We start from the raw sequence: 144,179 nt of genomic DNA on the forward strand, positions 1-144,179 counted from the left end.
GGCGGCACAACCTCCGACGCCGAGAAGCCGAGTACCACCCTGGGGATCGTGTGTGGGTTTGGACTCCCATCCGTCGCCGCGGACTAAGTGAGAAGCTTCTGCGACGGTATTTCGGACACTTCCAGATTCTACGACCTGTCGGCCAACTTACCTACGAGGTGATCTCCGATGGTGATTCCGGAACATCACGACGACGCACGCAGCCCGAAGTCGTCCACGTAGTTCGCTTGAAGCATCGGGTAGATGCACTCTCAGAGGGGGGATAATGCCGCGAACCATGTATGGGTTTGATTATTCATTGTTTGTTTTTACTGCCGGGCCACGCCCGGCTGTGTTATCTGCGTTCCAAATGAAGCGCGTCTTACATTCTTTACTTTTAAGCCGCACGGGCTATCACATTCAGATAAGCAGACTGTTTCGCCCTAAGGCCACAAGCCCAGAATAATCTTCTGTGATCTACAATGTTCTGGATGTGAATCGACGCTTCCAGAAACACTTGCGCCTAAAGTTAAAAGCCTGCAGAGCAGACGCCGCGGCATTCATTCGATGACATTCGCCTGTGCTAGTAACTTTGTTGACCGCTGCTTAGCCGTCTCTGTATTCTTTTGAGTTGTTAGGGGAGCACAAGTTCGCTCCAATAAATTTGTTTCTCCTTCAAGACAACTCTGTCGTCCTTGGCTTCATGACAATATTTAAGCCGCCGAGCTGTCGAAAGTAGTTAACACATGTAAACCAAACCTCATTCGTGCAGATAATATGGCAGTCATCGAGGAAACGCTTCAAAAGGGGGGACGTTAAAGTAGCTTAGAGAACGCCAGCCATCGGCAAAGAGAAGATGTTGGCAATCAGGGACAAGCAGGGTAACACAACACACTATTTCAATAAGATAAGAAATGTAGCGGAACGCTTCCGGAGCGCCCTGTATGCCAGTGAGGTTGTACCAGGGGAAACGGCTGAGAATGCACGCTTAATTTGCGATATATCACTATTTGATAAAGCGGAAGTAGAAAATGTTCCCAAAGTCACGAAAATAGAAAAAGCTGGAAATGACGACGGCATACCCGTAGATCTTTTGAAGGGGTGGGGACACATTATTCCGGAAAACTCTCTGTAGTCTCTGTAGTCTTTTCCGAATGATTGAGTACTACATATTGAGGAGCTACAGTTATAAGTGAGTGGCAGAAACAGCCGCTTTAATAACGGAACCCTTTTTTGTCCGCGTGGCCTGCTTTCCTTTTCTGGAGGTTCTTTTGGTTGTTTTAGCTTCTCATGTCTTGGTTAGGCTTGTTAAAGCTCGTTGTTAGTCGGTCAGCGATGCATTTCTACATCGGGTTTGTCGCTTGGAGACTAATGTTCGCCTATTGTTTCGGGGACCATGTGTTTTACGTGGTAATTGAAGAAAAGGCTAACACCATCTTTATTGGGGCTACAAATGCCGCCACAGAATAGAAATATTGCATCCCCAACGCGGGTGGAAAACAAGGTTGTCATCTGGACTTAATTTAAACAGGGAGCGTGGTCTCATTACGACGATCAGCATTGCAGCAGGTACATGACGCGTTCCAGCAACATGTTGTTTCAAGCTGTGCGCATTTATATTCTGTCAGTTCCCGTCTCTCTGGCTTCGCAGAGATGTCAGCTATTTGAATAGCTATATGCTCAAACGTGCAATCTAAGCACATTACTATGCATTGTCCTTGTAGCACCGAACACAACCGACAGTCCTCTACAGACATAAATATCCCCATTCAAAATTATACTTAGTTACGGTAGAGGGCTGGGCTTCTAGCTTTAGGTAGCAATTCTTGAGTTAAACTTTGAAACGATGATTTATATGTAGATCGTGCTTCAAGGTATAGCAAAGGTACGCATAAAGCTTTAAATCAGCTTACATATTTCAGCTCCGCAATGAAGCTTTTCAGAGGTTTAATGAGGAGAAGGAGGCCCCTTTAGTCGCATTGAGTTCAGGCTGCATGGACATGTCGTATCACGTAAACGGTTTCCTTTATCATAAAATAAGCTGTTTTTAGGCCCCTAACAAGCATGTCTATTTTGTGCTTGCCTGCGTACGCCCAAGTTGCAGCACACCCTTCCTCTTTCTAATCAGCATCACATTCTCTTCAGCTAATTCTGCATCGAAACAGTTTGTTATATCTCAATTTCTGCACTCATAACCTACCGCAATGACTAACCGGTCGCCTAATAACGGCATGCAAATGAGTTCCCGAGAGGTGTGTTCGCAGTCGTTTAATCGGGTAGAGATAAAATGAAACCGCAGTGCGAACGAAAGTGAACGCACAGAGCTGATAACACAAGCGGCCGTTTTCTGCGTACTCCTCTTTGGTGTAATAGTTGCGCACTTAAATTTTGCAGCAATTGCTCCAACAATATGTCTTGCCGAAGCGCTCCAGATCACCTGTATCTCTAAATCACCTGCCAGATCACCTGGATCATCCAATGTCACGGAGGTTTCGCAAGGACGTCGGCTCTTGAATATACGGGTCGAGTGGAGGGGGCAAAATTGTATGTTCCACTGTCTATTTCGATACATTTTCTGGTTGCGTCGAAAAACCAATTTTATCCCACACATAAAAAGCGACACCTGTACGAGAGCTTTTGGTTTTCATGGCATCGTTTAAAGCGATGGGAAGCATTAGCGGCACGAAGACGCAAAAACGTTGTGCACATCTTTATCAGTTGCTCATAAGTAGACAATCTACGGTTTCAGGAGTAAGATACAGGAAGCGGTGAACTCCTAGTAATTACGTTTAAAACGGATGAGCGTGCTTAAGAACGCTTGTGAAAGAATTTAAGTAGGTGTCTTAAACGGCTACATAGAATGTTTCAATTGCAACACATACAGCAAATGCTCTACTATGTTAGAGGTTTCGAAAGAAAACCAACTTCTAATGGTCACCGGTGTCACCGCAAGATAGCGGGGGGAACCGCCAAGAACAGTCATGGGTAAACTATATTCAAGCCTCATAGGAAAATCTTGAAAAGATCTAAGAAGGGAAAATTTTGGGAAAATGCGAAACAACTTAACGGGGCGGGCGAAAACGGCCTATGTTGCCTTTCAAAAGCGTGACCAAGAAAAATGTAAATATGTATCTTTCCAGTAATTATTACCAACAAAAAATACAAATATTATTGGGTATATGCTGAAGACTGGTCATACAGAACTGAGGCAAGTATAGTCTACTCAGAAACAAAGTGTCTGGCTTGATACAATCGATGGTAGCTGAATACAACCAAACGAAATCAATATATCGAAAGCAGTAAAGACAAAGCTTGCGAAAACAGGAAGAAGAGAGATGGTTTACCGTCTCAAAAAGAGCTTCGCTCCAATCCACGCTGCGAAGATGATTGGACTGTGAAGCTGTATACTACACCTACCACGATTCTCTTGCGTCGTCACTTGACTTATCGCACGCGGCTCTGAAAACAATGAGACCACATACTCGGCCAGCCATTTCCTGGATTTTATGGGGGCTGTTTCCGGATTGAAGCAGCGATGGTGGAACGAAAACAGAAACAAGCATCAGGATAAGAATGTGGAGGATGGTGGCTCACACGGCTATGGCGCCATCTTTCTCACTGCACCCTCCCCCCTCACTCTTGTTTCATGCATCGCCGCCAAGAAGCTCCCTCCCCATCCACAGATGTCGTTCAGTTCAGCGCTAAATCAAAACAAGCGAACATCGTTATCATACGTAGCTGATGCGGTTTGCACGTAACACTAGGGCTTTGAATGAGCGCAGGTAGTAAAACCGCTGCTTTACCCGTTCAGCACACCGTCTGTCTCCCCGTCCCCTCGTGTGGGCTGGTAGAGGTACACTGCTTCGCAGTAAAACTGCCGACGGAACACACAGAGAGAAAAAGACCTTGAATGAGATAGGATCTAGGGTAGAAAAATTGGGACAACTGCTGACATAAAAAGGTGGAAGGTTCTGCGAAGCAGAAAAGGCAAGGAGGAACAAAAGGATGATCCAAATATGTTAAAACAGACAAGGTGCACAGAGAAAATTTTGAAATCATCAAAAAGTACTTCCAGAGCAGTGTTTTTACCATCAGCTTCTTTTTACCTGAACTTTCTGCGAGAATCAATTTCACCGTATGGCCGTTTGCAGCGACATCTTCTGGGTACCAGAAATAGCTCCTTCTGTCACATCGATGATTCGACCGGCCGTTGTCTGCAACTTCTCGAATGAGCGCAGGGTCAGCTTTCTAAAGTGGGGTTGCCCGTTGAATGCTTTGCTACAGGGAAAACGCTTTGTTCAAGGAGCGCCGTACTACACATTTTGGAACTCTGAAGCAGCACCCCGAAACAAAGCAATTTTCATAACTTTGGGGCAATTTCCTTTATGCCAGTTGTAATGTCAATCGAGACGCTCAGCCTTCCATAGAATATTTCAGATGCTTAGGCGTTACACTTTATCCGTGGTTATCACGAGCGAGTAGAAAGAAAGAGGGAATATTTCTTGCGAGTTCTTAGCAGAGGTATTGTTCGACAATTATCCTTCACATTAAAATTTGCGCAGGACAGCCGTAAACAACACCAAGCTTGAAAGCGAATATAACTGTTAGCCCTATTACACCTACCACGTGGCACAGTCTCATTCGGCGTAATGAAGGATCATGAGTGATGACGTCACATTAGGCCTTGAAAACCGTGCTCAAACAAAGAATTCTGACTACGAGCTAGATTTTTTTGTCGAAATATGCGAGGCACAATAACGCATCAGTCACTTTCGTGATTTCAAAATAGAGTAATGTGAGTTGTGCTGTTGTTCGATGCTTGGAATTTTTTTATGAAAGATAGTGAGGGGTTATAAATTTTTGGCCTCTTCGTTTTGGCACTCTGTGACGCCGTGGCAACTTCCAGTGACATGTCAGGCAGCATTTGACAAGTGGAATTGCTGCAATCGTGTTAATAAATAAGAAAATATACGAGCCTGTCACGCACGTGCGTTTCCTACCTCAGCTGGAGCAGTTTAACGGGCCTTGTTATGCAGCCACAGAAGAACTATATCCCATTTTCCCTCTTGCGAATACACGCGGAACATTCATGTTCCTTTGAGCCATTATATATTTCAAGAGACAAGCGCAGGCACAACGGAGCCAAGAGATATTATTCCTTCTAGGTAGCCCTTCATATCTGCGCAAAGACTGTCCCCTATACGTCCCAACGAAGCCATGGGTTTTGGCAACTAGCCGGTCGAATCCTAACTGCCTTTTGGCAATAAAAATAAACAAGCTTAAAAATACACGTACAGAACTGTGGCACAAGCTTGTGTCTGGTGTAGGTACTCACTGCTTCAAACAAACGTCCACGGAAAAAAAGAACTGTTGTCCTTCAAAGCTGAACAGACATAAGCGATTTGAAGAAGCAATGGTGACTTATTCTTAAGAGCTTTATCCAAAGTGGCTGGAAAGTGGTGGAGGTATAACGTCCAGCATAAAAAGCTTTGGATTGCAATCAACCGTATGATGACGTTGTGAGCTGAATGATCTGGTGGTACCATTAATTAGCCAATAGCAATACAAAGGCATTTAGAAATCTTCCATTAACCCTAGGCATCCACAGACGCCGTTTTTTTAGCCGTACTTCTTAGTAGAGGCCGCATGTTTAGGCACCAAAAAGTGTGTTTTGTGCGCCAAAAACTTTCAAGCGAAGCAACGTTCTAGGCGTGAACGTGTTAAATATAGGCATTATGAACGTTGATATAACTGCAGATAACTTCAAACGAAGGCGCGCGACATGTATCTACGATACGCAAACCAGGAAAAATGTTGTTGTTTATGATGTAGCAAAGGCGATCCAACAGTAGAACATGGACGTTCAATTCTGGTTTAACGCTTCTGGGCTAATGGCAATATATTGGCTTATTTCAACAAGCACATGGCTTACTGTCACATTCAATGTCCACGGTCGCTTGCTCGAACGTCCCATATTGTGAAAAAGGCGCGAAAAATCATATTTGAAAGCTTTGAATGCTGATCAAAAAAGCTCTACTTTAGGTTTGCCTGACACATTTACCTGACGACACAAAAAACAGAGTCAAAGAATGAACAGAAGAGAGACAGCGATTTATTAAGGAATTGGCATGTGCTTCCATAAAGAATTTTAACCACAACTCTCGCAATTGTCGTAAATACAATATTATCCACATGATAAAGAAAAGTAATTTCAGCTCTGCCCAATATGCTTCCACACATTTGAAGAGCGATTGTTATAAGTTTTGAAGCACTAGAAAAGTTTATTTATCTAAAAGCGTATTTTAGAGCACGTTGGTCGTGTGAATTTTCAATCGTTAAGAAATTGAGCTACGTATGAATTTTTCACTGTTGGCTCTTCAATTAGGGAGTGAACTGCCAAAAAAAGGTACGAAAGACTCTCAACCGTTGCGTTTAAAATCAACAAAAATTTCAGCACGGCTCCATATGGACGAAACTTCATCTGTTTCAAGAAATGACCTCAACCGCTGCGTTTAAAATCAACGAGAGTTTCAGCAGGGCTCCACATGGACGAAACTGTATCTGTTTCAAGAAATTCATTAGCCGAGGACGCACAACGTAAACTAGGAATCACGGCGACAATTGTGGAATCTATAGACAACTAGCACCATCTCTAGATCTCCGTCTTCAAAATTGTGCGCATTGTCACTGCGAGTGAGTGTCCCATTTTTGTGCTTCTAGCTTTTGTTTTGAGGAGGTTTGTTGACCCAGATGACTAGTTTGACCCTTATACTGTTCAGAACAACCACCAATGTTGCGTGGAACAAGAATTACAATGTCAGGCTACTCTTCCGCGCGAAACGTAAATCTAAATTGTGTTCATGAAAGTTTCATATTGAAAATAGGCAGGTAAGAGAATTTAAACCAATTCAGCCACAAACGCTAATATAAGCTTTTTAGGAGCGATAAAAACGGCATTTAGGAACTTGTGTACCTATATTTTATGTTGATATATCGACGTGAGGCGATAGGATTGCAAGCCACAAAATTGACATTTGCCTCAGGCTGAGTCTTTACTTAACACCAGTTATAATCAATTGTCCGCAGAAATACGTCCCCACCGCCAACACCAATCACAAACCGCGACAGCGGGCGTCTGCACGAGGCAGGATTCGGACACACTGGTAAGTGAAAGTGTATGGGTGTTTCCTAGCCAGCACGGCCAAGCGACGCCTGGCGCCATCTAGGGGCGTGTTTGAAGCTATGTCCACGTGCATGCGGCCCTCAATTTAATTCCTCAGAACCACTTGGTCTAGTAGTGTAGTAGTTCCGCTCCTGCGAAGCAAACATCCTAACCCAGGTTCAAGTGCTGCAACCGCATGTCTTGTTTCATTTTCAAGGGTTTGTCATATTTGAATATTAATATTTGTTATCTCACATATAATCCATTTATGACATATTTATGCCTTATAAATAAGATTTCCGGTAATTTCGTTGCTTTCTTCAGTTTCACCCGACCGTTCGCGTCCGGCAGGTCGCCTCCTTCTCTCTGTGCCACCACCGTCTGGCTTCCTTGTCTTCCTCGCTCCTCTTCTTTCCTTTGGTGCTAGCCACGTGATCTTCTTTCTCGCCACCGCACGCGCACTTCGTCGTTGTCGCTTCAATGCGCCGACCTCCATCAGCGTGCCAAGCGCCTCCTCACAGCCACCCAATTGCGAACATTTTTTTTCCGCACGCATCAGCTAGTGGCAGTCGTCAAGACTATAGGCTTCCATTTTATCATAACGTACTTCCTCACGCTTGATTTGCCGCCGTGCCATCTCTCTCATTTGTTTCTCCGTGCTAGAGGGAAAACGGTTTTACAGTGCAGGCACGGTGTTGACTAAAGTAAAATATCCAGTGTTTCTTGCGCGCATGCAGTACCATCATTGTCCGGCAAAGCTACCGGCACGCCTACAGTTCTTCGCACTCCAGTCAGGTGTAAATGTATTTCCCGGTCAGTACAGCCAACCGTCACCTGAGCTTGCCTACGGGGGTTATATCGCAGTATAAACGTACCTCAGGCATACAAAACCACCCGAATTGAAATAAATAACAGCCAAAACGGGCCTGTATTGGTTGAAAACCACGGTGTAGAAAAATATTCAACAAAAAAAGCTGAAACTGACCCAAAAGGGAAAAACACGCAAAGACGTACAAAAAGCAGTAGCTGCATTCCTTCATAAAAAATTGAGAGAGGCCAGGAAGCTGTATCACATCAAATGTGCATCAAAAGTGCGTCAAAGCGTTTGCTAAAGCAGCGTTCACTCTCCGCTGACAGTTCGTGAGATCAATCGTCAAAGATTCAAAGACCCCAATCGCATGCGAAGAATGAACCCATACGACCTTTTTCGCGCGGTGAGGAAACACTTTTACGGACAATCGAGATGTATAGCCATACGCGGTTTATGAGCTAAATATATACTATTGTCTATGAATCTGCATCTACAGCAGTGCTTTTTTCACGATTTTCAACTAACCGTTTTCACATAATACAAACCCGGTTTCACACACGAAACGTGTGTGCAGACATGTTATCAGAGTTTTCCGTTCGACCAACCGGCCTATGGACCAATGCATTAGTTCTTACAGCAAAGCTGTATGCGTATACCCGCAGATGGTTTCATCGCAGTGGGTAAAAACAATATCCGTGAGAAAAACGCCAAGGCACCAATGTTTTACCACGCCGAGCGCATGCGCCAGGCTAATAAGGTACCGTACTTACCCGATTCTAACGCGCCCCCGATTCTAACGCGCACCCGCTTTTCCAGGCAAAAAACCGAAAAAACTTGCACCTCCGATTGTAACGCGCACGGAACTTTGTGAGCAAGAAAAACGAATGCCAGAGAAACGGACGATTTATTTCCGGAAGTAATCTCACGCATCTCACTCCTCGTCTCTCTTCAAGAGCTCCTTGTCGCCTTCCGCTGACCACGACATCTCGTCCTCGGTGCCATCAAACGCCTTCGCGATGCCACACTTCTGAACGAACATTCAACCATGGTCGATGGGATCGTGGCCCACGCCTCGCGCGCCAATCCGGCGAGCTTATACAGAGGCGCACGCTTAAGCGAACCGCTCGTTGTGGACGTGTGGGAGCCGCTCGTAAGCCGTGGACGCGGCGAACCTTTGTTGCCGCTGCTCCCATTGCTGTTATCAAGCGCGCAAGTGGAATAATTTCATGATTTGTGCGAACGCCGATAGAAAAGCCTGGGCGCCTAGATCCGAAAAATTGTTGCTAAGCTTTGGCGCCATCTTGAGATGGCGATTGCGATGGGTGGGACGCAATTGCCGCTGTTTCGGCAGTTTCGGTTTCGTATCCGATTCTAGCGCGCATGCGATTTTTCGGCCTGTTTTTCCGGTAAAAAAGTGCGCGTTAGAATCGGGTAATTACGGTATATAGCATAGAGCTCAGAATTCATATAAGAAAACCAAAAAAGAAAGTATGGTAACCGTATTATGGATAAGGCGCCTGTGAATAATGGGACCTACCCCCACCACCCTTCACAGCATTTGTTTTTGCGAAACACTCTGTTTTCGGATTTCAGTCTGAGTCAGCTTTTCACTCAAGCAACATGCATTACACCGACGACATCAAGTGCACTAGACGGGGTACTAACCACCTTGCCAGAAAATGGGCCTCCTATATCTTATTTAGCCGGGTTAAGTGATCATTCACTGCTACATTTCACTCTAGAATTCCCCGTACATTCCCGTTCAACCCGCCCTAAAAAGAATTAGGCATTACAAAAAGGCTGATTTCAGTTCCATTATTACAGAACTTGCTGTTTTTTTAGAGTTACTCGGTTTATTTTTCGCAGCGTTCTGTTAACGATAACTGGGTTTTGTTTAGAGATAGTTGCCTCTCTAAGCTAAAAGTTTGTTCCGGTTAAGACGGTTATCTCTGGCAACCAGAAACCCTGGTATAATAAGTCTCTGAAAAGGCTGCGCAACAAGAAAAAGCGCTTGCAACGCTCAGCCAAAATTTCGAACTGTAAAGCACTTGGGGTTCTTATCGAGCTGCAGCTACCCAATATAAAGAGGCGCTGAAAGATGGAAAGCACACGTTCTTTATTAAACCACTACCCAATATGTTAATAAACAACCCCAAACAATTCTGGAACATCGATAATAAAAGCGCCAATGTAGCTGTTACGCTTAAATATCCAGATGATTGAGCAGTTCCTGTTAAGAGTGTGCCAATGTTTTTAATGCTGTGTTTTCTTCTGCATTTTTTACTTTTAATAATTTAACTGCTATCCTGATTACGAACGTCCTCATGCATGTTCCTTGGAACCGATTGTTTTTGATAATTATGGCGTTGAGTGTTTCATTGGTAAATGGAAAATTTCCTTATTATGTGGTGTTGATAATATAAACTCAACGTTTTTGGCTAATGCTAAAGTGTATAGTGCTATTACCTTGGCAAAACGTGTTGCGCAGTCACTTGAAGCATCCTGTATTCCTGATGAATGGAAGGTCGGGAAGGTGGTCCCGCTGCAGAAGTCTGGCGACAGACATTCTCCGAATAATTATCGACCGGTGTTAATAACCAGCCTTTGCTGTAAGGCAATGGAACAAATTATTTATTCTCATATCATAAATTTCTCGGAAAGTAATTCATTTTTCACTAAGTTTCAACATGGGTTCCGAAAATCGTTTTCGTGTGAAACAGTTAACGTGCTTTACGCATGATTCTTGGCTGTTTTTGATCGCGAGTCCATCACAGACCGCCTATTTCTCGATTTCGCTAAAGCGTTTGTTACGGTCCCTCATGAATTATTGCTTTGATTGATTGATTGATTGATTGTAGGGTTTAACTCGCCGACGCAACGCAGGTGATGAGGAGCGCCGTAGTGGAGGGTTCCGGGTTAAATTTGAACACCTGGGGACCTTTAACGTGCGCCGAAATCTTGTACACACGGGCGTTTTTGTTTCTCGCCTCCATCAAAAAAGCGGCCGCCGCGGCTGGGAATTGAACCCGCGACCTCGTGCTCAGCAGCGCAGCGCCTTAGCCACTGAGCCACCGCGGCGGGTAATTATTGCTTTTCAAACTTTCGAATCTGCACCTAGACCCTAATGTACTTGCATGGCTGCACTGTTTCCTGACTAACCGTTATCGATTTGTAAATGCCAACTTCACTAATTCGGCCTTTTCTCCAGTCAATTCAGCGGTTCCACAATGTTCTGTGTTAGGACCATTGGTATTTTTAATATACATAAATGATTTGCCAACTAATATCTCTTCATGTATCAGCCTTTTCGCCGACGATGGCGTACTGTACAGGGAAATTTCTAGTGATTCTGGCGCTATAGCACTACAGTCTGATGTTCACCGTGTTTTCAAGTGGTGCGAGGTCTGGCAAATGAAACTCAATATTATTAAGTGTAAAAGCATTAGCGTTTCTCGAAGTCAGACCCAAGCATTCTGTTACTCTATTAACAATGTTCCTCTTAAAGATGTCCCGTCCTATAAATACCTAGGCATGCAATTATCATCTACCCTGTCCTGAAAAACTCCCATCAATTATGTTAACAACGCCAATCGTACGTTAAGGTATCTCTGGAGAAACTTTAATCAGGCTACTCTTCTTTGAAACTGCTTCTCTATAAGACAATAGTTCATCCAAAATTGGAGTATGCGGCAACTGTTTGGGATCCGAACACGGCGTCCCTCTGTTCCGAGTTAGAAATCGTTCAGAATCAAGCACCGCGATTTATACTTTCCAATTATCACCGCACATCCAGTGTTACATCTATAAAAGCAAGCCTATCTTTGCTCTTCTTGAACATTGCCGAAAAGTGTTTCGTTTATGCTTGTTCTACAAGATTTATCATTGTAATCTCATCCACAGAAGCAGACTATTGTCCAGTCCATCTTACATGTCGTCGCGGATCGACCATCAGCACGAATTTCACGTTCCATCGTGTCGCACAATCCTGTTTCAGGATTCCTTTCTCCCCTGCACTTGTGCAAGTTGGAATCGCCTTCCTCGGTCCGTAGCTGAAATAGGCAATGAAATTGCTTTTGGTTCAGCCATAACCAACCTGTTTTCTTAACAAGGTGTTATTTGTAATGTTTATTGTTGTTTTGCTGCTTTTGTCTGTATTATTGAGTATTTCCCACTCCCCTCTGTAACGCCCTCGGCCCCTGAGGGTAACACATATAAAAAATAAATAAATAAATAAATAAATATCAAAACATAACACCACAAAACTTTATTACAGAAGGTGGACGCGTCGGTCAGCATGGGGAAGAAAGGAGGGTGGGGGGGGGGGAGAGTTTCAAGGTTACATTCAGCTGTCGACGTACGAGGAGCGGGCGAACTCCCACAGAGAAAGCAGCGTCTGCCGTGCAGTCGTGGGTTGCAGCGGGGTTGTCCACTCCACAAGCCGCCGGACGCCGGGCGGAAGACACTATAAACGGAGCGCTTGAAGGCCGGGACAGTCCCACAACATGTCGTGTACAGTGGGCGTGGCTCCTGCGGAGCAAGAGGTGCAGGCAACTACGACCACAGATTGCGCATCCTGGCCAGCATGCTGGTGACGTTTTGGCACATACGCACGCCACTTGGCCAACACATCATCGGTTAGCGCGCCACCAGACCGTGCCTTGTGCAGAAGCACTTGTGCGCCACAGGGCAATCCAACGGGCTTGAGAGCGCGCGGGGTCTGATGGAACCAAATTCCGCAACGACTGCTTGGACGCGTGCCTTGCTGCCGCCTTTGCTTCTGAGGGGTCGGGGTCGTATAGTGCGAATGGGATGGGCAACGCCGGGTTGGAGCGGAGTTCAAAGTTCTCGCTCGCGCACGCGTAAGCGGTCTCGCGGCCGATTCCGCCTGCGTGTCCCGAGACCCAGTCTACCCGAACGACTATAATGCGTGTGTCCCGCAGTCTGCGACACATGGTCTTGATGAGGTCGCAGGTGGTTCCGAAGTGTGGGGTTTGGCCAAGTCGATCGAGGTCTTGGTGGCTGTCCGTAAATATTGTAAACTGGTGGTTGTCACCGGTGCCGTAATTTGCCGCAATGTGCTCTGCAGCGAGAATAACTACCGCAAGGCGGGCCTGACATGGGCTTGGATGGCGAAGAAATTGAATTGTGCGGGAAATGCGCATTTGGCTGTCAATACACGAAAGTGAAGCGCGCAATGTTGTTTCATTTAGGACTGCTGTTGTAAAGATGGCGCCGGCTCAGAGGTCTGCGCGTGCCGCAACAGCGGCGCGCTCATGGTGGTTATGGTAACGGCCACGTAGGCGAGATAGAGGCTTTGGCACACAAACCAAGACATCTTCCCAAGGGGCTCGAACAGGCGGCAGTTGCGGGAACAGCGAATCGCTCTGACCGGATGCCAATTTTTAGCCAAGCTGCCCCGCGCGTGTTGCGGCGCGTCTCCTGTTGTGGCCTTCGACCCTCTTCGTTATGATAGCGCGGAGTGGGGGTAGCTGGGAATAGCGGTAGAGTTCTTCCGCGCGGGTGTGCCGAGTTAAACCAGTTTACTCTCACGCTTTCGCAGTGTAATGTCTCTAGTCGGTCATATCGTGTCTTCGTAAGGGCAAAGCATGGAGCACCGTTGCACGCCTTGGAAGTCAGGACGGCCTGTGTAAGTGTGCGCAGGACCTGCGTTGTTGCCCCGCCCGCCGAAGCGTCCTCCAAATCTGTTGATGATACCTTTCTTGATGAGTACTTTTTCTAATTTTTATTACTTTTTCTAATTTTAATCAATGACTTACGAAATCGCGTTTCTTCAAGGATCAGGCTGTTTGCTGATGACTGTGTTATTTACCGTACAATAACCTGCTTTACTGACCAACTGGCCCTCCAAACTGACCTTGACTCTATATCTACTTGGTGTTCCACTTGGTCAATGTCGTTGAATAATTCTAAAACTAAACTTATGTCCTCTACAAACCACGCATCGCGTATTCAAACTTCCTATTTCTTAAATAACACAACTGTTGAGCTAGCAGACACTAACAAGTACCTGGCACTTAACCTGCACAGTGACCTGACATGGAATGATCATATCAACATCATTGTTGCATCCGCCAATCGCTCATTGGGTTTTTGAAGCACATACTGAAACATGCTCCATATAACCTCCGCAAACTTGCATACTCAGCTGTCACCAGACCTAACATTGAGTACGCATCTGCCATTTGGGACCCTGACAAAACATACTTAGTTGACAAAATTGAATCCCTCCAAAATCGTAACGTTCGTTTCATCTTTTCAGATTATTCACGTCATACCAGCGTCACGGCTTTAAAACTTCGCGCATCTTTACCTATCCTATCAGATCGGCGTAAACTATCACGTTTATCATTGTTCCATAAACTGTACCATCACTCTTCACTTCATCCTCATTGAGGTTTTTGTGGGTTTATGCCTGTGCGCTTGGGCGTCATCAGCGCGCATAGAAATGTCAAATTCTGTCACCTGTGTCTAAGTTACAGGGATAAAATTAACGTCCAAGTTTTTCCGGAGCGAAATTCCAACCACCCAGCTACAAACTGCTGGGCTGCACAAATGGGGCACTCGTAACCGTCGAGGTCATTACACCGAAGCGGGCATGTATATCCCGCAATTCCTTCAGTCAAAAAATTGTGCATAATGCTCAGTGGGCGCCTCTAGTCCCGAGACAACTTCTAAATGTTTCATGTGGCCAAATGTTCTTTGGTTTGGTCCTACATAGGTACGGAAGCCCGAGTGGAATCTTAGTGCAGATCCGAAGCTCTCCGCCCCCCCCCCCCCCCCCCAATTTGCTAAGTTTCTTAGTATCTTTTTTTTATTTTTAGAAGTCTCTTTGTGACGTCTTTTGATGAAAACACTTTGTAGTTTGAACGAGAGAGGGTGCAGAAGAATTCTTAAACGTAGAGCAGCACAGTCCGGGTCACGCAGCTTCTTTGCGGGTACTTCAAGAATGGGCTGCCGTAACTGAACATGATCCATATGTATCACTCGAGGTTATCCAACCACATGTATATGTTTAACTGTAGTGAAATGTGACTGTCACACTAGTCAGCGTGCTCCCGAAGAAGTAGATTCCAGTAAACAGACTTTAGTGGTTCTAGTAACCTGTTTGTTTGGAAGAAACCGAAATTGAAGTGTGGTGGCCCTTCATGGTGCACTTAAAATAGGTAAATAGGTACATAGGTACCACACATTTAGAAACACTTCTGTTTCGAAGGCTTCTCCAAAGGTTTCTGCTAAGATTACTGGGACTGGAATCACATAACTAGCGATAACGTGGAGAATGGTCGGTGTTTGGCATTTTGAATCGTGCCACTTTAGGACAAAATAAATAAATAAATAAATAAATAAATAAATAAATAATGATTCTGGATGGTTTATTTTTCCTGGCTAAAATTTTGCTGGCTACGCCAGTTGTCACAAAATCTGTTTTTCGCGGAGCATGATTCGAAATTCTTCAGAGAAACTGTGGTGTTAAAATAACTGTCCAATCTCTGGTGCAATAATGCCACCAACCACCAATCGACTTCGCAGGAGAGCAACAAAGGGGGCACAAAAAATAGATATGGCTGTTTATCGAACCAGTTACCAAGCAGTTTTGCGAATACGCGTGCGACTAAATTATCCATCTTGCAGAGTGTGTTTCTTTTACGAAGCTCGAGAAGTGTGGTTACATTGGTTTCACTCACAATATTTTTTTGTGTAGGCTTCACTTATAAGCGCGTGAATTCCCAAAACTCCTCCCACCCCTAAGGAACACAGCACAAACTGTAGTACTATGTGCCAATGTATTGAGAGCCACCTGCTACAAAATAACAAGTCCGCCTGATTCGCGGCCAACAAAAAAGTTTTTATTACCCATAGCCCACACTAACTACGGTCAAATGACGTCCGCTTTTTCAGCTATTTCATTTTGGGACACTCTTTCGGTGAAACTACAGCCATCATCATCATCATCACTTTATTCCTTCGAACACACGCTACAAAAATGTTGAGTAGATGAACGGGTTGCTTTGATAATCAGTAATGCTCTTTTACTGTTTATTACAATCTCCAAGTTCCCTGTGTTTTGAGCTAGAAGGTATGTATACTGCAAGTGCCCGGTTTATTACTGCTTTCCCCCAACCTTTATTTATAATTATTAATTTACGAGTCTGCTAATAATGTGCAACACATATTTTTGCTCTGCATTTTGTTAAATTCAGTTTTTTTGCTTTTCCTTATTGTACTTGGGCGCTTCTTTAATGACTTGTTTTTAGCTACTCCTTGTTTGGTTTTTGCTGCTTTTTGTGAATTTTTTTAATTTGCAGTAATAATTCAGGGGTCCAGTTGCAGTCCCTTGAGTTGAACACTTTGTCTTGATACTCACATGATTGTAGTTTGCCGCAGTTTGGAGTAACTAAAAATGCAAAAAAAAGTTTCCACAAACGTCAACCTTGCGCGGGCAGCTATTTCGTAACAGTAAGTTTTGTTTCTACCTCGTTAAAAGGGGTTCTGTTCATGTTCAGAGCAAAAAGAATGACTGAGCGATCAATTCGTATCGGATTAAAATAAGGCTGCCTGCTCCTTTCTTTCTTTCTTTTGTTAACGCATAAGTAGTTTTTGTAAGCAATCGGTACAGTGCTCATCTCTAAGTACGCAACCCGAGTTGATAGCAAGCCTTAACTGATGAATAAGCAGCGCGAGCAGCACACCTTCGGCCACTTCGATCCCCTAGTCTGTGCAGAGCGACAAGCAGGAGGCTCGCAGCAGACGCGTCTTCTAAAGCTGGTCGCAATTACAATTGCGGCATATTATACCTATGGCTTTTTTACACATAGCGCAAGGTTAACATGACATAGACAAAATCAGCAGTGCAAGTTCGCCAAAAGATACGTCTTACGACACCTAGAATAAAGCGAAACAGCTACGTACCTGTACCCACGCAGTTTTCCTTGTTGACGTGCGCAGACGGAGCTTGGGGAGAAAGACATCACTTCATTTTACGCCGCTCGTTGGTTCTCTGGCTTCTGCAGTGAAAGCACGGATAAGGAACTTTGTCGCTTTTATGTGGCGGTTTCGTAATGTCGACAGAGATGGTGGAAGAACGGATAAAAAAACGAAAGTTTACTCTCAAAAGAACCCAAGGACGGTGACGATAAGCCCTCCCCCATTTTCGCCACGCCTGGGAATCACAATTTCGTCCTTGTGTCAGCTTCGGTAAAAGGGCGGGACGTCTTATCGCGGCCGGGAAGTACAGGACTGGTACGACGGAGTAAAAACGATATTTTTTTGCTTTTCTAACCGTTTTTCAAAAACCTGCAGAATGGTGAGCAAAACACAGCTGCTGCTCCGCCCACTGTATGTTGGCTCACACGACAACGATTTCTCGTATACCAATCATTGGCAGGCGAAATGAGGTATCACTGCCACTTTCGGCATCTTCACGTGAGAGAAACATTACGATTATTTTATTTCACGGGACTCTGGGTTTGCTAAAGCTGATAATAATGTGTCTGAACGGTGGCGGTGGTGACTATTTTCTGGGTCTTGGGTAAGCCACCGAGGACGTGCGGAATGATCGCTTGCTCGGAACATTTTGAGCAAAGCTTGAATTCGTGGGGTCCGGGTTTTTATGGCATGTGCTCTGGCGCGAAAAACGCAGTGTGGCAAAGACAGCTTACAAAGAACAATCTTCGCAGTAAAGGAAACGCGTATCACCGCTCCCGTCGGAGAAGAAATTGTCCCCTTAGAATTGGCAGTATAAAAGCCAAGTAACCCGATAAGACCGCACGAAAAAAGCAAACGCACGCGTTTCAAGTGAACGCATACCACCGCAAATGTCGGAGCTATGAGTCATAATGAATTCATGACGTAGTGCGCGACATAGTGCGTGATACAGTGTGCACCTCATACGGCGGCCAAACACGTGGCGTTGGAACACTAACTTCTCAGCGTGTGAGAACGCGGTCACGGAGAACGTCGCAGGCTATCCTTTAATTCTATTTGGTTGCATCAACGGCTGCAGTTCTTCCAGCCCGTCGGTACATTTATGGCTGTTACGGAGATTGCTTATTGGCGAGCAGGATTAGGTTCGACTGCTGCAGAGGAAGCGAGGCAGGTCCCCTTAGACAAACGCAATATATTCAGGGGAAAACAGATAGCAAAATCCATAATGAACTATAAACTAATCTAGTCATAAGACTAACTGTCCTACGAAAAAGTCCTTCCCTCAAAATAGTCCTTCCCTCATCGACTACCGAACCCTCACCTGCGGTGGTCGATGACTGACTTGATGTGATCGTCACTGGCGCTGACCTTTGTGATGGCGCAAACCGTTGAGAAGTGGTGAATGGGCGTTGAACATCGTGCGCTGGCCAATCGCGTTGCAGAAGCTCTGGGGACGTGGTTGATAATATTCAAGTCCAATGGGAGGATGTGGCATGGCCTTGAGGTCTTCTGGTCGTTCTTGCCCTGCGGAGAACTCGCCGATTCCCTCGTTAGTCCTAACTCCTACTTGACACCTCCGTTCCACTTCCTCCCTTTTTCTTTTTTTCCCATTTATTGCCGATAATTATTTATGTTGGCATAGCCGCGTACTTTGGAAACGGGGGTGACTTTGGTTATTTTTAATTCATCAGGGAAGTCCCCTGTCTCAGGCATCCTGTTTATTTTGTGTGTTAATATCGTGCTAATGATATGGGAGGTATACTTTAATAGTAGGGATTTTATTCCGTCATCTCCAGCGGCTGCATCATTATCACGGCTGTCAAATATACTATCAATTCAACAAATGTAACTGGTGAAAGAAAAACTGAGTCTTGAAGTTTATTGCATTTGATAGGGTATTCTGTGCTTTCAATTTGTCCGTTGTATTTTCAAAGGCTTTTAAAGTGACTATTCATTGTTTCAGCGAGTTCTTCCCCAGTGACATGCCGGGAATTTCTATTTATTTCTTGCACAGAGCCATGCGGTTGCTTCCTGTTCAATAAGTCATTAACGCTATCCCACAATTTCTTATGGTCCCCTCGTGCGTAAAAAAATGGCTCTGATAGTATTCGCTTTTCGCCTTGAGTAAATTACAATTTACTTTATTCCGTACTTTTCTCAACTCAGAGAATAGTTCAGAATAACGCTTCTGGAGGAAATTGTGAAACATCATATCTTTTTCTTTGATTTTTTTATACAGTTTCGATGTTATCCACGGCTTCCTAACCTTTTGGGGTTGTCTTGTGCATTCTTTAAGGAGAAAGCACAGTAATAAACTTCCTAAAACTTCGTAAAAATAGTTTTTATGCACGTTTGGGGCACTCCTCTGCATATACATAACTCCACTATACTTGTTCTATGGCGCAAAGGAAATTCCTAATGATTCCTTTTTTATAGTTTGTACCTAGAACTTAGCACGTTTTTTTGGGAAATGATTTTCATTGTCAAGTACCCGAGGCAGAAAATTGGTAGGTGGTCGCTAATATCATTTAGCAAAACACCTGCTGAAACATTCTAATTATCTATGTTAATTATGCATATATCAAGATATGTGAAAGTGTTAGTGGTGATTCTAGTTGGTGTGTTGATCACGTTATTACTGGCATCTGCGTTGACAATGTCTCTGAACTCCCTTCCAGAACGGCTTTCCGACATGACATCAATGCTTATATCTCCAATAATGATAACCAGTACATTCATAGGGTGAAGACAATAAAATTCGCTTTCAAGAAATGTAATAAATTCCCACACATTGCCCGAGGGTGTCCTATACTAGGCGCCAACAACAACATTAGTTGTTATAATAAATATACTTTCCGCGTTTTCATTGGTTCTTAGTGCTCCTTTTTCTCCGTCACCAGGACAAGCACTTCGTCGTATTCATTTGTTTTTCTCCGGCTTCTGGATCGTAAAAGCGCCTTTTCTCAATGTCACTGTCATGACATTTACACTAAATTAACTGTTGTATCCTATTGCAACAGTATTACCAAAGGCATAAAAAGCAGCGGCCTGATAACTCGTCTTTGAAGCATAGTGGTTTTAATAAAATTTAAAAGGTTGTCTATGCATATACAGCGTTTTTTTGTGCTTAAGTAGGATGCGATTACTGTTAATAGTTTACCTCGATTTCCATCAATTTGCTCTGATCGAAGCTATCCAATGTATTAGTAAAATATACAAATAGCCCCAAGGTGCAAATGATATTATTTATGCTTTGTAAAATGTCCTCCTTCCAAGTTACTAAATCGGTCTGTGTTGATTGCTTCTTTTTACATGCAAACTGGGTATCAAAAAAATGCTAGATTTGTTGAAGATGTGCATTACCTATCGAAAAATAATTTCTCTGATCTTTTGGGAAACAAACGTATAATAGGTAGGGCCTTACAATTTGACGGTAAATGGCGGTCGCGTCATTTCAAAATAAGAATAGCTTCAAAATATATCATGGCACTAGTAAATGCACCTATTTATACAACTAAAATTCCACCAGCTACAGGAATTATAATTTCTACCTTTTATTATGCCTAATTTGCAAGCTTCAGCCGCTAACGCCTTATTATTAGTTACTATCCTGGCTGCTGAAAAACTCTTCGGTTACATTGTTGGTCATAACAGATTCCATGAACAACCAAATCCGCATTTTTCCTAATACATTTGTTTTATATTTGTGCTTCTAACATGCTTGATAACGATGCCTTTGCGTCTTTGTTTGTCCCTTCCTTGTATTTTGCTCTTTGTTGAATGCTTACATTTTTCAGGGTATTTTTTTAATGAATGTATGATGATGTTCTTATACTCTTGTGTATCTTTCATTTTCCCGTGTGATGGCTATATGACCTCAAGTGCATTTTATTTGTGTAGCCCCCCTTACCCCATGCTCCACCTGGAGCCTGTAAGGTTTTTTCTAAATAAATAAATAAAAACATTGTTTTGCGTATCCTACCCGCAGGTTTATCTGCCACCAACATGTCATCTACCTGAGTGACATTGTTAAAAAGATACGCAGTGAAGAGCCCATCCAGCGCTATACCCATAATATTAGGAATGATACCCCGAGAACAGCATTTTCCTTCAACACAGGGACGAGTACAGTAATGTTTCAATCAGCGCCAGGATGCCTGTGAGTGACAGCAGCTAATATTTCTTGATAGCGCATCTTTTTGTGTATTGTTTGTCTTTTACTTTTTTAAGAACTACCTAGTCTTGCTGGTTGACGCATGCGGCGAATCTTGTGGTAGAGATATCTTTTCATTTGGTTCAGTGGACGAGCGTTGTGTTGATGCAGGGCAATTATTTTAATTTTACCGGGCTGCTGTTTTTCTCAAGAAAAAATGGTTGGTATATATATATATATATATATATATATATATATATATATATATATATATATATATATATATATATACAGAAAAAAATGCCGGCAGTGTACAACGCCAAAGAAAGCATATGGGAATGGTTAGACTATTCTTTCCCGTTAGTGACGGTACATTGTTATTATTTTTTTTATCAATTACGTGATTACGTAATTACATCAGCACCTGGTCTCCAATAAAGTTTATTCATCATCAATTACGTGAGAAAGAAAGACAGAAAAACACGCGCCCAGAGTGGGGACCGAACCCACGCCTCTCGAAAGGCGTGGGTTCGGGCCCCACTCTGGGCGCGTGTTTTTCTGTCTTTCTTTCTCACGTAATTAATAAAAAAATAATAATAATGTACCGTCACTAACGGTAAAAAATAGTCTAACCATTCCCCTATGCGTTCTTTGGCGTTGTAGACTGCCGGCATTTCTTTCTGTATTTCCTAACGAGCCCCTCATATTTCCAAACCCTATATATATATATATATATATATATATATATATATATATATATATATATATATATATATATATATATATATATATATATATATATATATATATATATATATATATATATATATATATATATAGAACTTTGAAGATGGTAGAGAACACAAGAGAAGAAAAACTTCGAACAAGGTAAAAGCACGATTGTGGCCTACGTTTCAGCAAAGAGAACTTGCTTTCCTGAGGAAAGCAAGTTCTCTTTGCTGAAACGTAGGCCACAATCGTGCTTTTACCTTGTTCGAAGTTTTTCTTCTCTTATATATATATATATATATATATATATATATATATATATATATATATATATATATATATATATATACACATATATATATATTGTTACGAGGCGAGGATGCGGTAGAGAAGAATGTATTTAAAGTATTTACACTATTTATAGGAAGAAAGGCTGGGCTGCCGCTAACATTCAGAACGATCCACAAGAGACCTCGTCGTCTTCCTCTACCAGCACCTGTCGCTGGACGCATTGTTCTTGCTTGTGGACCAATCCCTCAGAACTACATCGTTCGTCGTCTGCTAGTTTGCGCCGTGGCATTACCCCCCGGCGGAACAAGCGCCGTCGCGGCGCTACGGCGAATCTATGAGAGGCGGTTGGTACGGCATCAGCCGGACAACGTGGACAATGTCCGTAGAAGGTGCACGAGTCGACGAGGGTGGAGAAACGGTGGAGATCTCATACGTGACATCGGTCACTTGACGTAGTACGCGATACGGGTCACAGTAGCGGGGCAGCAGTTTTTAAGATAGCCCGACTTTGCGAGTAGGTATCCAGAGAAGAACAAGGGAGTCTGGTGTGAAGTGGGCCACGCGGTGTTTGCGGTCGTAAATCGTCTTCTGGACAGCTTGCGAGGAATAAAGTCGGTGGCGGGCTATCTGCCGCGCATTATCAGCGCGGGCAATGGCTTCACTGGAGTACTCCGACCGCCGTAGCGGTAGGTCGCCCGACGTTGGGAGGAGTGTTTCCAATGGTAGAGTAGGATCACGGCCATATAGAAGGTAGAATGGTGAATATCCTGCGGTATCATGCCGGGATAAATTATAAGCGAACGTCACATAAGGCAGCATGACGTCCCAGTCGCAATGGTCTGCAGAAATGTAGCAAGAGAGCATATCTGTCAGGGTTCGATTGAGGCGTTCCGTGAAGCCGTTAGTTTGGGGATGATATGCTGTAGATAGGTTGTGCTTAGCAGAGCATGAGCGAAGAATATCGTGAATTACTTGGGAGAGGAAGAAACGTCCGTGGTCACTGAGCAACTGTCGAGGTGCGCCATGCTGGAGAATTATATCCCCAAGCAGAAAATCGGCTACATCTGTAGCACAGCTGGTCGGCAATTCACGCGTGATGGCGTAGCGCCTGGCTTAATCGGTCGCGACAACAATCCACTTGCTTCCCGATGAAGACAAGTGATAGGGGCCAAGCAGGTCTAGACCGACACGGAAGAAAGGTTCGGCCGGGATGTCAGGAGGCTGGAGCTGGCCCGCTGGAAGCGACGTTGGTGCCTTTCTGCGTTGGCACTGGTCGCAAGCCCTTACGTAGCGGCGTACATAACGGTATAGGCCAGGCCAGAAGAAACGACGGCGGACTCCATCATAAGTGCGATGGATGCCGAGCTGCCCAGCAGTCGGCATGTCGTAAAGCTGCCGCAGCACAGTGGAGTGTAGGTGCTGGGGAACAACGAGCAACAGCTCAGGACCATCGGGACGAACATTGCGACGGTATAGGATGTTGTCACGGAGCAGAAACATTGCCGTTGAAGTGTCGGGTGAGGCCGAGTTAAGGTTGTCTATAATAGATCGTAGTGCCGGGTCATGACGCTGCTCTTCCTTAATGCGAAGAAGGCAAGATATAGTGCACAGAAAAGCTGCACCGTCATCTTCATTCTCGTCGGGTGGGTCGACAGGGTGGCGGGACAGGCAATCAGCGTCTTGATGCAAACGTCCAGATTTGATTTCACATCAAATTTATACTCCTGGAGACGCAATGCCCACCGACCTAGCCGCCCTACGGGGTCCTTTAACGAAGAGAGCCAGCACAGCGCGTGATGGTCTGTCACGACCGTAAACGGGCGGCCGCGCAGGTATGGACGGAACTTGGTCACTGACCACACAAGAGCGAGACATTCTCTTTCAATGATTGAGTAGTTGCGCTTTGGGGCGGAAAGAAGGCGGCTCGCATAGGCGATAACACGCTCCAGTCCACCTTGTCGTTGCGCCAAGACCGCCCCGATACCGTAACCACTGGCATCCATGCGGTCTTCTGTGGGCGCATGAGGATCAAAATGAGCCAGAAGTGGTGCATTGGTGAGCACGGAAACTAGGGTTGTAAAAGCGGCCATTTGATCGGAGCCCCACGAAAACGGAACGTTTTTCTTCAGCAGGCAGGTAAGGGGTCGGGCAATGTGCGCAAAGTCCTTGATAAACCGGCGGAAGTAGGAACAGAGCCCCCAGAAAGCTTCTGACGTCTTTTGTTGAGCGTGGTGCCGGGAAGTTCTGGACTGCGCGAACTTTATCCGGGTCGGGTTGAACTCCCCTGGCGTCAACGAGGTGCCCAGGATTGCTATTTGCCTACGGCCGAAATGACATTTTGAGGAATTTAGCTGGAGACACGCGCGTCGGAAAAGTGCCAGAATCTCAGAAAGCTGCTCGAGATGGGTGGTAAACGAAGGAGAAAAAACGATAACATCGTCCAAGACATAGAGGCATGTGGACCACTTAAAGCCCTGGAGAAGTGACTCCATCATGCGTTCAAATGTTGCTGGAGCGATGCAGAGGCCAAAGGGCATCACCTTGAACTGATAAAGACCATCAGGTGTTATGAAAGCGGTCTTCTCACGGTCCATTTCATCCAGGGCAATTTGCCAATATCCCGACCGAAGGTCGATGGATGAAAAATACTTGGCTCCGTCGAGGCAGTCAAGGGCGTCATCTATCCGCGGAAGGGGATAAACGTCCTTCTTCGTTACCGCATTAAGGTGTCGATAGTCCACGCAAAAGCGCCATGTGCCGTTTTTTTCTTGACTAGCACCACTGGTGAAGCCCATGGGCTGCAGGAAGGCTCAATGATATCCTTCGTCAGCATCTTATCCACTTCTTGTTGGATTACTCGCCTCTCAGCACGGGAAACTCTGTACGGGCGTTTGTGAATTGGGCTTGCGCTTCCTGTAATAATTCAATCCGGACCGACGAAGTTTTACCTAAAGGGTGGTCTTTGAGATCAAAAATGTCCCAATAGGGTGCTAGCAGTCGGCGGAGCTCAACGGACTGTGCAGGGAGGACATCGGGAGCCAACATCGTTGAGTATGGTTCGGTCGGGGAAGGGGCACAAGAAAAGTCATCGGCGGGATGTTTTGGGGGATCGGCCGTTAAAACAGAAAGGTTGTACTCTCCTAAAGGGGACAGAACACAAAGAGTGATTCCTTTGGGCAGTGATTGCACGGAAAAGCTGAAATTGAGAAACGGAAGAGATGCTCTGCTTTGCTTGATTCTGACAACTGTGTGTGGTAGCTTCACTCTGCGCTCCAGTGCAACGGCTGTGGTTGGCGATAGGACGTAATCCCCGTCCGGTACAGGGGAAGAGATGAACGGCGGGACATAAGTGAATGCTTGAGGTGGTAAACGAACATCTTCGAGACAGCACAGATGCGGCAAGGTTTCTTCGATGGTGACTGGTGGCAGTGGAAGGTCGAGGTGGACGAGGCCGAGAGAACAATCTATGAGTGCTGAATGATCTGACAAAAACTCTTGGCCTAGAATAAGGTCATGGGTGCAGTGGTCTAAAACGGCAAACAGGACTGTTGTGTCATGGCCAGCGATGGTGACGCGCGCGGTGCACATACCGGCGACCGCTGGGGTACCTCCGTCAGCGACCCGGAGACACGAAGTGGCTGGCGTCAAAACTTTTCGCAGACGACACCGAAGCTTCGCACCCATGACCGATACTTGCGCCCCGGTGTCAATGAGCGCACTCACATCGACATCATCAATTTTCACGTCCAACAAGTTCTTTTCGGCTCGCAGTGTTATCAGAGGATTTTCAGGTCGGTCGGAAAATGCAGCGTCACCTCCGGGGGCTGCATCCTCTAGTTTTCCTGGGAGGGTCTCGAGTAGCTGGTCGGCGGGGTCGGCGAGGAAAAGCGACGAGGAGAACGGGACTGGCGACGGTGCGGCGATGGGGAACGACCAGACCAGCGATCGCAGGCGGAATCAGCGGTGTTCGGCTGCGGCTGACGGCGGGAGTAGAAGCGTAGAGGAGGGTCGTCAGGGTACTGGTAGTCGTTGTTCTAGCGGGGCGGAAATGGACGGCTCCGGCAGTATCGAGCCTCGTGGCCTACCCGCCTGCAGTTGAAACCGATCGGCCAGTCATCAGGAGTCCGCCATTTATCAGCGAGGCGGCTCTGGAAACGTGGCGGCATATTGTCGCACCGAGAAGGGCTGATGGGTGAACCATAACGAGCGCGTGGGTGACTCACGGAGCAAATTGGCTGCACTGCTAGGTTCAGCAGCTCTTCGCGCACAACTGCCTGTATGAGAGGTACAGGGACCGCGGAGGAGTTCTGGGCGTCGTGCGGGAAGCAAGTTGGGGCAATGGCCTCAATCTCGCGACGTACAATTCTTGTAATATTATCTGGAGTTGGTATCATATCGGTGGAAGTGCGCTGTCCTGCTGGCGACTGGAGGTTATCTTCGCAGGAATAGGTCGCAGCCGTGTTAGGGAGCCGAGTGAATTTTTGAGCGATTCGGCGGCTTTTGAGCTCAAAACGACGACATTCGGCGATAAGGGTGTCAACTTTGTCGCAGTTCTTGAAAACTAGAAGGTTAAAAGCATCGTCGGCTACGCCTTTCAACACGTGGCCCACGTTTTCTTCCTCCGACATCTGACGGTCGACTTTGTAGGAAAGGGATAGCACGCTCTGAATGTAACTAACGTACGATTCAGTGGGGGTTTGCACGCGGGAGGCAATGTCATTTTTGGCTTCCAGCTGCCGACTCTCGGACCGTCCGAACAGAGCCTTCAGCTCTTCTTTACAAGCGTCCCAACTGGTGAGGCGGGCCTCGTTTGTGTCAAACCAATCCTTGGCCGTACCTTTAAGGTAGAGGTCCAGGTTGGCGAGCATGAATGTGGGGTCCCAGCGGTTGTGGCTACTGACACGCTCGTACATAAGGATCCAGTATTCTATGTCGACGTCATCCGTGCCGCTGAATTTACCGGGTTCACGCGGGTGGGTAAGGATGATGGTCTGGCCTGTAGCGGCCTGGCTAGGCGCAGTCATGGTGAGGGTTGTCCCCGAGTGCTCTTTGCGAAAGGAAGTGTGCCGGACGTGGCGTCCGCTACGCAGCTCCGTCTTCGCAGAAGGCCAGCACCCCCACCACAAGATGTTACGAGGCGAGGATGCGGTAGAGAAGAATGTATTTAAAGTATTTACACTATTTACAGGAAGAAAGGCTGGGCTGCCGCTAACATTCAGAACGAGCCACAAGAGACCTCGTCGTCTTTCTCTACGCTGGACGCATTGTTCTTGCTTGTGGACCAATCCCTCAGAACTACATCGTTCGTCATCTGCTAGTTTGCGCCGTGGCAATATATATATATATATATATATATATATATATATATATATATATATATATATATATATATATATATTTATATATATATATATATATGTATATGTATAAATGAGAGGCTCGTTAGGAAATACAGAAAGAAATGCCGGCAGTCTACAACGCCAAAGGAGGTATAAGGGAATGGTTAGGGGAACCATTCCCCTATGCCTCCTTTGGCGTTGTAGACTGCCGGCCTTTCTTTCTGTATATATATATATATATATATATATATATATATATATATATTAACGTTTTAGAAATACGAAATACGCGTCCTATTTATCAAACTTTGTCAATACCATCGACCATACCTGCCTGACAATAGTTTCTTCAACAACCCAACACCCAACACTTCATTCGTCACGTGTTATACGCGCATAATATGACGTCTATTCGGGCGCAATCCTTCCGAATCGAATGAAATAAAAACAGGGCCGTGGTCGCATATATCTGACAGTACACTCCGAGTGTCTTAAATGGCGGATTCAACATTAAAATAGACGATGCCGAAGGCATACATAATTAGCAATTTCTGTGGTACTTTTGAGCAAAACTTGCATTGGCTGACTTGCGCTGTCGGTGCTGGCGCACGCCGAAACGCCTTGCGGTGATGCAAACTCTTTCCACGTGCTCTAATGAAAATGCTGAGGATGATGGCACTGCCTTTGATGTGTTCGGCCCAATCCCAATAGGAGGTATTGGCGAGCGCTAAGGGGTTGACTGTGCCCCTATCGGAGGCTATAGATATAGTGCGTGAGCTCGACGTTCGCAAGGGAAGTGCATGCCATTTGCGACCACATGGGCGAGCACACATATCTGTGGCGCTATATTGTGCGGCAAAGATAGGGGTAGAGAGGTGTCTTTAGGATTGTCGTACCTGTGGACGGGTACGGAGAGTAAGGAACAAAATAAAAACCTGGTGGCTTGCCTAACTTTTGACATTGGTGATCTGAAAGGAACCGGGGAAGTACTATTGGTAGGGGACATGAACGCCCACATTGAAGATCTATACGCGTACACAGACAACCACGGACATCTAATGCTCGATATGTGTGAGAAACAAAACCTGATCATAGTTAATAGGGGACAAAAATACCAGGGTCAAATCACGTTGGAATGTGGTAGGGGATAGTCGAATATGGACTACTGCCATTCGCGGAGGGGATTTATGCATGGTTGGATGGAGTGAGCATGGATGAGGAAGAGGGTCGGACCACAAGCGTATACAGATGCATTTTCTGAAACCGGGACCGACCGGGGCAGTACACAACTTTAACCAGTAAAGAAATTGCGGCTATAGCCAAAAGTAGAGAAACCGACGAAGCAAGAAAGTGTGGAGAAAATGGCAATATGAGAGGCTCATCAAAACAATGCAGAAAAAAATAGTCAAGGCAGAAAGGGTAAATCAATGGAAAGGAAAGAAAACTCCCACAAGCTGGTCGAACGCAAAAATTACGGGGCTATAGAGAGACATAAGAAGGTGTCTTGAGAACAGAGGCAGGCCTGCAGGGCTGGGAGGAAGCAAGAACAGGTGGATATAAAATGTGAGCAAATTGTGCAACTGTTGGTGCAGGCGAAGATAAAGGGCGACAGCGAGCGATGGGTGGCGCAAATATAAGGGAAGAGTAGAGACGCGTCGAAAAAGTTCTGGAACCATGTGCGGGCATTAGGGAAACGCACAGGACCTACAGCAACTGGTAGTAGAAAACGAAGCGGGGCAGATGCTCAAGGGAGACAATGCATCGGCATACCTTCATGAAATTATTGCTGAGAAATTATGTAGAGTTAATAGAGTGGCCCCGCAGTGCCACACTGATGTCACGATGGCGAGGACTAAAGCTTTGTAGATAGGAGGGGACAAGCTAAAGTGGAGAAAAGCAGAGGGAAACGTACACAAAACACCGCAGTGGGCATGGATGGGGTATCGTTGGGGATGATCAACCAGTTAGAATCAAAGTGCAAAGGAAGGCTGCTACAAGTCATCAGCAGAGCATAGAAAAGAAGGCCATACCGGACACGTGACATACTAGTAGGGTGAGCATAATCGATAAGGGCGAAGGAGAAAAGACTAAACCGAGCTCGCATAGGCCAGAAACCTTCACGTCTGGGCCATACAGGTTGGGAATGAAGGCAATGAACTTTTAACCAGAGCAGTGGGTAGAAGAGAATAGAGTGTTAGGGGAACTTCATAATGAGTTTCGAAAGGACGGAAGAGTAGATGACAACCTATTTGTAGTAAGGCAGTGCATAGACGGGCGAAGACGCGAAATCGACCTTTGGGGTTACTCTTTGTAGACGTTAAAGCAGCGTCTGACAACGAAGAATGGGAGCAGGTATGGAGGATCCAGGAGTACGAGGGAGCGGGGCAGGATTTAGTAACTTACTCAGGGAACTATACCGGGAGAACCAGGTGCAAATAGTGTGGGAGAGGGTAGCATAAAAATAGGCCGGTATACACGTTCAAGAGTTTAAAATAAGGATGTCCTCTTTCTCCACTGGTGTTCATGATCTACATGGTGGGTTAATAAAGGAAGATAGAAGGCAGTAAGCTGGGATTCAATTCATCAAACATTAAAAATGGACATGTGGTGGAAGAGTGAATTCCAGGAATAATGTACGCAGAGGGCATGTTGTTGTAGGAGGATGACCGGATAAGTAGGCAGGGCCTGATGGATATATGCGGAGAGGAAGCGACGCATCTTTCGCTATCCTTTAGCAGAGAAAATTAAGAGATTATAGTCTTCAATGACGACACGGAGCGCAGATCGGCATCACTTCAACGAGAAGAAATACCATGGATAAAGGAGTATAAATATTTAGGTGTATGGCTTACAAACGGCGCAGACTACACGCTTGCGCATGCGGCCCACCTTAAAACAAAAGGAAGACGGCACGCGGCTATAAAGAAACAAAGACCATTGTGGGGCTACAAAACAGGCGAGGTGGTACAGGGAGTCTGGAAAAGGGTCCTGGTACCAGGATTGACTTTCGGAAATTCGGTTATATGAATGAAGTCCGAGACCCAAGCGGGCTTGGAGGTAAATAAGAGGCCGGTAGGCAGGCTGGTCCTAGGGGCCCATGGCAAAACTATGATTGAAACGGTACAGGGGGGTATGGGCTGGTCGTCCTTTGAAGCAAGGGAGGCGCAGAGCAAGATCAAATTTGAGGTGAGACTACGTGACATGGAGGAGGAAAAATGCGCCGAGACATTGTTTAGGTACCTGTATATGAAGAACATGGAGAAGTGGTGGCGACGGAGGACCTGACCACTGACCAAGCGGGACGGAAATTCTGTAGGGGAAGGGGGTGTATACTCAACAGTTAAAAAGCAGGTAAAAACAGCAGACATGACGAATTGGGTACCGAGAATGGAAGGGAAAAAAACTTTCAGACTCAGAGAACAGATAATGTAGAAATCAGGAAGGAAGGTTTCTGAGGCAATACGCGAGGAAGTGCATTGCTCTTCGAAGCGCGGGCCGGGTGTCTAAGAACACGGGCATACACGGCTAACTACAGGCACCAAACGAAACTTGTGTATGCTGCGGCAGGGATAGAGAATTCGTAGAGGATACTGTCAGAGACTGCACAGAGATACCATCGCGGTGACACGATGAGAAAGCGACATTGATGGAGGCTTTGGGATTTGGTGTGAAGTTGAGCCTCAACTTCAGGGCCATAGAGGTGACGAATAGGCGGCTGGAGTGGTGGTGGAAGAAAAGTAGGGAAAAGGGTTGGACGTAAGAACAGTGATATACCGAATTAGAATTCAGAACAGAAGGGGGGCGGAAACAGGTGTGCAAGAGCAGCAAATGGGAGGAATCGATCGGAGGTTGGTTAAGGGCAGGGCAAATAAGTAGAATAACGCAGGCAAGTAAGTCGACTGGTGACAACCGATATCCCGATACAAAGGGAGGGCCTCTAATCATCATCATCGAGGGATCCAGTCAGCGATGTGTCTCGCCTCACGCCACATAGCATCTGCTGTCGCTTGCTCTCCTCGAGCAGTTGACATTCCAGCGCGGCATCCGTAGGCGCGCGTGGTTCACTCTGCGGAAGAGAAGCAGCCATTTAAGGATGTAAAGGATGTTCACGATAATCGCAGAATAATAATCCATGGTAACGTGTACTGAACGTTTGCGTTTGTGCAGCTCATCGAAAGGAAAGGGTCTCGTGTTTGTCGATCGATGTTTTTTCAATGTCATTGTGGCCGTTGCGTTTTGATTTGGGCAGAAGTGTTTTCGTTTTCGCTTTGCGTACATTGAGTTTCATTTGGGTTGTTATCGTTGTCATTAAGGTCAACTTTTGGGTGCATCCTTGCTTAATGAGAGAAGGCCTTTGTTAAGTTCATTTAAACCAGATCAATAAACGTCAAAAAGATATGTCTAGCGGCAACGTTTTCTAGCAATGTAATGTAATCTCCGCCCTAAACAAGACGACACTTGAGAAAATTATGTTCTGAAACCATTTAAAAAGAGTAAGAGAGTAAAAAATTGTGATTGATCCCTCTTTGATAGGAATCGGTAACACACGAAAGTGAAACGTGCATTCACAGGAGCAGTTGAATGTTAAAGCAACCTCCTTCATATGTGAAGGGTTCGCGAGCCTGACCCCGCGAGACGAAGTGACGCCGACACGCAAGAAATAAAAATTAACCGGTTAATTCTGGGATAACAAAACCAGAAGTGACATGCACAGAAACAGCAGCGTGAAACACAACGGTCATGGGAACTACGCCAAGCGGATCCTTGCCTCAATTCACGCGCTTCCCCCCTACATGAAGGCGCTGGCATCGAGACGCCAACTGTTGCGCTCATTAGCGTCATGATGCGCTACTTCGCTTCGCCTCTCCTATACGGCAGCACTATCTGAATGCGTCATAGGGATGGACATGAGGCGCGTTCGTAGAGCTGTTCACGTCGCTGCTCATAGCGCAGTCGGAAGAGCGCCATGTACCTCCCGTGGCGGCGAGAGGGCTTGAAAGGACATGGGCTCGATTCCGGGCTCCGCAGCGTCAATGGCCCTTTTTCGGGCGGCGTCATTTCCGTGAAGGAAAAAACGTGAGTTCTTGGTATACCCGGGCATAAAAAACTTTTGTGTTGAAACGTTGTTTTCTGAGCTATGATCTACCTCCTCTACTTTCTGCTTATATAACCCTAAAGCTAACACTTCTTAATCTTTGGAGTTTTCCGAAATACTAATATTAATTCTTTATTTTGACCGAAACTAACGTAAAGAATGACAGCGCGTCCTCGTTGCTGAGGCCCATTGCTATATTGGCTATTGTCACAACTAATGCCGAACTTGTTGTAGTCGTCTGGAAACCACGTTGCAGACACCATTATTACATTAAATAAAAAAGTTTATCACGAATGTTGATGTTCTCTTATTCCTTGTTACAGGCTGAGCATGCATTCATGTGTCGTAAAATAGGGAAATAGAACACCTAAAAATATGCCACCATTTTTGAGTAGTTTTTGCACAATTAGCATTTTTAAAAATCATTGTGTGGCGTCGCTGGTATCCCCGTTGGTCTCCAAAATTTTTTTTTAGATTGGAAAGCTTGTTTTGTAAAATTGCGTAGTCTTACCCAAACAGGCTGCATAGTTGTCATATATTTCCTGCATAGCTGGAATTCGTCATAAATCAAGTAACTTAAGAGTGATAGCCCATGGTTTGATGGCCAATCCCTAGCAAATTAACTGCCTCTAACTCAAGCGTACCATTCCTTCGCGCTGGTTGACTTCTGTTTTGAGGAAATGTCGTTCGAAATGGAGCCTATGTCTGGTAAAATGTGATCGTTCGCTGTTGTTCGCCATATAATTTGTTGTTTGTGACGTCTTTTGTACTTTATCAGTAGACAATGGTTAGTGCTGCTGATTAGCGATTTTTCGTGATATATTGTTCGCCGATCCCATCTATGCGATTCATAGATGCGTGCTTGTATACGCGTATATCCCAATAATCGACCGCTTGGTTTTGAGAAATTTATTCCGATCAGAAAAAAAACGAGGAATATCGCTCATGTAGTTCATGTAGTACCGTTTTCTTTTTATGGATAAATATTTCTACGCAAATAACGTTGACTAAGGCGCCTACCACAAACGACTTTGGCGTTTCGTGTTTCGCAGGGCGCGCAATGCACCAAGTTTGGCGGATTGATACATATAGTGCAGGGACCAATTCCACCTCAGAGCTCGCCGCAGAGCACGCCGCACGCGGCGGTTTCAGTTCCACTTCACTGCCCACCAATCTTTGAGCTATTTATATTGCCCCGCTGTGCCGCTGTGAGTTAGTGCAGCTATCTCGAAGATATACGTGAGCCGTAAGCACATTTATTGAGGCGTGTCCAACCACGTCGACGTTAGAAAAAGTATCAGTCAAGATTCTTTAAAAAATTGTTTACGCTTCAACCCCAGAGTAAAATCAATAAAAAAATTGCGAAACTGCTGAGCTACAAATGTTCTATTCACACACTGATTACAGTTTAAATTACCGTAATTGTTTAGGATGCAATACATTCGACTACAAACATAGGTTTATTTCGTACAAAACAGCGAAAGTCAGGTATATAACTGCTATGCTGCGCGGTATTTGGTGAAGGCGTCCTGATTAGGTAGGGTTCTTAAAATGTTAGGTTACATTCTTAAAACTGGGGCTGTTCTGTCAGAAGAAGGCAAACAAGTCACAGCCAGGGCGCCCACGTCCCGTTGTTGTTTTCCGGGTAGCCGTTTTCATCCGGTGGCAGGTTTCCAGGAGGAACCGCTGAGGCAGCGTAGCGTTGCAACTTCATTTTCAAGGTAGCAACCAACTGCATGTACCAATTCAAAGTTCGCCGTGAGACATGAAGCTCGAAATACTGCGTTTGAAATAAAAGTTTAATGGCTTCTAGTTCGGTTTTCAGGTACGCAAAATGCTGCGGTATAATATGTATAAATGGTCCAGGGTGGGAAAATTTGGCAATTAACACTATGAAGCCAACTATTTCTACCACTGCAGCGTAACCATTACAGTGGCTAAAGTTATTTTTTCATTTATTTAGTATTACCGTGCAGGCCCATTTGCAGGGAATTGAGTAATCGGGGTTACAAGGGCTGCGTTTCGAGGTAGAATTTTAAGATAACACCAAATTTCGAATGAACGCAAACTGAGCAACATTGGCACGTTATTAGTCAAAATACAGCAAAATAATATAATGCACAAAAACGTCCCTTATATGTACACGTAGAGACCGATTTGCAGGATAATATCCAACGTCGATTGAACAAAAACTGAGCACCAAATAACACGGTATATGTCGCTACAGAGCAAAACAAGTAATGCAGAAAAAGGCTCACTTCTCGTCGCACATGGAAAAGTTTTATAGAAAAAGAGTAAAATATGCGGAATTACTAGTCAGAAGAAAACCCCTGGAACACACCTAACCGACATTTATACAGCTAGACAGTTACACATTATATTGTTCTATTTTTAAAAAAAACTTGGGGTAGTAAAAATCGATAAAGACGATGAAACACAGAACATTATGTCGCACGTATAAGGATATTTTAAAATGGAAAAAGCGTGCCGGGAAAGAGAAAGGGCATATTGTGCTACCAAACGACACATGATCTTAATATGGAAGCGGGAGGAAATAGATTATAACAAATTATTTTAGACACATTTAAACTATACTCAAGGTGGAAAAAAAGACGCCTCGCAAACAGTCTTGACTTTTTTATGAAGGAAAGCAAGAGTGCAGACGTTGTGGAAATTTGTAGGAGTCTGATTGAGATGCGCTATCATTCGGGAAATCGTTCCACAAACGGATAACGCGAGGAAGAGCTGATGAGTTGAAGGCATGGGTTGAGCCGTATAATCACATGATTCTTTAATATGCAACATGTGGGATGTGACTCGTTGAAAATAAGATAGAAATGCGGCTCGTTAAAAATAAGACAGACATAAAGTTTGGCAGTCAAGAAAACCTCGGAAAGCAAAGGGGAGAATATGGTAGGGCATTGAAAGAGATCAAGAATTTGGAAAGAAAGAAAGTGGAGAAAGTGCCATAGGAAGCTTAAGAGGGTTCAACGCTGTGCGACCACTCTCGACATGTCGTAGACACTCGTGTCACGGCCCGGGGGTTAAAAAGAAGGTCCCCTTCACCCCGAGAAGTCCGAGTGGCACTGGCTACCACCCCCAAGCACATGAAGAAAATTACATTGACATAAATACCCCAGAAAGTGGAGGGGAAAAATAGCCCCGCCGGTAGCGTAGTGGTTATCGCACCAGACCGGTATTCTGGAGGTCGTGGGTTCGGATCGCACCTGGCGGGAATTTGTTCTCCACTTTCTTTCTTTCCAAATTCTTTATCTCTTTCAATGCCCTCCCATATTCTCCCCTTTGCTTTCTGAGGTTTTCTTGACTGCCAAACATTATTTCTGTCTTATTTTCAACGAGCCCCTCATTTCCTACCCTGATTCGCTATATATATATATATATATATATATATATATATATATATATATATATATATATATATATATGTATTTATGTTAAGGTATTTTTGTCTCCTGTACTTAGGGTGGTAGCCTTAACATACCATAACATAACCTTAACATAAATACCCGATAACTGGTGGGGAAACAGCCCCGCCGGTAGCGTAGTGTTTATCGCACCAGACCGGTATTCTGGAGGTCGTGGGTTCGGATCCCACCCGGCGGGCATTTTTGCACCAATTTCTTTCTGACTCAAAAAATTCGTCATCTGTTTCTATGATCCACCACAACCTCCCCTTTGCTTTCTGAGGTTTTCTTCACTGCCAACCCTTATTCTCTCTATTTATATATACATATATATATATATATATATATATATATATATATATATATATATATATATATATATATTACTTTTCAACACAATTTTGTACACTGAGGAAATATTCTGCCAATTGATTGCAAGAAACGAGTTCGCTCAAGTTAATTTGACTTATTAAAATAACATTGCCTCTTAATTTGCTCCTTGGCCCTATGCACAATAACGAGTAAACTCTACATAAACGACTCCTATCCTACGCGTTATGGTGCTCAAGCTTTACCTTTGGGTGAGTGCTGGCCAGGTTGTTCAGCTCACACGGATCTTTCGACAGGTCAAATAGGTACGGTGGTTGACCGCTGACGAAATTTGAGTCCTCCTCTTCTTCCTTACCGCAATCTACTGCGGCACGCTGACGCCAGTCTTGTGGGAACTTGAGGTCGTTGACGCCATAAAAGCTCCTGTATTTGTTTGAAAAGTATCCGCATTTAGTTCGGCCAATTTCCTGACACGCTGAAAGCTAATGATTATTTCATGCAGAGAGTATTCACATTAATGCGACATTGAAGTGCAGTGTACCTGGACTGCTAACCGGCGAGATCACTCCAACCACATAGAACTAACAACAACAAAAAAAAATTCGCGTTTGTTTGCCGTGAAGTGTCTTTAGCGAAAGCATTGTTCTTCAGCGGGTTGGTGGCTTTCGGGGTGGGGAACTCTGGTATTTGTAGTTTTTTCGCTTGGCACAAAACACCCCTACTATACCTTATGAAAGGGAAAGTACCGGCTTTTTTTCTACGGTACCATTAGCACTACTATTTGGGAGATCTGAACATAAAGTAAGCATTTCGGTTGGGCGGGGGATTACCAGGCTACAGCCGGCAGTTTCTTTGTGCCCCTAGTACAAATTATAGGTCACTAGTGCAAGTTATAGGCTTTCTCTTGGAGGGTTCCACTATACTGATAACCGATTAAGTCCGCAGTGCAATACACTTCTAATAGATGTTAAAATATTTTATGGGGAACATTCACAGAACTACTGTAAACCTCCAAAAATCCCAGAAATATTTCCAGGGTATGAATCTCGGCAAGGCTGAAAGCGAAGCTTATTAGGGACGTTCCCGGTTACTTTTCAGCTTTTGCGCCTAGAAAAAAATTATTACAGTGTCCCATTGGGTTCCTTGCGAACCACATAGCATGTTTTGCTGTTACCTCACATCGCATCATGTGCGTTCTTTGTTACTGTTATTCAAGCAGCGAATATAACTGGTCCCCTATTTTTGTAAACCTACAGCAGTTTTCATAGCAGGTTGTTCCCTACTGGTACATATTATTCTTATGGTTAGTTAAGCATAACATAGTTTTGGTTCCCGGCCGGCACCGTAGAGATAACTAACATGTTCAAAATACACCAAACTGCGTTAATTCGAACTCGGTTACAATACAAAACAATACAATACAATTTTATTTTCCAGAACCCATACAGAACTGGATGGTCTCCTGGGCTAAAAGCTAGGCGTCGAGCTTGACAGGGCCCAGGAGGCCCTGTCATGGTTAATTGGGAAAAGACTCCCTGGTCCCGGTGCAGAACTGTATATTTCAATGGGGGAAAACTCCGGATAATTTCAAAAAGTCGGTATCAAGAACCGTTAATTCGAAATGGGAACCCCTGGCTTTCATCGCTCCCCACAGAAGAAGTCGGCCCAAAGTGACTACAATGGGTTGCGAATCCACACAAAACAAAATTTACAAGTGAGGCAAAACAAGGGAACAAAAAATAGCAGCGTAGCGCATGCGCTACACAGCTGTGAAAGCATGTTTTACTTCCCCAGTGGCCGCCGTATCGCCAGAGCCATTCGCGGTTCGAGCTCCATAAACATTATTTACGATATCACCTGCCACAATCGTGCAGCAGGGCGTAATTCACGATAACGAGTCCAAAGGTGGCTTCCTTGTGTTCGGCCCGCCCAGTGTGGCGCGATGTCTTTTAAATCTAGCACCCGCAAGGTAATTGGCCGCTCCTACCAAGGACCCCTATAATTTAGCTCTACAAATACGGCCGAATTATTGGGTTATTTTACGTTACAGCTTATATGTGCTGGTTCATGGCTTTTATTTATTATTCCTCGCCTGAACCCGTATACTTGCAGTGGCAGTGAGATGTCATGAGAGGGTCCAATGTGTTGAGGCTCGGTTAGGTAAAACTATTTGACGTAGGAACAAACTTCCTTCTTTCTGAAGTGTAGCGAAGAATTCACATCGCTTTTTTTCATTATAGGGACGTTTTCACAATGGAGACGCGGTATCACGGGATCCGTGCGCACCCCTACGTATAGCAAGTAAAAGCAACAGTGGTCATCCCGTGGCTACCAAGGGCGTGCCGTGTGTTGTGCAGGTACCGACACCTGCTCTTCGGGTGTTAGTTTTGCTATTGCCCGGCTCTACTGTGCAACCATTTCTCTGCCTGAGGGCAAGTCCTGAATATTTCTGCAGTTTCTTAGTCTCTAGGGTTCCGGGAATCGCCAACTTTTTGAAGAGTATCCCTCAGATTCATGTAATCGCAAATTCAGAAATGGACCAAAATCGGTACCTAAACCTTTTTTGGACCGAGATGGGAGCTATCAGGAAGACCACGGACGTACTTCAAAGTAGGTCTATTTGAAAATTACTGTAACAGCAGCAGAGCCATATTCTGTGAAACTCGAAGAGTAAACCAGAGAAAACGTTATGCTAATGGGCTAGAAAACAGGTCTGAAAACAGGTTAGAAAAAAGGGCGCGCCGTGGACGAGGCTGACCGAGTGCCCAAAATGGTATGTTTAGCACCGAACAGGAATAAGGTACACAAGGTTGACCTTTTAATGAGTACTCAGAGATTTTATAAAAACACAGTGGACGTGGGGTCGGCGGCCGGATTGAAAGTACCCGCTTCAGGTTTAAACTTGTTATATATGTACGCAATAAATATGTTGGAATTTGGGAAAGAGGTTTCTGTGTATTTTTGCAGAATCAGTCCCGACAAATTAAAGGAATACTCAACCTTTTGCATACCGCGCAAGCATAGCGTAATTAAACATAGGCATTGACTGTTGTGGAGCTTTAGGAATACAGTATGCGTGAACACACCATAAAGGCTTACAAAAAAACGTCATGCATTCCATGCCATTTTTAGGGTTTGGTGTAAATTATTGGTGACATTGATAACAAAGATACCTCTGCAATAGCGTAGTTCTACACCCCCTTAGGTATGCTAATATGTCGCCGTTAAATAAATCTACATGATACCTTAAAATACAGTGCAAAAGGGGTACCAATGTATCTGGACTTCCGGTACTGCCCAGCCTTGTTGCAACCCAACAGTTTAAACCTTTAGAAGTTGAACCATTATGCGTTTAATTAAACTGAGTGCAGAATAATTACCTCAGTACGTGAGCAACGGTTGAGTTCGCCGTGAGCTCATCGAGGTCGTTATATGGCCGTGGATTTCCGGTTGTCTTATACCGACCGTCATACTGCCCGTCCTCTTGATGTCCTAGTACAATCTTGTGGTTTCTGTCGCGAAGCGCAGCTGTTTTGTCCACAGGGTCAATGTTGTACAACATCTCAGTTCGCGGGGACGGCAAGTCCAAAGAAAGATGGCGCCACATGTCTATTCCATCCAGGTGGCCTCCCAGCTTGTCTGGATAACCACCTACGAACGAACAGCGGGGAAATTGTGAATGGAAACTTCGGTATCTGCATACATAGCCAGGGTAAAAAATCATCAAAACGGAAACTTATAAACTCGATAAACCGGACAATTTGATTTTAGTTTCCCTTTTTTGCTTGTTTCAAATGTCTGAGGAAAACGCGCGACAACCTTAACCCCATTTAGTGCAACAGCTGGAAATATTTTAAATAATTATTTCATGAAACAATTTTTAACGGTATTTTTTTAAACAACTTAACGTGTACGAATACCATGGGGAAAGACTTTATGTCGAACAATAATTTTGTATTCGAAGGATGCAGCTGCCTATCACTGACGTCTTTTATTAACGCTAAGACCTACGGATGAGAACTTTGTAATTTTGCAGCCTTTTAAATAATGCTACCGAACCCCCTAGAGGGTTTTTATTTTTGTAATTTGGGCAATTGAATGGCTGGATGCATTAATGAAGTTCTAAAACTACCCACGTTAATTTTCGCACTCTACGCGTGAGGTTGTGAGAAAATGTGAATGATACTCCGTATTTCAACTACCGCTGTGCGGGTGATGCGGTTGGGGTCATAAGGCGGAGAAACAGGTGCGGATATACATCCTTTCCGAGAAAGGCATACGGCGACGACAATATTTACTACAGTTTAATAGCATATTTCTTGTCTTCTACGTCGTCGGGAGCTTATTTTGATTTGACCTAATGTAAATATAAACTTCTTGTGCAGTGTAATAAATACTAAGAGTTGCTTTAGCAAACCATCGCAACATCATTATTTGTGGAATTCTTTTGCATACTTTGTCGTATCTTCGTATAAGCTGCTTGGGATTTCAGTAAAGAAATTTTCGATTAGGAGAAGAAATACCGCGTGGAGAACTATTTCGTAACAGTCACGCTTAGCAACGCTTTTTTTGAAGCACTTAGTTTTGTTCACTTGCATTCAGAAGGAAAGAAGTTATGGCCAAACTTTGAATTTGCATTTTTAAAGGAAATACCCTATGAAGCTTTTCCTTGTTATTCCATCGTATGCAATAAATAATCTTCTTTTAAGACTTGAACTGCCGAATCGACCCATGACTACATTTAAGAAAAATTGATCGGTTGATTGATTGATATATTTATTGATTGATTGATTGATTAATTATTTATTTAATAATTGATTAATTGATTGGTTGATTGATTTATTAATTATTTATTTAATAATTGATTAATTGGTTGGTTGATTGATTGATTGATTGATTGATTGATTGATTGATTGATTGATTGATTGATTGATTGATTGATTGGCTGATTGATTGATTGATCGATGGATCGATCGATCGATCGACTGATTGATTGGTTGATTGATCGATCGATCGATTGATTGATTGATTGATTGATTGATTGATTGATTGATTGATTGATTGATTTATTGATTGATTGATTGAGTGAGTGAGTGAGTGAGTGAGTGAGTGAGTGAGTGAGTGAGTGAGTGAGTGAGTGAGTGAGTGAGTGAGTGAATGACTGTAATGTGTAGCGCGCCGATGCAAGGCAGGCGATGAGGCGCGCCGTAGTGGAGGGTTCCGGAATAATTTTGACCTCCTGGGGATCTTCAACGTGTGCCGAAATCTCGAACACACAGGCGTTTGTGCTTTCCGCCGCCATCAGAAAAGCGGCCGCTACTTCCGGGAATCCAGCCCGCGACTTCATGCTCAGAAGGCAACGCCTTAGTCACTGAGCCACCGCAGCGGGTAAATTCAGAAAAATTACTCTGCTGAAGTCTGTGCAGTTACTTAAGGCAGCCTGATTTGTTCTTATAAAATCCAGCCAAATGCAGATATCCGGCATGTCCCACAAGATTTTTTGAATATAAATCAGTATCTGAGCCCTTCTATACACCAAGAAGATTCTCAGAAGCTTCAAGAGGAGGGCGCAATAGGTGGATTCATTAGTCAGAAGAATGCAGTGATGCTTATTATATTTACTAAGGCGACATTTGTGCGCACCGCGAACAGCAGTCTTCTCGGTCACGGCGCGTATCTGCTGCGCCTCAGGAAGTCATCGTGTGATCAGCAAAACCATCGGGACGTGCGCTACTCTGCTGGTATCCCTCAGGGCATCAGCGCTGCCAGAGAATGTTGTTGGCAATCGTGTTTGATACTCCCGCGCAACTGTCACGTGGCTAACATGAGTGACAAACAGACCAGCGACCCTGGAAAGTGTGAGGAGGTGGGTGTGAGACAGACGACGCGCTCACTCTCAATGTCTCGTACGACGCTCCTCTCCCTTTTCGCTTTCTGCTTTCGCTGCTTCGTTGGCTCACTCGGTTACGCGGACGGCAACGGTCCCCTACGGCGCCGCCGTCCCGAAACCCAGGTTCCGGGTGCCAAAGGACTGCGCCCCAAAAAGCACGCGTCCTACAGCCGGGGACCCCACCACATATGAAGCAGGCAGAGGGATCCCACACGTGTCATTGCTTTGTACAGAAATCCCAGACGCACCCACGTGTAATTTCCTGGGATATTCCCAACGCTCTCCTGGGATATTCCCGATAACATTGCGCTTAACGTGGCGCTTTGAGGTCTTGCCTATTTACCAGGTAAAGGCAATTTGGCGTGTAATGTATATCAACGCCATGGTGTGTTAGGCGTTTCAGATTGGGCTTAGCGATAGGGCTAGTTAAGGTGAGCAAAACGCTGGTTCAGCAAAATGAGGGTAATGCTTTTCCTTTATTCTCTATTTTCTAGCAGGAGGCACAGCGCTACGCTTATCGTTATTAGGACGTTCACATGACTCTGCGTGTTGAAGTATAATAGCCTTGCCGTTGTTTGAGGCGTCGTCAACGCAACGTTAGGACAAAAAGTCAAGCCCCACAAGGCCAATAGCACAAAACCGCGGAGTAGTATTGGCAAACGCCTACTTCTAATTTTTTTATTGTTTTGTGCGAGTCTCTATAGGAACACAGTTATTCGTACCCGTTTAGCAAAATGCAACCAAATCTATCATCGGCGCAACAATCAAGCGTGGCTCATGTCGCTTTGTGCTGCAGTAACTGCCGTACCGTTATGAAATGTGAAACAATTATCATGTCAGTTGCCTGAAACTAAGCACTAGCGAAAACAGAACATGCTGTGCCAATACACTGCAGTTACCTTGTCTCAAAACTACAAAACTTTACTCGAAGCGGAAAACTCAAAGGCGCCCTCAGAGCTTTTTGTTCGTCGTAAAACTCAGGAAAAGTGCTTAGGTCTTTTCTTAGGTTGGTCCGACGGTGAAGAGATGTAGCAGTGATCTCCCAGCTTTTCAGCAAGACATAAATGTACACTTCGATGTCAAAACGTGCTACGTTTACAGCCGGCCGCTCATAATGACATGGATATTCTGCACAACGTGCGTTGTATCGCTACGGTTCGGGGGCCAATCTTTAACAAGAAGCCAGTCGCCTCACTTCAATTCACTTTCAACACTAATATATCAATTTCAAAATAGTTAAGAAACAAATAAATAAATGTACGTATGTCCACGCGGCGTGGCAAAAAGAGACTCGTACGTCTCTTGGAGAGGCATCTGCCCCGGGAGTACAGATCGGAATGCCGTGGATGCAATAAAAGAAAACAGAACACTGAAAAGCTCTCCCTAGGAACAAGAACTTAACCTCGGGTTCGCCCATATTTTTTGTGATATTAAAATGTATTGAAGATCAATAGTTGTTGAGCAGTTATAGCCAATGTTGTTTACTCTAGCGCACGTAATGCCCAGCTTGACCTGAACATATATTAGAGGAGACCCCCCGGTGTTTGTGGTAACGGTAACGCGAACGCTTGACGCAGATGACTGCTATTTGCGTTTAGGTTTGTTGGGGTGAATTTTTGTACCACTGCTGTTTCGTGGACAGTTTTACGAAGCATTAAGGGATTACTACGCTCCGCTACTTTTGCACAGGCTTCTTTAGGCCTGTCGCTACGAACACTCTCTGTTGAGAGGGAAACCCACAACACACCTGCCTAGTTCTTCACAATTCGTTAGAAAGAACAGACGTGCCACCTTGAATACGCCTTTACCTAGTTTGTAGACGACGGATTCTCTAGAACTAACCGATTTCTTTTTTCTAAACATGGTGTGGTAGACGAAATAGTGGTATAAACGACAGCGTGTTTCCAGCTGCATCAACTGTGTTAAATTACCAGTAATCGAGAAATTCCTCCAGAGGGAGCTACTGCATCACTGGGTTTTCCTGCATCTTTACATGGTCGATTTTATTAAATTCCACGAAAATGGCATACACACGTCTCAAAGAATTTGGTATTGAGAAGTCATTGTTTAACTGGAGTTGCTACCCGGGCGGCGCACGCTTGGGGTGTAGTGCAGCAGTTTGAGATTATTGAGAAGTTTCATGGCAAGGTATTAGGCGAAAAGATCCCTTTATGATCTTGAAATATAACTTGATTCCCTGGAACAAGCTGCCGTTGTTATAATGAAGTAGCTTTAGGAAGCAGGAACGTGATGGGGAGTCATAGAAATCAAAGTGCCTCAGGCCGTTATTCAGCTTCCTCATAGTACCCAGCCACTATTCGCGGGAAACGTTTGCATGCACTGGCTTCAACATGTGTCTACAGTCATCTGGTGTGACGAAAGAGCGTAATCTGCGCCGTTATTATTACGACAACCCATCAGTACTGGCACTCCTGGATGATAATTAAAAAAATTACGAGCGGCGTGCAGGGTGTAAATTGCCGGCCTATGTAGCGTTTTAAGTCACTCGTGCTTGGTGTATTTCGTTTGCTAAGAATCTGAAATGATGATGCCGACTGCCGCATGCTTTCATATATTCCCGCCACCGGTGCCACTCTTCGATACGCCTTTGCCTGCCATATTTTATTCATGGCAACAACAGTAATTATTCGTTCAATGCAACTATTCAACAGTAATGCAACTATTCAACAGTAACTATTCGTTCAACACCATCTCTCATTTCCAGTGAAATGCATACCAGCAGCGCGGTACAGCGTTGGAAGCCAATCCGTGATGTGCATCAGCTGCTTGTACACTCGACGCTTCTTGTTGAGCAGCGGAGACCAGACGAAAGCCGGCACTCGATTTCCGCCTTCCCAAAAGGAAAGCTTGGCTCCGCGGAGGGGCCAGTTGTAGCTTCGAGTAGAGAAAGGGCCAAATGGTGAGCCGCCGTTGTCGCTGCTGAACACCACAATAGTATTGTCGAGCATGTTCTCCTCATGCAGTGCTTCCATTACTTCACCCACGGATTCATCCAGAGTATCCAGTAGAGCTATTGCCAGCAAATGTAAAGCCACATGCGTTATTCCGGCGCAAATATAATCGTAAGTGATTTAGTGAAAATTATCAGCATTAAAGCAGCGCCTGCAAGGCCCACAATTCAAATGTGAGCAGAAGTACTCCCATTCATTGGAATACGTCACAACAAAAATTAGCTGTCGGCACAACATTTTGAACAATCCAAACAAGGTCATATTACAACAATTAAACCATATGGCGCGCAGAAAAGCCGCTTTTTTATGTTGGCGTCATTACCTTCGCGAGGATAAGTGAGGAGACTGTTGATCGAGTCGGGCCGATTGATAAGAGCAACGCGTATTCGTCAACATCTGAACAGGACCTCGTATACTGCCCCGCTCCACTTTTTTAAAGCGGAGCTTTCAGCCTCTTATGTTACGTGTAGTCAACCCAAAATGCATTGTGGAAAAACAAACTTTCTTGTGGTGATGACAATTGTGGTTGGTGTGCAGAACATTTAAATCGCATTCCTTGGCTTGAATAGGACTTTAATCTCGCGCGTTACGAGACTACGTCTATCAATACGTTACGAACTACGTCCAGCGCCATTCGGGCATGGTCGAGGCTGTTTGGATTTAGAGAGCGGTACATGGACGTGAAAACGTATACAGACAACGCACTCGTCCGTCTAACGCTGACGATGATTCACCCCTAGAAAAATCCATAGAATGCACGTATCAGTAAAGTAGTAGAGTGCACAATCGCGGTGCAGTAAATCGCACCGATCAGAAATAGGTGCTCCCTTCTTTGTCGCTTAGTTGGGTGTTGGACTTTTGGTGTTGCACTACTGGTGTTGTTCGGAAAGATTCGTGTTCGTAATCGTTGTGAAGGGCAGTCGATGTTTCTTGGGCGTCGCTTAAGGTTCCGCAGAATGTTCACTTTAATGTGGCTCGAGATGTGGTCAGTTGTATAATGTCATGCAACTGCATAGCAGAAGTTTCGTTCCCCGAGAAATTACCACTGCATGCAAGAACGAGCAAGTAGATTGTTATGTTTTTGTTAACTCTGACTGCAGGCTGTCCGAATGGCGCACACCTCCCCCAAATTAGCTCCCACCGCTAATTAGCGGTGTTTTATTAGCCATACGGATTCTCTTTGTAAATGCAATATCAACCAGTTAAATCAGAATCATGTAACTTTTTTTCGGATAATTCACACATGCTTTGTTTACCGGATATACTAATTACAACTCTCCTAATCGAGTTTTTAAAAAAATTATTGCATTCCTAGAACCCGGTATCTACAAGGTTTATACGCAATAGTACAGATTTCTCAGTTTGAGGAAATAACACTAGAACAACAGAATATGTACAGTACAGCATTTCCAGGAATCAGCGACGCTTTGGCTCATCTATCAGTCGGGAATGCGCTTCAAGTGGCTCCATGTTCGTTCGGAAACCCCGCGCATAGCTAACATTGAACGGACTAGTATCAATGGACATAATTTTGATCGGGATTCCGACGTTGGCACGCCAACCATGCTTACGCTCACGCCGTTGCGGAAGGCTTGCGCTGCACTCGAGTCCCCTACCACAAATTGAATCAGAGTAATTTTAGTGCAGACATCACACACTAAATATTCAATAACGGGATTACTGGAAATAGGCTGGTGCAACCCATCAGCAAGGCAATGTGATTTTCGGTAAAACGTCGTTCGCTAGCAGACAGCGTCGCAGCAAAATAGGTATAATAGGGGTGAGGTGGGGTTGTTCCAAACTTTGTGGTTTCAAATCTGGACGGTATTACAGAAACAAGACTTGTAGTCAAGAAGTTGTGGAAACAATACACGAAAATAATTGGTGACGAAACGTTTTGGCAAAGCTAGCGCTGCCGAGGTGGCGTCTTGATGCACAATGCGGGTAAGGAAAAACGGAAAACCTCAGAATGAATACCAGGTTGCAATACGGTATCAGCACAGAAGATTGGCGGGGGGGGGGGGGCTTTATAGCTATGCTTATAGTGTATATTAGTATGCAAGCACACACACGCGCACACACACACCCACACACACAAACACACACATATACAGGGTGTCCAAGCTATCATGCACCAAGATTTACAAAACGAGTAATGGCTTAACTAGAAGAAAACCTGGTGCGTATTGTGTGCAGTACTTTGCAGAAGCGTATAGTATTTTTTTTTGCTTAATGAGACCTAAATAAATATTTGTAATTAATTATCTAACTCGAGAACTACGGTCCTAATCACTCAAGTGTCAATGAGGCACTTGTAGGTACCCACGAGGGGCATTTAACTACGGTATTTTCAGCGACGAATTGCGTACTCATTTATTCTGTCTGATAAAGAAAACCCGCGAAATATGAAATATATATGTTTGTATGCGCGTGTTGTGTGTGGTGGAATGTATATTTGGGTGCGGAACAGTGTGACATTTCATAAGTAAGAAACGCTGTCCCGACGTGCATGACTTGTGAAGTGTGTGCTCATAGTTGCTTGTCTTTTTTCTTCGTGTGCCAGCACAAGGGCCCCCCGGCTGTTTCTGGCAGATAAATAAATGGTTGATTGATTGATTTATTGATTGATTTTTATTGATTGAGTGCTTTATTGAATATTGAATGATTATTGATTGATTAATTAATTAATTTAGTGATTGATTGATTGATTGATTGATTGATTGATTGATTGATTGATTGATTGATTGATTGATTGATTGATTGATTGATTGATTGATTGATTGATTGATTGATTGATTGATTGATTGATTGATTGATTGATTGATATTGTACTATTGCTGCTATGAAGTGTTTACTGCACGTGCCGCAAAAATGGACCAGAAAACACAATGCTTTTCTTAATCTCAATTTCTGTGTGGCTTGTGTCCTCTCTTTTGACTGCAGCGTATGTACAGCCACTACTCGGAATATTTAGACACATTTCATAATTCCTCAACTATGGGTCGCAGCCATATCAGTGGGCGTTTCACCCTATAAATCTACGCTTTTTTAACCTTGTCTTGGTGATCAAAGACTGGCTATTACACCGCCATTCCCGCGTGAAACGACCAAAATTATATTTTTTCTTTACTTGTAATTTGCTTTATATTTCGTATCCACATGTATGCTTCTTTTATGCTTTCTAACCCTTGTGAATGCTATCATAGACCCCTTTGTTTTTGTACGCCTTACGTTATTCCACGTATGTATTTCTCTGTGCAGTATGTGTGCTTGCATAATAACTGTTTGCGTGGAAGCCTTATAGCAATAAGGCTTATATAGGTGTATATAATAGGTGTATATTTGCGTGCAATGCATTGCACATTGTACGTGTGAGGGCAATGTGCATGTGTGCGTATTCAATTTATTGTTAAGCGTAACCAATGCTGTTCACTTTATTTCTTTCGTAAAATGTGCACATCTTGACTAGCTTACTTCTCTTTGTTGTGTTTCTCGTGTGCCAGCACATATGCCCTCCGGCCGTTTCTGGTCACACTAATAAACAAATGGTTGATTGATTGATTTATTTATTTATTTATTTATTCATTGATTCATTGATTCATTGATTGATTGATTGATTGATTGATTGATTGATTGATTGATTGATTGATTGATTGATTGATTGATTGATTGATTGATTGATTGATTGATTGATTGATTGATTGATTGATTGATTGATTGATTGATTGATTGATTGATTGAGTGAGTGAGTGAGTGAGTGAGTGATTGGTTGGTTGGTTGGTTGATTGATTGATTTTGATTAATAATATTATTGCCTACTCCAGTATCATCATTATCATTGCAAGAACTCCCCCCACTTAGGGCTCACCCATAAATTTGCCCCTGATGTCTGCATGCGCCATTTTTGATCCAACAGCCTCCCCTCACTTGTGCTGCCATATACGAGACTGGACATTGGTGAATTCACCGACTGATTGGATAACTGATTTATGTGTGCTTTTGATCAAACAAAATTATACAACCCTGACAAGTCAAATAATTCAATACCTCATTACGGTAGCTACCCCATGTCAAACCCCAAATGAACGTTCATGCAATGGGTGCTATAACACTATATCTACCAATGGCGAAGGCCTCCTTTTTTGCATGGTGTGGGACTTTCACCCTTGCCGTACGTTATCCGGTAGAGTACAGTGTTGGGAGTATTTACACACCTACTCCGTCCTTTGTTGTTGGTATCAATGGCCAAACTCTTACAGAGATCAAGCTATGGTAAGGCTGCCTTGCCTTCTTAAGCCGAACCATCTCCGATTCACGGCGCCGTGTTTTTGAGAACCGTGGGTGCGTTGGTAAAACCCGCAGCAAATTATGTGGACTACAAGAAACTTTCTTAGATAATTCCGCGCAAATATAAACAACTATGACAATGACGAGAACTTTTAAGGCTACAAGACAGGGAAAACCGCAGGCGAGTTCCTTCATTCAGCTGCTTCTGTTAAATGGCACCCACGAACAACAAGTATTCTACCAATTCGCACGTGTCTTCACGTGGGAAAATCCCAACCAAAAATTGGTATTCAGTGAGGCAAAGAAATCAAAATTCACTTAAACCTGATCACTACTTTACTCACCAGCGTACATTATGCGCTCCTCTTCCCCAATGTAGAGGAACTTCTCAATATTCCTGACTGGAGCGGCATATTTAACGTCAATACCTGAGTGGGTTGCCTGGTGGCTGAAGTAGAGAAAAAATGGCTGGAAGAAATGTGTATGAGTTTATCGACAAACAGGCTAGACTGCACGGAAAATGCTCATAGCGAGCAGGGAAGGTCACTTAAAGTCGGCAATGATAATCCAATACTTGTAATGTTCAGCCTCGTATGCGGGCCATTGCCGGTGTTCTATTATTGTCGGTGTTCTATTATCATTGTCGGTGTTCTACTATTTTATCAGCCCAAATTAGGCTGAGTGATAAAATAATTGAAAAAGAAATTACACTGCTGACGCAATTTTGTGCAACAGAACACGAGGTAAGCCAGCAGCTTAGTCTTACCAGAGTGTGTGTTACTTGTAAACTAACTTTGTAAAGCTAATAAATGCAAATGAGCCCTTTATCACCATGCCAAAGGCTGAAATATTTCCCTTCGGATGCTTCTCTATGCTTCGATATGCTTATTGGAGCCGGTGCATTTTATTCTCTATGCCCTGAGACACAAATATATAATATTATTCGTTGTCTTTACGTTCAGCTAAAAAGTGTTGACCCGCCAATATTTTTGTTCTGAACCGCCAACTTTGAAAGTGATAAGCTTTTTGGTTGTTCGAGAAACAAGTGAATTCCGATCCATTTTTTTCAAATTTTAGGAAGTGTGCTTTCAGGACGGTGACTGCTGCACGCATCCGCATTCTAGAAAATTTCTAAATCATACCGCAAAAACAGGTTGCTACATTCAAGGGAGCACAAAAGTACAGATGCACCTTTATTTTTTTTCCCTCTTACGGAGCATAAGCACATAGAGGCACACTTACAATATGTGAATGCCCTCTTGGATTATTGTGTTCGTACTGTGCAGTAAAAGCTACCTTTTTAAAATACATCTAATATAGTCCTTAAAAATATTGTGAATTTAACTAGGCATCTGAAAATTTTTTAATGTTCCTAAAGGAGACGCTGTTCAGTTGCATCTAGAATTATTTCTCTTCAAACTAACAACACAGGGAGGTGGAGGCCAAGCAAAAGTACACAAAAGGGTGAGCGCTTACGTTCAGCAAGTGAGATGTCAAGTTATTGTACACTTCCTCGTAAAAAACCCACAAAAATGCTTATTGCGATAGAGAAAGCCAAAGAGCTCCGCAATCTGTCTGTCAAGTTACATATAAATGATTGTATGGAAAAAGACCAAGAAAAGGTGCCGTTAATGTCTAAGACGAAAAAGTTGCAAATGCTGGACAAACCTTGGAATGCCAGATGCGCAAACGCAGCGCAATAGTTTTGTCTTATTGCGAAAACAACAGAATAAGAAGATGTTACTGAGGACAAATTATATAGACGTGAATGGCGAAAAGACTGCCTTAGAATTTTTAGGCGTTCTTACTGTGGAAGAGTGAAACAGTTTCATGCAGTAAGGAAGTGCTTTAACAGTATACCTTGCTTTTGTTCCGGTCTCTGATAAGGCTTTTCGCTCGTTCAGTGAACAAAGTGGTGGAGTAGTGGCCGGTTTCATTCCACAGGGGTTCAGAGCCAAACCAAAAGTCTAGACCAACATGACCATCCTAGTATCAGCCAGGGAACCGAACAAAAAAAGAAAAAGAAAGCAAAAACACCACTTTACATACTGCCACAGTTCACCCATGGTCGACAACCAGCACTTACGCATACAGGGTTCTTTCTCCCTAAGTTTCATAAATAGCCCTACGAAAATCAGGTCAATAAAATATATACGACCGAAAAGAGCAATAGTTTTTATAACAATTTTGGTTTTGCCGCTAAACAGCTCTTTGACAAACCAGTGTCCAGAAGCAATAAAAAAATACCGCTCAGAGCCCAACCTTTTATGCCGAAAAGAATTTTTTTCTATAATCTACAAGAATGTAAAAATGTCATGTTGACAAAAAATAACATTTATGTACTCTATATTACCCGCTTCAAGGGTTTCAACACCGACAGTTGTACAAAACGCAGCCGTAAATTACCATGCGGCTGCACCTATTACTGTATGTTTATTAACAGCACAGCTGTTTAGGCCAAGCTTCGTCTGTACGTCGCACGAAAAACCTCGTACCCTAAAAAATTGTGGTTAGGTAATATCGAACCCGGGACCTTTACGCCTTGAAACCGCGACCTAACTATTGGGTCCCCTCAAAGGGCCGAGGGGTGCGGGGTCGGCAACGCTGGGGAACAATAACATGTGTAGCCAATTACAAAGAATAAAACGCTTCCCGTGGGTGGAATCGAACAATGGTCCCTCACGTTATCAAACAGGCGTCTGTCCAACTGACCGATCATTGCATTTTGGGCGCAAAGTTCACCAACACATCATTTAAACGTGTGTTCATTTGAAGTGTGAGGCCGAACAGCCTCTTTAATACAGCCCAAAACGTTGCCGCTACACGACAGTGAAACAAGGCATGTTCTAATCCTTCAGTATTGCCGCAGTGCGGACGCCATGCGGAACGCACAACGCCGAATCTCGTCAGACAGTCACACGTTGGGAGAACTTTCCAGCCACGTTGCCATTCGAAATCCCGAACATCAGCCGGAAGGGCTGCCTAAGCCAGCTGATTCCAACAGGCACGGCGTGGTTTTCCTATCTGTTCATTGTTTATTGGGTTATTGATAATGTTTCGCACACTTTGCCTGCCGTACTTTCCCTAAAACTTTGGCTTGGAAAGGAAGACTGGCGCTTTCGCAATGTTTTTATAAAGTACCCATAAAATGGCGCCGGCTGCTCCGCAGAATGACCGGCGATGTGTACGTCACAGAATATTGAGCGGGAAGTTCCCAGAAAGAACTGTAGTACCGCCCTCCCTGGGCATTAGTCTGAGTCTACAAGGTCGAGAACTGCGCGTACGGCCAGTACGCTACACATGGTTTGCTTGCAAGGCAGAATAAAACCACCGACTGACTTGGGCAGCCTCAGGAGCACTCGTGACACTGTTATTGTCTTGCCCGCCCAAAAGAGCGATCCAAACTTTGTTGCGGGCTGTCTGATGAAATGGCGTGCTGTTTTGCTCCGCGCGCTACATAATAGAGCGCTGCCTTGACGGATGACTTATGTAGTTTCGGTCTCCGAGGGAAAGCCTGAAGCTTGCTGCAACTGCTAGACGCTTCTCTTGAGTCTCGAGGAGGCGCTTCCACATACATCGCCACTTCACTCGAAGAATGAAACACCTCACCAAGTACTCGAACACCCATCACCCATTCGCATCGAAGGCTTCTACGAAGTTTACTGCTTCTTATTTCGCGTGCGAAAGCCTACTATAATTGCCTACTAAGCGTTTCGTTTAAGCAAGTTATTTTGTCGTTTTCGTACAAATTCTAACATTCTCTTCGAACAGCGATGGCGTAGAGAACTAACTGTGAAGATGTCTGAATGCTCATTTTGTATATTTATACCTTTAGCGCCAGCTTTCTTGGGATACTTCGTTTGCGGCTTCGAAACTCCTGCGGAATTTATTTTAGAATAAACTGCGTTGCAACCTTTGCAACCGTTGAAACCTTTAATTTTGTGGTGCCATGGCTTCTGAACAATAAACAAGGCTTTGTATATATACGAACGCCTATTTAAGAACACGAAATCTTGTGGATTAGCTGCGTGAAATATGGAATAGTCTGGAGGGGAGGAGATTGTAGCTGAAAGTATGCGAAGAAAATGGGAATGGGCGAGACACGCTATGCGCATGAGGCGCAACACGTGGCCCATCCGTTTAACGCGGTGGCTGTGAATAGGCCGTAAACGTAATATAGTCGGCTAAGTGTTAGATGGAGGGATGAACTACAAAAACTCGGGTGCAAAGAGTGGATTCACCTCGCACTCGGTAGCCATGGCTGCACATCTTTAGGAGAAGCCTTCGTCCTGCAGTGAACACGAGCGAGATGATGGTGATGATTATTATCTACAAACACAGCAGGTCGCGGCTTGCCCTTAATGTTTCTATGAGGTTGCTTGTCATAAATCTAAAACTTCTGGCGGCGAGACAAAGGTGCAAGAGGCCGCGAGGGCAGGATTGTTGTTAAAAATGTGTTTGCGCTTTGATGCCGCCTTCTTCCTCATATACAAAAATTTCTTGAAGAAAATCGGCCTAATGAAACTTTTTTCTGTCCAAGAAACCACGATCACCCAGTGGAAGACGACTCAAACCTGCAAATAGAACGTGAACTACGCGGTACAGTTTAACGCAATTCCTTCGTTCAGCTTCCCCATTGCACAATCAAATGGCCAGTAAGTAGCGGCAGCGCAGCAAATTTAGAAAATTGCAGCAACGCGCACAGAATTTGACCCAAAATGTAAACTTCGGTTAGTGATTGCGGATTACAGGACGAAATGTTTTCCTTGCATGATACCGCTGCGCACACAGAAGTTTTCATTGATTGATTGGTTGTAGCGTTTAACGCGCCGGCGCTACACAGGCAATGAGGCGTGCCGTAGTGGAGGGCTGCGGATTAATTTTGACCACCTGGGTATCTTCATCGTGCGCCTAAACCTCGGACAGATGGGCGTATTTTTTTTTTCAGCCTCCATCAGAAAAGCGGCCCCTGCGGCCGGGAATCGAACCCGCGTCCCTGTGCTCAGCAGCAAAACGCCATAGTCACTGAGCTACGCCGGCGGGTCACTACTTTTGACACAAACCCTTTGCTCACCGTCGTCATACGTCGAGATGTAATTAATGCTTGAATGAACTGGTGATGGTAGTGCATTCCGGGGGTGCTGAACCGCAGGAATGTTAAAGCCGCATGAAACGTAGTAACGTAACGCACTGGCAGAGGCATGACACCTGAAAGCATATATTGCGCAGCATCAGTAGACAGGGCTCTCGACCCGGTATCGAATTTGAACAAGCAACTATGGAACAGCGGCTCCTTTAGCCGCTGATGTTGCGATACTAACTACAGTTCACAAATAGAATACCACGCAGACACAACGGCTGCACAATAAAAAATGCCTGAAGTCCCCATCCTTACAGATACACGGTAGCATCTACCACAAGTCCTGAGAAGAAGTGAGAAAGAAAGTGTCTCTTCTTGCCGCACACACTCGCAAGCGGTATATCATTAGCGCTCCTGACATCAGGAAGTTTCTGGCAACGAAAGAGCCGGCACACTCCTCTCGGAATGAAACAAAGGTAGAGAAGCGATTCTACGGACAACCTTCTTACGGCGATTGAGCAAAGTGCAGCAACTTTTGAGAGAGAGAGACAGAGAGAAATAACTTTTATTTACATAGTGGACTAGGGCGCGCTGGGCGCACCATGAGGGTTGCGAAAACTTCAGCCGCTCGAGTAACGAGCTTTTTCGGGATCTGGGGGTCCGAGCGGCTCAACGCCTCCACTCCATCTACTGGTCAAGGGAGTTAATTGTAGGGAATAGGTCCTCTGCACAAGCCCCCATTTGGTGTTGGATCGTGGCCGTTTCCCCGCAGCGAACGGGCGCAGATTGGGGATGGGTACAGGGAGGGGTGGATATAATTCAGGACGGCTCTGCAGAATTGGGACTCCGTCTGTAGTTGACGCCAGAGGCGTTCTTTCTCTAGAGTGAGGCAGTAGGCGGGTGAAAAATTGCGACGGGAGGGGTGGTAATGCAGCGTGACCCCTCTGAAGGTCAGGAGACTATCCCTGGTTGATCTGGCTCCATGAAGGGTAGAGCCCACATCGTATGCCCGGGTGACAAGTGCTCGGTCTGCCATGTGGGCCGTCTCCATCCCTCCAATGCCTAGTGTGAGCCGGGAACCATTCGATTTCGACTGTGTGGGATGGCGAATTGAGACGGACAATTTCGTGTGCCTGGGCCGAAATGAGACCTTTGGCGAAGTTTTGGACGGCCGTTTTGGAATCGTAGATTATAATTTCTGGGGTGGGCTTTTGTGTTAATGCCAGCGTCATTGCCGCCTTTTTCGCTACATGTGCGTGTCGGGTACGAAGGGTGGAGGTAGGAAGTGGAGGAGACGACGAGGAGCGAATAACGGCGATAGCGAACGCCTCTTTATGACGATATTCTGCAGCGTAGACACAAATGGTAGCTCTAGAAGGGTAAAATGTTCGAGCTTGTGACATGGCTTGATGCGTTCACCTTTCGGTATGGAATGATGGGTGCATATGTTCTGTGATGGGTCGAACGAGAATGTGATTTCTGATTGATGATTCAATCCTGCAGAATATTTTGCATGCCCTTGAGCTAGGCCGATCCAAAACTTTCTCGGAGGAATCTTCCCGAAAAGGAGCGTGCCAAGGCGGTTGACTTGGCCAGTTCGGTGGCCTTCTTTAAGTTCTGCTGTCGTAATGTATGCCCCTGTTTCCCCGAGCATGGCCGTGGAAGCGTTCGGCGGTAAATGCAGGGCAGCTCGGAATGCTTTGTGGATTAGGCCATCCACTTTTCTTATCTCGCTGTCGGTAAGGGATAGATAGGGAAGGGCGTATGTAATCCTGGTGATAAGGAACTCATGGACAAGTCTCAGGCGCTCTTGCTCTTTGAGGCCGTGCTCTCTAGCAACCATCCTTAGGAGCACGCCGATTATCTGGGTGACATGCGCCGAAAGCTTTTTCGGCACCTCCGTGTTTCGCTCATTACTCGGCAGTATGAGTCCTACAATTGTGAGGTTGGTGACTCGAGGTGCACGCTTCCCACCCCCTGAAATTTGGATGGAAGCTTCTCGCAAAGGTCCTGAACTTTTAGCGGGCAAAACTAAAGGTTCTGACTTTGTCGAGGAACACTGCAGACCCGCCACTATGGCTCCTTGTACAACAGCTCTAGCGCCAGCTTGAAGGGTTTCTTCTATGCAGTCATCACTTCCCCAAGTGACCAATAGGGTTATGTAATCCGCATACATACTGTACTGTAGGCCGGGCACTCGGTCCAGAGCGGAGGCTATGAGTGTTACTGCTAGATTGAATAACCAGGGATAGAACCAACCCCTGAGGTGTGCCACAAGATCGAAGCTGGAGTTCTGGTGATTTCAAGTAACCCAGTCTTAGCATGGTTGATGTGTGCGATAGAAATGCGCGAACATAGTTGTATGTCCATCTTATGCGCTCCAGTCCTGCCAAGATGGCTTTGTAAGATACTTTATCGAATGCCTTTGTTAGATCCAAGGACAGGATCGCTGCTGAGTATCGCAAGCTCGGCCCTGAAGCGATACATATTTGGTGAAAACAATTCCTGTTGTTCTGCTAACCTGTTCACTCGAGTTGAATAATGCGCTCAAATATTTTTCCTATACATGAGGTGAGCGATATCGGCCTAAGATTTCCTATCGAAAGCTGCTTGCCCGGTTGGGGGATTAGGGTGTTGTTAGCATGACGGAATTCTTGTAAAAGAGTGCCCTCCACACAATACCTAATAAACAGCTTAGCGAGGTAGGCGATCGAGCCGTCGTCGACATTTCTGAGTATTTTATTTGTCCCTTGGTCTTGCCCTGAGGCAGAATACGCATATCCTGTAGCGCTACTCTGACTTCTGCCTCTGTGATTTCCTCAATGAGGGGTTAGGTGGCCTGAAATGAGTCCGGGTGCTTTTCCTATTCTCCGTCTGGTACGTATCTTCCGATGAGGTCTCGAATTGCCCGGTTCGGATCGGTTGCGAGGTGTCTGGTGAGCTGGGCAATTTTGTTGGCCTGCTCCGTTTTAGATTGGCTTGGATTTAGGAGGTGCCTCAGAAGGGAACAAATCCTCTTCATGCTCACAGGGCCACGTAGCCGATCGCATAGGTGTTCCCATCCTCATCTTATTTGTTTTGCAGAGGATCATTCGATGTCCTTGACTAGGGTGGCTATCCGTTTTCTTTGGCGGTTGTGCTTTTGAGTGCACCGTCGCCTTTTGAGGCTTTTATAAGCTTCCCATATATGGTGAAATGTGCAGTCAGCGTGTGGCATCGGTATTTCCGGATCCAATTCTTGTTTATTTTTTGCATCCCCTAGGAGCTGGTCCGTCCATTGAAATAGGTCAAGCGTCGGGAAGGAGGGCAGGTCCTCAGCTCGTCGCACCTCCGGAAAGCGTGCCAGTCTGTGATGAGAGTCTGCATGCACTGTGGTGGTGTGGTGTGTTTGAGTTTCGTGTGTAGCGGTAATATGTGATGTTCACTGCCTAGTGTGTTATCTAGCCTACTCTATTCTGTATGGCCCACTCTGTAGGTTAGGGTGAGGTACGGGGGGGTGTCTCGTTGTACACTTGTTCCCTCCATGGTTGGTAGGTCCGGTGGAATTTCGAGCTTCAGGTGCTAAGACTGAATTTCATCCCAGAGTTACCTGCCCTTTTTGCTATCCATAGGATAACCACATGCCGTGTGTGGAGCATTACATTCTGCAGCTGTTACAAGGGGTGAGCCAGAAGCGGCTTTCGTGGCGGCCAGGATCAGTGATCGAAAATTATTTGCGTGTTACTTGGGGCTACGGTAAACGTTTAGTAAATGAATGACCTGTTTTATCTTACGTTTTGGGTAGACCGTCACAAAAACGAGAGCGATCAACAGCTATCAAAGTGCGCGTGTTGGGCAGATATGTTTCGCTCTACCAGTACTGCAGAGTCGTGTTGTGTCTGTGAGGACTGGTATCCTAGACACTTGACCCGCTTTCCAGGTTCTAGTGGCATATTTATGTCAGGGGGTTATCTACTTGTTCTTGCAGTAGCTGTAGTTCCGCCCATTTCTGAGCAAAGCACCGACAATTCCACTGCCAGAACATGGCTATCTTTTGAGAGGCCTTCATCAGTGATGTCATACGTTAGAGCATTTTGGGAATTTATCCGTGCATTCATGTCGCTGAAACTCGACAATATTTCCTGGTGCTTATTTTCAATTGGGCCTGTATTTCTTCCTGGGCGCTGAGTATGCCTTGTACTGCCTGAGTGTATTCAAGCTCATGCTCTGCTAGCGACCCTTCTAGACGCCCCAGAGCTTCATCTGAGGTTAACTCGGGTGAGCGAAGTACTTCCCCATCGGGTGGGTTAAGTGCTTTCCATTTGGGCGGTGCTCCTCTCACTATGGAGTTCGTAACAGACTGATCCCTTTTTTAAGGATGGCATTCTCAGCTCGCAACGGGGCCATTTCGAGGCGCATGGCTTGTAATTTGCCTGCCATGTCTGATGACAGGGAAGGGGTCGGTTGGATGGGGTTGGATGATGAGAGGGGGGATATTGGCATGCAGGCGGGGTTTCTGGCCAGGGGAGTAGAGGCGCTGCGGCCGCTCACCTTTTGCCGTGGTGGTCTTTCACCTTGTTAAAGCGCGGCTTTGTAGGTGCCTTTTGGTCCCGCCCCGTACTGGTTTCGGGGTGGGTGCTGCCCCGCTTTGTGCTCGTTGGTTTAGGAAGCTTCCCCCGGTCCTTGGAGCACCGGGCCTGGCGCTCGGCGTGGGCAGTCTGGGTTCCGGGATGAAGTCTAGAAAAAATATATGTCCTGGTCGTCGGGACCTTGGGACAGGTGTCCTTGTTCAGAGACCACCCGAGATAACGAGGGGGTGGTTTGTGGGGTTGAAAGCGTCTTGGGCAGTCCGTGTAGCCCGTGGGGTGAGGGCCCTCGCAGACTATGCACCGGGGGGTGCACGGAGGGTCATCGGAGGGATTCATCGTTCCGCAACGGGAGCAGCGCGGGTGGGATCTGACGTTTGGACATATGTCTTGTCGGCGCCCGGCTTGCCAGCACTCCACGCACCCTTCCGTCTTGCGGCGAAACGGCTTGCACCAGTATGTCGTTGCTCTGTATCGTACCCAGAAGGGGACTCGGTGGAGGTCGAATAGAAAGAATTTGCACCATGTTGGAACTGTTGAACCGTTTGGCGCCAAGAATTAGTTAGTCCGTGTTGTGGTCGAAAATACTGTCCAGCACTTGTTCCGGAGTGTGCTCTTCTGGAATATTGAAGATGATTCCCACGGTGGTATTTGATGGTGCGGATACTTGAGCGGATATTTCCAATCACTGACCGCGAAGCACGAGACATTTAATTCCGACGAATTTGGTGGCAGACGCAATCATTGCCCAAGCGGGATCGCTAACAAACCGTGAGGATCAAATTCGAGTGCAACACGTGGCTAGCTATCCCCTCATCACAACTTTTGAGACAAAACAGAACAGCACCCCCTTACCTGCGCCCAAAACTGAGGTGATCAAAATCCGCTCTTGCCAGATGAGGCCATCACTCACTCTACTTTCGTCTTGATGACTATAACGTAATTATTACGCGAAGCACTCCTGGCGATGAAAAATATTGGGGTGTTCAAATTCAGGCTCACACAACAGGCGAAGCCCGATCACTAGAGCCTTGATTTTCAGGAACGCGATGTTTCATATTTTACAAATGATCACCTAGCTCCCCCTTTGCCTTGAAAGGGGTGCTGAAACAAGTTTTGCCGATACGTGGATGTTGACATTTTCAGTTAAATCAATGATCCATAAATCACCCCCTTCAGAAATTTTCTTAAGGCTATTAGTATTAGTGGACTTATTGCGAATCAAAACATGGCGTTTTCACCCGCGCCGCTAATCTCCCTCCTTTTATCCTTGTGCTCGCACCGCACGAACGTGACTGCATATGATGCTTCCGTTCTCAGTGGCGTCTGCAAGAACATCGTGTTGCGCGCGCCTGCTAGTGCGATATTCTGAGCCCCAGCATTGCTTGAAACAGGGCCTTCTGACTATCTGCGTTCCGTTTGCGCTTGTTTTGTTGTCATGCTGCCTATGATTATTGCTCTCCCCTCACGGAAGCGAAAGTTGATGGAAAGAATAGGGTGGGACTTCTACGCTTCCGCGCCACGCCAAAAGATCACGCAAAAAGATAACTGTGTCCGAGTCACCGCGTTCATGCGGCGACAGCATGGTTTAGTACGCGTGTGAGAGAAATATTAAAGAATCTCCTCAAAATTTGTTAAAGTGATCGCGTACATGCGTTCGGAACCGACGTAGGTTTATTGCCTAGTTGGCCGCATGTTCGGGCAAATATTGAGCTTGGTCGTGTTTTGGTGACGCATGCCCTCGCGTACACAGACATTTGTTGTATTCAATTAGGTTATTCAGATCGGTTCTGAACATTTATAACCGTAATAAATAGGCAGCCAAAGGGCTGCACTGTGAGGCACAGGGAATGTTTAGAGTGCGTTATGCATTCCATTCCCTTCCCACTCAGACTACTTTCCGGGAAACTTGAGGGCGAACCTACGCTTACCAACCACTACATAAATACACCGTAGCCGATATTTGATTGATTGATTGATTGTGGGGTTTGACGCGCAGACGCAACTCAGGCGATGAGGCGCGCCGTAGTGGAGGGTTCCGGATTAATTTTGATCACCTGGGGATCTTTAACGTGCGCCGAATTCTCGTACAGTAGGCATTTTTGCTTTTCACTTCCATCAGAAAAGCGGCCGTTGCGGCCGGGAATCGAACCCGCGACCTCGTGCTCAGCAGCGCAACGCATTAGGCACTGAGACGCCACGGCAGGTAGCCGATATTTTCAGTGGTATACCGGAAGAGCGTTGTGAGTTTTCGGGCCGCGGCTGCGCCATTGTTCTACCCTGCATATGATTGCATAAGATATATATTCCACCCTAGCTTTTTCCTCTGATTTCCCGGAGGCCCTTTTTTTCTCTATAAAGGCTGTTCGTTCAATTGTTTACGTGCTCAGTGCTGCGAGAGTCTTTACGTGGAGCGTTTGGTTGCAGGCCGCGGCGGCCCTATATTCTCCCCTTCGTCCACCACCACGCAAGCCTACCTCCTGTCTTGTTTAAATGCATAGAAGAAAACTGTTTACTCTTATATAGAGGCAACCCAATTTTGTGAAATACACTAATCAGTATTTCTTCCTGCGAAAATAGAATTGCCTTTTTCATATAAAAACCACGAGTTTAAAATTTAAAAAATTGTGCCAATGACATAAACTATGCATTGACGTTTGATATGGTTGTTTCACGGTTCAATCGAAATATTTTATTTGGTATTAGCGAATACGATGCGCATACCAAGCAGAGAAAAGTTGCCATGCATCCGATGCAGTGATCGCTGTCCTTTCCCACCTATATTGAAACGCAAGACCTAATACAAGGTAGATTTTCCTTGAGTTAATAGTGAAGATATAACATTTCACTGGAATTCTAAACATTTATTCTTAGGCCATAGAAATTGGAATAAGGGCTGTTTACACAGGAGCAGCGAAGCACATGAATGAGGAGTAATATTGCGCTCCTAAAAAACCTGGTTTGTTCATTTAGGTTTATAGGGAATGAAGTAGCCTCTCCGTTATTTAATTATAAATGTGATTACGTAGCCCCTGCGCAGGATCAACCACAATCGCCATCTTAAAAGGCGTTGTTTTTGAGAATTGCATGCGCACCACCAACTCAGGAGCCAAGCGTCAGCTGGCTTATTTTAGTACTAGCCAATTCTGGTAAAATGCTGATCAAGGGATGCTGTAGAAGGATACTTCTAGCCTGGCAACACTGCAAAGTGGTAAGACAAGCGTGTGAGAAAGAGAAAGATTTCTGGTGACGCGTACCGACAAATGTCTTTTGGGGCATGTGAGCCCTTCTAGTCGCGTAGGCAGCTGTTTCATGCTTAATGTCCACTATCACTTCGTTCTGTGATATCTGTCAGTCTGTTACAGAACGGCACGTATCGACGCAGCAATTTCATCTCCAAGTGTCATCTCTTGATCACGAACGAATGATAGTACCACCGGCTCGGTTTAAGCCAGCTGAGGGTTAGCGGATAGCGCTGGCCCGGGAATATTCAGCCAGTTCACTGCTTCGGCGTGGTTAAATACGCTAGAGGGATAAAAAAATATTAGGAGAGCTTCAGAAATTTACTATACGGCATAGCTGCACACTCTGCCCCACCCCCAACGATGACAGAGTTGTATCAAGAGCACAGCCTTACTCCGCGCTCTTGTGGCCGCTTTTTAAATAGGACGTCACGTTTATCTCCTATGATTCGCCGTACTTGTACTGCCATCACGCGGGGAGTCATGGAGCTATCCCATCCGTCACCGGGAGCTGAGTCGGGAGCATAGAGTTTCTTGCCGGATACACTAGAGAGGAATCTGGCGCTAGCGTCTATGCGGCTCACATCAAGGTCGTCTGTGTCGTCATGGGCCGCCATTATACATCGCGCTCGCCTTAGTTTCATCATTGGCTTGGATTGAAACGTTTTAGTGACCGCAAATTTAAACAAAGTGCCACAAAAACGCGAAGAATTGTGTGCAATTATGTGAGTGAAAAATAAAAACAGGCTGCTTTAAACCTAAGGAAAAAAGAAGTAACGCGTATTTTTGCCGGAACGCTTGTGCCTGCTATTCCGCAGGCCAAGGTTGTAGTTATGAACAATGTTAATATTTTGGGGGTAACTCATTAGAGACTGTGATTTTTTTTAGTTTTACCATTATTTCGAATGATTAGTTGTTTGAAGAGTTTAGAAACTTTTTTGAGCGTGCCTATGAAAACGTTGCATTCGTGGTGAGCTGGTGCACAGCGACCGCCAGCTAGTTTCAAGAAAAAGGAAAACTTGGCGTAAAACAGTCGTGGACGATGACAAGAGAGAACGCATACAAGCGCCCGTTTCTGCCGTACCTTGTCTTCGTCGAAGTACGTTTGTTTCTTCTTTTCGTCGGCTACAAATTTCGCGGCGGCATATTACCTGCTCAGTCATACGTTCTTCGACTGCGGCATGAGCAACGTCAGGTGCGATCATGCATTGCCTGCTGTTTCACTGAACACGGCTACCATAGAAACGGGAGGATTTCGGCTTCCCTGTAGCTCGTAGCAAATAAAAAAAACAATTAGGAATCCCATTGTCATGCCAAGCCCAAGCCTAAAAGGGTGTCTTCCCATGAACCCACATGACGACGTGGCTTAAGAGGCGCAGTTTGCTCTTTAGTATACTTACTAAGAAACTCTATGGTCGGGAGGAACCAAAATCCCCATATAAGAGCAAAACCCTGTCTCCTGCTTCATGCCTGCCGCCCATGAGATGAAGACCATCTTGCGAGCCCTGTCTAGGCGAACGTGCCTCCCAACGGGGCTGCAGAAACCTTCGATGCTTTGAAGACAACACTTTTGTGGGCACGGGTTACCGCCAGACTTCGTCATCTGCGGTGGGCCCGGAAGCGATTCTTCTCTGCTAAATCTTCTCCCGTTTCTCAGCCTCATCTTCGTCGACATGGTCAACGGGGTGTTGCCTTAACCGGGATGGTCGCTCTCGTCTACGGGGTTAAGGTCACGAGCCACAGAAATGACCAACGCCCTATGGCGCCATGCTTGCCCCATCAACGACGATGACGGAAAGGTGCCCAGCCCGGCCCCTTGCTTGGGCTCTCACAAAAGCTTCGTAACGGCACCTTCATCTTCATCTCTCATAGTTTGTGCCATTCGTTCAGTCGCCAGGCATCAATGTGTAAAAGAAAGGCGTTACAAATTTTACCGTGCCCGTGTAATCCTCACGGCGTCTGTATAAAACTGATGTTTGTTCACATGTACATAGACGCGAACGCGCCACGTTCGACAGTTTATTTGTCGGAAAACACGTCATTTTTTGTTCATATAAATTTAAAGAAAATGCAGCTGTAGAAATGACTCCTTCGACGACCACCACATTTATGGGAGAAAAGAAACAAATCCACAAAGGCGAGAAAAACCGCTGCTTTACGCAGTTCCTTTCTTCTAGAGTGTAGAAATAAGTGCACTCGGTAAAATTACAAATACAACACTTTTCAACAACAGTATAGCTGGCTTCAGAAGTTCCTGTTTAGCTTGAATATTCAGGCCTTTTCAAATATTCTATACATTTGTTACGTATCCCTTAAAATATTGACAGAAATATCCCTTTGGTTGTTTACATTACACTGTTGATAACCCTCGTTGGTCCATTTCTATGTGTCACTCTGGAGGGCCTGCATTTCAAGGAAAATTATCATACCATTCTGATAGTGTGATTGTAGTATTCTATTCCGCCGCTGTAGAAGCCGTAGAATGTGTCGAAGCCTCGATATGTGGGTGTGTATTCCTTTGAAAAAGAACCCAGATGCCACTGCAAGTACGAAGCATAACGAAAGTGGTAATTAGTTTCCATTATAAAAACGGAGGAATTTACTTTCGTGCTGAATACTTGGCATTTTAAAGGCGGTTTAGTATCCGCCAGTATAAAAGCTGGCCAGCCACATCCTCGGTACAAAAAAAGGCCTTAAAACCGGTCTGAAAATCAGGGCCCCCTTTCGTGTTTAAATTACCCATTTTTGAAAGGAATTCCACATAATTGACGTGGTGCTAAAAGCCAATAGTGATAGCAGCTTTGTGAGGTGAAGACCTTTGTGCTACATTTCTAGGCTACTCGATTGTGACAACTAAAAATTCCTACCTGTTAACACAATTGCTGGCCAACTTCATCTATCAATCACGTCCTATCAAACCTCATCCCATCTCAGATTTGTGGTGTTTTCTATTTCAACATTACGAATCACTAAGCCATCGTTTTACTTATCGAATATCAGAACAATACAAAACGTATTATTCTACAAGCAGCTTCATTTAACCCGGTTCAGTTTATCCGAACCATTTTTACTACAGATTGGAAGGTTATAATTCAGGAAAAAATGTTGAAAAGGCATATTATTTCATGCACATTTCTGAAAAACAGCTATTATTTTATGCACATCAAGATGAGAGACCTACAAGCGTTCTTTCACCCCAATAAATCCCTGTGTTACACGCGGCCTATTACAGAACATGCATAAACGAGATCTTTAGCACAAAAAAAGTCAAACTGCGTCCCTTTAACCTAGCTCTCCTAGCCCGCCTAAAGAACTACTCTCGCACGTTGACCAAGTTGTTCAAAGAAGCCAAACAAACCTACTACCAAAATGACATCCTGGAAAACGGTAAAAGTAATTACAAGAATTGGAAACTAATTAAAGAAGTTCTAAACTTGGCTAACCCAGAACCTTCAATCAACGAAATAACTTATGGTACTCGGTGCTTCACTAACACTGATGATATCGCAAATGCGTTCAATGATTTTTTCTCAACGCGTATTCCGATTCAGGACTCTGATAAAGTTTACCTTCCCCACTGCCCCCATAGTTTTTTCTTGCGCCGCACATCGCCGGATGAAGTTTACGTCGTACTGAGTAGCTTGAAAACCCCCGCATCTGGGCTGGACGTAATCACGCCATCCAAAATTAAACTTGTATCCCGTGAGCTAAGTGGGGTGCTCACTAACATCGTGGACAAAATATCCAAGGTGTTATTTTTCCAGCTAGCTCAAACAGGGCAAACTTTTGCCTTTGTTTAAAAAGAGAGGGCGCGATATGTTTTCCTATTATCGCCCAATCACTATCTTGCCGTTGTTTAGCAAACTAATCGAAAAACGCAACTCATTGTTAACCGCCTGTTGAGCTACCTTAACAAATTCGACTGACTCACATTTAATAATTCAATTTTCTTCCTAACTACTCTACGGAATTGGCTGTCATAACATTTCCTGACGCCATCAAAACATTTATTGACACGGGATTCTGGCCGGGGCCCTGTTCATTGATTACACTAACGCATTTGAGGCGTATAATCACACTATACGTTTTTGTAAATTTGAATCACTCGGAATATGTGGGACAGTCTTAAACCTTTACGCATTTATTTGGCTAACCGGAATCAAGTCCGGCAAATTAAATTCCTTATCACAACCAGCAACTATTAACACATGTGTACCACACGGATCCCTGTGAGGCCCTCTCATTTTACTTTTTTAGAATAATGAATTACCTGTTAGCCTTAAATACGCTAGCCGGATCCTGTAGGCCAATGGCTCCACAGTATTTGCTGGGTATGACAGTTTTAGTAAGGGAGCGACTCACCAACGATTTCAAATATTTGTCTCTGGTGTGACAAAACCTAGCTTCATATAAACCCCTCTAAGACATCAAAGGTAGCTTCCGTCAACTCCGTCACTTGCTCTTGTAATCACAGCAAAGCCGCATCAAGCTCAGCTGCATTTCTTTGAATTACCTTAGACCCCCATTTGAAGTTATGCTTTGGTATCCGTGTCTTCGGGCGATCAACTTTTAATTTTCCTGTTCACATACTTCGTTTGCTTTACTTTGCCTTCGTTCACAGCCTCAAGTCATATTGAATTTCATCATGAGGAAACACTCACGAAGCGTATCTCTCTGCGATTGAACACAATAAACCAAGATATTTGCGTAATCAGCTTCAGCACATACACGGTGCCTACATACCCCATTTACAACATTTTAAAAATCCTTCCTTTCAAGTTAGGAATATTTATCTATCGCCTGCGCTGTCATGTCATCGGCATTGATGTCTTTTCTCATGATCCCCTCACAAACTCTAACAGTACCAGGTACCATAACCTCTTTCATCCAGACGCACGCACCAATTAGGGCAAATAAACAGTTCTCTTTTCAGGCATTGCATTCTCAACACAACACCGGTTTAAATTTGATTGTCTCGTTCCTTAGGTTCTTTTCACTGTAGATTAAAAAGCGATAAATTTGTGAGCTTTTTGGAAGACGGCACTTATTGCATCAGTGTGCTGTATTTACTAAGTAAGCATTGTACGCCGCCTGAACAACTCACACAAGCAACCCTGTACAACGCTTTTTTCTTTCTGTGCCATGCTTTCGCTTTATATCGTATATTTTTTTGTACCACCGAAATCAAATGCTGCTACACCTCTTAGAATTTTCGTACCGTATAACGGTGTTACAGGACGTCCGCCCGACAGAGTTTCACTCTGGTACCTCCTTCGGTAGGTAATATTTATTGAATGTCAATGTACCAACTATATGTCCTTCAATAATCCTTCAACCCAACCCTAACAACCTTTACCAAAAGAAATACCTTGTTTAGTGGTTGTATACAAACAATTCTTTTTCTTCGTCAGCAGCGGAGTAAAAATTGAATCATAAAGATTCTACAATGAGCAGGAACACGACTGTGCGTTGTTTTAGTGCTTTACAAAAGTCTAGTAGCGGGTACTACTTTATTAAAGAGGGGAATTAAAGTGGGAGGATTGCCTCCTTATGTAAGTTCTCTTCGCTTACACAACCTCGCATAGAATCAAAGAGCCAACGTGCAATTGATGCGGGGAGCCGGACGCATAACAATACAATTAAAACTGCCTAGAAAATGTTTCCTCTGAAAATGTGACTCACCTTTCCTACTATATGCGTCTCGTAGCCGAGGTCTTTGAGGTGCTGCGGCAAAAGCTTGTGCTCTAGGGGAAGGCCCCAAGGTTCGGCCGGCATAATTACGTGATGTTGGGTACCTGTGGCACGAAGGAAACAAGATTGGTACAAGGCGTTGTGTCACGCACAAATTATATACCACAAGGCAGCAAGAAAGAAGACATAAAGTGAAGGCACAAAAGATTAGTGCTGTAACGGAACACACGGAACGCGTCCTTCTCATGTGCCTTCACTTGATTTCTTCATTCTCGCTGCCCTGTAGTACTTAAGATGGATTAACAACTCACCAAAGCGCACCTATTGGCAAAATCGAATTGCCGTGGTTAATCCCCTGAGCCCAAATGTATTGTATCGACCATTCAATAAATTGAGAAGACATAAGGACAGTTGAGAACACTGTTCTTCCTGAGACAATATCTTTGCGCCCAATATGCGTCGAACCTTCTTTGTGTGAGTCACGTTTTACATAAAAATGCAAGAGTGCCGTGAATACGCGGCTAAGAGTGCGCTCGTGGTGAATGAAAGTCCTCACAAGTGAAAGCTATCGCAATACTTTCTGGTTCAGCGATAAGAAGTACTCAATATGCCCCACTCTATTCCACTGCAGCAAATAAAAGTTTCAAAATAGGTGAGCTATGCAGAATTTGAATAGTGTTCTTTACTGCACCTGTTAATATAAAATGCGCATTGCATGCCAGGTAAACAAAAATGCATCCCAACTTTTTTGGTACAAAATCAATCAAAGCGCTTATGGTAACAGGTTTTAAGGTCACGGGTTCCAAGGGAAAAAGGTTTTAAAGTACCAGGTTCTACAGATTGTTATGGCTGCAGAAGGGCAATGAAGGCGACGCACTGGATACGAAAGGTGGGAATGTTAGGTATTTGGTTGCTTTGTTCGAAGAAACGGAATAAGAGCTTTTAAAGCCAGTGCACGTGTTCAAGTTGTGCAAAGGCGCGATGGCAAAAATTATTTAATGGGGCTAGTTTATCTCCCGTCACTTAGTAGTTTCTTCGAAAACAGGAGGACAGGGAGAAGTTATCCTGCAGTTGAAGTTTTGTACTGTAGCATACTCCGCACAGGCTTAACATGCAATGTACGTCGTAAGCGTGGTGATCAATCTGAACAGCACTGAACAAAAGATACACAAGATGCCTCCGCCAGTTAAAAAAAATATTATGGAGTACTTAGGTGCGACTGGGGCGTTAGGAGCTAGCAACAGTTGTGCGCCACACTAATGTGTAACAAGGAGACGCATCTTTAGGCCCAATTGTCGGGAGCTTAATTAACTGAACGTATTATTAGTTGCTTCCAATGTCTTCACTGTAGCAAATAACAGGGTCACCAGAGGGTCCCATCGCCTTCCTTGCATTATCTTTCGTCCGTACGCGCTGTTAGTAAGTATGCATCAGAACTACAAACTTCCCATGGGAAAATGTTCCCCGAAGCATGCGAAATCACGGACTTCTTGTGGTATGTCCCCATATCGCTGACAATAAAGGTAGAATTGTCCAATGAAAGACTTTGCACACAATGACTTACAAGAGAAAAAAGCACCAGTCAGTAGGATAAACCTATTCCTGTTATTCTGAATTAGCACGTGAAATAGGGGTACTGTGTATTATTTCATCGGTATTTTATTATGCAAAAGGCAAGCGATGTTTTTTGGCAATAAACATACTTAACGGGAAAGTACCACGAGGACTTTAGAAAATTGCAACCAGGAGTGAAGGCGCAACGTTGCGAAAAATTGGTTGTTTTCAACAAGGAAGCTTATGAAGACGATAAAACCACTAGGTCAGTGGTACCGCACTGAGCTGCTACGGTAGAGACACGCATTCAAAATAAGCAAATCAGACATGCGTATTAATGCAAAAACTCTCAATTGGCTCACTCCGAGAAAAACCAAGTCGTAATTGGGTTGTCCAGCAAAACAAAGTAGATGTTGCTGTAAAAACGTAAAAAAAACTAACAAGTACGCGCCGAATTTGGATCTAGGGGACGTTCCGGAGTACGGAGCGTAACTCTCCTTTGTGTTTCTTGAGACCATAGGTCACCCTGAAGGTACAGTCAGGGTCGATGGCGAAAAGCAGTTTGTAGCTGTATGAGGGAGGAGCCCACGTAGAAAGCCAGATCTACTTGCGACCACGGACGCCAGTGCGGCTCTTGTTTTCTTTACACTAGTCCGGAAGTAAGATGAAGTAAACGGGTATGAGATGCGCAGGTCCTAGGCTGCGCTGCGGCATTGCGTCGCGCTGCTGCACGTCATTGTATTGTGGCAGGATATTATTAGCGTCCTGTCTGCCCCCCTCTTCCGCATTAGGGCTTCGGAGCATCCATTTCTAATACAAATTATTCCTTTGTTTCTCTCTCTTTGGTATTCATGGTCGTACATTAAAATAATTCCAACACATCGCCATTATACCACATCTATATTCACTGCGCTAGCCGACCTGTTCACTGCTTTCGATGGCACCACCCAGCTAGCAGCCTGCACAAGGTTCTTTTACATATTATCAAAAGGCCCTCCAAGGCATGGATTATATACTGGATGACCATCATGTTTACGAAGCCTGGCTTTCGCATATTCAACCGTTGTAAGATAACAAGTCATGCGGAGACTAGCACACGTGGAGACTAGAGTGCGAACCGTTATAGTATGCTGAGCGGCACGGCATAGCAACGTAGCCGACGCCTTGCGGCAGTTCCCTCCTCGTGCAGTCGGTAAGCATGTGCCGGCAGTCTCCGATTTTCGCCCCTTCGCGGCGTCGGCTCTTCGAGGAGCGCCTAGATCATGGGCTGTCCTGTTTCCTTTGACAGTGTACCGCATTGTGGATGCAGTCCCTGTATGAAGGTTCACGCTACTTTTTAAATCTAGCGCACGAGAGCAAATCACAGACTTATGGCGACGCCAACGGGTGAATGCATCGCAAAAGCAGCATGCCCTTCCTTATAAATTCTGTTTCAAGACACCACCCCGAATATAATATACTCAGTGAGGTTATTATACCTTGATAGAATGGAGAAAACTCGGAAAGGATTCAAAGTACTGGACAATTTTTTCCTGTCATCTTTTCTTGGTTTTGCGCTCTAAAAATATTTTTTCGGTTGAGCCTTTTGACTTGTTAAATAAATTAAGGTAATAGGGCGTATTACAAGTGGCAATTTATTAGAGGTTGCGTGTATGTGCCAATGGTTTCGGAGCATCATGCAAGTTTCACTGAACGTGTGACTTGGTTAGGTTAAGAGGTGCTCGTGAAAACAAGATTACTATCTCTTTGTTCTTGTGTCTTTTTCTGCTCGGTTTGTATGGCTGGGGACATCCAAACAACATCGATGGTACGACTATGTTATTTCTTAAGGTTTGACAGCTCTAACAGTAATCTAGTCTCGAGCGACAGGTTCCGAATGACCACTTGAGATACCAAAGCAAAACGTTAGGCGTAACATGAGGGGGTAGGCGGGCAGTTTCGCTTCCACTAACCGGGAAGATCTCAAAATTGCCCCCTAATGATGGTGACGGCTTCACTGAGGATTTGTATTTTGTCAGAGAAATTCATGCAATTAAAGTAGTCGTGCTTTTGCTTTAATATAATTTGGGAAATCACGCACCAGTGTGAATAGGGTAAAGTCCGGTAAGAAGCGCCGATCTGGACGGTGTGCATTCTTGCTGCACGTAAAAATTGTTGAGTATGACACCATCTGCGGCTAGGGCGTCAAGATTGGGCGTTGGTATTTGCGTCGAGCCATGGAAGCCGACATCATCCCAGCCCTGCAACGTGAATATCATTATGTGATTCAGGATTCTCGAAAAGAAACTTCGCCAAGTAGAAAAGTTGAGAAATGTGTTGTAATGAAGCATGTTGTAGTTTAGTTCTTCATTTTGAGAATACCCTTCCTATATGTTTCTTTATGCCTCTGTAAAACGCGCTCATTGAAAAAACCTAAAAAGATTTCTGCAGGTATGCTCCGAGTTATTGCGTTTTTTTTTCAAAATACATATGCCATCACAAATTGTTAAAGCGGCGAATGGGAAATTTTGCATCCTCCTCAGAGGCAGGCTTGCAGCTACAAAAACACGTACATGGCGCTCTGAATAACTCCGCTGTTGAGGGAAATTATTCCTCGCACAGGATATTTTCGCAATCGTACTGGAGGAATATACGTGTCTTGTTCGTATCCACGCAGCGCCCGCACTGATCATGCGAAAAGCGATGAATCATATATTGCCCAGGTGGCCCGGGGCCTTGTTAGCGGTGTTGCGGTTTTCTCCAGCAGATTCCAAAAAAAAAACCATCCGGAAGCGGCAGAGAGGCCGTGCACAAAACTTGCCAGTTCGGACAGCTTTATCAGTCGCGGTGAATGGCTTCCATGATAAAGTACAGATGAAACCAGAAGCGCTCTCAAGCAGGGTGCAGGCGTGTTTTGACAATCTGCACCCATGTTTTGTAACGAGCTGCGTGGGGATAAAGCAAAGATAAAATGTGGTAAAATAAAAGATAAAATAAAAATGTAAATGCAGACAAACAGGATAGTGTGTAAACGCGATACTGGAAGAGTTTAATAATCAAAGGCGCCGCTCTAACCCACTGACGCTGAAGAGATGACGCTTCTCTTCGCCGGTAGGGCAAGAAACAATCGGTGTAATAGCAGTATCTCTGTTGATTAAAGCCCAGGGAATAATCGTTAACTGACACGCATTTAAATAGCGGTGTCCAGAACACGAAACATTGCAGCAATACTGTGAGCTTCCCACTATACGCGGAAAAGTTATCCTTGGCAAAGATAACGTTGAGAATGCAATCTAACGACTGTGCTTGCTCATTTATTTTTCTCAAAATTCCTTTCAGGAGCTCATTTTGCCCTAATATTAAAAAAACCGTTAATGTTGCCTCCTACTGAAAATGGCCTCGCCAGAAACTGTAGCTCAAAAAAACTCAGGTTTTCACTTTGTTTGAACACTGGCTTCATAGTATATAAGATGACCGCTCTTCCACCATGTAACTCCACACGTCGGATCAGTGGAATGAAAATTAACATATTGCCTGTCCTGTTACATGTGAAGGTGACGACGCGCGGATAGAATAGGTTCATCCTAGCAGCGCGAACGCCGATTAGGAATATGTATGGTGTAGTACGAGTCAATTGCTTCTGCTAGGTCGCGCCAATAATAGAAAAACGAAAGCGCGGAAAGTACAATCCTCGCGCAGCAGTAAAGAAGTCAGTCCAAGAAATTCAAATCATAGGACGGAGAAACAAAAGTCTCGAAAGTGACACAAAGTACCAGTGAGGAATGTTTTGGTAATATCACCAGTCTTTCGTTTTCATACCATGTATGCAGGCTTTATCACCCAGAAAATTTTTGTTGCTAACGGAAAACGTTTTCAAGCTTCCTTTTTTCCATTCTTGCGTGCCAGGCTAATGGTTGCGTACGTGCCGCCAACCAACAACCTCGCGATTTTCAACGTTGTGTGGCTACTAGCCTCTGCACTAATGTGCAGCGTTCTCAATGTAAATACATGAATGCCGTATCCCCGAAATAATTATCTCCCCTGCTTAAGAATACGAATTCAAAATTTTGCGGAAAACGTGTCCGGAAAATTAGTCATTGAATGTCGCTGCAGGTTGGGAACGTTCCCAGCCTGAACAAAATTATTTGGCGATTTGAAGATTGGTTTCCTCCACTGTGTCTTTCGTTTTATTTTTAATAAAATTCAATTTCCGCTAAATCTGTGTTTGTAGTTTCCGTAGGTAAGCAATCACATGCAACGCTACGAGGGACTACCTCTAGCCCAACCCATTCCATTAAGCCTGCTAATTCTGCAGAAAAGGTTTCGTTTTGACAACGAAAAGCGTTGACGCTTTGAGATGTATCTTAAGCAATCTGCAGGATTCCTGCTTTATGTATACTTAGACACTGTGTATCTGTTGACGATATACTTACCACTTCGTCGGCCAAGATAAATATTATGTTTGGTGCCTGCCGGTTGCTGATGCTCTTGCACGCCACCATTCTCAATACCACTGTTAGCAATGCCCACAGATGCATCTATATTCAAAACAGTGTTACAAAAAAAGACGTTTTCGTTACAGAATTGAAATAGCTGGAGTAGGATTGTGACACAGAAATACAGCCAAATGGTAGCATAGTCAGTGCAAATTCTTTACAAAAAATTGGCTTTTTCCCGTCATCTTTTCTATTTATTGATTTGATTGATTTTGTGGGGTTTAACGCGCCGACGCAACGCAGGCGATGAGGCGCGCCGTAGCGGAGGGCTCCGGATTAATTTTGACCACCTGGGGATCTTTATCGTGCGCCGAAATCTCGTACACACGGGCGTTTTTGCTTTTCGCCTCCATCAGAAAAGCGGCCGCCGCGGCCGGGAATCGAACCCGCGACCTCGTGCTCAGCAGCGCAACGCCTTAGCCACTGAGCCACCGCGGCGGGTTTCTATTTATTCTGAACGATACACTGTGGGTTTCTTTCCCCTTTTCATATATGATTATTTTTAATAAATAAGGTCAGTGCCATTTCAAGGAAAAAAAGTTTGTTGCTCGACTCTCTTGAAATAGCGACAAACGGTTCCATCACCTACAGCATTTTTTTCTCGTGGAATCACTCAGCCAAAAAATATTGAGGCCGAACAAAAATATTTGTTTGAGTACCTCTGACAAAAAAAGTTTTCAGACTTTCCAAAAATTCGAGTGACGAACAAGCGACTAAAGAGACAAAAGCGGCTTCGTGTTGTACGTTCTCGGTTCAAGGACTTTAAGAGACCGGAGTACTAGAACTTGATCTCTGCCACACCGTGTTACCTTTTTCATTCACAGTGACTTTTTTTATATACACAGAATGGTGGACACATTTCTTTCAATTTTATTATGGCGAAGCGACGAAGGCGGCATCCGGTATTTCTGTACCCAAGGTCTTTCGCATACGTAACTATACGTCGGCGTGTGCGCTCGTGAGTACAATAATCTGCACTCATTTGCAGTCAAACTCGCGAGTGAGTGCGAGTATATGTGAGTACAGACCCCTCCCTATAAATCTGAGTACGATGACGAGCTAGTTACTAACAGACGTTGGTTCTAACACACGTTATGAGCATACTAGGGAGTATAGTGTTCGTGAGTACTGCACTCATGAGTATTGTACTCATTAGTACTTCACTCATAAGCACTGTAATCGTGAGTACTGTACCTTCGAGCACTGTACCCATACGAACTGTACTCGTGAGTACTGTGCTTCCGCGTACAGTACCCTGGAGTGCATTATTTGCTATTGCGCGTACTCACGAGTGAGTGCAGTACTTGCAAGTACAGTCGGGCAAGCGAGTTTTGATAACGAACTCGACTTGAGACGGCCATATACGAGTCGCACCCATTCAGCTGTTCCGCTACGCCACTTAACAAAAGGATGACAAAATCAGATAAGGGAAACTGCGCCTCTCCCCGTTCCCTGTTTGGTGGTGTTACCGACTTTAGGCGGTCGCTCGCTGGGGTGTTTCACTGTAGAAAAGGAAAGAAGACGTGGTGACCGAGGGTGTGGTATACGGCCGCCGGGCATCTGCTCCCATTGCATGTGTTCATTGCGGCCATTATTTTATTTTACATATACGCGGCCAGGGAAAGTGTGAGTGGCTGTGCTGCGCTTTTCCGTTCAAATTGTTATAGGTGAGAGGCGGTGGAGGTTGCTAACAGTGCATGCACTACGCGTACTGAAGTCACTCTTTCTCGGTCTTCTGCAGTTTCTCTACACGCACGCCTCGTCGTGCTCTGTAGTTTTTCGTGAGCCGACCCGCTCATTGAAACCATCGCGATTATTTTGCGTGATTGGCGCTAAATCGGCTGCATTATTTGTGCACCGAAATGGTCCGCACCAATCGGCTGTGCGCATTCAAGATATAATTTTGCTGATGTACGTGCGCCCATCTGGTCTTGTTGAGCCCCCATTGTGAAATATCTCGCTCAGATACCCGAGGACTACGGTCTCGTGCAGTGGTGATTTCAAGTGGACATACGGCACTGCCCTGCAGCCGCGGCGGTGAAATTTGTTCCTGTGGTGAAAATAAAATGTGCTCCAATCCACGCCGCATAGGTGGCTGGACTGCGAACCAGAAAATGACGCCCACAATGATTACCGATGCGGCGTCACTTGAACTCACACACATGGCTCTACAAAGAGTGAAATCAGAGACTTCCGGTGGTTACCTGGGATTCCGGGGCTCGTCGTCCCAACTGTAGCAGCGTCGGCGGAAATAAAAGTGACAGGAACGTCTTTCGAAGGGGGACGAGAAGGACGGCACGTGCAGCTAAGGCGTCATCTTTCTACCTGCCTCCCTTACACTCTTGTTTCCTGTGTGGCATCCAAAAAGCGCCCTCGCGCTCCACACCCCTATCGGAAAACCCAGTGGCGCTGGAGCTCCGCTTCCAGCGAATGCCTGATTATGGGACTACCTAACCCTGAAATACGCCGGACGCGGAAACGCTGGAGCGCGCAGGACCCTGGGCGCTGGAACACGCCGGACGCTGAAACGCGTGGATCCGGCGCGCGCTGGCACGTGACGCAGGAACACGCCAGAGACCACGCCGTCTGCAGTGTATAGCGTGGTCGGTGCTCGCGCTAGGCCTTTTTGCGTTAATAGCCGTGTAATTGCAAACCCGCATGGCTATTAACGAAACACACAGAATTCCTTCCTTCGGGGAAACGTAAGTAGCGCTACAAAATTTAGCTAGACTCATTTGGGCACTTTTCAGCAGATTTCGCCCTGCTGAATGCACTGTTTCATCCTCGCGTTCCGTCAGTAGCGCTGAATCTGTTCATAAAAGCAAATTTATTCTCCCGGATAAAAAAAAATATCAAACGAGCATCCACAGTAACCGTTCGAAAATTCGTTCCTTATAATTTTACGGCCATTTAAACACAAGTAAACACATATTTCTTGAACCTCTTTTATTTTAACAGCAAAACGTGAGAATTAAAATATAAAGTAAATCCTTAGCGGGATTCCTTGCCTTGGTGAACCTTGATCCGTTGACAATGCATTCGTACAGCAAGGCTTGGAAGGGTATGCTGTGACGAAAAGCGCACGTCTCCGTGGTGCAGCCCTATCACGAAGAGTGCTGCACCACGCAACGTTTTGGAGACTACGCATAAGGGTACCGTCAGCATTATAGCTGGGGCGTTTAATGCACTACACCCTGCATGGGGGTACACGAAAACTACCGCCAAGGGAAGGAAACTGGAAACGCTGATCTGCAACACTGGGTATAACAGCCTCAACAATGCCAACAAATTCACCAGGGAAGGCAACTCAGTCGAAGGAGATACCAACTCAGACTTAACGCTGTACATGGGAGCCTACAAGTGTCGCTGGACGAACACATGGGAGACACTAACGAGTGATCACATCATTATGGGGACTCCCTTAAGTATTCGAGGACTCAAGCAAGAGAGAAGGTCCACCTGTCTGACAAATTGGCGCACATTTCGGCACAGCGAAGGTCAGGAAACACCCCTTGAGGATCTCAACCTGTGGGTAGGACAACTGCAAGTGAAAATGAACAAACTTTCCACAGAAGTCCAAGCCAAAGAACAGTAGCCCAATGTAGACGCCCATCCTCTATATCTATGGGAAGCGCGGCATGGACTTGCAAAGAAGTTGAAAAAACAAAAACACAATAAAGACTCAACCTCAGGACTGCCCGTATTACCAAAGAAGCGCATCATTATGGAGAGGCGCTTACGCATACCAACTGGCATAACCTGTGCGAGAAGCTCAACGGCAACCTGGGCGCCAAACATGCATGGGCACTTTTACACAGCGTCATACAGCCAAACCAGTCCACCACAAACAAATCTAGACATAACTCGCCTTCTACACAGACAAAACAAATATCTGGGGCAGGCTCTGGAGGAACTAGACAGCATGTACCTACCTCCCAAAGATGACCCGGAATATAGAGGCTGTGCAGTAGACGCAAACGATCTTAATGCTTGAATGGTCCTATTACCATCGAGGAAATACAGGCTGTCCTGGAGTTCACGAAACGCAACACGACACCTGGACCGGGCAGAATACAATGCAACTAATCATTAATATTTTGAATGAGGACTATGCCCGCCCTGCAGCGGTCAAGAATCAAGTCAAGGAACAAGGGGAGATCCCGAAAGCACAAAAGACGGCTCGGGTCATACTAATACCTAAGCAAGGAAAAAATTACACCATCTTCCTGTGGGGAACCCTGATGAGGATGCGAAGCATCATGGGGGTCCCGTGTGGTTCTCTTGTGTTGCGGTTATGTTGGGTGATCTGGTGTTTAGAAGCGCCAGAGGGATTCCGCGTCCGGGTCTACACCGGTGGCAAGGGCACGCAAGTACTGTTGTGTTACGGTGAGTAGGCGGTAGTTCTCGAAGCGCCGAAACTCGTTCGTCATGTTCTTGTCGGTGTTGTCGTCTCTGTGATAAAATCGGTAGTCTCCGTTCGCGTTGGTGAGGTAAAGGTTGTTGACGTTGGTGCACCGGCTGAGAGCAACGTACACGCCCTCCTCTTCGCAGCTTTGTCTTCTTCTCCTTCTTCTTCAGCGGTTCCCCTACGGGAAGATGACAACGGTGGTTGAACGCAAAGCTATCTCGTGATGAATTGTTTGGTTGGCCAATCCCTAGAGGCATCCTGCCACAATCATCATCAGAGGCGCAACGGACGGGGCACGGACGCGGGACATCCCCCCGAGCAAGAGATGCTTCGCATCTAATCTTCTGCTCCTTCTTCTTCAGCTGTTCCCCTACGGAAAGATTGAAACGGTGGTTGAATGCGAAGCTATATCGTGATGGATTTTTTGGTTGGCCAATCCCTACGGGCATCCTGCCACAATCATCATCAGAGGCGCTGCGGACGTGGCACGGACGCGGGACATCCCCCCGAGCAAGAGATGCTTCGCATCTAAAAAACTTGATATCCACAATTTAAGGCCCATTTCAATAAAGTCCTTATTGAGCAAGGTCATGGAAAAGGTAATAATAATCAGACTCACCAAGTACCTCCAGGACATGAACGCATTTCCGCACGCGATCATTGGCTACAGAGAGGATTTAGGCGCAGGACCACCTTCTCCAACTTAAGGAGGATATATTCGACGAACCCCGCACTGCTCAAATCAGAGCGGTACTTGACTGAGACCGTTCGAGGGCATTTGATAATGTCTCGCATGACCTAATACTGGCCAACTTGCAGGAAACAAACTCTGACTCAAAAACTTACAACTGTGTGCGGAGCTGTCTGCGTGACCGGATGAGAACACTCACATTGGGACCAATAGAGTCCTCTGCAAAGAAAGCCTCCAACCATGGCACACCTCAGGTTTTCGTACTATCGCCCCTCCTATTTACCTTACTAAGTCTTGACATTGGGCTAGTTGGGTACACATTATTCACTCTAAAAACAGCGCAGAGACGAGACGGAAGAAGTCAAAAACTAGAGCGCTCCTTTTTAATATCGGGATGAAGAACCTACGAGCACAACGTAACCGCATCGGTGATATCAAGCATGCAAAATATGCCGATATCACCATATGCACAACGAAAGGCTCCCCAGCACAAGTCGAAGAAACACTTCAGCAATCGGCCCAAAAGGTAGAGCGCTACGCTAGCAGCGGCAGCCTCGACTATTCTGCATAAAAATCAGAGCTTCTCCTACTAACTACACACGACAGCAAACAACAAGCCCAAATGAAGGTGCAGCGGCAAGGCAGAGCAATACTACAGCGTTCGAACATCAAAGTACTCGGATTAATACTACAAAACAACAGAAAAGCCAACCATTCAGTCTCAAAACTATTAGATCAAGGAAATCAGGTGATGCACTTCCTCCGAAGAAATACGAACAAGCAGCGGGGTCATCGGAAGCTGACGTCCTTCGCCTTAACGCAGCTCTCATCACTTCCAGGATACATTATCATTTGCCATACAAACATCTGAACAAATCTCCATTCAAAAGCATAGAGGTGCTTTTAAGAGAGACCCATAAGATCGCACTCGGTGTGTCCACGTGTAACTCAGCAAAGGCACTGTAAGATACCGCCGCAACACATTCTTAGGAGGAACTCGCACAAAATCAACCAGCCAATATAAGGGAAGCACGTATGGACAACTGGAGCCTTAGATACGGGGTAAAATCTTCAGTGCTCCTCTACCCCGCAATATGCATCCGCAGAGGAACAACGAAAGACAAATCCTTCGTTTTAAGGCCATCTTGAAGCAGATCAATAAGACCGATCCACAACCCGAACTCTACTACACCGACGCCAGCCTCCTAGATGGGACGGGTGTCACCGTTGTCGTAGACGGAAAGCATGCCCTCATCACAGCAGGCGCAGACCTTGGCCTCCACGCAACCGCTGATATGGAGACAAGGGCAATCGCACATGTTACAGAGCACTCTTGTCGTTCTGTGCCAGACATCTATACAGACATCTACACCGGATCTCAGGCTGCATGCCGACAACTTCACTGCAACCAAATGCACAGTAATACCGCTCACATACTCGACAAAGTCCTCGCTTCAAGTCAGAAGAGCTACAAGGTAATGTGGGTAGCTGGGCATGAAGGCATGCTAGGAAATGAGAGCACTCACACACTCCTCCGAGCGTTAAACCTCTGGGAGCCTGAGCATTCACTAACAAACTCAAAGGAACGTAGGATGACACCAGGACCTGAAGAACCACTTGACACCAGAGGTCTGCTTTGGACAGTCCTTAAAAACAGACAAAAGCGCCCAACACCACACAAAAGACGCACTCGACTGGAATCCGCTGTACTAAGGTAAATTGAAACACACACGCTAACTACTGTACACGTAACACAACGATTCCAATGATTACCGGGTACCCCAAATGTCCAAACTGCAGTGACTACCCTAGCATCTATCCCACTCTCTGGACATGTACACAGAATCCTAACCTTCCCCCTATACCCAATCATACCCCCACTTCATGGGAAAGGAGGCTGGCCGACTCTAGCGCCAAAGTGCAAAGGACACTCATTGAACGCGCAGAGAAGGCCGTGTCGGTTATCCCGGGAGCTCCGGACTATGGTATCCTTGTGAAAATAAAGTTATTTTCTTGTTCTTCCCGGCGGAGCTTTCTTTTTTGGCTTCTTCGAATGTTTTGGTCTTTGTGTTTTCATCTTATTGGGCGTCGGAGGTCGTGGTGATGGAGACATTCCGCAATGTTCGCATTACGAAGAAAGTGGAGGCGGGTCTCATTGCAGCTCGTTTTAAAGAGACACTCTTTCTCTGGTTATTTAGCGGGAAACGTCTGGCCTGCCTTTGTGTATTTCCTAAAGATAACTAATTATCATAACCTTCTATCAGGTCTAGCTGTAGAGTGGAACTACAAGTGTGACCGCTAATTAGCTTGATGTACATAATGTGCACTCTGTACAACTGCACAGTTCTGTCGGTCCCGAGATTCAACTTATTGGCCAAAAGTTAAAAACCAAACTACTCAAAGAGAGCTTCATATAGGGAAAACATTGCGTAGCCCCGAAATCTGGTACCATACTCCAAAGGTAACAAAATTGTTCAGCAAAAATAAAATGTAAGGGAAATTTGAACCAAAACATAAGCACGAAAGGCATATTCTCGTTATTCCTTTAATGAAGAATAGACCTGGTGTAATGTTGGTGATCACAAATATTAAAAAGCATGTTAAAACCACATTTCAACCCCAATAAAAAAAATACTCTCGCTCAAACATGGAGCTCCTGGCTCGGGCACCAAGTCAAACAGTGACAAATGGTCCAACGAGGTAACGCGTAAGCAGTGTGAACACAGAAAAATTGAATTGAATTCAGCAATCCTCCATTTCCTTCATCACGGCAGGCCCGAAACAGGAGAGGAGCAGCGGGAGCGGTAGGCGGAGGGAGAAAAAAGCAGTTACGCCGCAGGGGCTCCACAAGGCTGTTGTTTTTCGGTGACATTTGTGGCAAACAAGCAGTTTTGAGAGCAGAGTTTGGCTGATGAATTACCGACCTGTTGCGTTAAGGAACTTCTCCCATTTTATTGAATTGCGGCAACTCTGTAATTGCAGCCACGCTGTGCAGGCGCTAAGACGTGTTCTTGCTCGGTTATAGGTCTCCGTTTTACTCGTGCGTGCGGTGCCTCAGCAGTGCATGGCTGCTGTTCATCGAGATAACTTCCACGAGCCGTTTGTCGAAGCCTGCATCAAATCACCCTTCACAATCTAACGCCTGGCGCTTTCGTTTGACGTCATCGCCGAAAGAGCGCCCAAGGACACAACAAAGCAGCGAAGCTCCCTCGACCCTTCGGGATTGCGGCCACGCTGTGCAGGCGCTAAGACGTGTTCTTGATTGGCTATAGGTATGCATTTTTACTGGTCTACTCGAATATTTATGAATGTTTGGTGGCCGTTGATCCCCTGCCTTTTTTTTACGCTAAAAAAGTGAGAATTTCAATCTTCGGGTCTGTTGTGCTACATCGGCAAGATGGGTATTGATGTAATTTTGTACCGGGCCAGAATTGGCATCTTTTTGCCTGCCAGAAGTTAAATGGAAAATGTATCGCTGACCCTGTCGGTGCATCCGGATTGAGTCTAGAGCTTACACCCTAAACCGTGTACATTCCTTGCTTTCATGTGCATCGCCTCGCTCTTGATTTGCGCTGGAGGCGTTGAAACAAACCCAAGGCTAAAGATTAAGGACGTTTTCGCGCTACTTCGGGACTTCATGTCAGAAGCTAACAAACCGAATGCAAACACGGCTGCTGCTTTAGAAGAAATGAAACAAGGCATTCATGACATTAAGACCCGAGTGGCTGTCATTGAAACAAATCTAGCAAGCGTACTCCAGATTGAGAAACATGTTACTACTGTAGGTGGTTCCGTGGAGGAGATGAAGGTGTCTATTTCACGAGCAAATGAGGAGCTAGTTAATGCAGTGGATGACCTAAACAATCGGATGAGAAGGCACAACCTTATTATCAAGAGCTTGTCTGAAGAAAAAAAGGAGCATTATTTGTCGACTTATTTGTCGACCTTATTTGTACGGGAGTTCTTCGCGACTAAGTTGAAGACGACGCTGGAGCCTAATGATATCGAGCGTTCCCATCGTGTCGCCCAGCCCCGTTCAGACTTCACACGGCCAAAATTGTCAAGTTTTTGAATTTTAAGACTAAATCTGATGCACTGCGATATGGTCCTATGTTAAAAGACTTGGAGCCTAAGGTATGGCCCGAAGAGGATTTCGCGCAAAAGGTTCAGTTGGAACGGAAAAAGCTGCGGTACTTTGCCAAGAGTAACCCTGCGAATAATGAGCGTTATTATACCCGCTATAACAAGCTTCAGTTGCACGCTATAACTTATAGTTACGACTGTACTTCCGGGTGGGTTGTTCAGTTGGCATCGCAGAATGATGGTCTCTCTACTTCTCGGTCACCTCAAAGAAAGTGTGGACTTGATCCTCCAGCCATAGATAGCCCAAAGCGCGAAGTTTCTGTTCTTCTGGCAATTTTTGTCATTTACTTCCCAAACTTGATATTGTTGAAGCAATAGCATGCGTGTGTTCAGCTGAAATCATACTTGGCACCGAAACCTGGCTCTCAGACAGCATCGAGAACAAAGAATAATCGCGATCAAACAGTTTCGCTATATTTAAAAAAGAACGGGTTGCTTCTCGAGGACGAGGCGTAATCATCGCAGTAGAAAGTAATGATCTGCCCACTATTTTCACTCTTGACATTCCTCTGGAACTGCTTTGGGTGACATTGAGATTTTCTAGATTGACATAAGCGATTGTTCTGTGCTGTCGTTCACCGGTAAGCCACTCTGGTTTCGTATATAATTTGCACGATTCACTTGAAAAAAGTTGCGATAGAGTTCCACAATACATTATGATATTAGGTTTATCACCAGCCCTGCATGTTTTGTGCATGCGGGTTAGCGCTTCACAACAGCGCTCGAGATTTTTTTTGCTAAAACCACTATGCGAGCCGGGGACTCGGTGGTCGCCGCAAGGCACGCGCTTAGGAGCACTGGGCGCTTTCTTGCTCCTCAGGCTTTTTGACAGTTTTGTTTTGCTAAAACCACTGCGTGTGCCGGCGACGCTCAACAGTCGCCGCGGAATACGCGCTGGCGAGCACTCGGCATTTTTTAAAATTTTTCCTGCAACAGCGAACTTACAGCTTGTACACTAGCTCCATTGTTAAAAACGAATTCGCTAATGCAAATATAACTCCTTCAGAACGACCAGGACCTCATGTGCCATTGTAAAGCCTTCTTCCGACAAGATGTCTTAGTGATCTGAGTTAAATGTATAATAATTGCAACTGCAGTACGAATACTACTCACAGCTTCGATTAAACAGTACACACCTAACACGTGCCGAGCCGGGGCGTCTAAGCACAAAATTAGTCTTTGGAATGCAAGCAGTTGAGCTGACCTAATAAAATACGTAGTTTGTCTTCCTACATTGTTCAGCACTAGCTGTTGGTTTTGATGTGTTTCCAGGATATCGGGTGTTAAGATGCTAAGATTTATTCTGGGCGTGTATTTGTTCAGCTTAATATGAAGCGAACGAATAATTTATGTTGAATTAGCATGTAGGTCAGCACCGAAAGATGATACCCTCAATTTCGAAGTCAAGGTTGTGAAAATTTTGAGGGCTATTTTTATCCTTACCCAATGAGGTAGAGCACTGAGGCGGGTAGTCTCATTTCTACTCAGAGGAAAGCAGACGCCGCCGTCCATAGGCATAATACCTGGATTAACAGCCGTCTCACTGACTGATCCTAAATAAAATATTTCCGGACCTCCATGCAATCTATCAAAAATTTCACAGACCACTGCATGTTCACGCATTCGAACAAATTTAGCGCTGCACATGCAACAAATGCTGAAACGGCGTGTTCAGTACGGAACAGGCATCATGTTTAGGTTTCACCCGTGTTTGATAACTAGCAAATTCAGGAATTAACTGAGCCGTTCCGTCCATCGAGGCGGATAGTCTCAAGACGTACTCACCATGCTGCATAAAACTGACCGGGTTGCAAGCTGCCTTCCTCCTCGTGGAGGAAGAGAGAATCGTAATGTGGTGTGGGGCCCTCAGTCCCGGACTCCATTGGAGATCCCTGCCTCCTCGAAGCTTCATGACGATAAGAAATGTGGTTTTAAAGCTATTTCCTTGTTCTTAAGTTGCAACCGACCGGTTGTACTGCCTCGGAAATCGCACCTTTGATGGTTTCGTCAGCAGGTTACGTTCACAAGGACAGTAATGGAAAACCTATATACAAAATCAAGGAGGTATGCGAAGTCTGTGCAAAATAAATTGAAATGTGCTTGAAAAAGAGTTTGAAGCGAAACGCAAAAAATGAACGACAAGGATCAGTTTTAAGTTTCTTGTCGGTGTATAATTAGTACTGCCAGTAAAAGTTTAGGACTCACATGATAACTATCTTGCTATATGTTGAGATCATTTTCCTGCACTACGTAGAACCATTTCTGCAGCGGGTAGTGACAATTGACGGCAATGAGTCCGCCTGTATAAGTCAATATTATTCCAGTATGTGGCTTTAATTATTGGCGAAGACTTGTGTGCAACGACAAGTTACCGTCAATTTCTTTACAGTAAGAAAGTGCGACCGCTTATACAGCGTTCTCGCTGCGACTGCGGTGCGTCACATAGTGGGTTGAAAAATTCAATTCATTCCTATATTGTTTACGACGCATCAGGCATTAGTTGCGGGCGAAGATGACAGAGAAAGTACCCCCACCGGAAGAAGCTAAACCATTTCGAAACGCCGGTTGTCATAACCACCGTAAAAAAGAGGCCACAGGTGAAACTGCCGAAGCGGTCATGATAGTAACACGAAAGCTCAAGAAAGATACACAGCAGATCAATGAAAGGTTCTTTACAAGCACCGGCACTCGTCCGTCCCCCAATTGGAGACTGTTATATTGTCCTTATTTTTTCTAGAAGCCTTCCATGTTTTGGTTCAACAGCAAATACTAAAGAATATGTAGGAGGTCCCGCATGGTTGCACGATGGCACGAGTTTTGGGAATCGCGTAACGCTAGGGTTGTGTGGATATTCAAAACTGTCGAATGTAAAGTCCAATAAATATTCAGTTCGACTCTCCAATCCATAGGACTATTCGAAATCTTCGAATATTTACGCATTATTTTGACATTCGCCTATCTAAATATACTGCATATTCTTGGGAACTGTGACCATGCCACCCTACCACGGCCCTAAACTTCGTAACAAAAAAACAATAAGTTTGGATAGTTTCGCCCATTGTTTTTACTTTTGATTTATTCAAATTTGGAAGCGCGTGTACACATTGCCAACATGTTCGCCAGAACCACTGAAGTTAGGTCTACATTCAGAGTAGTCGCGTTTTTAACGTGGTGGCAGTCTTTTAACGACGATAATTTCAACGAAGAAATAACTTGCGTACATGAGTGAATACGGTAATGTAGAAGCTATCTCAGTACAATATAAATGAACCTCATAGTTTAGTGGCAGTTCATAGTCGGTCAGGCAACCATGCACACGCTGTCGGAGCGTTTTATGTTTTGTTCGGTGCTTGCGAACGTGCTCGGCGCATGTGTCTAGCGCAACAAATGATAGACGTTCGGAAAAATTACGCTTTGGTAGCGCGGTTTGCTCAATTGGGCACACCGCTGGACAAGCGCGAGCATGGACGAATGCCATCTGGGAGTTGTTCGAGAGCGGAGCTAGTGACGGGACATGCCGTGCATGCAATAAGCACCGTAAAAGCCTACTTACAACCACCCTCGTTATTCGCCTAAAATGCCAGCCTGGTCCACTCAAAATTGCGTCTGAGCAGATGGAGGAGTAAGTAGAAGAGCACCTTCATGCTCCTTTTCAGCCTCGTATGGAGACTCCTTGTCTGTGGTGGAAAAGTGTTGGTAAAGCTATGTACTCCTCACTTTCCCAGGTCGATCGGCTTCACCTCTCGGTTCCAGCTACCCACGCGAATAATGACAAGCAATCTTTTACCACAGGATACGTTGCCACAGGAACAAGAGAGCACCTTATCCCTCAGTATGTGGAACAGTTGGCGTTTATGCACGAAAACCTGCGCTAGGAAGACTGGCTGCACGTGCGCTTTTAAGTGGTTTCCCGGCTTTGGTTTCCACTTTCGACTCACTAAATTCGAAAATGAAAAACCTGATGTACACTTGCCCCACTATTGTGGCGAAATGTGGTGGATAAAAGAGCTAGCAAGGAATATTCCAAGAAGAAAATGACGTTCATTTTATAACTTTTTCCCCTGTACATGGCTTCCCAGGCATTCGCTTCTACTCGAAACTATTCGCTTCGCTCCGAAAGTATTTGAATTAGGTAGATATTCGATTTGTGTTCCCTTCCAAGTGAAAAATCACTATTTCAACATGCCTACATTACACCAATATTAGATTATAGCCCACTAGCTACGCGGCTTGCGTAAACGAAACACACTAAGTTTGCGCTTTAGATACCCGCGACGATAGACACCCTCGTGGGAGCAAATAAGCCAAATAAATATTCGATCGCAGAAGACAAACAGCGAATGCCTGCCTATTAAAGGGTAAAGTCCGTATCAAGCCATCATTAAAAATTTGTCCAAAAGAGCGCTAAATTGTCGCTGTCGTTTGCCTCCTTACGTTGCACCAACATACACCGGCGTTTCCTCGACTTTTTCGTGACGCTCCCGCGCTCTCTCTATGTATTCTGCGTAAATGCTAGCTGATTCGTCATTTACATATCAAGGATAACTTCAATTGGCACTACTTTCCTTAAACGGCAACGAAAAATCTGCTTCAGAGAAACTCGTCATTGGTTAGGTTCCTCAGTTACCCTTCATGCTCGGCCGCGAGCAAGGGCACCCCATGAAATATTTTAAATTTTCCATGTCATTGCACACATAAAGTGTACTCTACTCAAACAAATTAGGGCTGCCCCATCGATAGCAGACAGGGGCTTATGTTTGGCGGGTACGTGAGTGGGACAGCAAAAAAAAATTTTCCAAATTATGCGCATCTGTGCAGAAGAGGTTGTTCATGAGTTAAAAAACTGACAGGCTTAATAAAACCGCAGGTATTAAAGTTTAGGAAACCTGAAACGTGAATTGGAAAGGCAACGGCTAATGTTCAACGTTTTACACTTCAATTCTAGCCATATATTTTGATATTCACGTAACTGATTCATCGGGATGGCGTAAATGGAAGGAAAAATGTACTGTGCAATACAGTATTTGTCACATCTGGTTGGGTAGGGACGGTATACTGAATCTACATCTGATTATTACTTGAAGTGAGGCTCATTGAAGTAAAGTGTTCGGAGGCTGGCTTCGCATAAACGAATAGGCTTTTCTTCACATCAAACCCAAGAGCAAACTCCTGGATTTGGTTAGGATTTCTTCTATAGTTACTCCTCTAAACAAATCATGGTCTATAACCACCGTACTTACGGTTATCGAGAGTTTTCCGCGTTTCGAGCCCAACTTCTGCTCACAAAGCTCGCTGAAACGCACAGCTGATGCAGGTGGAACACTGAACCACGGTCGCTGTGAACCAATCGAAGTATGCGAATATTCGCTTGCGTAAACCTCCGGTTTTAAGCTGCAGTTTGTGACAGCTGGCATTAGGACCCATCACTCTGGCTGCCTGTCCCAGGCGTGCAATTGTTTTCTGACAGCAAAACAGCAAAACACAGTCACCGGCGACATATTACCTCACGGTTAGATGCCTGCATTTTATAAGCTACGAATGCTTTAAATTAAACCTAGGGCAGGCAGCGCAGAGCACCGACTTCCCGCCAGTTCCATACTATTGACGCGCCAGAAAATAGATCCGGCGCAATAGTTTCCAGCACCTAGACCTGTAATTCGCACTGTCGAAACCTCGACAGTATCATTTCAGTTACACTAAAACTTATGTGGCGATATTTTTCTTGTCAAAATCATCATCATAATCGCTTGAATTGTTCCAAATTTATTTACAGTAGTGTGTTATGCAGATGGATACTGAGCAAAAGGTTTGACTAGGTTCACGAGAAAATATTTACCGGTATTATTCTTTCCTGCAATTGGATACAGAAAGGTAGTGTGCCCGGTGCATCCCTAACCACTGAGACAAACACGCATACTTTTCAACAGTCCCCTCATCTCTGTTGTTGTGCAGAGCGGAACATAGCATAGTATATCTTAAACATGTGAAATCTTGATTTTTGTGGGAATGTCTCTGCACATTACATGAATATTCTTTTCGACGATGAAAGCGGCGTTTTGTGCAGCCTAAAACGACACTGTACGTTAGGATATGATGAGAAGGGTAGGATGCAGGATTCAAGGGTCCTACACCACTCGTCAAGAGCCCCTACGATGTGTCACTGAACACGCCGGCGAACGTATGCGCCGGCTGTTGTAAAGAAAATGGCAGCCGAGGTTACAATTTGCGTCATCTATCCCTGTCTTTTTGTGAACGGCGCTGTCATAATGATAGTGACAGTAATTTCTACTGCCCACGCAAACACGCCCATTAAATTGGTGAGGATCGAACAGCTGTAATGAACTACAGTAATGCACTGTTAAATATTACGAGTATTAATCTATCGCTCAACCTCCCCACCCTCGCAATCCGTCGAAACGTTTCTCGACTCTGCATCTTACCCAAAAAAATATTATAATTTCCCTTCACAACGCAGTACAGTCTTCTTCCCTCCTGCCCGTGCATAGTGTCGCCTCTTTTAACTCTTTGCACCGCCTACATGGGTCAACCGAAACTTTTAACAACTCCTTTTTACATGCAGTCATACAAGACAGGATTAACCTACCAGAAACCATAGTCAACGAACGCGACTCCTCAGTTTTCAAGCAGTTAATCACAAATGATTTCAGCTCCTATTCTCTATTTTTACAGTTACAGTTCCTTTATGTATACATGTATATATATTTCCTGTGTTGCTGCCATTTTCTGTGTTGCTGCCTGTACCATCGACCATCACCTACTGTGAAATTTTTGTACTTGCCCCCCTCCCCTTAATGTAATATCGTGCAAGGGGCCCTTAAGGGTACAATAAATGATGATGGTGATGATGCACTTACTCAAGTACACTCGGTCAAACTTTTTGTCCGAGCCCTGCAGCTTACACTATGCACAATGTCAATGAAAAACACTCAGAATGTTAAACACGTCAAACCATGGTAAACAAGTGATACGGAATCGCGCGCAGCGTGATAAGAACGTCGACAAATTACTGTGAACGCAGGTTGTGCACATTGCCTGAAAACGGAAGCCTTGTAAGTTAATGAATACGGAATCGCAACGCAGCGTGCTGGGAACGCCAACAAGTTATCGTGAAAGCTGTCTGTGCAAATTGGCTCAAAACGGTGCTGCTTTCTAACGTCCACTTGGAGTAAAGATGAAATGAATATCTTGGCGAACTCGTAAAGGGCATATGACGTGTTTTCGCCAACTTCCTCCCGGGGAAAATCACCGGCGAAACGACGCTTCTGCCTTACCGATTTCCATCTACACGAAGCACCAGCCGAGAAACCCGCGTTCTAGCCGCCCCACTGCAGTCTAGATGACGCTTGTCGGCGGCGTTGAGGACTTACGCAATAAATTGTTTGTAACGTTTATTGTGAAACGCAACTACCAGCGGGGACAAGGTTTTTATTCCAAAATACACGTTCTCCCACCGCGATGGCTAAGTGGCTAAGGCGTATTTTCGCTGAGCCCAATGACGCGGGTTCGCTACCAGCTTCCGTGGCTGCTTTTCAGATGGAAGCGTAAAGAAAAACGCCAATGCATCTAGATTTCAGCCCATGTTAAAGATCCCCAGGCGGGAAAAATTTACCTGGAGTCCTCCAATACAGCGCGCCTCACAGCCAAAGTGTAGTTTTGTTGCGTCCAACCCCATACCTAAATCAAATCACCGGTTTGGGTAAAGCCACCACGATAGGACTTTGCGCAAAACAGTAGTGCATGGTGTGCCATGCCATGTGCTGCGTCTCCAAACGTCCCGGTGATTTGACCACGGCATAGGTGTGCATACCTTCGCTCCCATCGTCGCCTAGTAGAAATGGCTCATGTAGCTCTTTAAATCTGCTGAGAAGTTATAGTTGCCTTTGCTCCGGGATAATATCAACATAGGTACGGTTTTCTGAAGTGGAGCTGAAAAAAATATGCTGCACGTAAAAGCTTTGCCAACGTATACAAACGGCCATTCATGGATAGGGGGCTTGAGGTGAGGGGTACACAATTACGCCCCGTCCACTGAGACACAGGAAGCACGTCTTTCACCGAATAACTGTCGGTGATCTACTGCCACCTAACTCGAACTTTCAGTGGGCTACCCAAAGAACACCAATGAGCCCGGTTGGGAGTAAACGGCTGATCTTGTATGATGATTGTTGGTGTATAATGGCGCAAGGCCGACGAGGGCAAAGAGCGCCAAAACGGTGGTTAGGTATGCAGGATGTAATCGTAAACGCTAAAATCATTCAACAAAGACAAAAGGGAATACAGTAAAAGACAACGAGGATGGCTGGTGTAAAGGGCCAGGTTGTGATAGTGCGTGGCATGAAATAGGGTTTAAAAACTACTACGCGTGATAGGAAATGAGGTGTGAAAACTTGATGTCACTAAGAAACTTAAAGGTGCGTTGTACAGGACTCATGGCATCATCCGCTAAAAACAATGCTGGGTGGAGTGGAATGTGTTGTCGGTAGAGGTCAGCGAAGTGTTTCTGTCGTGTTGTGTAGAGTGCTTTGCATTGAAGTAGCACATGGATCACGGATAGGCGGTATCCACACCTGCTACACAGGGGTGTTGGAGATCCCGTGAGCAGGTAGGAGTGCGTTGCATGCGTGTGGCCTATCCGTAATCGAGCCAGGGTAACTTTATTGTACCTGTTGTGGGTGTCAGTGGTGTATGCTCCCAAGAGTGTCTTTATAACGTGTAGTTTGTTGTCTGCCTTTTCATTCCAGTGTGCTTGCCATGTATTGCGAAGGTGTTTTCTAATGTGTGACTTAACGTCAGTGTACGGTATTGTTGTTATGTTCACTGTGTTTGCAAGTGCAGCAGCAGAGGCCATTTGATCTGCTGTCTCGTTTCCGGTGATCCCCGACTGACCTGGCACCTAGCATACGGTAACTTCAAGACTTAATGCATATGCTGACATAACGGTTTTGTAAAATAAATGAATAACATGGTTTTTACAAAGCTGCTTAGATGACAATGCACGTACTACACTCAAGGAATTTGTAAAGATGATAGACTTGGGATATTTGTGATGAACTATGTGCTTTAAAACACGAAATATGCCATACGCTTCAGCCGTAAAAATGCCGCTTTTCGAGTTTAGGATGTTAGATACCCTAAAATCAGGTCCGTGGGGAGCACACGACACCATACGGGCTGTTTTTGACGCGTCGCTAAAAAATTCTGTGCACTTGTATTTATCTTGAAGGAACAAGAAGTGCTGAAGAATTACCATTGTGGGTACTCATTTTTTATCAATCGCTACAAACGACAAATCGCACGACACGGGGCGAAGCTGCCACGGTGGCAAAAAGTCGGAAAGGGTTTATTTGTGGGTGTCTGAAAAGGTGACAGATAATTCTGACACTTCCTGTCTGACCCTATGTGAGAACGGAGCAGAGATAGATGGACGATTAAGAAGAAGTTGGGACATGGGTGTATCACAAATAAATGGTTAGGAAGGATGGTGGGTAATTGACGAAATTTTAAAAGCGTACAGAAGATCTATGTATGTTCGCTGATGATCTAGGGACCATTTATCGCACTCGACGTATAGGCTTTGTACGAGGCTTGTACGGAAAGCGCCCGAAGCGAGGCGAAGCCCCAAGTGAAGCACTGGGTCTAGCATTTTCAGCGCTGTTTTTGTTGCCGACCCATAAACCATGCTCCCATAGTCCAAGCGGGACCCCACCAAGCTTATGAAGACACGTAAGATGAGTTGCTTGTCCGCGCCATAGCAGTGGTGTGAAAGGACCTTAAGTATGTTTATTGCTTTGAGGCATTTATGTTTTAGTTGTCTGATGTGAGGGATGAATGTTAGTTTCTCGTCTAGTACGACGCCTAAAAATTTGTGTTCCTTTTTTACAGGAATCAAGCCACCATTCAATTCTATTTCAGGGTCGGGATAGATACTGCGCCTCTTTGAGAAAACAACGCAGGTACTCTTTCCAGGATTAATCCTAAAACCATTATGATCTGCCCAGCGAGCAAGCTTGTTTGCCCCAAGCTGGATCTGTCGTTCACATATGGACATATTACATGATTTATATGATATTTGTACGTCGTCCACACACATCGAAGAGAGATTGTTGGTGGCAATAGCTTCCGAACTGAATTCATTTTGAGTATAAACAAAGTGCGGCATAAAACACCACCTTGAGGCACGCCATTCTCCTGCACGTGAACGTTTGAAAGTGCCGAACCAACTCTGACACGAAATGTTCGTAAGATAGGTAACTGAACAAAGTGTTCAGCATGTTACCAGGTATACCAAAAGATTTGAGGTCTCTAAGGATGCCATAGCGCCATGTAGAATCATATGCCTTTTCAATATCAAAGAACACGGTCATGCAATACTGCTTATTTAGATTGGCATCTTTATTGTAAGATTTTAGCGCTACTAGTTGGTCATTTTTAGATCACCCCGCCCTGAAGCCTGCCTGGCAGCTCTCGAGAAGACCATTGTACTCAAGAAAGTACACGAGTCTCCTGTTGATCATCTTCTCGAGAAGCTTGCCCAGGCAGCTTGTGAGGGCGATAGGTCTATAACTGGTGGGAGAAGAAGGGTCCTTACCCTCCTTCAGAAACGCCACTACAATAGCCTCCCTCCAAGATTTTGGGATGTGCCCCCAAAGCCACATGTTATTGTATAGGTGTAGGAGTGTTTCAAGTGTATCTGGGTGTAGGTGTTGAATCATGGTCTATGTAATCTGATCTGCGCCTGGAGCTGAAGGTTTACATGTGCTCAGGGCAGCCCTCAACTCATAAAGTGTAAATTCAGAATTATAACCAGATTTCGACCTGTTATTGCCGTAAAGGGACTTTTTTCACAAGTATTTTTATGTTTCAGGAAAGTGTCTGTGTAGTGTACAGAGCTGGAAACATGTTGGAAGTGTCGTGCAAGTGCGTTAGCATGGTCTTCCAGTGTGTCTCTTGTTGTACTGACCAGGGGCAGGCTATGTGTATGTTGTCCTTTAAGTTTGCGTATTCTTGTCCATACCTTGTGTGCACCTGTGTATGAGTTAATGGATGTAAGCAAGGTGCGCCAACTTCCTCGCTTTGCCTCACGGCGCACATGTTTTCCAAACGCCTTGGCCCGTTTTAACAACAAAAGATTACCCGACGTGGGGTACCGACGGAGGATACCCCACGCCTTGTTCTGGGCCTCTCGCGCCCGCCTACAGTCCTCATTCCACCACGGCCTCCTCTGATTACGCGGGGCACCAGAGGCGTGGGGAATGGACTTCTCGGCGGCGTCGCGGATGTGCGCCGTGAGGAGTTGGGTAGCTTCTTCAACGTGTAGGTGTTCAATGGATGTGTGGTGTAGTTTAGATGTTTCTGCAAATGTACTCTAGTTCGCTGTATCCTCATTGAACCTGTTATGGGAAGGTGAACTGTTCGGGCCTAAAAGAATGAATGGTGTGGGTAGCTGATCCACAAGGCCCTCGAAATCTGAGCTCAAGAGCTGGAAATCAGGAGAGATGTAAAGTGAACATAGAGTTATTACCCTTTTCAAAATTATGATACGAATGGCAACAGCCTCAAGAGCGGTCTGTAACAGGATAGAAGGACACGCCAAGGACTTTCGGGCAATGATGGCCACACCCCCGTAAGATGTACCACTACCAGCCCTGTCCTTCCTAAATACCTGGTAACTATTCAAAAAGTTTGTATGTTTGGAATTTAGGTGTGTTTCTTGTATACACATGACACTTGGCTAATTGGAATGCAGTAACTCATAAACATCATCAAGATTTTTAAGAAGGCTTTTGCAGTTCCATTGCATTATATTTTCTCTTCCCAATATTGAAGTTTAGATATACTGGAGCATGTGTGTGTTTACGTGTCGGCTTTCGGGGCTTGTACTCTTGGAAGGGGCTAGTAAAGATCGTTTCCCCGAAATACAGTGTCGATCAGGAACCCAATCGCCCGGGCTCCTGTTGATTTGGTAGGAGGCTGGCAGGGTGATGGTGTTGAAGTTCTTGGAGACGGCGTGAATTGACGGACTCGGGGCGTTGGGGTTGATTAAGTGAAACGGAAGTATATGTACAGCTATTTACATTAGGATAACTGGGTACATGAGTAATAAAAAGAAAAAAACTCAAACTTCAGCTAGACGCTAGCTCCGAGTGCACACAAATCCCTCGAGCTCCTCAGCTTCGTCTAACTCTCCTATTCTCGGAGCGTACACAAACAGCTCGAGAAACAACGGCCGAGAGTTTGTCTCGCCGCAAGATCCGTCTAGTTGCCCGGTACGGCGCTGTACCCTTAACCTCCGACGCGATCTTAACCTCGACTACGGGGCTAACAACTCCCAACCTAGCGCGTACGGTCGAGACTCCTTGTCCCGCCGGGAACTGCCAGCTCAGCGCTCAGACAAGAACGATTTTCAACGGCCAAGTTCGGCCTTATAAAACCTCGAGATCACCCTGTCTCGGGAACGCCCCTGTAGCGTTCGTACACGCGCACGGGAGTGCCTAAATTCACGTACACATCTGTCACTCAGCACGGCACGGAATATTCAATGAGGCGCTGCTATCTTCGGGTCAACGGCACGCTTGCAGACGAGCAAGTTCGGGCGACCCCGCGGGGTGAAAGCGAAAGACGGCGACAGTGCGTCATGCTGACCAGGGCGCGACAACAATAGAGACGCCGTTAATCCCCCCACCTCCGCGCGTCGAGCCGACGTTCCTGGAATTCGGCGGCGCTATTTGCTTTCTCAATGGGGGATTATCCTTGAGGTATGCGGTGGGCCAGACGATCCGTCTCCCGTGCACGCCGTGACCAATTAGAGGCGGTTGCAGCGCAGTGTCGGCAGTGCTACGTCGCTAGAAAGAGCGGCGGGTTCTCACGCGCAGCCCGGGCGCCTGGCCGCTAATCTCATAAGTGGACCTTACAATTCCCCCCTTTAAGAGGGTTACTGGACCTCTTGGTTCAGTCAATCCGAAAAGAATTAAAAAGGGCCACTCGTTTCATCTGTCCTTCCACAGTAACAGCGGAACAAACAAACAAACAAACAAAACACGTGGAAGGAGCTAGGTATAACCACAAATGAGCCCCCTTCTACTTCTGCAGCTGATCCGAACTCTCAGCTGCACTAGGGCCTGTGACACACTGCCAGGTAGCAGAACTTAGTGCGTCAACCCATCCAGCGCGGCTCCTGACTAAATCTCGGTAATGGCCGCAACACACACTAAAGCTACGAAGCTCTATCTCACCCGCTGGTTTCGCGAGGTCGCCGATTGCGTCTCGATCCTCGCTTTCAACTGTAGCTGCCTTCTCACACGATTTTTCTCTCTCCTTCACAACATCCTCGGGAGCTCTCATTCTTGGTTTCGCAGTCTCCACGCCTGCGTTTTTGTGTTCTCCATCGGCCTCCTCGGTTAAACTCTCACCATCAAGACTACCAAACCCACACGCCATCTCCGTATCGTTCCTACCCTCTTCAAACGTTCTGAGCTCCTCATCCTCCATCTTTTCGCATTCTCTCTCACTTCCTCTTCCATTTTCTACATGTTCAACCCAGTCTACCTTCTCAGCTCCCTTATCCGTCTTTACCTCCTGCTTTTCCTCAGCCCGATCGTCATCTCCGTCTCTTTTTTGCTCCGTCTCCGCACATGCTTTAACGTCTTCTATCTCCTTTCTCTTCTGGGCGAGCTCCTGAACGCCCGACCCGGAGTTCGCTTTCTCGTGCAACTTTCGAGCGTAATTGGGAGCGCGGCGGGCCCCAAGACTTTCCTGCGCGACTCCAGTCTCCTCCGGTCCACCGATTAGAATTTGGGTACTGCCCGTGCCCGCAAGTTCAGCATGCATTAGCGCATGGTCCGGTGCAAAAGCAGCTGGCGGCTCTACACTCGCAACAACGGGGCTACCCTTTGAGTCTGCTCCTATACCGGACGCGCTCGCTGGAACGCTCCTCGCGCTCGCTTCCCTTTCTATGCAGCTGTTCCCGGCTGAGCCGCTCGCCACCTGTGCGCAGCTGCGGCCGCTTCTCTCCTTTTCGCGCGGCTTCAACTTGAAAAACGTGCTCCCCCCATTCAACTTTGCTGTCAGTGCATAACTGGGCCCGCTCGACGGGTTTCGCCCTATGCGCTGCAGCTCCAACTCCAAACTTTGCCTGCGAGGCTGCTCGGCATGTTCGAGCATCACTTCATTACACCGCTCTACGGTATCACCGGCCGCGCCTACCTCGTCGCTCCTCATCCCAATGTCCATCTCCGCGCGTTCGACATCGGCGGAAATTCTAGCCTCGTGTAGGGAGTCACGGCTACTTGCTTTGTCATCGCAATGTACAACCTCTAAACGCTGGCCGGAACCATTCGACTTAGCTGTCGCTATACAGCTAGCTGGGTCTGTGCCCCATTGTTTCTGCTCTCGGGTGTCCGACCGCAAGGGCGTATGGCTTCTCCGCTCCAGCTCCAACTCATACCTTCGCAAGCGCTCTTCAGATTCGAGCTTCAGCTTTTGCATGCGCTCCTTAAAATCTCGCGCTGCTTTTCTCTCTCGCTCCTCAAACTCCAACTCCCTTCGCCTAATAATCATTGTTTCAAACTCCGCTTGAACCGCCCCCCCTGCCGCCATGTTCGCCAGCATGCTCCGCGTGACTACCATGCAACCCAAGACTCAGCCTACACCGCCACGACGAAGCGCAAGAAATCCCACTCACCCGCACCCTCGGTGGTCGGCCGCCGCTTCGTTGGCCCCGTGCGCTGGCTTGGCTCTGCCGCTCCACTACGCGCGGAGCTCGTCAGGTGCCGATGAAGACGGGCTTGCGTCTGCTTGCTGCCCTTGGCTGTCGCCTGGTGTTCTATTCGGCCAAATCCTGTCGGCTGCGCCAGTAAAGATCGTTTCCCCAAAGTCCGGTGTCGATCAGGAACCCAATCGCCCGGGCTCCGGTTGATTTGGCAGGAGGCTGGCAGGGCGATGGTGTTGAAGTTCTTGGAGACGGCGGTCGAATTGACGAACTCGAGGCGTTGGGGTTGATTAAGTGAAACGGAAGTTTATGTACAGCTATTTACATTAGGATAACTGGGTACATAAGTAATAAAAAGAAAAAAACTCAAACTTCAGCTATACTCTAGCTTCGAGTGCGCACAAATCACTCGAGCTCCTCAGCTTCGTCTAACTCTCCTAATCTCGGAGCGTACACAAACCGCTCGTAAAACAACGGCCGAGACTGTCTCGCCGCAAGATCCGTCTAGTTGCTCGGTACGGCGCTGTACCCTTAACCTCCGACGCGATCTTAACCTCGACTAGGGAGCTAACAACTCCCAACCTAGCGTTAATGGTCGAGACTCCTTGTCCCGCCGGGAACTGTCAGCTCAGCGCTCAGACAAGAACGATTTTCAAGGGCAAAGTTCAGCCTTATAAAACCTCGAGATCACCCTCTCTCGGGAACGCCCCTGAAGCATTCGTACACGCGCACGGGATTGCCTAAATTCACGTAGACAGCTGTCACTCAGCACGGCACGGAATATTCAATGAGGCGCCGCTATCCTCGGGTCAACGGCACGCTTGCAGACGAGCAAGTTCGGGCGACCCCGCGTGGTGAAAGCGAAAGACGGCGACAGTGCGTCATGCTGGCCAGGGCGCGACAACAATAGAGACACCGGTAATCCCCCCACCTCCGCGCGTCGAGCCGACGTTCCTGGAATTCGGCGGCGCTATTTGCTTTCTCAATGAGGGATTAGCCTTGAGGTATGCGGTGGGCCAGACGATGCATCTCCCGTGCACGCCGTGACGAATTAGCGGCGGTTGCAGCGCAGTGTCGGCAGTGCTACGTCGCTAGACAGAGCGGCGGGTTATCACGCGCAGCCCGGGCGCCCGGCTTCTAATCTCGTAAGTGGACCTTACAGGGCTTTTTCATTTTCTCTACTGACCTGGACGCCGGAGCCCATTCCTTCCGCTCTGGCGCATGCCGGAACGGCTCGACGTCAAGGTCGTCATCTGAGGGCAAGGGGGTGTCCAGCGGACTGGGCCCCCTAGACTTGGAATGGGCACCCTTTGCGGTGCCCTTCGTTTTGGCCGCGACCGCCGAGGGCGTCAGGAGCGCCCCGGTTGGCACAGGCGGTGCGGCGGAGGTGGGAACTGCTGCAGTTTCCTCCAGCTGCACGTCCTTCCGGCCCTCGCATGTGCTTCGGGCCGGTGTAGAGGAGGAAACAGTGAGTGCAGCAGCATCCCCACGAGACGTGGATGCCACCACAGCCGCTGCTGGCTCAGCGAGCGGTGCGGAGGCGGGTTGGGCTGCCTGAGGCAACCCAGAGGGGTACGGGGGCGGGACCAAGTCCGACTCGCGGTACTGGGTCCCTGCCGAAACAAGACGTCGCTCCGCCCCCCGGCGAGCGGCATCGGCGTACCTCCCCAGGGGGAAAGAGGCGAACCTTTTTCGCGCCTCAGGGAAGGAGACGTTCTCGGTTACTTTCACGTGGATTATCTTCTTCTCCTGCTGAAACTTCTCACAGCTGCGGGACCATGCCGCATGCGGCCCCTGACAGTTTGCGCAGGTGAAGGTGGTGGAGTCACACTTTTCAGTGGGGAGGTCGTTTGCGGCGCATTTTGCGCAGGTCTGTTTGCCGCGGCAAGAAGTCGTAGCGTGCCCGAACCGCTGGCACTTGTAGCAGCGGAGGGGGTTAGGTATGTACGGACGTACACCACACCTAATGAAACCAGCATTGATGTGCTCAGGAAGTTTTCAACTGCTGAATGTTAAGATTACGTGCTTTGTTAGTATTTCTACATTGTCGTGACGGATGGGGATTCTCCTGACAGCTGTTACGCCCTGATCCTTCAGGCCTTCCAGAAGGTCGGTCTCTGTTTCACTTAGCAGATCTGGCTGAGATATTACCCCCTGCGAGCTGTTCAGGCTGCCGTAGGGTGTGACAGTGATGTCCAGATCTGCCATGCGGGTTTGGGTCAGGAGATTTTTGGCTTGCTTGCTGCGCCTTGACTTCAACCAACACTTCGCCTGTTCGTAGTTTTTTTGCCTCGAAAGATTTGCCAATGATTCCTTCAAGGAACTTGGAGACGAGGAATACAGATTGGGAGGAGACGGGTTTGGATTTGTCTATTGATTCAAGGACCAAAAAACGGGGATAGTTGTCATGTTTCGTAACGTTGATAGTTGGTAGGGGTGGAAAGGAAACTTTGGTGCGGTCCCTTTTCGGGGGCCGATCACGTCTGGGGGGGTGGTTTGAAAATGCCATATGATACTTTGGAAAGCAGGGAGACGGGGGTACTTTCTCCTTTGACCTTACCCTGGTAGTCAAAAAAGTCCCGGAGCTCCCTACGTGGTAAACAGGCAGGGGGCCCATCGGCCGGAGCTTGACCAAGGCTCCGACGGCCACCGTTCGTGGTTTCTAACCCTCCACCTATAAACACATCGCCACGGTTGGATCCAGCTTATGTTTGGGGGCTCGGGGTCCGCGGTATCGCCAGTACCGTCACCAAGATTTCTCAAGGTGCCCCGTGCGGGGGGCTGAGCTTGTAACGCATTCCGATGTCGGGTTACGCAATACTATTCCCAGGGGAAGTATCGCCTTAATTACCAATATTTTCGGTGTTAATTCTGAAATACAAGGAAGTATAATTTCCATGCGTCTAGAATGCGCATATATCGAAGCTGCATTCGCAACATATTGTTACGATAGAAGCGGAAGAAACGAAACTTGGAGAGAAGACGACGAAAACGAACTGACCGGCCGCGAGTGGAAAAGAGGAGGAAGACGTTGGTGCTGCGCGCTACTCGCTCTGTGCTCACCGCTCCCCGCCTACGAGTTCCCTGCGCACTGGTCGCCCCATCTTTAATAAAGCCCATCTCATTCCCTACGACCGTGTCAATTGGTGGAGGAGCCGGGTATCGACACCCCCTGGAAACAACCGACGACTCTTGACGGAGCAGGCGGATTTGCTGGGCTACCCTCCAGACAGACCGGCATGCCGAACACCCGAGCTACTGACGCCGCTGCACCACCAAGGGTGAGCATCTGGCCCTACCCGAGGGAACCGCGCAGGTTTTTGGGGGCTCCGGATGGGGACGTAGAAGATTGGCTGAAACATTATGAAAGGGTCAGCAAGTACAACCACTGGGACCCGGCGTCACAGCTCGCCAACGTGCCCTTCTCTCTCGATAAAACGCCCTTGTGTGGTTCGAAAACAACGAGGAAAAGTTGACTACGTGGGATAACTTTGTTACCGAGATTAAGAAGTCTTTCGGGGATTCAGGCGCTAAAAAGAAAAAGGCTGAGCAAACTCTCGCGCAACGAGCCCAGGTTCCTGGAGAAACCTGCACAACGTACATCGAAGAAGTGCTCCAGCTGTGCCGCTTGGTTAACCGTAGCATGTCCGATGAGGACCAGGTGGGTCACCTGCTCAAAGGAATTGCTGAGGACGCGTACAACTTTTTAATAACGAAGGAAGATCTTGTGACTGCACAGGACGTGATTCGCCACTGCAGGGCGTTTGAGGCACTGAAGATGCGGCGAATTGCTCCCAAGTTCGGTCGTCTAGCAAACGTCCCCACCGTAGCGACTGTGAACTTCAACTCGAACCCTTCAGAAGATATCGCGTCACTGGTTCGCAGAATTATCAGAGAAGAGCTTGGCCAGCGAAGCGTCTGCCGCGACTCGCCCTGCCATCATTGTCCCGCTCCAGCCCGCCCCGTCTAGCATCAGTGTGCATTGCAAGAGTCATCAGAAGAGCCTCCGATGCCCTGGTGTGAGGACAGTTCGAGGTGTCGGCCAACCACTTTTCGGAATGAACGCTCTGGAGCCCGGGCTAATCGGTCCCCGTTTCGGAGGTTTGCATCGTCCAATAGTAACCCTCCGCGCCGACCTCCTGATGATCACAGACGACCCTACCAAGGATATGTTGCGCCCCGACTGCCTCCTGTTTGTTATAACTGCGAGCTCCCCGGTCATATATCTCGATTTTGTCCCTATCGCCTACGGCAGCCTCAAGGACATTTTGTGAGACCACCTACGGCAATGCGCAACAACCCGCCTTCCGACACGACTATACCGACTTCCACTTTCTACCGGTCCAGCCAGTCAAGCAACATGCGCCACGACTCGCCCGCGTCCGACCGCAGCTCCTCTCCTCCACGTACGCACCAAGCCCGATCACTCTCGCCGCGGGGAAGGCGAGGATCGCCGACGCTGGGAAACTAGCTTCTGCGACCCACGGGGGTGAGGTCGCGAGACGGTCGCTTTCACCAATTCCCCACCTGTGATAATGTCAAAAAACAAAGTGATCGTTAGTGTGAATGGTGTAGAAACGTTAGCTTTAGTGGACACTGGTGTCGCAGTTTCGGTTATGAGTGTTTCTTTCAAGAATCGTCTTGGACACAAAGTTTTGTCTGCGTGTGATCGCAACGTTCATTTCCGCGGTGTCGGGGGCGAGCATCTGCGCGCTATCGGCGTTTGTTCCGCGACAGTTACGCTTGGTGAAAAGGCATTCCGGACGGAGTTTCTTGTGCTGGCGCAAGCTACCCATGATTTTATTTTGGGTATAGATTTCCTACGCGACAGCGGAGCTACGCTCGACTGTGGTACTGGCGAGATTTCTTTCCGGAGTGAAATTCTTCCCACACCAAATGACGATCCCAGCGAGACCAGTGCAGGTGTGCTTTCAGTTGCTGAAGACACCCTGTTACCAGCTATGGCAGCTTCGTTTATTCCGGTGAACTCTTCTCGTTTTCGTTCGAAAAGCTGCACTCTTTTAATTGAAGGTGATGCGAACAACATGGTCAAGAAAAATATTTTGGTGCCCCCAGCTCTGGTCGAGGCCACAGACGGACGTAGTCATGTGTGGACGGTAAATGCATCCAGTGAGCCAGTAGTCCTTCCCTGTGGATTCAAGATAGCCAACTTCGACGAACAAGTCAACGTCGCCATTCAAGCGGTGAATCACAACCCCGACCATGCCACGACAGAAAAACCTGACTATACCGCCGCCTTTAAGCGCATGATCAACAACTCCCTTTCGTCGGTCGAACAGTGCGAACTACTGAAAACGCTCGCTCCTTATGCCTCGACTTTCGACTTTGCCCAGGACGATCATTCCTTTTCCGTTCGTGCCTCCCGGCTACAGCATCGAATCAACACCGGTGATGCGACCCCTATACGCCAGAAGCCATATCGAGTGTCGCCTTAAAAACGAAAAATAATCAATGACCAGGCGCAAGAGATGCTAAGCAAAGGGGTGATCCGCGAGTCCTCCAGCCCTTGGGCCGCACCCGTAATCTTGGTCAAGAAAAAAGATAACTCATGGCGATTTTGTGTCGACTATCGTCGTCTCAATGCTGTCACCAAAAAGGACGTATATCCCCTACCGCGCATCGATGACGCTATCGACTGCCTTCATTCCGCTTCATATTTCTCCTCTCTCGATCTCAGGTCAGGATATTGGCAAATTCCGGTGCACCCATCCGACAAGGAAAAAACAGCCTTCGTGACACCAGACGGCCTATTCGAATTAAACGTCATGCCTTTTGGGCTTTGCAATGCGCCTGCGACGTTTGAAAGGTTTATGGACACCATTTTGCGCGGCCTTAAATGGGAGATATGTATGTGCTATTTGGACGACATCATAATCTATGGCACGACGTTTAGCGAGCATAACCAACGCCTTGGAATTGTTCTCGACAGGATTCAAAAAGCAGGGTTGGTTTTGAATTCAAAGAAGTGTCATTTCGCAGAACGTCAAGCAATCGTGCTCGGGTTTCTCGTCGACAAGGACGGTATTCGGCCCGACCCGCAAAAGATCTCAGCAGTTCGAGGCTTCGTCACACCGCGTTCGTTAAAAGACCTCAGAAGTTGTTTGGGCCTTTGTTCCTATTTTCGACGTTTCATTAAGGATTTCGCCCAACTTTCTCACCCCCTGAATTGCCTGCTACAGAACGACACCCGTTTTGTGTGGACGCCAGAATGTGAAGCCGCCTTTCAGCAACTAAAGTTTTTACTTACTTCGAGCCCAGTTCTTCGCCACTTCAACCCAGCTGCTCCTACCGAACTTCACACCGACGCTAGTGGAGTCGGCGTTGGTGTTGTACTCGTCCAGCTCAATAGCGGCGCGCAGCACGTCATCGCTTATGCCAGCCGAACGTTAACGCAAGCCGAACGTAACTACACCGTTACTGAACTTGAGTGCCTAGCTGTGATCTTCGCCGTTCAAAAGTTTCGTCCTTACCTGTATGGGCGTCACTTCTCCATCATCACGGACCACCACTCACTATGCTGGCTCGTTGGCCTGCGGGACCCATCTGGTCGGCTAGCTCGCTGGGCATTGCGCTTACAAGAGTACGATTTCTCTGTGTCGTACAAGAGCGGACGCCGACACACTGAAGCGGACTGCTTGTCACGCCTTCCTGTCCCGGCGCCTCCGTGTGACGACGATCACTTTGATGACTGTCTGGCATCTCTGTCGACTGCAATTCCCTCCGCCTCCAACTTGAAGGAAGAACAACTGAAGGATAGTTCTTTAAAAACCATGTTTGATGCAGCGCAGCGAGCGCAGCCATTGTGCCCGTTTGTCGTGCGCGACGGCTTGTTGTTCAAGAGGAACTATTCGGTGGATGGCGCCCGCTTCCTTTTGGTTGTTCCAGCCAGTGTTCGCGCCGCCATTTTGCATGCTACGCACGACGACCCCACAGCGGGTCATCTTGGCTTTGTGCGCACGCTACATCGGCTTAAACAGAATTTTTACTGGCCAGAAATGCGTCGATTTGCGAAGCAATACGTTGCCGGCTGCCTGCAATGCCAGCGTCATAAACGCCCTGGGCGCCCTTCGCCGGGACCTCTGCATCCCGTGACGCCACCTACGTCACCATTTGAACAAGTCGGAATAGATCTTCTTGGACCTCTACCGAAGTCTTCGACAGGTCACCGGTGGATTATCGTGTGCGTCGATTACTTGACCCGGTACGTCGAGACGGCCTCTCTCGTTGCAGCTACAGCTGAGGACGTCTCAGCCTTCCTTCTGCATTCTGTTATCCTTCGTAATGGCGCTCCGCGCGTTATCATCAGTGACCGCGGGCGACAGTTTACGGCAGACGTTTTAGAAGAACTATTGAGACTTTGTGGCTCTGTCTCTCGCCATAGCACCAAATACCATCTGCAAACTAATGGTCTGACGGAGCGCACAAACCGCACGCTGACCAATATGCTATCAATGTATGTTACGTCCGACCAGAAGAATTGGGACACTGTGCTACCATTCGTTACGTACGCCTACAATACCGCCAAACACGAAATTACTGGCTATGCTCCATTTTTCCTACTGTATGTCCGTGCTCCACGTACATTTCTCGACAGCATCTTGCCCTTCTCACCACATCACCACCTTTCACTCGCCCAAACTTTGTGCCGTGCTGAAGAGGCGCGCCGGCTCTCCCGTATTCGTACTCTGAGCTCGCAAGCTCGTACCAAGGCTCGCTACGATGACCGACATCCTCCCGTCGCTTTCAGTCGGGGTGAACAAGTTTGGTTATGGACTCCGGTGCGCAAGAAAGGACTGCACCAAAAATTCCTCTCCACTTACTCCGGACCGTTCGTGGTGCTCTCCCGCTTCAACGATTTCAACTATGTCGTCGCCAAAGTCACCTCTAATAGTCGCCGCTCGAGCAGGACACAGGTCGTGCATGTAGCTCGCCTGAAACGCTGTCACTCTCGCACCCCTTAACTCGCTCGGCGAGCTTCGTCTGCCCCGGGGGAAAATGTTACGATAGAAGCGGAAGAAACGAAACTTGGAGAGAAGACGACGAAAACGAACTGACCGGCCGCGAGTGGAAAAGAGGAGGAAGACGTTGGTGCTGCGCGCTACTCGCTCAGCAATAGCTCTAGCTCTATGCAAAGTACCGCAGCATGTTTCAAAAATCATCATATTATCTGATTCGATGGCAGTTGTATCGGCGTTAACTTCCTCTTCGGACTCTCCATTGTACCGCACACTATTATTTTTTGTTCCTAGGCACGTGAAGGAGGTACGCTTGTCTTGGGTTCCTAGCCATACGGACCTCAGGGGCAACGAGCAAGCGGACCATTTAGCTAATCTCGCCGTCACAGCTCCCATTCAATTCGGAATTCCTAATCTGGCTCTATTTGAATCTGCGAGACTAAGACGGTATTGGCATTTAGACGCTACCCGTTCCGATTCACTCTTATCATTTGAAGAGTTCCAACATTTAAAGTACGGGTGGAATGTTCATTTTTGTGGCTCTCGGCAATGCGAGGTGACCTTCACCGAGCTGCGCTGCAGGGTACCGAGGCTTAATTTCTATCTGTTCAGATCAGAGCTTTCACCTACAGAACTATGTGTGCGGTGCCAGGTCCCCTAAACAATCAATCCTTTTTTTCCTCGACTGTCGCCGTTTCTCAACAGCTAGACAACTGTTTTTGAAGGAGCCGATTGAGAGGTTGGGGTTGACTTTATCGATAACACTTATATTATCTATTGGCGCATCAAGTCTGGGGTTTGCAAGAAGGGATATATATAATTGCATTCAAAATTTTCTTTCTGCCTCAGGTCGTTTGAATTGCTAAGCGGTGCTGATTAATGGGTAATTCGGGTTTCATTAACAACTAAGTTTCCTTTTACAGCCTCTTTCCGGAAATAAGTATATTGAAGTCCCCGCGTTTTTAACCGATTTAGCCCTGGCCAATCCCCCCTTGTGGGTTCGTGCCAAAAAATTTGAGGACATCATCATCATCATCATCATCTCACCGCTCCCCGCCTACGAGTTCCCTGCGCACTGGTCGCCCCATCTTTAATAAAGCCCATCTCATTCCCTACGACCGTATCAATATTATTTTGAATCATGAAGAGTTTTTGTGAGGCGAGTTTGGAGTATTTTTAATTGCAATTGTATTACTTTCACTGTAAAATAGGTGTTTTCCAGAAGCGCCATTGATCTGCACATCACTTTATTCTGTATTTTTAAAGGGACGTTGGGTGTATTTTTATTTTTTCTGTAACGACTTTGAGGAGTCACGTTGGGCGTACTTTCTTGTATTTTTTACCTTTTTTATGGCAAAGCACGAAATGTTTGTTTTAGGAACAAAATCGATTGATTTCTTGACAGTGGCATAAATACAAAATAAGCATTGAACACGTCGCCAGGTACTCAACGAACAAATAAAAATATAAACATCAGTCAAAACTGTATTTAAAGTCGCTCAATTAGTAAAGCGTGGAAATATAAACTAGAAATTTCCATAAGGACTTTACTGAAACACACTTAAATTTTAAAAAAGGAAACCACTAGCAAACAATTAGGTCCGGCCGGGCAATAACAGTTGCCTTGATACTTGCACTTGTTTCGCGAACGCTGACTTTGCTGGCACCAACGCTTTCTGGCATGTTGCCCAAGTAAGTTATGGATCCTTCATTATAATACTGCACGTGTAATACGGCGCTTTAAATCTACAGCGAAAAATGCGAGTGCATTATGCACATCCAACCCCCCAAAAAACGAAAAGATTTGTAATAAATCCGCACTAGTCACTCCATGTTGCACCTTTCGCTATGTTTAATGTCTATAATAAAGCTTCCACAATCCACAATTTTATGCCCGGCACTTCTCTTAGTAGCTGGCTAAGGTGAAGCGTCGTTCAAAAGAGAGTGGGACCCAAGTGGCGACCAGCTTCCCAAACTTGTTCTCCCTCTCTCTATTTTCTTCTTGTGCACTGTTGTGGTAGGGGTCTTGACGTTTAACCCGCTTCCCTACCCCCCTTCTTCGCGACATTGGGAAAAGATTACCATTCTGACACGCCATCTTAAACGACTTTCCAGCTATCCCACACGAAACAGGTGGCCCTCAACCCTACAAGATTGCTACTTCACGCGGCACCTGCCCGGTCAAATTGTACACACGAAGCCCCAGATGAGACCCCTTTCTTGAACTCCACCGTATCGCCCCGTCCCATTTCCTCTCCAGTGAAAGCAATGTGGCCGAATGTTGCACGCCAATAGAGAGTTTTAGACTAGCCGCTAACGTATGCTACGCTACCGGCGGCGTGTTCCGAGAAGCCACTGCGCGCGAGCGCGTGAGCATGGCGAGGCCAGTCACTTCACACCTGAACGAATGCACACATGCCCAGTCAACGTGAGCATTGCGATCTCCAAACCGAGATCTCCAGAGATAGTTCATAACAGAAAAAGAAAAAAAAAACTTGCAGGGCCATCTACGTTTGTACCCTAAGAGGCGCGATAGCGATATGCTGCCACTCCCGCGGTATGCTTTCGTACTTAGTTGCTGCATTTCCTGTTTAACTATGCTTCACGAGCACTAAAGGTCAGCCCAGAGAGCAAGATTAGCAACGAGGGTTTTTATTCGCCGTGTGCCAGTAAAGACAGAGCCTCAGTGTCTTAAAATTTGATCGGGAAAGGTCGCGGATGCGAGGTGTTGATCAGTTTGTGTGACGAGGCGTCGGTGTCAGTGTTTAAAATGTTTATTCTGTGTCTGTGATTTATGGATCGGACTGAAGAATTTTGCTTTTTAGGAATAGAGAGAGAGAGAAAGCGAGAGGGAGTGAAGACCTTTGTTCAGGAAGAAGTGATTGTGGTTTAGGGAAAGTTGGTGACGAGGTGATATGGAAAGGTGAAACCTGAAGACGAGGGAACCACATGCAGCAGCTCCTTCTCTTGCCCTCTCACTTGGGAGGCAGCTGGTCAAAGGTGGCTTCCATGTCTCGAACGAGTGGAATATGTTATCTTTGAGTTGTTCTCGCCTGACCGTACAGTTGGGCATGGCTAAGATGCGTTCAAGAGAGTCTCTGTTTTCTTGATTTCAGCAGAGTTTTAAGTCAATGAATGATGTTTTAACAGAATACTAGATTTGCAGATTCCCGTGTTGGCTTTTCGTCCACAGAATTTGTTATATATTCGGCATTGCTACCCTATTGTAGCAGCGCGGGAGGTCGCGCTCCTAGGTATAGGATGGGATTAAGTTCTTAGCCTTCTTTTAAGAGGCCAGTGTGGTAGTCGTGGTTTCAAGGAGCACGGTATGTAAGTTTGTGTGCCTCTTGGTCAGTGCATCGTTCTCTTCCAGACCGTTGTGTCGGGCTTTCCAGGTGAGGTTTTCAACTTTTTACATTGTTTATTGGAATGTCTTACCGAAGCACTTAGGTATTCTGCCTCCAGAAGACAGTATAATGTCCTTCGAGAGTCTGTAATGATGCGAAGCTTTCATTTTATTCTTCTGCTGTTCTGGTTTAAACTTTCTATTCTTTCTTACTGTATTTTGGAGCGACATGCAGTCACAAAGATTACTAGAGTAGTCAATAACGACAATGTCCGCCTCGTGCTTTCGTACATCACCGAGACGGTGTATACTGTGGCCTTATGATTTTAGAAGTTTCCCAGAATGAACATCACCTCTTCCCGTGTACGATTGGATTAATATTTTGGTACAGCAGAGTTTGACGCGTAGCTGCTCACTCAATCGGTGACTGATCTATCACGGCCTGCAGTAGTTTCTTCTCAAACGGGGGGGGGGTGCCGGTCTTCTATACGACCTCCCCCCCTCAGACTGTTTTTCCATCCAGTTGCTTCGTGCTCAGAGAGCGGTTTGTCCAATTTTTTGAAATGCGTTAGGAAGACACATCTTGAGGACTCATTTATCGTCATTATCACTAACAACCTATTTGGGATAAGTGCAGGGTGATGGCAACTCCCATTGACCCTCACGCGCTCCTGAACTGCACTTCCCGAGTCCATTCTTTCCGGCAGATATTGTTATTTCATCCCTCCATCGAGTCAATTACCTTACTTTTTCTAGACCCGCCTATGCATCTTGGGCAGACATTAAAAACCTATGTAATTACAAGCTAGATAGACTGCTTTATTTTAGTTATCTTCTGCTTATATGTCTTTCTTAATTTCTGAGAGACTGTCCTTAATCATACTCCCCTGTAACTTAAGACAAGCAATGTTGGTCCTGGCCTAATTCCAGCGAAAACACGCCGCTGTGGTTCAGTGGGTAAGGCGTTGCGCTGCTGAGCTGAAGGACGCGGGCTCGATTTCCGATGCGGCACCCGTTTTCGCCAAAACCCATTCTGTCGACATTTCAGCGCACCGTAAACAACCTAAGGTGGAATAAATTATTCTGGCTACTTCCACAACGGCGGGCCTCGTATCGCACACGCAGCTTAGGGGGAGGAATTACTGGAAATTTATATTTTCTCATCTTCTGGTTGAAACACGCTTAGGGGTACGACGTAAGTTGCCGGCACAGCTGGCGACCATGTCTGTCGAGCATGCTAAAATTGAATGGGCAGAGGACAAAGTTTTTCCGGAGGGCGTGGCACCTGAATAAAATGCCTGTCCTTTCTTTCGCATCCATCGTTGTATCATTGTCCTCCTTTCCAAACGGTGGCTCAGTGGCTAAGGCGTTGCGCTGCTGAGCACGAGGTCGCGGGTTCGATTCCCGGCAGCGGCGGCCGCTTTTCTGATGGAGGCGAAAAGCAAAAACGCCCTTGTGTACGAGATTTCAGCGCACGATAAAGATCCCCAGGTGGTCAAAATTAATCCGGAGCCCTCCACTACGGCGCGCCTCATCGCCTGCGTTGCGTCGGCGCGTTAAACCACACAATGAATCAATCCTTTCCAAACCTTATTTGCCATTGGGCCACATCACAATTCGGCAGAGCCCTCGAATTTTGCTGCCTTAGTGGCAGCACTTTCGTCACCACTTCCGTGCGGCAGTGGTGACCTATTTCCGTGGACAGCTGATTAGCCCGGCTGACATCGGACGCCTAAGAGCCACGTGAAAATCGAAAAAGCAGCCAAATAACGCTATCGCGTAAAAGGACGTAGGGCACGACACCATAGGAGCACAATACAAAGTATCGTATTGAAACCGGACTGGGGACAAGCGTTTTTTTTTTTGAAAGCTCTCTTCAGAATGTCCCAGAAAAACAAAGCCCTCCGACAGTGTAAGAAGGCATGATCAATGGCTGTAGTGTCCGCCCAAAAAGGCAGTTTGGAGAGAGAACCAAACTAACACCTTCGTGCAGACCCAACTTTGCAAGCTGTTTTGCGGAATGTACTAAAATAGAAACTTTTATTCCCCGGATCACTGGGCACACATTCAATTCGGGGAACAACATCCTTTCCGTTGAGACGAAAGTAGACAATCGCATTAGGTAGGTGGTGGCAAATTTGGTTTATTGGTATTAATACAACGCGTTTTCCTAATGACAGTACATAATTATGTAGGAAGAAACGCACCGATAAGAACTGTATCATACCAAAATGGGTCTCACCCTTAAAAACTCCCACCTCCCCGCGCGGGAACCCCTGTGTAGATGCGACGCATAGGCGGAGCGGCGAAGGGACCGCGTTTTATAGCGCGCATAACGTTGAGGGGACTGCGTAAGCCGGTCCCAGTCGATGACGACGTTGGCGTACTTGTGAAGCGGCGTGGACTCTACGTGTTTGAGCCAAGCGTGGATGTTGCTTCGCCGGAGAACGGCACACCGGTTATATGCGCAGCGCGCCCGAAGGAGAGGAAACCGCGGAAGAGAGAGTACTGCACATGCGCCGGCCATAGCGCGTCTGCCGCGGCTATGACGCAACGTGCCGCGGCTATGACGCAACACAATCCACTTTAATCCAATCCAAATCCAATCCAAGCCAAGCCAAGCCAAGCCAAGCCAAGCCAATCGAATCCAATCCAATTGCCCTCGCGAGAGAGTGTTCGCTATCGGAGAGGAGAGGGGGTGAGCGGCGGAGAGCGTAGCTGGCGCGGCGAGGAGAATGGGGGAGGGGCGGACAACGCCGACGACGACGACGACGACGCCGGAGGGACACGGCGAGTGAATCAGAGAGAGAGAGAGAGAGAGAAACACTTTATTGAGGCCAACAAGTAGGCGTGGGATATGGGCCGCGCAGGGCCGATCCCCGCCTCACGCGGTTATCGCGTCCCGATGACTAAAGCCTCGCGCCGGCGTCGGCGGGTTCGGCACGCGTCGGATCCCCGAAGCGTCCTGCCCCCGAGGGTCCCCCGCTGCGTCTCCCCCCGCGTCTGCCGCGCGAGAGCAGCCTCGAGTTGCTGAACGACGGCTGTCTGCGTGTCCAGGTCTGCGGACCTCATGGCGTTCGTGATGCTAGCGGGCAGCGGCCCGTACGGGTCCGCCGCCTCTTTCGGGCGCACTTCACAATCCCACATGATGTGGGCTAGGGTTGCTGTCACCGCACCGCACATAGTGCACTTTTCACTGACGTATAGTTATGGACACACGTGGCGCGCCAGTGCCGGCGTTAATACTGAATTTGTCTGTAACTGCCGGAGCAGCACCGCCTGGTGTCGCGTGAGGTCCTTGTGGGGCGGCGGCATGGTGCGCCGGTTGTAGCGGTACCACCCTAGCACTTCACTGTATGTTACAATGGGGTCCGGTCTCCCGTCGTCTTCCCCGTCACCCACAGTTGAGTTCGGCCGGTGCCCGGGACCCCCGCTCAGAGTTCCCTGGCCTGTCGCCGCGCCGTCGGTGAATGCGCGCGCGGCGGCGTCCGCCGTCTCATTGCGGTTGGGGTGGCCGCTGCCGTTGTTGCTGATGTCGACGTGCGCCGGGAACCATCGAAGGTAGGTGGCCGGCGTCGTTTCACTGCACACTGCACTGCCCTTCGCTATTTTCACTGCACTTTCACACACCGCGTTCCGCGCGAAACCTGTTATGGCTGTCTTTGAGTCACTGATGACGGTTGTACATCCGGGATCTTGGAGCGCCAGGGCGATCGCCGCCTGCTCTGCCTGTCGCGCCGACCTGACTCGAACGCTGCAGGCGTTGACCACCTCGCCCGTCGTCGCTCGAACCGCCACCACCACGTAGGTCCCGGGCCTTCCCGGGTACGCCGCGGCGTCGACGTACCTGGCGCCCGTGTCGGTGGCGTCGACGTCCGTGATTGCCCGTGCCCGTGCTGTCCGCCGATCCTGGTGGTGGCCCGGGTGCATGTTGCGGGGCTAGCGGTAGGACCCGAAGTCGTCGTAGCGTCTCTTGTGGGAGTGATGGGACGTCCCCCGCTTGCGCCGTCTCGTTCGGTGATCGTTGCAGGCTGAGCCTGGCCAGGATGGCCCGGCCCGTCCGCGTCGCTTGCAGCCGCTCGAGCTGCGCCGTGAGTTGCGCTTCGCTGATCTCCTCCAGGGTGTTGTGCACCCCTAAGGAGAGCAGCCGGTCGGTGCTGGTGCTTTGTAGGAGACCGAGGGCCGTCTTGTACGCTTTGCGGATTGCTGCGTTGATGCGATCACGTTCTTGCGTGAGCCAACTGTGAAACGTTCCTACGTACGCCACGTGGCTTATAGCGAACGATTGTAGCAGTCGTAGCAAGCTGGCCTCTCGCATACCTTGGTGTTTGGTGGCCACGCGTCGGATGAGACGCGCCGCCGTGCCGATTTTGGTGAGGAGTCGATCCACCGTGGTCTTATTGCTGCCACTCGCCTCCAGGTACATACCCAGGACTCGGAGGGTGGCTACTTGCGGGACGGGGATGCCGTCTCTCGTGCGAACCGTGATGTTGGGCTTGTCGTTGCTGTTCTTGCCGCGTCTGCCAGGGGGAGCGACAATCAGGAGCTCGGACTTCTGAGGCGTACATCGGAGGGCCGTGTCGGCGAGGTGATCTTCGATCGCTGTTACCGCTTCCTGCAGTGTATTCTCGATGTGCCCGTCGCTGCCGCCGGGCACCCACAACGTGATATCGTCGGCGTATATCGTATGCCGGACTTGCGGGATCCCTTTGAGCCGTCTAGACACCCCGATCATTACGAGATTGAAGAGGAGCGGCGAGATGATCGATCCCTGCGGGGTGCCGACGCTGCCGAGCTGTTTCTCCGGCAGTTGGAGGTCGCCCGCGCATATCTCGACCATCCGCTCGGACAGAAAGTCCTTGATGTAGTCGTAGGATCGTTTCCCGAGGTTGAGGCGGGACACTGGGGCCAGGATGGCGGAGTGTTTAACGTTATCGAATGCGCCCTGAAGGTCTAGGCCGAGGACCGCCTTGGCGTCTCGGGTGCGTTCCGACTTGTCGTTGATGTCTTGGTAGAGTTGGATCATGGCGTCTTGCCTACTCAATTGCGCCCTGAAGCCCAGCATGGAGTTGGGGTACAGGCCCTGCGTCTCGAGGTACCGTTGCCAGCGGTTGTTGAGCACGTGTTCCAACACCTTGCCGACGCACGACATCAGCGATATTGGTCGGAGGTTGTCGATGTTGGGGGGCTTGCCCGGTTTCGGAATGAGGACGGTCCGAGCTGTCTTCCACTGCTTCGGTAGCCGGCCCGCCCGCCAGCGCTCGTTGTAGAATTTCGTGAGTGACGCGATGGCTGCGTCTCCGAGGTTTCGCAGCGCCTTGTTTGCGACGCGGTCGGGGCCGGCCGCCGACTTGCAGTTCATGGCTTGCAGCACCGCTCGGACCTCCCATTCCTCGATGTCCCTATAGAGCTCGGGGTTGGCTTCGCCGGCGTAGTCGTAGTGTTGTTCTCCGGGGGTGCTCTGGAAGTACTTGGCGTTCAGGCGTCGTACCGTCTCGTCTCGCCCGAGCTCTTTGACGGCGCGGTGTACGATTTGCGCTAGGCGATGCTGCTGGTACCCCTTCGTCGAAGCGTCGTCGAGGAGGCAGCGCAGGAGCTTGCACGTTCGCCCCTTGTGTAGTTGTCCGTCCGCCTCGCTGCACACCTCGTGCCAGCGCTGCGTGCAGAGCTTCTTGCTGTAGCTTGCAAGCTCCCGACCAAGCTTCGCGATCTTCGTGCGGAGCCTATGATTGGTCTTGCGCCCTTTTTTCCACCGTTCTTGGAGTGACCGGCGCGCCTCCAGTAAGTGTGCGAGGCGGCTATCTTGTTGGGCCGTTTCCTCGTCGGCTTCGTTTTCGGTGGTTGCGTCGGCGATCGTCCGCACGAGCGCTTTCGTCCACGCGTCGATGTCCGTGATGTCTTCCTGCTCCTCATCCGCTCGCGTTCGGAAAAGGGTCCAGTCGGTGATGCGTTGCTTGTACTTGTTCGCTGCCGCGGGTGCCGCCGAGACGGGTAATGCGATCTCCAGGACGTAATGGTCGCTCCCGAGATTCTCCCCGGTGTTGATCCAGCTCACCCGTCCCCTCGCCTTTCGCGACAGTCGTACGAACGTCAGGTCGGGGTTGGTGTTTCTCGTCACCGACGTGCCGATGCGGGTGGGAGCTGACGGGTCGTTGAGTATCGGGAAACCCGCTTCTTCTGACTCCTCCAACAGCTCCTTCCCCTTGGCCGTCGTATTCGTGTACCCGATTTCCTTGTGCGGTGCGTTGAAGTCGCCGCCGATCACGACCGTGTTGTTTGCCGCCTCGTTCAGCGCTTTGCGGAGGGTCGTCTTGAAGCGCTGGTGACTGTGCGCCGGAATACTGTATATGTTAGCGAGGAAGATGGACTCCTTGCTCTTCTTCCCCACCAGCACTCCGGTAACGCAGTACTCGAGCGCGCCCTCGCCGAAGAGGCTCCCGCACTTGACGAAAGGGATCCCCTTCCGCACGAAGGTGCACACCCCCTGTGCCGCTCCTTTGCCTTTCGTGCGTGCGCTCGGGGGGCTGGCGTGCGCTCGGTACCCCGTGAGGTGCGGCTCGAGCTCGGCGTGTGTCTCCTGTATGAAAATTACGTCGGGGGGTCTCTCCTTGCTTTGTATCAACTGCGTTAGTGCCGCTTTCCTATAGTTGTAGCCATTAGCGTTCCATTGCCATATTAACAGGTTGGGTCTCGATTTGGTTCGTCGCGTCATGGAAGCGTTGCGGGTTGGTCCGGTCTCGCGGTCGCCGCTCTCCTGGCCCAATTTGCGTTGGAGGAGGTTGTGAATTTGTGTTTGCGTTACTTGCATTTGGGCTAGGATCGTCTGCATGTGCGCTTGCGACTCCTGTACCTTTTGTACGTCCTGTTTGAGCGTGTGAACGTCGTGCTTCACTGCATCAAAGCGCCTGTTGACGTACTCGTCGAACTTGTCGCGGCAGCTCGTGAGGCGTCGCATCCTCAGGCTTTCGAGGGTGCGCCGCTGCGCCACCGTCTTCTGCTTGGCACGTTGTTCGTTCACGCTTTCCGTGTCGTCTGCGTCGTCGTCTTGCTGCGTGTCGTTTGCCTGGGAGGGTGTCGCCACCTCCATACTAATCGGAGGGCTCGCGTCCCTTTGCGGGGGGGGGGTGGTGGTGGTGGCGTGCGTGGCCGCTGCCGTTCGGCCGCCATCGTTCGCAGAGTGGTGGTGATTTCGTTAAGCTGTCTTCCTAGCTGAGCGTTCTCCTCTCGTAGAAGCTGTATCGTTTCGTAGAGCATGGCGTACTTCGGGTCGTGCGGCGGCTGGCTTCGCTTGCTCGGTGCGGGCGCGCGCGCTTCTTCGCTATTGTCTCGCCTTCGCGATTGTTCTCTCTGTCGACGCGGCGTCTTGGAGCGAGCGCGGCGCGCGGCGGCGGCGGCGGCAGCGGCAGGTGGCGGCGGCGGCGGCGTTGACGCACGCAGTGACGCACGGCCGACGACGGCGGCCCACGCCACTCTCTCGCGTGAGCGCGACGCGTTCCTGCTTCGGCTCCGCCCCTTTGCACTCCTGCTCCGCTCCTTTGCTCCTCCGCCCGAGGCACGGCTGTGGCTGCGCCCTCTGCTTCGGCTGCGCCCACGTGACTGCAGCGCGGGGAAGCCGCTCCCGCCATCTTGACGCTCGAGGTCCGCCATGTTCTTGCGCTCCCATTGGCGTCTCTTAACGAGATATGGCGTCTTAAATTAGTTAGTGCATCCTTGCGCGCCGGTGGGGTGCGGGCCGCCGCATAGTTTGCACTTCGGTTTGCAGTGATTTTCATGGTCCGTCTTCGGGTTTGGCGTTCCACATGCGAGGCATACTTGTGCGTGCGGGCGCAGGCAAACGTCTCGGCGGTGCCCTATGTCGCCACACGTGGTGCACACTTCGTTGTGCTGCCTATACAGGCTGCAGCAGAGCAGCACCGCGCCGTACTTCACCGTCGACGGCACTTTGAGGCCTTGAAACAGGACCACCACTGCCGTCGACTTGCCGATTCGGTGTGCGTCGAGCGCCGTGGGGTTGTACTCGTTGACTTGATATTCTCGTATCTCCTCGAGCGTATCGTCTTTCGAAATGCCGTGTATTACGCCTTTCGCAGTGCCTTCGGGGGCTGCCTGATATGCGAACACCTCGTAGTCCTGCCCATTCATTCGTAGCGTTTGTACGTGTGCGTATCGCGCCGCTCGCTTCTCGTCGGGCGTGCTTATTACGATTATATTTTGGCGCACGTTCGGGCATATGGTGTCCCTCAACGCCTCCTTCTTGGGGGTGCCTGTAGCGTTCGTAATGGCTTGCATTAGTTCGGATGCTCGAATCCTCCCTACGTGCAGTCCGCCACGCGGTCGGACGATAACTTTGTGTTCTTCCCTCAGTAGGCTGGCGGGCATGCGTGCCGATTTCGACAGTGCGGCGTTAACTCTCCTGGCAAAGTGCTTGCGTGCGTTGGAGAACGATGAAACCGTTGAAACAGACTCACTGCTCGTTGAGGTTTGCGTTGTCGGTCGTTGCGCTTGAGCTTCTCGTTTCCTCGGCACGATCCAGCCCGCGGTGTCGCCGTCGTCGAGGTGCTCCCCCGGTACGGCGATCACGGTGCTGCCGGTCGATCGGTCGAGGGTTGCTTGCGGCGTAATGTCGTCGTCTTCCTCGCGTTGAAAATCACCACTCACCTCCATAGCGGTGGCCATCGTGGGTCCGGCCATCTCGAGCGAGGTGAGCGAGCGCGCCTCGCCGGGGCTGGTTGTAACAGCCGGGAGCCGCCGCACGTGCGGCCACGTACTGAGCCGAGGCGCGGCGGTTCGGTTAGGCTTAGCGCAGCTTCCTCGCTGGCGAGAAGGAAATTCGCAAAAATTGTCTGAAATTCACTCACTATCCGGGTAAAAGTGGTACCGGTCGATGCCTGGCACACTCCCGCACACGGTGGTGACAAAATCGCTGCAATCCGAAGTGATTATTTCGGCAAAATCGGGCATATCACAGGGAGCCGATGTGATCCCGTTCGGTCCCTGCGGCGATCGCAGCGCCTCCTGAATCAGATGCTCTGCATCTAATAAAAAGGGGCTTGGTCGGTGGGGATAGAGGTCTACTCCGGAGAACACCCATGAGAGCAGGCACTGGGGTAAATACCCGTACATAAACGAACGGAAAAAGGATGGATCTAATGGTCACCGAAAAAGATAAAACGAGATACAATGTGACGGGCGTACAACTGAGTGAAACAGAGACCACATGCATGAATCGCCAAAAAAGGTTATTTGCCATCAGCGGTTCGTAGATTCAATGCCAAAAAAAGGCAGAAAGACTCTATGAAACTTCTCAATAGTGGTGCGCGCCCATGCAATTTCCTGCATCACGTACCATATATTTGCTGCAAACAAATGTTGCACGTCATAGAAAGGGAACATATAGCTGTTTCTGGCCGACTGGAATACGAGGGCTTGACCAGCAGGATTTCAAGATCCCGCCCTTAAGGTTCCCTGCTACGCTGGAAGCAATCTAGTGGAACTTCAAGATACCTTCCAGTTTTCAAGGCGCCAAAATATTCCCCATAAAAATGTCGGTTTTTAACCATATGCAAAACATACACCGGAGCACTTTTTGAAACAATTTTAAAGTCTGCTGTGTTGCAGAAAGAAGCGCTCAACCCTAATGTCTCGCCAACACTACGCTTACCGACGAAAAAAAAACGTAAAGTCATCGTCGTAAGTCAGCACTTTGATCTCCATAGAATAAAGTTCAAAAAGGAGTGTGGAAAGGGGGCAGCCGTGATGTTCGGATGATACAACCGATGTAGGCTGAGTGAGACTTCATTGATGACAAGCCTTGGGTGGCGAAACGTAACGTCATCGGAGAGTATGTTGCCAATTATGGAATGTTTTGTCACGGAAAACAAACAAATGTGCAATGCGGGGTCGAAGGCCCTGGCAAGGTCTAATTCAGTCTTTGCCACTTCAAATCAAATGAAATGTTATCAAGTTTATTATTTTAACAAAAGAATACAGGGGGTATGTTTTGCAAACAAGGCTCCCAAAGTCCAGGTACTGCCCAAGTTAAAGTCCAACTCCAAAGTCCAAAGTCGAAGTTTTCCGCCCAGTACTCAAAAATACTTCTCTCCACGTGCTCAGTTCTTGAAATAAATAACACAAACGCGAGTTCCACATGCTTGATGCACCCCAACTACGTTTTTCCCCGTGTTTGGAAACGAGGCGTCAGCGATATCCTGAAGAGTTTTTAATCTACGTGGCACAAAATGGTAGGTCGGAAACCAGTCATTTTTGTAAGTTTAGGATGCTAATGTTTTCTCGTAAAGGATTGTATGTTTCCGTGAAAATTAGGGAGCGGGCATTCAACAAAGATAGCTTCAAGGAAGGCAGCATGGGTATTTGTCGCAAGTACACCAGCATATTTTTATAAGCTTCTGCTTGCAAACCATTAGGGCCAGGAGTTTTCCCAACCATCAAATCTGATATTGAACTTCGTATTTCAGAAAGCCTAATTGGCCACATTAATTTTTTTGTTTCCTCTTTAAACAACACAGGGACCAGTAGGAGTAGTTAATTCAACGTGCTAACACACAAAGCAGAAGGACATGCACAGAAACGGCTTTCGTTGTGCTTCACTAAAGCCTGTTGAATTCGGTACTCATCGCCAACTACCTAGCCGTTGTGCGGCATTTCAAAAAAAATTATTCTGCGGACTCCTATTTCGCTCCTCCCTCAGCGGTCGCTTGGATGGTTTCTCTCCCAGCAAATAGCGGTCTTCCCATGCACGTGCTGCGGCTCCATTATAGGTTAAGCGTTCATGGGAATCAATTTAAAGGTGATGTATCATCTTGACGAAACAGCGTAAAAACGGGGACACTAGGAGAGAAAGACGACAGGACGACGCTGTTCTCTTTCTCTCCTAGTGTCCCCGTTTTTTACGCTATTTCGTCAAGATGATACATAACCAGTACCAACTCGCCCAAATGTTGATCCTTCTAAAGGTGATGGTAAGTTATATCGTTTGCATCGTGGCCAGGAGTATGCACTCGTGCTAGAATCAAACAGCAAAGGCCTTTACCCACTGCTGCAATTTACAATGCCTCAAAAATGCGCACACTTTGCCGGATTGTATATCCACGGCTTTATTGTGGTGTTTGAGATCACATTTTTCAGAAATGCCAAGGCCACGAATATTTGAGACATTTTCAATAACCCATCTCACTGCTTTATTGAACTCATCATCCTACAGGAGCGAAACGTTTAACCTGCACAGCCGCCAGTCAGTTACTCGCCGCTGGGGGGCACCACTAGACAACGCTACCGACACAAAACAACGATCGACAAAGAATACCTTGGGATAACCCCACACTTCTGCAGGTAGTTAACCAGCGACACAAAAACATAAATGCCGACTACGCGGGCATGACTGAAGCCCTGAGAGTGCGTGAATTTTATCCGGTGTTGTGAAGTATATAAGGGTACATCCAAAGACCACGGTAAGTAATTAGAGTAAGCCATAACATTTCACTTTTATCCAGTCGGTAGTTTGTTAAACGTCTGTAAGAGGGGGCACAGATGCAGGTACCATCACCATAAACGAGAAAAGTACGACAAGTACGCATGAACTGTCCTAAATGAAAAACAAATTTTACCGAACTTTTTTACTACATGGAATGAAATGCAACTCGAATAACTATAGTAAGAGGGAGGCGAACTATGGTCGGTTATGCAATGCGACAAGAAATAAAGCAAACATATTACCACAAAACTCCAGCTAACAAATAAGTGTTAACATTGGAATAACTGAAATTAAAAAGAAGGAGGTGCCAGCGGTACCGCTAAAGTATTGGTCGTTGTTGTTGTTCCTATCTTTGTGGGACATGCCTACTGAGATGATTTACCGGTAATCGGTAACTTTCAGCCCTAATGTGACCGATTCACAAACTTCACCAGTGTTTGTATTGGAAACACAGTAGCTGTGGAATATTGCGTGCCACGCGCAGTAAAAAGAAACCAAAGCGGAAAAATAGACTCACTCTTGGTGTAGCAGAAAAGCATCAGGTTTAAGTACCTCAGCCGAGAGGACACAATAGAGGTTACCGAAGAAAGAGCCACAAACTAGTAGCTGATAAACATCACCAGTTTTGTGCCTTCAAAGCACATAGCATGACGTAGGTAGAGCTAAGTAATTTTGTTTCACACACGTCTCGCTGAGCCACAGCAATACAGAAGCCTGACATGCCGCTTACCATTGCCAGATATTATTATTGTTCAGGAATGCACTTTCCAGGGTACCAAAAACAGGCATACAGGCTTGTGGTGCTTCAATTGGTGTGCCCCGCACGGGGCACCTTGAGCAATCTTGGTGGCGGTACTGGCGATACCGCGGACCCCGAGCCCCCAAATATAAGCTGGATCCAACCGTGGCGATGTGTTTATAGGTGGAGGGTTAGAAACCACGAACGGTGGCCGTCGGAGCCCAGGTCAAGCTCCGGCGGATGGGCTCCCTGTCTGTTCACCAGGCAGGGAGCTCCGGGACCTCTTTGGCTACCAGGGTAAGGTCAAAGAAGAAAGTACCCCAGTCTCCCTGCTTTCCAATGTGTCATATGGCATTTTCCAAACCCCCCCCCCCCCAAACGTGATCGGCCCCCGAAAAGGGGCCGCACCGAAGTTTCGTTCCCACCTCTTTCAACAACTGTCTTGTCAACAACCGTGAATAACTATGCTCGTTTTCTTGTGATTGAGTCAGCTGACTCAACAAGACCTGTCGCTTCCATGTCCGTATTCTTGATCTCTAAATTTCTGCAAGGCACCATAGGTGGCAAATATCAAGCTAAAAAGCTCAGGACCGGAGAAATCCTTGTAGAACTCAATGCTGAACAACAAGCCCGCACTCTTCTTGCACAAACCCGCATCCATGATCTGGACATCAGGGTCACGCCCCACAGGAGCCTAAACAGCTCCCAGGGTGTGATTTCTGAGACAGATCTCCTGACGGAAACAGATGCCGACCTTCTCGAAGGTCTAAAGGATCAGGGCTTCACAGCTGTGCGGCGCATCACGATGCGCAGGGATGACAAGATAATCCCCACCAAACACATTATCCTGACCTTTGACCGCTCGGCACTTCCACAATATATAAATGCAGGCTTCATTCGATGCTCCATTTGTCCTTACATTCCGAACCCGCGCCGTTGCTTCAAGTGCCAGCGGTTCGGGCACAGTACAACCTCTTGCCGCGGCAAAACAACGTGTGCGAAATGCGCCGCGCAGGACCACCCCACCGACAACTGTAATTCTGACATCCTCACTTGTGCAAACTGCAGGGGCCCACATGCGGCCTACTCCAGGAAATGCGATAAGTTCCAAATAGAAAAGAAAATAATCAATCTCAAGGTCACAGAAAACATCACCTTCCCAGAGGCGCGGAAGAGGTTCGCCTCTTTCCCTCTGGGGAGGTACGCCGACGCAGCTCGCCGGGGGGCGGAGCGGCGTCTGGTTTCCACAGGGACTCAGTTCAGGGAGTCTGACCTGGTCCCTGCTCTGCCCCCCCCCCCCTGGGTTGCCTCTGGCAGCCCAACCTGCCACCACGCCGCTTGCTGAGGCAGCAGCGGTTGTGGTGGCAACCTCCTCCGTCGGGACCGGTGCTGCTCCCGTCCCTGCCTCTCCGTCCTCCAGTGCGTTGGAGAGCGCCATGGACACCACGGGCCCCGCACCGGCTCCCACCGCCACCGCACCGCCCGTGCCACCTCTGGCGCCCCGGACGCCCTCGGCGGTGGCGGCTCAAACGAAGGGCTCCCGAGGGGGGGCCAAGTCCGGGGGGCCCGGTTCGACGGGCACACCCAGGACATCGGACGATGACATGGATGTCGTGCCGTTCTTGCCTGCGGTGCACCGCAAGGAACGCGTCCAAACGCCAAAGCCTCCCGACAAGCCAAAAAAGGCGAGAGTCACAGCCCCGAAAGACGACACATAAACAAACACACACACTCTAGTAGTTCTCACACTAAATAATGGGAAGCGAAAACATAATTCAATGGAACTGTAGAGGCCTTCTTAAAAATCTTGACGATGTGTATGAAATACTGCATGCTAATCAGCCAAGTGTAATGTGTGTTCAGGAAACACATTTGAATTCCAAGCACACAAATTTCTTGAATAGTTACATGGTCTTCAGAAAGGACCGGGATGGCTGCACACACTCTTCTGGTGGTGTGGCCATAATCGTCCGGAAATCCTTAGCATGCCACCCTGTCACTTTAAACACTATCCTTGAGGCTGTAGCAATACGCTTAATAATATTTAATAGGTTGATAACGGTATGCTCCATATACATTCCTCCTGAAGTTACACTTTCGAGCTCTGACATCGAGGCGCTGGTTGACCAGCTGCCCGAACCATACATTCTAACAGGCGACCTTAATGCTCACAATTCTCTTTGGGGCTCTTCTCGTACGGATTCCCGGGGTCGCCTGATAGAGAGGTTTCTCTCATCCTCTGGAGCATGCCTTTTCAACAATAAACAGCCTACATATCATAACAAAGGACACAACACATACTCATGTCTTGACTTGGCTATTGGCTCCGCAGTTCTCTTTCGTCTTCTCGAGTGGGGTGTGGGAACTGATCCATATGGCAGTGACCACTTCCCCACCTCACTTACATACAAAGGTAAAGGCCCATGCAGTCCATCTTCCCATAATAGGTTCAATGAAACACGAGCTAACTGGAGTACATTTACAGAGACATCCAAACTACACCACACATCCATAGGACACCTACACGTTGAAGAATCTACCCAACTCCTCACAGCGCACATCCTCGCCGCCGCCGAAAAGTCTATTCCCCACGCCTCTGGTGCCCCGCGCAACCAGCGGAGGCCGTGGTAGAACGACGACTGTAGGCGGGCGCGAGAGGCCCAGAACAAGGCGTGGGGTTCCCGACGTGGTACCCCACGTCGGGAAACCTCCTCTTGTTCAAACGGGCCAAGGCGTTAGGAAAACGTGTGCTCCGTGAGGCAAAACGAGAGAGATGGCGTACATTTATAACATCAATGAACTCCTCCACAGACACAAGGAAAGTATGGACACGAATACGCAAACTCAAGGGACAACAAACACACAGCCTGCCTCTGGTCAGCACTGCAGGGGACACACTCGAAGACCAGGCTGACACACTCGCACAACACTTCCAACACGTGTCCAGTTCAGCACACTACACAAACACTTTCCTGAAACACAAACAAATGGCCGAAAAGAAGCCTTTACATTACAATGACAGGTCAGCCACTTCTTATAACTCTGAGTTCACACTTCATGAGCTGAGGGGTGTTCTGAGCACGTGTAAGCCCTCAGCTCCAGGCCCAGACAACATTACATATACAATGATACAGAACTTACACACAGACACTCTTGTAACACTTCTTCACCTTTTCAACAAGATATGGCTTTCGGGGCACATTCCAAAGTCTTGGAGGGATGCCATAGTTGTAGCATTTTTGAAAGAAGGGAAGGACCCTTCATCTCCCGCTAGCTATCGACCCATTGCCCTGACCAGGTGCCTGTGCAAGCTTCTCGAGAAGATGATAAACCGGAGGCTTGTGTACTTTTTGGAGACCAACGGTTTTCTTGAGAGCTGCCAGGGAGGCTTCAGGGCAGGGAGATCCACAAACAATCAACTTGTGGCACTAGAGTCATACATTAAGGATGGTTTCATTCACAAACAATTCTGTCTTACGGTGTTTTTTGACATAGAGAAGGCCTATGACACCGCATGGCGTTATGGCATACTTACTGACCTCAAGTCGTTCGGTGTCTCTGGTAACATGTTAAATACCATTATTAGTTATTTGTCGGAGAGAACCTTTCGCGTCAGAGTTGGTTTTGCGCTGTCAAAGGTACACGTGCAGGAAAATGGCTTGCCGCAAGGTGGAGTTCTAAGCTGCACTCTCTTCATAGTAAAGATGAACTCCCTTGGGAAGGCACTGCCGCCTACAATTTCTTACTCTATGTATGTAGATGACGTGCAGATATCGTTTAAATCTTGTAATATGCCAATATGCGAACGTCAAGTCCAGCTCGGCGTCAAGAAACTTGCGAGCTGGGCAGACAAGAATGGTTTTAAATTGAATCCTGCAAAAAGCTCCTGCGTTGTGTTCTCTAGGAAGCGCGGGATCCTTCCAGACCCAGACATTACACTTAATGGCGTGTCACTTCCTGTGAACAAGGGGCACAAGTTTTGAGGTGTTGTGTTTGGCCAGAAACTCACATTCATTCCACACATCAAGAAACTTAAACATAAATGTCTTAAAACAATGGATATCCTGAAGGTTCTCTCCCACCATTCGTATGGTTCCGACAAAGAACTCCTGCTTCGCTTGTATACTGCTTTGGTTGGGTCTCGTTTGGACTATGGCAGTGTGGTATATGGGTCGGTGACTAAAACAGCATTGCGAATGCTTGACCCAGTACTACACTTGGGGCTACGGCTTGCGTCGGGTGCTTTTCGCACTAGCCCTGTCGAGAGTCTATATGTTGAATGTAATAAGTGGAGCCTTGAGAACAAGCGAGCGTACATGGACTTATTTTATGCTTTTAAAATTTCATCTCAGAATAGCCACCCTTTTTATCCTGTCCTTAACGATACATCCACATCTGTGTTGTTTGTAAATCGCCCGTCCGTTACTCCGCCTTTTTCACTTCGAGTGAGAGAGCGAGCCTCGGATCTGAGTGCTTCGTTTTTAAACGTGTACAGGTCATCCTCTTTAAACATTTTACCGCCTTGGCAAGTTCGCCCTGTGTCCTGTGACCTTTCTTTTATAAAGCTTGACAAAAATCGGGTACCGCGAGCTGCAATACTTCAGCACTTTCTTTCTTTGCAGTTCAAATACCCACGTGCTGAATTCTACAGTGACGCTTCTAAAACCTCCACTATGGTGTCGTGCGCTGCTCATGGTCCAAATTTTAATGCAGCCAGAACCATGAACGTGCACACAACAATTTTTTCAGCAGAAGCGTACGGAATTTTACTGATTGTACGACATATCCTTGAAAATCAAATTCCCAATTTTATCATATACACAGTTTCTTTGAGTGTTGTTCGTGCATTATCATCGCATAAACTCCCCAAAAACCACATAATTAATCTTGTATTCAACACTATCATGTCGGTGTATGCGGAGAAGCATCGGCTGCTCCTCGGCTGGGTCCCAGGACACGCTGGGACTGCTGGGAACGAGTTGGCAGACGAGAGGGCCGGTGCTGCTGCACTCAGGAACACTGTAGACATTACAACGATACCCTACACAGACCTCAAGCCACACATAAGACAACACCTGCGCAGAACATGGCAAACACACTGGGACGAACAGACAGACAACCAACTACATGTAATAAAGCCATACTTGGGACGGTACACATCTGACTCACACAACAGACACACGGAAGTCGCCTTGGGTAGGCTACGGATAGGGCACACGCATGCAACTCACTCGTATCTGCTGACGGGATCTCCTAGGCCCCAGTGCAGCAGGTGCGGAGAGGCCCTATCCGTAGTACACATACTAATAACATGCAAGGCACTTCACACAACACGACACAAACACTTCAGAGAACTCTACAGACAACATATTCCCCTACACCCATCGCTGTTTCTTGGTGACAATGCCATGGTTTCCCTGAAACGTGCGTTTGAGTATTTGTCAGATGTTAAGTTTTTAAACCTTATCTCATATCACGCATAATCAAATCTGGCCCTATACACCAGCCATCACCATTACCTTTAATTGATTTTAGTATGTTCGGTCTACATGTTTTTATACCTACCTTTTTGTGGTAATCACCTCGCTTCATTATATAACTTCTTTTCTGGTGCTCTTTGCCCTCGTTGGCCTTGCGCCATGAAACACCAACCATCATAATCATCAATTGGTGTGTATTCCAAGATATCTCTCCAACTGGATTCACAAAATTCTATTATGGAAAACTAGAAGAAAAGAAGAGACAGATTTGCCGGCTTTTTTGTTTTTGGGATTTCACTGCAAGAGCATACCTAAGCTTATACTGTCAGGTTTCAAGGGAAATCTCCTTAAAAGGGATGCACCAATAACACGGAAGAGAAAACAGAGGCCGGAAATTTCAGCGGCGCGCCAAGAGCGGACCAATCAACGAACGCCACGCTGAACCCCCACGGTCAGGACAAGACATGGTACCCTCCCGGTGAGCCAATCCAAGGACGCCGCGAAGGAGCCAAGCGCCATGGTTGCCAAATATGAAAATCAAAAGGCGGAGAGCCAGTCATAGGTCTTTGCGATGAATCGAAACGGGTTTAAAAGCAAGCTCAAGGGGAAGGGGAGAGGCGAGGAATCCGGGGCGGAACGATCACGTGAGCTGCGAGGTACGAACCAAGAGGACGTGGTCAGGCCGACAAATATGCTTACCAAATCTGGGCAGGTCGCGGCCGACCACGCATCGGCTGCGCCATCCTAGTCGCACCACGAAACTGCGTATTCGTGGCCCCAGCGGTGACGGTCAGTACCTGTTGGCGAGCACCCCCGCTCCGTTGACTTTGGCGGTGACGGCCCTTAAGGCTCCGATCGGCATCCTCCTGGGTACCTCCGGCGGAAGCGGTTACCACAAGGGCGGCCAACGAGGAACCACTTGGGGATGCGCGGTGAAAACGCCATCCTCAACGACCACCCCCAGTGACGTCGGCGCCAGGACGAGACGACTACAGTTTGTAATGAATCACTGGCCGGGCCGCATAGAAAGTCCCGAAACTTGACTACTGTGTTCTCGCACACGCACACACAACATTATATTAGCTGGATAATGGAGAAAGCCGGAACAGACACTGTAGCACACGAGCGAACTACATGCGGGAACATTCAAGTGCGGAAGACAGTAAACAAAGTCATGAAGAAAGTCACGCGCTCACAGACGCCGATCGCGCGACGAGACGATCGCTGATGCGACGACGCGGCGACGTACTTCTCTGGATGGCGACGGGGCAGACTAGTCAAGTCGATGAGGAGTTGCCCTCTCGCTGGCAGGGACGTGACGGTGACCGATGGCTAGCGGCGGGACGGAAGTGCTTAGGCCTACGCCATGGCGAGGCCTCGCTGCTCGCGCTCCATGCCACCGGAACACCGCTCACGCTGACTGGCGCAACACCTTCTTGTGGTCTCGTCGGCCGTCGTCTGGTTGACAGCGCGGGCGGTGGCTCAGACGGGAGAGCCGGCGACGGTCCTCGGGCCTACACCGCGAGGGTGGCTGTCTTGCTGGTGGTGGTGGTGGTGCCAAAAGAGATGGCTCATACCCACTCAGGGGGATTGGCCAGGAAAGGGGCGCTCACAGAGAGAAATTACAAGGTAATTAAAGAAAGACATTTAAGGAGGTAAATAAAATATGAGGGAAATATATACTTGCTGCCTCCGAAACGAACAGCTTCCGACGTCCTTCTTCCTCTTCCCTGCTTCCTCGATGCTGCTTTCTCTAGCGCGCACGTTACGCCACCGGTACCGGCGGATTGGCCCCCACTCTGCACGGCCCCTTCACTACACTGTTACCACAGTGTCGTGGCCACGTAACGCTGAGGAGACGACCGTGACGATGACCGGGATAGGTCAGTTCATAAGGGACACATGTCGGGGGACACAATTAGGGAGTGGTTGTGGTAAAGACAGTGCTTAGGACGTTGTGATTATTCGGTATTGGTTTGTCTTGAAGTGATTGTGTGAGAACTTTAGGTGACTTTGGCATTTTGGTTTGCGTTGTACTTTGGGATATTTAATTAGCAGTTCATAGTAGAACAGTTTCGCCCTTTTGATTATTTGAGTGCTTTATTTTAAGGCTCTACGTGTGTGCGTATTATATGTGTTTTATTTACCACACCAAATGCTCTCCCGAGTCCATTCCTCTAAGCTGGTCGGGACACCACCATAACGTCACATAAATAATAGGATTCGATCGTTCCCAGCTTGACCTAATACATTTATAATTCACATACATAGAGTCTTGAGAGTCATTCTTAACAAAAAAAAGATTTCTTATGACATCAACGTTTGACTTAAAAGATGTATGACGCGATAGCAATACTTCGGCGTCGAGGGAGCGTTTTAAAATGAAGTTGCTGCATTTACATTATGCATCCTGAACGCCTAATTTCAGTGGTGAGAGTTAGCTTAGCTAAAATGGTTTTTACTTACCGTGGCACAGTACAGGCAGCGGCCATATACGCTTGTTGGGGTCAGAATGTGGGCGTGAATATTTGCGGCTGCAGGCTATTGGCCAACATAGCCTGAAGACGACAGTGTCAGTGTTTCAAAGCTTTTACGCTGACCGCTCATGCCTGAGTGAACATTTTGATTCTTCTATAGACACATAGCGAGATATATAGAGAGAATTTCGTGCACTAAGATTTTGTGATAGTATGGGAAAAGGGACTAAAGGGTTGTAGACCCCAAACGGGGGACATGAAATCCAGAGCCCGAGATTCCACTCACGCTACTCTTGGAGTGACAGGGTGGTCACGGCAGCCTCCAGTGTGGCGAGATTAGTGGAGTATGTAATGTTTGAGTTCTTCACCCCCGATCGTAGCCTTGGATATGACCAGGTTGCGTAGCACAGAACGGACGCTTTCTCATATTTGGCGAAGTTTCAAGTTAATGTAGTTCGTATCCTATCGAGCAACTTTGTGACATCAAGATTTGTGGATATTGGTGTTGGTTTGCATCCTGCGGAGAGTTTGTGATTCTTTGTTGTTGAGATCTCAGTTTGGCACGAGGAAGGATGCCGATGCTATGCGCAGAATGACGAGACGTTGTGGGTATTTTCAGAAAAGGGCAGTTTCGTTGTTGTGGTCTTCAGAGATTAGGGTATGCCGGCTCGTGTGACATTTGTCGGATTGAACTCAGCTTGACGTTATGCAACTAACGTCCATTTGAGCATGTGTAATGTTATCTAATCATATATTCGCTAAATTCACTCGGTGGATCGCCGATACGATGGCTCCGATTTTCCCTTTTAAAGCAAAGCATTTTACCTGTACGAGCAAACGGTTCTGTCGTAGCGTGCGGGGCAAGAAACCCCCAACGCGGCTGGGGTGGAAGGCGCTTTTCACCCACGGAGCACAGTGTAGGTGGCACGGCGATAGGGCGGTATTACCCAGCGTTCAACGTGCTCACTACGGCGGGCGCGTCGGCGGGACCGTTCCGTCGGCTTTTTCGTCGGCTTCAGAGACGTTTTTTTCGCCTGTCATTGCTCGCTTACTTCGCACGGCTTCATTAACGTGTTTAACAGCAGCTGCTGGGTAACCCGGACCCGACGAAATTAAGTGGTCGTACGGCAAAGATATCTTAAGGATTGTTTTGCAGTGCAGAAAAAAAATGTAGACACCACTAACAGACATGTGGCCGCTAGAAAAACGCCACCATTTGCGCACTGCTTGTCACGAAAGGGACTGCGTTAATTTAAGTTGCTGAATCCAAATTCGGTTGTGTTTTAACATCTATTACAAACAACGAATGGAGCAACTGGTTCTGATAAATAGCGATTAGAAAAGTTTCATCAGCTTTCTTGCAATTCTAAACTTGGGAAGCTATTTAGTTTAAATCTGTATAAATGGAAATTAATAAGCTAACATGCCGGATATTTTTGGTGCCCGCGCTTGTGTCGCGAGGTGGTGTAGCCCTGAGCTAGCACATCAGGTTGGATTGATTGATTGAAGACACCTTTATTCCATTTTCTTGCGCTTGCGCGCTGCTACGGATAGATGGGTCGGTAGGGGATTGGTAGGGAAGGGGAAAGTGGGAAAGGATAATGCCGCCATTCACTGCGTCAGCGGCCTGGACGCAACACTATGGTCGCCTGGAGTCATAGCCACCGTACTGTCCTGCGCGTCGCCACAAAGCCGGTCGCCAACGACTGGTGCTGCGGGGTCCAACAGAAAAAGCAGCAGGGCGCGCCACAAGCTAGTAGCGTACCCAGCAGGAGCTTTTGGTGGCGGACAGGACCAGGACTGGAGAGACGTGGGCCAGGGTCCAAGTCGCACGTTGGTGAGGGCACGGTACTGAGGAATACTGTAGCGGTGGCAGTCCCACACTAAATGTTGTAGGTCTGCCCTGGTATGGCAAGTGCTGCAGGTGCTCGGGACACTGGGAGCGGCCCCACGGCGATGAAAACAGTGGAGCAAAAACGGTGTGAGCAGTGTTCCCGTCTGAATCCATCGGATGATCACAGTTTCCCGCCGGGAGAACTCACGGGAAGAAACTGCAGGGATCTGGAGGGGGTTGGCCATGGCTACGAGGTAAGCTGTCCGGCGCGTTTGACTAAGCTGCCGTTCTGCCATGTGATCGGCTTCTTCTTGAGGGACGGGCAAAGACCTCGTAGCCACGAGTGGGGATGGGCTCCGAGCTAGCACCGAGAGTAAATGTGCGCGTGCTAGTCGGTGCACTTTCTCATTTCCAGGGATGCCGCAGTGTGCTGGAACCCAGTGAAGTGTGAAGCCGTTACCCCATGCCCGGAGTTTCATAACGTTGCGGCGAATGCCTTCGGTGACGGGGCTGGTGAACTGCACATTGGCACAGGCTCGATACGATGCCTGTGAGTCTGTGTACACATGGTGATGTACAGGGGAGCTTGTTAGGTCTTCCTGGAGAGCGACTAGTGCTATTTTTCACAACAACGTCGGCGTGCCTCAAGGCTCAGTTATTGCGCCTACCCTATTCAACATTGCCATGCACGGCCCCCCGTGCAAGCTGGGCTTAAATACGCCATTTATGCCGACGACGTCACCGTGTGGACGCACCAGGGTTCCGTCGGTGCACAAGAGGCCATGCTCCAACAGGCTCTGGACATCATACATGATCACATGTGCGGTGTCGGCCTCACTATTGCACCAGATAAGACCGAATTCGTGGTCATTCACGGGGGAAGATGTACAGCGGTGAAACAGGCGGAGAAGGAGGCATACATCAGGTTGGCTAGGTTTCGCTGTCTCACCCTTCGAAACAGGCTCCTCTCCGTTTTCTTTCTTTCGACGAACGGCCGGGCTATAGCGGTGGCGTCCGCGCTCTACCCGGGCGGTGGTCTACGCTCCTGGGTGCGGGACGGCGCCCCGGCGAATCCCAGGTTACGGCTGGCAGACTCTCTGGTTTCACTGTTTCTTGAGCCACGTGTGTGAATAGGTGACGTGGCATGGGGATTTTGTTTCTTGTGGGGGGGGGGGAGCGAAGGGGGGGAGGTCGTTCACAGCTCTGCTTTCCAACCACCTTCACAGGGTGGATTCGAGGCAATTGTTTTCCCTTCCTTTCTGTAGGAGGCTAACGTAATCAAGAGTGTAACGATAGTCAACCACAATTGTTGCCTTTGTACCCGGCCGTCCCGGAAGCATTTACCCTGTGCTACTGGTTTTGGAACTTACCTAATACGAACGTGATCTCTGGTCGCCTTCTGTTCTTGTGTAGGTCTGTAAGTATATTTTCGGTGGAAGTCGTATGAAGAGTCGCTGGATCGGTTACATATCCCTTATGGCATCCAGCCTTTTTTTCAAAAAATGTGCCTAAATTTCATACTATGGCCGCTCCCAATTTGGTTTTTCCCATGTGCTCTCCTTGTGCTGAGATTGAGGCGTGTAATGAGTTCTTCAAAATGATTATAAGCAGTATTCAAGGACCTCTGCATTAGTCTTGAAAATTAGAACCTTGAGGGGAACCTTATGTGCTGTCCTGATGATTGTGTTTATTGGGTTTTATTCAGAGGGGAAAAGTTTGTGGTACGGCAGCCCTTACGATATCGCGCACACGATCAGTGCTTGCATTAGATTTGCGTTTCCTCTTTCTATCCTGCTCTTTCCTGCATATCTATATTAAAACGTGGGACTAATGTTCAGATATTTGGTATTTTGGCAATTGTGAGATCGCCTCTGCGGCTTCTCTCCATATAGGCAATAGCCGAAGGCTGTTACGCGACTGTTGTCTGTATCAAAGGCTTACCTATTTTAAAGGCTTTAAAATATCATCGTGGCGCCATTCATCGTCGGCGTGACAGAACCTGCGGCTGAGACAGGGCCGATACATTTTTCGGAAAATTGCGTTAAGGTCATGCAGTTAGACGTCGTATGCTCTGTGTCGTTTCTTATCGAGACATTTTAGAACGTTTCTCGTTATAAAATTGTTTTTTCTTGGTTTCTGAGAGCCCGTGCTTAATCACCCATCTGTTTGTGATTTTGGCGGCCGTTAGAGATCCCCCGGTGGCCAAAATTACCCCGGAGTCCCCCCCTACCACGTGACTTATCATCTGCATAGCGTCGGCGCGTTAAACCCTACAATCAATGAATCAATCAATCAATCAATCAATCAATCAATCAATCAATCAATCAATCAATCCATCCATGAATCAATCAATCAATCAGTCAGTCAATCATTTACCCCGCTTTTGATATAGGTGGCACGAAGTATGTCCGGCATCAGTTTCTATCGTAGAGGCGTTTTGTTGATGGCGTATGCTGAGGGCACGGCGGGCGACCGTAGCTAGCAAATTTGCGACTACCCATGTCGCTCTTATGGAACTTCACTGCGCAGCTGTGGCGCCGGTTGAAATCCCGTAATTTTCCTTTTCGTTTCGGCCGCAGTATTATTTTCCTCCTTTTTACTAGCAACTTGCCGCTCCTCGCTCCTCTTGATTCTGACGAGCTCTCCCATCTGGCTGCCTCAGCTTTAGCTTTCGGCTGTCAGCGATAACGTGCTTCCGCGGACGCTTGATAAGCACGGCTGATAGCGGACGGCTAGCAGCCATGGGAGAATCAAAAAATGAGCTTAATAACGCTATCGCGCTAAAAATGAATTCTGGATGACACCAACGTATGAAGCTTAGGTTGCACATAACGCACAACACCACCAGCATCCACCGCCAATTGTAACTCACTGTCATATTCGGTTACGACACCACAACGGGCAAGCTTTTCACCCAATGTGCGTGACGTTTTTTACTGTTATATAACGTCCTTTTAGTATTTTGCAACAAATAGCATCATTAGGCTGGAACTTTCAAACGTGTACTGCCGCATCACCCTTGACATTCCGTTTGTTCCCGTCAGATTTTAGACGTCTGCAGGTGGCCTTTTTTATTGCATGAATCCTACTTCGTGCACATGAGATCATACTTCATTCCCGCAAATGAAACTTCGTCCTCACAGAACCCCAAATGCTCCACATTGCCTAACACTCCAGTACGCCCAAGTTATATTTTTTTATCAGAGTGCACAAAAGTTGTACATCGCTCGTCACGCTACGCGCATTTGCGAGATTTCTAAATTAAGTGTCCTGTTACATTGGGGCCTTTGTTGCCGACAAATTTTCACCCTGAATTTGTGTCGCGCTTACAATCGCCCACAACTGGGGCTATTATTTTGAGTGTGACATGTAACGCCTCTTCCAGTGACTACAGTTTCGGTTTATGAGAAACATGCGCGATGTCACCAATGTAAATGTAATATTGTTCGCGAAATTTCCGTCCATTACTTGTAGCACGTTGTATCCACATGGAAATGCAAAAATTCTTGCATTTCCCAGCCATTAGGCCCACTATTCTACGTTCAAACGTTGTTAGGTTATGCCTTATCCAGAATCCTTACAAACCTGGCGTCATTGCGACTTTCTGTTGATTCTTAGGTTTTTTATTCAGAAATGTCAAAATATTACCAAGAACAAATAACGTGGCTTCACGTGTTGCCAGCAAGCGAATGGGCATTGAACAAATATCGTCTTAATCGAGGGAACTAAATATTTAAACGTCTTTCGATATACTAAAGAAAACGTTATGAATGGCTCAAATGGACAGGGGAACTATGGCAAGTAAATATCCGGACAGAGAATCAGAAATCCCTTGCTGTTTGCTACGTTAGGCTGGAACTGCACTTAAAGATATTCGCATAAACTATTATGCGTGAAATGCATTGAAAGTGTAATCATGTTGTGGCATCGGAGGCGGCTGACGTAAAATTCTAACACTGCATCCATAGTAACAATGCATGGCAAACTTGCCACAAACATGAAGGTTGAAGTATTGTACTCAAAGATTGTAATGTCACAATTGTGGGTCACAGATACGACCTTCGCAATGATTCCACTTGGTACGGGCACTCCTGCGCAGAACTGTGGTTCGAATTAAAGGAAGGAAACCACTTTCATTCGGAATACTTTCAACGTCAGCACTCCATAAAACATGGCGAACTTTACACTGAGTATACGCAAAATATCGTTTTCACAACAGACGGAAACCTTTTTTTTTACTGAACAGCCTTTGGATGCTCCATTTCAGACCGCCATGTGGACGGAGATTAGTTGTTTAAAAGTTGATTTTTTTTATTGATTGGGGTGTTTAATGCACCGACGCAACGCAGGCGATGAGGCGTGCCATAGTGGAGAGCTCTGGATTAATTTTGACCACCTGGGAATCTTTGACGTGCGCCGAAATGTCATTCAGACGGGCCGGGAATCGAACCCGCTACCTCGTGCTCAGCAGCGCAACGCCTTAGCCACTGCTTGTTGAGAAGTAATCGCAAATAGCCTATCCCAGATGCAGTTTGTGGCATTGCTGACGTCTGAAGCACCCATTTGTAGTAACCACATGCAGAATACCCAACGTTTTCTTAGGAAGGACCACAAACATTACCGCAAGGAAAGAGACCATGGTGACCAAAAATTGACCGTAGAAAAGAGATAAAACAAGCAGGTATTAAATAGGCATGACAGCTTTCTGGGTGTGTAAAACATACCCTCATTACGTTCAATGTTGCCATTGTGACACTACCAAAACGCGGTTAACAGTTTCCAATCTTTGAAGGGAGGGGCAAGTGTCGGCTAGAATTGTACTCGGTCTATGATAAAGTGCGCGGACTTGCGATGTTTTCAATAAGGTGGAAGTAGTTTGTAAAGACGGTTGAATCAATAAGAAACTCACATTAGTTTGGGGAAAATAATCATTACCATTAGGAAGCTATTCAACTATGGCACACGTTGGTATTCAGCCATATTGAAATATAGCTGCAAACGCGCGTGTTTTTTTTTTAATGATCCAAAAAGGACGCCTTCAATTTTCCGTTGAAAAGCACATACCAGGAAGTCAAAATTTTGCTTTTAGCCAGAGTCAAAACTCAAGGTTTGTATATATTTAGATACCTCGGAGCTGCACAAAATTATAGTAAACCACATGCCGAACATTACTGTTTAAAATGACATATTATTCTTTCAACAAGCCCCTCCTTCACATTCTATGCGTAAACAAGCTGGCAGCTAAAGTGACTGCTGTTGTGAAATAATTACTTCAGCCCGACAGTGTAAGTTGGGTCACGTGTAAAAAACAAGTACCCGGTGCAAAACCAACCTTCACCTAATATTTTGGGCCATCCATGAGGACGCCAACTCGTCTGTATTGCTGGAAAACGCGTGAGAGTGCCCAGAGTTGATCGCGGTCATTCAAAAGAATGCCGAGCTAGCAAGGAGGAGACGAAAGTGTCTTTCCCGCTATCAGAAGCACCGATAAAGCAGAATTGCATCATTAGTTCGGCTATTTCTGTTCAGTGCTGTAAATGAAGTGTTTTTGCGTGGCGATGGGAGTAACGGCAAAGAACGAAGCAGTTACCCAACTTGATGAGGGTGCGTTCACACCTGCGGCAATTTTTACTTTACAATTTTTACTTTACCTAAATAAAACTTCGTCGTCGTTGCACAAGGTTTTTTTTTCATGAACCGTCATGTTTACCTAACTTTTTGTTTACTTACGTGGCGTCCGCGTGTTTTGAAAGCAGTTTTTCTTGGCCGGGTTTGAACGGCCTTGTGCGGCACGTAGCTCTGCTTTACACAAGGAACGCTAGCTACCCGCTGCTTGTCACGTCCTCGGTGTCGACAACACATACTATTGCAAAAGATGCATCATCCAGCATCTATTTCCATGTGAAACAAGAATTTAGCGAACTTAGAAGCACCGTAATCGTTATTGCATTGCTCACTCCGGGCATGCATGTTGGAGACCTGACAGTGTGCTATCTGTAATGTGGTTGTAACTTGCTTTCTCCTTTGCACGTGTTCTTTCAAATATAGCTTGATTTCTTTTCGCCTGTGCGCTGGAGTCGACAAAAGTGTGAAATGTGGAGGCGCGAAGTTTTTGCGGCTTCAGAAACATACTCTCGGAACTTTTTAAAATTAAAGTGGCGCTTCAGGGCTTGTGCGGTTTAAGAATTTCGCGTTTTGCTATGGTTTACCGCTGTTTTTTTTTTGTTATGGATATTGCCACGACTCGTTCTGCTACAAGGCGTACGAGCGTCCAAAACAAAGCCGGTTATATTGGGTTCTTTATTAACAAACTTTTCGGAGCTAAAATTGATGGGGTAAATTCTGTGACGTGCTGAAGATGACACAAGCACATGCCTTCTCTCAAACAGCACACTCCGACACCGTATCCTACGTGAATGGCAAAATAAAATCGAAATCTAACAACAGCGATCACAGTAAAATCGAACAAACAAGCATATTACGTTTTTCAACAACGTAGGATATCCCTCTATCAGTATGTTCCTTTCAATGCTCCTCTGTGTTAAATAGCAACCTATTTTCCTTTTCAAATTCGCGGTACACAAACCCGTACAAGAAACAATACACGTGAACAAGAGTTTCTAGCAACTGCTTTTTGTATTCGTAATTTTATAGCAATGCGCACGTCCAGTACGAGGAGCTATGAAAGGCATACCCAGCAAAAACTGCGAATTCTCTGGAACGCATTTTTATTAGCAGAGTAATGAGTATTCTTTATCTTAAACTGCTTTAGATAGGCGGTTCGCGCATTACATGCCGTGCAAAAATATAGACTGGTTGAAATACCTGCCTCAATGTTTGATTGTAACGTTTAAATAGCATGACCAAGCTTTCAGAGCTGAGCATGCTCCCACACGCGTTACAAAGCATTGCAAAGCGGGTGTACGCGAGGCCTATACAACTGCGTGTTTTCTCGCAGTCTTGGGCTCACACACCTTCTTGGGAAGTAGAGTGAACACGTTAACGCGCATCATATCTACATTATCATCATCTTCAATCTCATCAGCCTACTCAGCCCCACTGCGGGACGAAGGCGTCTTCCATTGGTCTCTAACTGCTCCTCTTCTGCCTGTTCGAGTCCACATTTTCCTCTTGAATTTTCCTATTTCATCAATCCATCGAATTAGCTTCCTTCCCTTATTTTAGACTTGTGTCTTGGTATCAACTCTGTTGACATAATTTTCCATTGGTTGTCGGTTCTCCTAAACTGCATGGCCAGCCCAAACCAATTTCTTTTTCTTTATTTTAACTGATATCTTCTACTCCAGTTTGGCCTCTGATCCAGCTACCTCTTTTCATGTCCCTGAGTGTTACTCCTAACATTATTTGTTCCATGGCTCGTTGAACCGACCTAATTTTGCTTTAGAGTTGCTTTGTAAGGCGCCACGTTTTGGTTCCATACGTCATAACTGGCAGTATGCACTAGTTGTGAATTATTCTTTTGAGTTACAAAGGTAGCTTACTTTTCACAATTTGGGAATCCTTGCCGAGTGCTACTTACCCCATACCTATTCTCCACCGGATTTCAGTTTGCTAGTTGGGGCCAGTACTAACCATGTGTCCCAAATAGTTGTATTCTGTTACTTCTAGAATTTCGCTTCTTAACCTGAAGAGGACGTTTTGGGCATGCTTATTTCTCATTACTGAAAATTTATTCATATTTGTTTTCTGTCCACCCCCGGCCATACTTTGTGATTTTAGTCACTCAAGCATTGTATTCAGGTGTCCTGCAGTCACACTTTCTAATACCACGTCGTCCGCAAACCTGAAATGGCTCAAGTATTCTCCGTTTATCCTTCACCTCATGTTGTTCAGTCAGGCTTTCTAAACAACCCCTCCGGACATGCCGTGAATAGTTTTGGCGAGATGGTACGTCCCTGTCTTACTCCCTCCCGGATCGGGAATGTATCGCTTTGCTTGTAAATGGTTATCAAGCCCGTGCAATATTTATATATGTCTTCCGGAAATCACATATAGGTTTGTTTTTCTATTTCTTGGTCTTTTCATAGAGTTTTATACAAATATATACAACAGGGAAATCTGTCGCTGCAGTCGCGGGCTGCCGTGGGCGGCGCCATTGCCGCTAGCGACGTTCCTCGCCACTTGGCTTAGATAACCATATGGATTCTTTTTTGTCTCGAAGCAAAAATCAACAAAAAAGGGTAACTTTTTCCTGTTCATCGTGCATCAAGCTTCTACATATTCACTGACAAATATTTCTTTCTGGAGGTTCAATTTTATAATACCAAAACAAATTTTATGAACCTTTAAAGTAATATTGTTGCTTTTTGCAGCCAGCGCAATCTCTTCAGCCGGTTCATGAGCGATGCCAAGGACAAGTGGAACGTGCCTGCCCGGTACATCACGGAACGCTCGCCGAAGCGCGGTTTTTGTAGACAGTGGCGCCAGATTTCCCTCTAGTGTATATTAGTATAAACCTCTATGGGTCTTTTAGCACTTCTAGCACGCCTGCGGCGAGTCTGTAGCACGGCTGAGGACGCGCAAGAATGTTTCATTCATGGCGTACGCATTTGGACGGTACTGCGAAACTATTCCCAGTTTCGTCAAGTGATCTGCACGTACGCTCTAATCCTTTCGCACTTCTCTTTTATAAAGTTCTATAGTAGATTACATGGGAAGAGCGTAACAGGAGCTCCGCCGAGAAGCGCTGTGTGGCCGCTACCTGACTCTCCGCGGTTACAACAAAAAGTTCGTTATATTGCAGCTGTTTATACCTATGACTACTAATATGAGCGGATGACAGTATAACAACTTGATTGTAGAATCGTTTATACAGGGTGTCCCAGCTATCATGCACCAATATTTAAAAAAAGAGTAAAGGCGTAACTCGAAAGAAACCAGGTGCATAATGTTTGCAGTACTGTGAAGAAGCGCACAGTATTTTTTTCTTTAATGAGACTTAATTACTAATTGTAATTAATTATCTAACTCGAGATATACTGTCCTAATCACTAAAGTGTCAATGAGGCACTTGTAGGTAACCACGAGGGGCATCTAACTGCGGTATTTTCAGCGATGAACTAATTGCGTACACATTTATTCTGACTGATAAAGGAAACCCGCCAAATATGAAAAATACCACGTGGCAGCGCCTCCGCGCGCACCGTAAAGCAACGCCCTCAAACAGGCTGCCTCTGAGTTAGCCAGAATGAAATAGACAAAAGAAAGAAAGAAGAAATCGCGACCGAGTTTGTTCCTTATCTGCACACGCGTCCGGCGAATCTTGCTGCTGCTGCTCCTTCCATCCATGCATCAAGGTGATGCGCTGTCTCTTCGGGCGTAACCAGGAGCCTAGCTGGCCCAGCCCGAGTCGTTAATTTTTAAATAAAAAAGAAAATTGTTAGCTAGGCAGGGGTTGAAGATTGTTCGAAAAACTAAAAAAGAGCTTCCGCAGCGTAGAACACTAAGTGAAGTAAAAGGATCAAATAAGTACAGCGCTATGTCGCAAGCGCCATGCCCATACAGGGCTAGGCACACGGGCAGGATTCGGGATAACCCAGGTAACGCGGCTAAAATTTGAATAACTCGACAACCCCTAGCTGCAAAAATAGGTACTAACACTTGCTGCGACCACCCCAGCAAGGTACGCTAACCAAGGTACGCTATCGGATCTTAGGTAGAAAATAACGGAAAGAGAGATTTTGAACCCTTGTTGCAGTCCCAAAGCTTCCAGTCTAATGGGAGAACCGGGTTGCCTAACCTTCACTCACCCCTATCAAAAGGCCAGCGCCGTTCCAACAAACAGTTTTCAGACTAGAATATTGTTAAAGTGGTGAGGAAGGACGCAAATATACTTTCAGCGGCCCTTTTGGCCAGCTGATCTCCAAACTAGCCATTTATCGTAACTAGACACATGAGCACAGCACTGGCCAGCTTTTTCAACGGTCAGACGTCAATGGACCTCTCACCAGTAAGCTAGCGCCTCAGATAGTTCTTTCAGAACAGCGGTTAAAAAGGCCAAACAAGAAACGCTAGCTTAATATTAGTCCAGGCGTGCACAGCGACGGCATCCACGGAAAGCTTCTCTCGCTTTCTCTGCTTTTGTCGTCTGGCTATGTGCCGTACGTATGCAAGTATGGAGTGCTGCCCGCTCCGGGAGTAACAATCATCCCGGATACCTAAGAGGCTGCCCAAGAAAGGTTCAAATAGGAAGGCTTTTAGGGACACAACAAGACCTCCCTCAACCGAGGAGCATCAGGCCACCCTGGTCTAGTATATCGCCGCCACCTCCCATTAGCGGTCAACTCAACTCTCGGCCCTCAGTCCCCAGCAGCTGTAGAATACCTGTGTACAGAGGCGGCCAGAACAGCGATACAGCAGAGGACACTAAAAATCTCTGGGTACGGAGAGGCAGCCATTGGAACTTGACCCTGGCAACGTTCAACAGACGCACTCTGTCTGGCGAGGGAGCTTAGCTGTACTACTGTACAACTAGAGGAGCTGTCAGGCATAAAATGGGATATGATAGGGTTAAGCGGAGTTAGAAGGCCAGGAGAAGGCTTCATTGAGCTCACAGCAGGTATATTTTGTGCGAAAGAGGATCCCAAGAGAAGAATGAACACGTGGTGTCCCTTTCAATACACAGCAAAATAACAGGGACCCTGGAGGACTCTTTCAACAGTACCGATACAGTCGCGACAGTCGTGATCACGATAAACAAGCAATGCAGGTTAAACCTAGTACAGACGTCATGCGCCAACAGCCAGCCATGATGATGAAGCTGTAAACAGCTTCGACGAGGATGTTAAATCAGCAGTGAAGAAAGCAACAACACCGTTAACAATTGCGAAGGGATATTTTAACGCAAAGGTAGGTAAGAAATAAATTGTAGGTAAGAAGTAAACGGGATAAAACTCGGTGGGCAACGTCGCAATAGCCAATTTGGACAGTCTGTGAAATATATTGGTGCGATTTCCAAGCAGAAGCAACCTTAAGTTAATTAGCACAGTGTTCAATAAAGGTAAAAATTTGAAATGAACATGAAAAAGTGCCGATGGTACACACAAAAAATGAAATGAATTTTATTTTAACTGACAACCGAGGTTTTGTGCATGACGTAGAAGTGCACTGCTAAGTGACATTCAAAGCAGGAATCCTAGGATGGGAGAATGAAATCTAAGGCTGATTATCAAAAGAGACAGGAGAAAACTCATTAAAACTAAGTAAACCCGCAAATACCTCTTCAAAACCAATTCGCGCTTCTAGTTGAGCACAACGAGGTCTCTGTAGACAGGTTCAATGAGAACCTAACATCGGCAATCTGTGAATCAGCAACAGTGGTAGGAGAGGCAACATGTCAGTTTCCAACTGGAAAACTAACTAAAGAAACGAAAAACATAATTGCCAACCATAAGAACCTGAGAGTGCCAAGTGCGGCAGATCACATTAAACTAGCCGAGCTGTCTCAAGTGATTAACACATGTAAACCAAACCACATTTGTGCAGATACTATGGCAGTCATCGAGAAAGCGCTAGAAATAGGGAGAAGTTTGAAAGCAACTTAGAGAAAGCTAGCCATCGGGAAAGACAGGATGCTCGCACTCAGAGGCAAGCAGGGTAACAGAACACACAATTTCAACAAGATTAGAATTGTAGAGTAACGATTCTGCACCGGCTTGTATGCCAGCGACGTTATACAAGGGGAAACGGCTGAGAATACAAGTTTAATTTTCGGCGTATCACTGTAAATAAACAGGAGGTAGGAAACTCTCTTAAAGTCATGAAAATAGAAATGCTGCTGGAGAGGACGCAGATATGGTTCTCGAAAAACTCACTGAAATTTTTCGAATGATTGAGTACTCATAAAGTGCGATAGCCTGGAAAAACGCTAACATTGTTCTGATTCATAAGAAGGGCGATCCGAAGCACGTTAACAATTGCAGACAAATCAGCCTACTCTCTCTTGAGTACCAGCGTTTCACCAAAGTAAATTAGCTGCATAGGTGGCAGTCTGAATTTCCAACATCCCAGACAGCAGGCTGGGTTTAGGGAAGGGTACGCAACCATGGATTACATTCATGTTGTCAATCAAGGGATAGAATAATACACAGAATACAATTAACCTCTTCACATGGAATTTTAGGGTATAAGAAAACGTTTGGTTCAGTACTCAACACGCGTCATAGCAATCCCTTAAATTGCATTTTGATATCCACAGCATACTGATGCTTCCTCTTGCAGTATAGGTTTTCTTCACTTCATCATTGCCCTCAAATTTGTTTTTAATCCGGGAACAGCCGTTTTCGTTACGTTTGCCAAAACCCCACCTTTATTTCTGTGCATTTTTCTGCCACCGTCTGTAGTCTCTGGAGAGAGAGAAAGAGAGAGCGAGAACAAATTTGAATCAGTTTCAACGTTAAGGGGAAACCTTCGTCTGTGAATATTTGTATTGCTGAGCCGTGTACGCCCGTGTCATCAGTAGAGTCTGGTCCCTCAGTCTACAGCTGGTCAACAGCCTCTCGCATAGCTCAGGAAAGGATCAGGCGGATAGGTGTGGCAGGGCTCTGTAGGAAGCGCGCAGACCCATGCACGTAAGAAAAATCAACGACCCCCTTGTCGAAATGACAACGATGGGTGAACGCGAAACTTTTCAACATCAAGTGTAAAACCGAATGCACCAACCCAGAAGCGAGCTGATCTTATTGGTTTATGACGATTATAGAAAAGAATAAGAATAAGAATAACGTTTATTGTGCGTTCATAAACTGTGTACATCAGTGAATATACAGAAGGAGGTCCCATAGCACTAGGCTGTAAGGGGACCTCCTGTGAGTAAGTACATACAGAAAAT

The 144,179-nt window shown here is 46.8% G+C and overlaps 1 protein-coding gene across 2 annotated transcripts; it reads right to left on the reverse strand.

The window, feature by feature from the left end:
- Positions 1–33,996: 33,996 nt before the first annotated feature.
- On the reverse strand, positions 33,997–88,591 carry LOC144145438 (arylsulfatase B-like). Of its 2 annotated transcripts, XM_077677058.1 has the most exons (11): positions 88,499–88,591; positions 73,954–74,058; positions 71,622–71,781; positions 67,979–68,091; positions 64,726–64,836; positions 51,270–51,395; positions 49,754–49,877; positions 44,888–45,181; positions 39,641–39,911; positions 36,506–36,683; positions 33,997–34,237 (listed from the first exon to the last, which is right to left on the reverse strand). In XM_077677058.1, the coding sequence occupies exons 2-11, from the start codon at positions 74,056–74,058 to the stop codon at positions 34,112–34,114; spliced, it is 1,608 nt and encodes a 535-aa protein (XP_077533184.1). In that variant the 5' UTR covers positions 88,499–88,591; the 3' UTR covers positions 33,997–34,111. The 2 variants fall into 2 exon arrangements, with proteins under 2 accessions (XP_077533184.1, XP_077533185.1); XM_077677059.1 differs by lacking the exon at positions 64,726–64,836.
- Between the last annotated feature and the right edge of the window lie 55,588 nt (positions 88,592–144,179).

Source organism: Haemaphysalis longicornis, unplaced genomic scaffold, assembly GCF_048455015.1.
Source record: "Haemaphysalis longicornis isolate Haplotype H1 unplaced genomic scaffold, Haemaphysalis longicornis Haplotype H1 scaffold_7, whole genome shotgun sequence".
Taxonomy (NCBI): Eukaryota; Metazoa; Arthropoda; class Arachnida; order Ixodida; family Ixodidae; genus Haemaphysalis; species Haemaphysalis longicornis.

Coding starts and splice junctions, on each gene's coding strand:
- LOC144145438 (XM_077677058.1), bottom strand. CDS start 74,058: ATGCATCTGTGGGCATTGCTAACAGTGGTATTGAGAATGGTGGCGTGC. Junction 36,684..39,640: donor ACCGTTGCTCACGTACTGAG/GTAATTATTCTG, acceptor AAACAAATACAG/GAGCTTTTATGGCGTCAACG. Junction 34,238..36,505: donor TGGCCAGCACTCACCCAAAG/GTAAAGCTTGAG, acceptor TGGTACATGCAG/TTGGTTGCTACCTTGAAAAT.